We start from the raw sequence: 144,179 nt of genomic DNA on the forward strand, positions 1-144,179 counted from the left end.
AGCGTGATTTGTAGTCATGTGTGCTGCGAGACACTTTAATCTACCGCTTTGGCGCGTGTTTACGTGGACTGTTATCGTTGTCACTCACGCGTACTGGCTCGGCTTTATAGCATCGGCTAGTCTCAGCAGTCCCCTACATGAAATCTCGTTCACAGTTCAGTGTCACTGCTTCCTAAGTATATACATTGTCCAGAACCAAAAACTTATTTGGGGTGGTAAAGATAAATCGGGCACCGTGTACATGAGAGGTGTAACTAATCAACAGCGAAAACTGACACGTGTGAAAATATACGTTCCGATGAATACTGGCTCGCAAACGAAAAAAAATGGTTCAAATGGCTCTGAGCACTATGCGACTTAACTTCTGACCCCACCAGTTGCCTAGAACTTAGAACTAATTAAACCTAACTAACCTAAGGACATCACACATCCATGCCCGAGGCAGGATTCGAACCTGCGACCGTAGCGGTCACTCGGTTCCAGACTGTAGCGCCTAGAACTGCACGGCCACTCCGGCCGGCCTCGCAAACGAGCCGTTCGCGATATATTAGTGAAAGTGGGACTGTGAGCAAAGGCTGACTTCACTATGAAATAGTGTTGTAATTATCAAATGTGAAATGTGAACTTTTAGATTAATTCCCTATCTACACTGCCTGATAAGATACTGAATCACCGAGAAGGGGAAGAGGAAACGAAACGAAACCTCACAAGTTGAGAGTGAATGTGATATTATTTCAATGATTACAGCATCGAGTCAAATTTACATAAAACTTAGCAGTATAAACTCACTTATCAGGATGATGTTGCACCCTCTCTGGCCTAGATGCGTGCACTTATTCGGTCGGGAAGCGTGTCATAAAACCGTTGTATCTTCTTCAGAAGCAAACTCTCCCATAAGTGTTGTAAATGTTCCTTGATATCCTGGATAGTGGCGCCGTGACGGAGTTGACATCCAAGATGGTTCCACGCATGTTTTATTGGAGACACATCTGGGGAGTACTTCAACATCACGAAGACAATTCAAACAGACACATGCTATGTGCGCGCAATAATGATCCTACCGAAAAATATCAACACGATACTGTCGCATGAGAGGAAACACATGAGGACTCAGAGTGTTCGTGCATATTATTGTCCCGTCAGAGCTCCCTCAGTCACTACCAGCTGTGACTGAAGGCATACTGATGACTCCCCACACGATGGAAATGGAAAAGCCGTGTGGCTAGGGCCTCCCGTCGGGTAGACCGCTCGCCTGGTGCAAGTTTTTCGAGTTGACGCCACTTCGGAGACTTGCGTGTCGAGGGGGATGAGATGATGATGATAAGGACAACACAACACCCAGTCAAAAATGGTTCAAATGGCTTTGAGCACTATGGGACTTAAACTGCTGTGGTCATCAGTCCCCTAGAACTTAGAACTACTTAATCCTAACTAACCTACGGACAACACACACATCCATGCCCGAGGCAGGATTCGAACCTGCGACAACAGCCAGTCCCTGAGTGGAGAAAACCTCCGACCCAGCCGGGAATCGAACCCGGGCCGTTAGGTATGACATTCCGTCGCGCTGACCACTCAGCTACCATCCCCACACGATGACACCGGAGTATCACCGCTGTACCTCTCTAAAGAATTGAAAGAATGGGTCCTCTCCCCAGGTCGCTGCCATACGTGCCGACGATGGTCATCCGGGGTAGTGTTCAAGCCGCGACCTATTGTTGAACACACTGCGACGCCATTAATCAGTGGTCCATTCTTCACGGTCGAGGCACAATTTCACACATATCCGTCTGTGTTGTGGTGCAAACGGCAGCCTATGACGGAATGGTAATATCCTAGTCCGTCTGTTGCTAGTCTCCGACCAATGATGCGAAGTGACACAGTGTCATTTCTTGTTTCCGGATGGCGGTTGCAAATGTGAAGGGGTTTTTATGTGCTTGATGCACAATACGGCGACCGTTCCTCCTGGCGATCAAATGTGGTCGACGAGCGCGATGTCTGCCTCCATGTTCCCATACGGTCCTATTTCGAGCCACTGTCACGTTCGAATGCCCCACAAATCCGGACGTATTACGATTCGACAAATGGAGTTACACAATGAGACTCCTTTCTAACTCTTTCGGCTGCTGATAACGCTGAATCACACGTGTACGCGGCATCTTCGTGTCCTTCAGAGTGTTCACTCAACATCTGACGCTGTTCACTCCCCATATACATCTTACCAGACCTGGTAACCATACTAAATACGAAGAACACTAATGTATTGTTATGGCGGTTATACTTGTCGCAGAAATCATCCGACCTCAATATTCCCGCTTTTTTTATTAGTGGCCATCTCAAAAGTGAAGCGTTCAGTTCAAAAATGGTTCAAATGGCTCTGAGCACTATGGGACTTAACATCTGAGGTCATCAGTCCCCTAGAACTTAGAACTACTTAACCTAACTAACCTAAGGACATCACACACATCCATGCCCGAGGCAGGATTCGAACCTGCGACCGTAGCGGTCGCGCGGTTCCAGACTGTAGCGCCTAGAACCGCTCGGCCACCAAGGCCGGCGAAGCGTTCAGTAATCCCAATCATACTGTTGAAGAACTCGAGCAGCAACTTTTACAGTCTTGTTAAGCTTTATGAGATGATTCAGAGGTGTTTGAAAGAACTGGCAATTCACCTTAGAGACGGGTGCAATATTACATCCAAATGCTACCTTGACCACCTAGATCATCCGACCTTGCGCCTCTGAATTTTTCTGTCTGAGGCCATCTCAAAAGTGAAGGGCTCAGTAATCCTGATGGTACAGTTGTAGAACTCGAGCAGTAATTTGTACAGTCATATTAAACTTTACGACATGGTCCAGGAGTGTTTGAAAGAACTGGTAATTCACTGTAGACACAGGTGCAATTTTGCATCGAAATGCTACGACGACGTGTGGAACATCTCCTTTTACATGTACGAGCTACAGTTAATTGCAACATGTAACGTGCTGAAGCAGTATTATATTCATTGTTGGTATAGAGCGTGTGTGAAATTTGAACCCAGTTAGATGGGAAGTTAACCTTTGTTCTAACTGGGACAATATTTCATGCTGCAGTCAATGGCGGCTCGTACCCGCACACACGCAATTATCTCTCCAACGCTCATTTGTGGACCTATGTTTTCTGGAAAGTTTTTGCATTTAGTAACATATTCTTTCACCCGTGTCGGTTTCCGCTATTAAGTGTGATGCACCCTCTACGTAAAATGTGAACTGAACTCCACTGACAAAATTTCGTAAGTTGTTCTGGAATATTTTCAGAGTATTTTCATACAAGTGACTTGGGGTCTCCATTGATTCTTTAAAGACTAATTGCGATTCCTTTGGATTTTAACGCAACTCTCATTCGAAATCTGGCAGAAAACTCAAAGAGATTCTGGTCGTACGGAAGAAAGCACCAGTGGCAAGACACAGTCAATACCTTCAGTGCGTGATACCAGTGGTAATATTATTGATGATAGTGCCATTAAAGCTGAGTAACTAAACACGGTTACCCGAAATTCCTTCACCAAAGAAGACGAAATAAATATTCCAGAATTAGAATCAAGAACAGCTGCCAACATAAGTAGCTTAGACATCTTCGGTGTAGCGAAGCAGCTTAGATCACTTAATAAAGGCAAAGCCTCCGGACCAGATTGTATACTAGTAGGATTCATTTCAGAGTATGCTAATACAGTAGCTCCACATTTAGCAATTATATACAACCGCGCGCTCATCGAAAGACCCGTACGTGAAGACTCAAAAGTTGCGATGGTCACGCCAATATTCTAGAAAGGAGACAGGAGTAAACCGCTGAATTACAGACCAGTATCACTAACGACGATTTTTTGAATCTGGTATATGGACTGTATTCGATAATTATGAATTATCTCAAAGAAAAGATTTATTGGCAAATAGCCAACATGGATTCAAAAAATATCGTCCTTGTGAAACACAGCTAGCTCTTTATTCTCGCTAAGTGCTATCGACAGCGTATGTCAAATTGATTCCATATTCTTAGGTTTCCAGAAGGCTTTTGACACTGTTTCTCATACGGGACTTCTACTTAAATTGCATGCTTACAAAGTGTCGCCTCAGTTGTGAGACTACGAGGTGCATTCAAGTTCTAAGGCCTCCGATTTTTTTCCTAATTAACTACTCACCCGAAATCGATGAAACTGGCGTTACTTCTCGACGTAATCGCCCTGAAGACGTACACATTTTTCACAACGCTGACGCCATGATTCCTTGGCAGCGGCGAAGGCTTCTTTAGGAGTCTGTTTTGACCACTGGAAAATCGCTGAGGCAATAGCAGCACGGCTGGTGAATGTGCGGCCACGGAGAGTGTCTTTCATTGTTGGAAAAAGCCAAAAGTCACTAGGAGCCAGGTCAGGTGAGTAGGGAGCATGAGGAATCACTTCAAAGTTGTTATCACGAAGAAACTGTTGCGCAACGTTAGCTCGATGTGCGGGTGCGTGGTCTTGGTGAAACAGCACATGCGTAGCCCTTCCTGGACGTTTTTGTTGCAGTGCAGGAAGGAATTTGTTCTTCAAAACATTTTCGTAGGATGCACCCGTTACCGTAGTGCCCTTTGGAACGCAATGGGTAAGGATTACGCCCTCGCTGTCCCAGAACATGGACACCATCATTTTTTCAGCACTGGCGGTTACCCGAAATATTTTTGGTGGCGGCGAATCTGTGTGCTTCCATTGAGCTGACTAGCGCTTTGTTTCTGGATTGAAAAATGGCATCCACGTCTCATCCATTCTCACAACCGACGGAAAGAAAGTCCCATTCATGCTGTCGTTGTGAGTCAAACATTGCTTGGCAACATGGCACACGGGCAGCCATGTGGTCGTCCGTCAGCATTCGTGGCACCCACCTGGATGACACTTTTCTCATTTTCAGGTCGTCATGCAGGATTGTGTGTACAGAACCCACAGAAATGCCAACTCTGGAGGCGATCTGTTCAACAGTCATTCGGCGATCCCCCAAAACAATTCTCTCCACTTTCTCGATCATGTCGTCAGACCGTCTTGTGCGAGCCCGAGGTTGTTTCGGTTTGTTGTCACACAATGTTCCACCTTCATTAAACTGTCGCACCCACGAATGCACTTTTGACACATCCATAACTCCATCACCACATGTCTCCTTCAACTGTCGATGAATTTCAGTTGGTTTCACACCACGCAAATTCAGAAAACGAATGATTGCACGCTGTTCAAGTAAGGAAAACGTCGCCATTTTAAGTATTTAAAACAGTTCTCATTCTCGCCGCTGGCTGTAAAATTTCATCTGCCGTACGGTGCTGCCATCTCTGGGACGTATTGACAATAAACGCGGCCTCATTTTAAAACAATGCGCATGTTTCTATCTCTTTCCAGTCCGGAGAAAAAAATCGGAGGCCTTAGAAATTGAATGCACCTCGTATATTCATGATTTCCTGTCAGAATTGTCACAGTTCGTAACAGCTGACAGAAAGTCATTCAGTAAAACAGAAGTAATATCTGGCGCTCCTCAGGGGCGTATTACACGACGTCTGCTGTTCCTAATCTCTACAAGCGATTTAGGAGATAATCTGGGTAGCCTCCTTAGTTTGTTTGCAGATGATGCCGTCATTTCCCGTTGAGTAAAATCATCAGAAGATAAAAAACAATAGCAATATGAGTTAGACAAGATATCTATAAGGCGCAAAAAGAGGCAATTGTCTGTAAATAATGAAAAATGTGGTCTTCCACGAGAGTACTAAAATCAATTCGTTAAATTTCAGTTCTATGATAAATCACAGAAACCTAAAGGTTGTCAATTCAACTAAATACCTCCGGATTGCAACGACAAATAACTTAAATTGGAATGATAACTTCGTTAATGTTATAAGGAAGGGGAACCAAAGATTGCGTTTCATTGGCAGAACACTTATAAGATGCAACAGATCTGCTAAACAGAGTACCTACACTATACTTGTCCGTTCTCTTCTGCAGTACTGCTGCGCTCTGTGGGAACCTTAGCAGGTAGGATTGTCGAACGACATTGAAAAAGTTCAAAGAAGAGCAGCTGGTTTTGCATTATCGCGAAATAGGGGACAGAATGACACGGTTTTGATACGCAAGTTGGGGTGACAATCATTAAATCATTGGTTGCGGCTGGATCTTCTTATGAAATTTCAATCACCAGCTTTCGCCTCCGATCGCGAAAATATTTTGTTGGCGCTCACCTACATCGGAAAAAATGATCGTCATAATAAAATAAGAGAGCTGAGAGCTCGTACAGAAAGATTTAAATGTTCGTTTTTCCCGTGCCCTGTTCTAGAGTGGAACGGTAGAAAAATAGGTTGAAGGTGGCTCGATGAACCCTCTTCCAGGTTGAGTAGCCATGCAGATGTGGATGTAGAGCTCCCTCTGCTGTCGTATCTGTGTTAGACCCAAAACACCTCCAAAATTATGCAAATGTCAGCAAATCAACAGTTTAGGCTGTTTCATCATGACGGATCGTCGGCACACTTTGCACTCGATATTAGGAACCACACTGATGTATAGTTTGGCCAACGATGAACTGGTCGCGGTGGTCCTGTTCAGTGCCCATCTCGGTCCTCAGACATGATACCAACGGAGACCACAATCCTTACCCAGAATAGAAGTCGTCATATGTAATGCACGCTGACAGAATCAGACAGTTTACATATGAGGACGTAGACGTCATGCTTGCCACGTTTTGTTACCGTAAAGTAACGCCAGAAGCAGTTATTCGTGTGGAATCTGTTGAACCAGATGCCAGTTCCATACGAGAAACTACTACTATGTAACTTCCATATGTGAACATAAACATCCTGTGTCGCTCATGACATAAGCCTCGGCAGACAAGGAAATGCATGTGCTGCGACGGGCAGAGCACTGACCGATGCTATGTTTCAAGGCCTATAGGAAGACAAGTTCCAACCTGATGGCGCTAACAACTAATTTTTTTGTTAGTGGAAATGAAGGACAATTAATGTAATGATAACATGAATAATTAATTACACAAAAGGAAAGACAAAATATGTTTGATATTTGATAACTGAGTGCCATTAACAAGGCGGAATGAAAGTGTTGGAAGTACCATGTGTAAGTTCAACGAAGTATAATTACACCAGTTCTTTCAGTATTGATGTCAAAATTACGGCACATTGACGAACGCCTTGCTTTTTAACGGTTACATATTGCATTATCATAAGAGAAAGTACTATGGATTTCTGCCTGTATTCTCCTATGCTTTCTTATTTGTTTATAGTTCAGTTGAAGTGTAATTATACTTTGTTGAACTTACATACATAATACATATCTTTACTGGTACTTCTAACACTTTCATGCCACCTTGTTTATGACACTCAGTTATTTAATATCAGGTATATCTCATTCTTTTGTTCTGCATTATTAATTATTCATGTTACCATTACTGTAATTGTTCTTCAGTTCTGCCAAGTGAAAAATAAGATACTAGCGCTATGTGGCTGAACATGTCTTCCTGTAAGCCTTGAAACACAGCGTCGTTAACTTTTGCCTTCCGCAGCACGTGCATTTCCGTGTCTACCGAGGTCTGTCTCATGAGCGACGCATGGTGTTTATTTTCACTTATGGAGGTTACTTAGTACTAGTTTCCAGGCAATCATGACCTCCTGCTCACGCAAATTATGACGAGATGTCCCACCGTTTGGCAGTTTTACACTAATCAGTGTATTTTGTTATGGTATACATCGTGTGACGCAACTTTTATATTAACGATTTACACTTCCGTACTTCTTAGATTCCATTTTCTATCTTACAGATCTGAAGATGGCCAGTAGTCAAGCCGAAACCAGGAATCAATAAGATTATATTTTCGATCTTGACTGTTAAGGGTTTTTATGAAACCACAGCATCAACTATTCACTATTACCGGAAAAGTAACGTCATATCTGAGAACTTGTTGAAAATAGTTTAAATAATAAATGACAGTAAATGACATGTATTACGGGACGGACGAGTTCACGTAGCATGCATTCTTTGACACATCTGTTTCACTGATCAAGATGTCTGCTGCAGCGTAACAGCTTCACGGGTATTAATTTTTGAAACCAAAATGGAATTTAAAAAACTGGCCTGCCTCGGTGGCCGAGCGGTTCTCGGCGCTTCAGTCCGGAACCACGCGACTGCTACTGTCGCAGGTTCGAATCCTGCCTAGGGCATGGATGTGTTTGATGTCATAGGTTAGTTAGGTTTAAGTAGTTCTAAGTTCTAGGGGACTGAAGACCTTCGATGTTAAGTCCCATAGTGCTCAGAGCCATTTGAACCATTTTTTAAAAAAAACTGTTTCTCTCTTATTTTCTTACCACAATTATTAGCACACGAAGTTTTAAAGAGATACGAAAGCAGATAAAATGACAGGTAAAACGAGAAATTAATAAATTTGCTGAGATGTTGTACAAGAGACGCTATAGGAGAGCAAAAGATGGAATGAATTTCTGCATGGTGTAGAGTGTGGACAAAAAAATACTGCCAGTAGAAGTAAAGAGGTATTGATAAATCAAGTATACGTAGAATATGGACCGTGGAATGTAACGAATAGCCTAATGCGTAAAGTGAAGAAGGCTGTGTTAGGATAGTGAATGATGTAACGTAACTGTCTTTCCGATAAGATTATAATTTTAAAATAACGTTTTACACAGCAGTTGCCACACTTCGGATACCTTTAGATTGTCAAAACGTTTCGCGGCAAATTGAAATATAGTTTCCTAAAAACGAATTACTCAGCAACCAAATTTACTCGTACAGCAACGAAAAGATTTCGACGGTCACATGGAAACTCGATAACCATCTCATTTTAATAATGGATAATTGAAGAGATTTATCCATTAAATAACTGCTTATAGTTTACATTTGTTAAAAGTTGCTATAGAACTCTTGAGTGATTAAAACCTTATTTATGAAGTAGCTGACCTGCTGCACGTTGAATCGGCGATGGGGGGAAGCAGAGTGAATTACTGCGGGTTGTCAAGAGCCGAGGGTGCGAACAAAGCGTTGTGATCGCTGTATGAAAACTAGTCTGCGGTGTTTACGAGGGGAGAAGTCGCCCACCAGCCACGAGCAAGGGGTACACACGCAGACTGAAGCTCGCCCCTTTGCCACCCTAAAGTCGACACCTGTTTCCCTTAAATCTCTCGTCATGCCCTTCCGAGTCCCAGGATTAGCAACAATGTTTGACGCGCCTCTACCTAATACCCTGAAAAGAACATACAAGTGTAGTGTAATTTATGCCCTGTGTTCTCGTCCGCAAGGGTTAATGGTATTTTTGCAGTAGTTTTCCTCGACTAAAGTATATCTCTTTTGTTACTTTATCATTTTACAAATTTACGAATATTTGGCTACAGTTTTCCTGTGCTCTAAACTAATTCGTCTAAAATTACGTACTGCCCTTTTAGTTTTTCAATGTCTTCACTAATGCAAATCGACAGCAATCCATGAAGACTAGAAAAATACAAGGCAAGATACTACTTGAATATTTTGTGAGCGATTAATTTTCCACACACTGCATTTTTGTATCATTATCATAAAAAATTTCGGTTGTCGCTTCATTTCTTTCCTGCGTGATTTGTATAGTTCCTTAATGGCTACTTCGATTAATTTTACTAACGTGAAAGTTTACAATCCTTTCTCACTCATTTTCTAAGCAATCACTTTTGAGACTTGTGTAGTTTTGCTTATTTTGTGTTGCATTTAACCGAAAATTTCGTTGTCATAGCAATTTTTGCATGATAATGTCGCTATCACAAATGTGGTGCCGTTGCCACTCGGATTGAACAGCTTATGCATTGTTTACAAGATCATTTAGCCATAATGTGGAAAGCATAGCTCGTTTCACCCTTCATTCTCTCCGATTTAGCGTATGCCAATGATGAATTGTAATTATATCAATTTAGTGATTTCTAACATTGAGCAAGTGGTCACCCTAATTACAGATATGCATGGAATACTTGATTCTGAAACAACATAGTAGGAACAGCGTATATAACACGTTTGTTAATATGGTATGGTGTTTTTACCACGAATAAAACGTGATTTGTGACAATTCTTAATATTTCAAGAACAAGAGAGCTGTTCCTAATTTCCTGTCCGCAAAAATCTCCAGTTCTTGTACGTTAACTGTTGTTTCCTCGAAACACACATACATTCTTTCAGATTTTTACCAATGGGCAGTTTCATCGTGACAAGTAATCTGACTAGTCACCCGTTCATTCGATTTTGACAGTTTTCACGGGTTGCTTCAAACTCCGATCTTCGCGCATACACGCATGGATTACAAAAATTGCAATGTCTTGTAACCGTGCTATAATATCTATATTTTGTAGCTCAATTTATCTGGCATATTCAGACTTCATTTCTTCGTATCATCTCTCAGTGGCAATTGCGCAAACTGTTAAATGCACACTACGTGCTATATAATAAATATTTTACACCTCTTTGTCAGTCGAACAATCGCTGACTACAAAAAAGGGAAATTGTACACTGGAAGAGAGAATGATTTATGCTGCAGACTATGACTGATCGGAGGTACTCATTCTGTGTTAGCGTTCGTAAAGAAAACAAGCTGAGTTTCGTAGTTTCAGAAAAGCATCTTAATTAGTATTGTGGACTTCAGTTTACTTACGGTTATCGCCATCTTTGAACTCAAAATTATACAGCACTTAAGCATCAATTATATGAACTAGTAATGTTGTGGATGTCTGCTCAAATAAGTGTTACTCTTGCTCGTTCTTTTTCTACAGAACTACTGTAAGTCTACGGTTAAGATGTCTACAATAAATCGTCAAACGTTAGACAAAGTTCCATCGCTGAGTACAAGTTGGCTTTCTTTCATAAAGAAATGGAGTCTTGTTCTGTATTATAGTCTGCTCTGGCATATTCGTAATAAGCAAGTTAGTGAACAGTCTTAATCATCTCCGAAAGAACACTGCAGCATAGACTAACTCTTTTGTTAGTGTGTTTCGGTGACATTTTTGATATACGATAACCCATAAGTATCTACATCAAAATCTACACCATACTTAGCAAGCCACCTAATAGTGTGTGGTGGAGGGTATTTTCGGTACCACTATGTGCTCCCTCAAACCCTGTTCCACTCGCGAATAGTGCGTGGGAAGTATAATTGTCCGTAAGCCTCTGTATTGGCTCTAATTTCTCGATTTTTCTCCTCGTGGTCAATACGCGGGATGTATGTGTGGGGAAATAGTATGTTGTCTGACTCCTCCTGAAAAGTGCTGTCCCGAAATTTCTGTAGTAAATCTCTCCGTGCTGCACCACGCCTCTCTTGTAACGTCTGCCATAGGAGTTTGTTTAGCATCTCCGTAACGCTCTCTAGCCAGCTAAACGATCCCGCAACGAAATGGGCCTCTCTTCGTTGGATCTTCTCTATCTCCTCAATCAGTCCTACTTGATAGAGATCCAAGATAGATGAACAGTACTCAAGAATCGGGCGAACAAGCGCCTTATAAGACACTTCTTTCGTGGATTAGTTACATTTCCTCAAGATTCTTCCGATGAATCTGAGTCTAGTGACTACACTTTCCACTATCTGTTTTATATGGTTATTCACCTTAAGGTCCCTCTGGATAGTTACGCATAAATATTTACGGCAGACGCTGTCTCCAGCTGTATGTCGTCAATAATGTAGCTGCTCAGTGGTGGATTTCTTTTCCTGTGTATGCGTAGTATGTTACATTTATTTACGTTGAGGGTCAACTGTCAGGGTCTGCACCATTCATCAAATCTCTGCAGGTCATTCTGTCTTCTGGCGTTGCTACTTTGGTATAAACAACTACAGCATCTGTGAATAGCCTTAAAAAGCATCCGACGCTTTCTACTAGATCATTTATATGTACTGTAAACAGCAGCAGTCCTATCACACTTCCATGTGGTACTCAGGATATTACCTTTACATCTGTCGATGTAGTTCCGTTAAGAACGACCTGTCGAGTTCTATATGCAAGAAAGTCTTGAATCCAATCGCAGGCCTGCTCCGATACTCCGTAAGCTCGTTTTTTTTTCATCAAACGGCAATGCAGGACGGTGTCAAATGCCTTACTGAAATCAAGGAACACGGCATCAACCTGAGCGCCGTTGTCCACTGCCCTGTGGATCTCATGGAGGAACAGAGCGAGCTGAGTTACGCAGGATCTCTGTTTGCGGAATCCATGTTGATTTTTATACAGGAAATGTTCGTTTTCCAAAAACGTCATAATTCTTGAGCATAAAACATGTTCCATAATTCTACAACATACTGACGTCAACGATATAGGTCTATAATTGTGTGGATCTGTCTTACAGTCTTTCTTATAAACGGAAATGACCTACGCTTTTTCCAGTCGTTAGGTACCTTTCGCTGCTCAAGCGATCTACGATAAATTACTACCAGAACGGAAGCAAGTTCTTGTCAATAATCTTTATAGAATCTTATAGGTATCTCATCTGGTCCTGAGGCGATTCCACTAATAAGCCATTGTAGCTGCTTTTCAATTCATCAAGCATCTGAAGCTCAGTTAGTGGTTAACGAATAACTATGCAGAGGTTATTTTGTAGAACCATTGTGTAATTTGATCTTGTTTATCTCGGTTAAACTATAATTATTGGATCCAATTATGTGTCCTGTAGGAGAGCAAGAATTTATTCATAGTCTCAAACCTTCGCCATAAACACTGGAGTAACTGACCTCGGATTTCCGCAACAGATTTCTTGCTATTCGAAAGCACTTCTACATATGTTACTTGCAAATCTCTGCAAAGAGTGTGACATACCAAAGCTTTGAATTGCATCATATACCAGGTTAGTTTCCGTTTCTTTTACGGATGGACAATGTAGGTGTGGGGGGGGGGGGGGGGGGGGGCAAGGCATAAGAAGTTACGACAATTCTCCCCTAGAAACCGGTAAGGATTTTTTAAAAGTAAGTTTTCATTGGAAATTAGATTTCTGTTTTTGAATGTTTGGAAAATTAGATGTTTCAGCATTTCCGTTATTTTCCCCCCGTGAGGGAAACAAGCCCTTGACTATCACTCTGAACTTCTTTGCATACTGTCGATAGCCGATGTAGCCCACCCTGTTGTTGATCCCACTGACGTGAATAGCACTCCAGTTCAATTGAGCTAGTATTTCTTCAACTATCTGTAATTGGCAAACTGTTTTATGTTTAACAACAAGTACTGTGGCAATGTGAAATAAGTAGTTTTCATTTGAGAGCGATTAAGTAAAGATTCCTCTCTCTCAAAAAAATTAAGAGAGTAAAGTAGTTTAATAACGATTGCTCCCTCTACATATCGGCAGAAAAGGTGCCTCTATCTTTGCGGTCTTTTCGCTTAACCGATATCAGCCCCTGTCAGGGGTTGGAGAGACCAGGTTACTATCGTCTATACTTTATATTTTCAGACTGTTCAGTCTTATGTAGTGTATTTAACTGGTGGAGAAAAGACCGTCAGAAAGAAAGTAGTAACTTCGTTTATACAAGGATAGAGGAAGAAATCGATCGTGTCCTTGTTAAAGAAACTATGAGTAATTTGATTCTACTTTTATTTAAGTCTCAAATCATAAGTCAGTATGGCTAGACAGAATTTTGACTACGTATCATTTTGCTTCCTCGAGGGTTTCAACACTCACGTACTATGAAAAGAGATGGAAAAACCCTGCATGAGAAGTTGATTTCTGCATATAGTTCCCTATATTGCGACTTTGTTGAGTGACATTAACCATGATCTGGTGTTCTGTTTTTGCTTAATGGAATATATTTGTAATCAAACGCATCAGTATTGTGTCATGATAATAGAGTATGAAACTACATAGACTTCTATAATTGTCTATGATTACTATTGCTGAACACTATCAAGCAGACTGCTGCCACATTTCCACTGTTATGACAACGTTCGTGTTCTCTTTCTTCTACCAAAGTATCTGTAGATACTTTTTTGTCAAATTTTCTGTTACAGTGTGGCATACATTGAGTTTATGGATGTATGAAAACCTTTTACGTATCCCTACTCCCGCTAAATGTTAAACGCATTAACTGTATGAACCATATGTAATTTAACAGACATAGAGAATACTGCCACATGTTTATTCTACTATTTTCAATAATTATACCCACACATAACAGGTCCGAGGTCAAGGAATATAATGACCAAATTTGTAGTATTAAAGAGCCATGTTTATTCACTCCCATTCGATTTATGGCTACATCAACTGAACTCAATATTCGATAATTACATTCAAATCCAAACAACAGTTAAACAATACTTATCCCATGACATTCATCATAAATACATTCCCACAATCACATGCTCAAGGAAAATGAATTTTCTTATCAAATTTCAAAGCTTTATGAAACACAGAAATATTAACTTCCAAATTTTTGATAGTTAACAGTTCACTTCTTTTGTGTTTTCCAAATGTGAACAGTTGTCAATTTATTTTACTGTCACTGCCTCAGTTTCCAAGAATCTATTCTAGGACAGGAAAATGCCACCAGAGAAAAGAATAATCTAAATCCATTTAAATGTATTTTGACCTGCAATTATTGCAATTAATATTACAACTACACAGTAACATTATTTACAGTATGTAAATGATATAATTGTAAAATATAGTAACATATATCAGAAGGTTTATTTAATAACAAATACAGTGCAATATATTCTTTAACACACATATCTAATGTCCATTCTCCTCCTCATCACCATTTTCAATAGCATAAATGCAAAATTCAATAATACAATAAAACAGATACAAAAGATTTAATGCTAGAACTTCTTATTGTAAAAGCATCTGTAAGAAAGAACTGTAAAAAAAAAAGAAGACCAGAGGAATCTTAAATCATAATTTAATATCTTTGGCACATTACTGAAATATGACAACGCCATATATTACACAACTTACACGATGATTATCACTATGATGTACATAATATAGAGTCATTTACGTATTATCTTCTTTCTATATACAGCTCAATCGATGAACAGGAAAACTCGAATGACGTACTCTGATAGAGCTCATATGGACAACTCTGTGTGCTTCAGTCATAGTAAGTATTTATAATACTAAAATTAAGCAGAGAAGTAAAAAATACATAGAAGTACTGTCGTTCAGTACAAGTACCATATTGTCACATTTCGGTGGCATTGAAGTTCTACAGGAGAGACTAATTCCTGTGAAGCGAACTTATTCAAACTGGATATATAAAAACAGACAAGCATCCATAAAGAGAACTTGGTGAGACAAAGCAGATAAGGTCCGCTATTTAGTTCTCCTAACGATTTTCCTTACCTTTAGCGACAGAGACGATATTCGCATTCGAGTGTAGATGGGCTGTGGACAAGGTTGGAGAGGCAGTTATACATAGGAAAATGTCGAAATTGCTATTTTTAGCTTGATGTCACTGTAGAAGGTCGTGTTTACAACATTCACACTCTCGCTCTTTTATATGCTTCTGCTTTCGCGAACTGTATTAATTTCCTTTTCTATATAGGCGTGATTGTATCCTCATCACCCCTTGCTGACCATATAAAATATAAGCCTATAAACATATGTTACAAATTCTTACATATATTTCAACGGAACTATTATACGAAGAAGTCCTTTGTAAGGTAAACTTGAACAGAAAGAATCCACATGAAGGTACACAATACTATACCCTGTGAGCCTAGCGAAGCAAAGCTTCCCTAAGAAAGACATTCAGCAGGAGATAAAACACCGCGTATTTTTCTGTGCACGGTTTATGTTTAGACGAGGCGGTTTAACACACAGGATCGTAGCGACAGTAGAGCAACAAGAAACCTGTTTTTCATAGATTTCTTTCCAATAAGCGTCTTTCAGTAGCAGTGTTGTATCATGAACACGCGCACAACTTTCTAACAAACTGGAGCAAAGTGGGACAAACATTTTGCTGTCATAGGAAACCATTTAGTGTTCGTTATTGGCAACTGCTAAGCATCAAAAATGGCCCAAAAAGCACTGTTGAAGAATTAGTCTGCCAACAGTTCATCACGCTTCAGCAGACGTCTACCGCTTCCCGAGCCCACCGAATTGTGGAAGATTTAAATACTTATTATAGTGTGAAGCTGCTGCGCATAGAATACCATCTATTGCCACTCTTATGTTAGATGTTCGAGAAAAACTGAAACGCTGGAATGTATCTAACCGTTGACTGACATCTGTCGTACGAGTTGGACCAGCAGTAGTACTCATTTCAGTGCAAGGGGTCTTCAGAGTAACGCGAAATTCGGTAAGCGGGGCGCTTTTGCTATACTTAACGTACGAGTTCCGTCTTTGACCAGTTGGACCTATGACTCCTACATTGAGAATTTCACAAAAATGGATGCACAACATCTTCAGAGATGTGCTCCTCCAGCTTTCCAGAGGAAAACTTTGTGGTTAGACTGTTGAGCCTTGTTGCAAGCGCACATACTGTAGAAACAAAGGAAATGGGTAAATGACTCACTGGTTCCACGATGGAAATATAATCTTGAAGGAAACCTCGAAAAGCAGATAGAACGTTTTTCCTTTATGGTTGCAACTGAGTTCCGATCAGCTACCACCCTTCTACAGTGACGTCATTCCAACAGATAATTACAGTCCGTTAGGAATCGAATCATTGCTTTGGTAGAATACTCTTCGGTAAAATCTTTGCAGTCCACAACAAATACCATACTCTCAACCAGCCAAGCGGGCAGTATTTTCCAGCAGCAGGTCCGAGCTATGTCTAGGAATTTGCCAGAGAAGCTGCCCTGAGTGTCCTTATCACACACGCGCCGCGAGACGCTGCGCTGGTTCCCGCGCCTTACGTGCGGTCGCGGTCGCGGTCGGCGTGCGGCGTGACGTCACTCTTGTAGGGCTGGAACAGCTTGGGAGGCTGGCGCGCCAGCTGCGTGGAGCCGGCGCCAGCAGCCGCGCCAGCCACAGCCGCGCCAGTCGCGAACAGCGGCGGCGACAGAAGCGGCGAAGGCGACGGCGACGCCGTGGGCAGCGAACTCGCCGCCACGCAGTTCACGATGCCGCATCTGCCACACACGTACAGCCGCGCTCAAAACAAAATCTAACAGGGATCGCTGACAGTCCACGCTCCAGCTTGACAACTTGGCTTATTAAAAGACACACTTCACACAATATAAATAAAGATATAATATCTAATATTAGAAGCAAAGGTCGCTTGATGTGAAGTTGTTAATTTCATGATCAGATTCGACAGTTACTATCTGTCATCTTTGAGATTCTCAGATCTACAGCATACGGTAAAAACAACGTCAGAATAATAACGTGCATGATCGTACAACAATTATACACAAGGAACCATGTTATCTGAGTAATACTAATTACACGCTTCTCAGAAATAAAACTACACTAAGTCTCATCGACATAATGTGAACATGCTCCAAGTACGATAATACATTATCTGAATAATAATAATTACACACTTCTCAGAAATAAAACTACACTAAGTCTCGTCGTCTTAATGTGAACATGCTCCAAGTACGATAATACAGCCCAACACTGGTTTGTTAAACATATAAAACTTGCTAAATAAAAGATCCATGTGACCAATATGGGATACACGAATAAAAACAGGTACATCAGGAAAGATGGTGCGTCGACGATAAATCTGGAGGACTGAGCCGATGCGCTTTAGAGCCCATGTTAAGTAGTTAGAAGCTTGGTCGACAGGCAGCGCCACCGCACTAAGGCGGCGACGTGTACACGATTATTTCGAAAATTGTACGGGCCAACTATGTACATGTAATGCCTGTATATAATAATTATAGACATGTGTATATTCGATTCTATGCCTGGTTATATGCTTGTTCGTGTTGTAAGTCGTGACAGTGTTTATCGTCCAGTTGGAACTACATTCCTCTTTACATGTTTGTATGGTCTTCAAACTAATCGTATACACATCGTCGCCTTAGTGCGGTGGCGTTGCCTGGCGACCAGGCTTGTAACTACTCAACATGGGCTGTTAAGCGCATCAGCTCGGTGTTCCTCAGTTGTCGTCGACATCATCTTTACTAATACACTATCATCTTTACTAATATACCTGTTTCTGCTCCTGTACTCCTTATTGTTGCCATAGATATTTTATTGAGCAATTTTTATAGGTGTGACAAACCAATGTGGATCTGTGTTATTGTAACTGGAGCATATTCTCAGTATGTCGACGAGACTTACGTACAGTTATATTCCTGGGAGATATATACTTTTTATTATTCAGGTAATAGAGTCCCTTTTGTATAATTATTGTAAGAGCATGCAGATTACTACACTAACATTGTTTTATCCGTACATTGCAGAACTGAGAATCTGAAAATGATAACTAGTTACTATCGAAACTGGTCATAAAATAAACAATGTCACATCAAGCGATCTAGGTTTCTCATGTTACAAATTACAATATTGACTGCCCCAACATTATGTGTAAGTTATATGAAAATATAATTAAACGAAAATGGGACTTGCTAATAGAAAACTAAGAAGAAAGAGTGTGATACACCCGAGAGCATAAAACACACAACGAGAAAGTGGATACTTATATTTTATTGCCACTTAAAGAAAATAGGTAACAAGAGGCGGACAAAACATTTACATGAGTAGAGAATAACAAAGACATACAAAAGAGATTAATTCACGGAAAAGATACAAAAATTTCAAGGGTTTTCAGAAGAAAACACAAAAGAAGAGACGAGGGTCATGAAAAAAAGGAAAAAAGAGAACAGCATTGACAAGAATAAAGAAGTATTGGGAAGTCAAGCAAAGGTAAAGAATATGTCGTCATCAAACAGCTGTTTCACGTGGTCCTGAGTTAGCCAAATCCGAATAATAATAATAATAATAATGAAATGAAACAAAAACAGTAAACTGCAACTGTGGAACTATTATTTCCATAAAAATAATTTATCAGCTATGAAACCACAAACAAAATTTCTATTCAAAATTAGCGGAAAGTTCATGAAAAAAAAACCTTCCCTGTGTGGTGTTTGGCATTTAAAACAGCATGAATTCCGTTGGGAATCGGTGAGTGATCTCTGGGGATCGAACCGAAAATTTCGCTAAAATGCATATAACAACTGCGTAGTTTCCGTTTTTCTCTAAAATTTATCGTAATAAATACTTCACTGACTAACCGCTAAAGGGAAGAGAATTACTTTCTGTTGCTAATTTTTCAATTAGCGGGGTCTTTTTATGAAGTACACACAACAATATTTGCTGAAAAAAATGTTGGGAGAATGGAAATTGAGAAGAGTTCTTCTGAACACATTTTTTTGGGCAAAAGACCCATGATACGAGTAGAAGCGATGTCAAAGTAGTAAGAACATTAAAATAATAACGTGTAAGGCCAATATTGGTCTTTAGACACCCTGAATCCTCCTGAAATTCGAATTACACAAATTTTGAATCGTAATCTATGGAATTTCATACAAATTTTGCAGACAAACGTATCCAGTTCAGTTTGCTTAAATATACTGAGGAACGCAGTAGACACTTAACTATTTTTCTAGCACAGATCATAATGGCTCAGCAATATGCAAATCCACTGATTAAGGAATTATGGGACTATGTGTTGTTGCATCAAAGTATTCGCGAAACAGTCACTGAAATTCCCGAGCAAAAAATTTGGGGCATTATCACCCCAGTAAACGTAAGTTCCATAGGGAACAGTATCTGCCCCACGAATTTCACTTAACGTAAGAGTCATCCCTCCTTTCAGTGTGACAGGAGAACCCACTAAAACCAACGTACGACTGCCTAACTATCACAAAACAGTATCTTCCAAAATTTTCCCAAAAATACGCTCTATTTTATGCTGAGAGATAAGAAGACGGTGGAAGTGGTAAAGAGACGGAAAAGTAATAAATACTGGAAGATAGTACAGAGTGACCGTGTTATAGAAATAGTGAAGGAGGCAATGGTGATGCGAGAGAGAGGGACACAATGATGATCGAACGTAGTTGACAGCGACAGAACCGTGCTAAGGAAAGAGTGAAGGAGGCAGTGCCGGGGGGAGGGGGGTGGAATAAAGAGAGAGAGGAAGTAAGTGCACATCGGTGAGAGCCAATGACAATGAGAGACAGAATATATGACAATGACAACGAGGAAGAGAGAGACATTGCAGTGAAATGAGGCAGCAGAAGTAGGAAGGAAGAAATGAGACATTAGCAGTGATAGGGACCAAGAGGGAGAGAGCAACAGTGAGAGGCGACTATAGTAGTGGGACAGAACGAAGGGAACTGTGACTGTGACACAGGAGACAATGGCAGGGAGACACAAAGAAATAATCACAATGAGCTGGGCCGCATTATTGAGTGAAAAAGGCCAACTGGGAGTGACTGGGTGTGAGCGACTTAGACTGATGGACTAGTGGGTGTTTGCGCATTACAGTTGGGCAAGCATGTGGGAGTTTGAGGTGAGTTTCATATTTTAAAAAAAGCACGAATATGTTCGCATGCGGGTGAGTTTCATATTTAAGGGGACGTTTACTATCTTTTGGTTCAAAAAATCGTTTTTTTTAATTGCATTATTGGATCCATAAAAGTGTTTAGAATTCACCCCTGAATACGGAACGGAAATGTTTGTTATTCGCCGGCCGCAGTGGCCGTGCGGTTCTATGCGCTACAGTCTGGAACCGAGCGACCGCTACGGTTGCAGGTTCGAATCCTGCCTCAGGCATGGATGTGTGTGATGTCCTTAGGTTAGTTAGGTTTAATTAGTTCTACGTTCTAGGCGACTGATGACCTCAGAAATTAAGTCGCATAGTGCTCAGAACCATTTGAACCATTTTTTGTTTGTTATTCGCGGTTGAACAAACAAATGCACCTGCTTGAAATCGGCCTTTTTCAAACACCAGTTTTATTTTCTTTCGGACGACGATTTATTGTACCGGTGCTTGGGAGGGAACACACAAAATTCAAATGAAAATTTGAACGCGTGTGTTTGGAAGTGAGCCCCCAACCATTTGCATTCTGGTGCGAAGACTGTGGAGATTGCGACTTTCCTGTCAGAGAGCAGCTTCAACGAAGGGTATTTAGCAATTCTGAAAACCTTGACAACGATGGACGTCAGCCCGGGACTCTATTCGACGCAGTTCGCCAAGCATTCGGGCGACCACCGGATTCAAGCGGCCGAAAACCGCTTGTCACCGGCCGTACGAGCGGCTCTGGAGCAGCGCAGGATGGCCCGGATTGAGCAGAACGCCCTCTATGAGGAAGAGGAAGGACTAGTTTATGGACCCAGAGTAGCAGATTGAACGTAAGTTGCATAATACTGCATTTACATGTAGTCAAAACTTCAGACGCGTTTTTCTCGAAGTGACATTTTTATCGCGCGGTAGGGTAACTTCAAATCTACCGAACCGTTTGGGATGATTCTTTGTTTCCGACGAAGCTAACTAAATTGTCTAGGAGTTGTACCACTTTTATTCCGATCCATCGACTATAAATAGTTTTACTTGGCCGACGAATTCGAAAAAATTGATGAAAAAAACCTATTTTTTCAAATGGCTGCCATTTTGTTTCCTATGGTCCAAATAACTTAAGCGAGGTGCAACTCCTAAAGAATCTTGTATGCTTTGCTAACGTCAACTCAGTTTTGATTTCAGACGAGCCGGCTGACCTGTGACATGCCGCGCGTGGAAGTCTACACCGAAATTTTCTTTCGTTCCGACGGCTCTTCTCCCTTTGCTCTTCGACATTTCCGGTCGAAAAAATTTCAGTGTAGAGAAAATATCAATAAACATATTGACCAAATTTGACATTGATATCTATAACACAGTCGTAGAAATATTGGAATACGTGAGGCAATACTGACTCTACGACTTATCTTAGAAGAAAGATTAAGGAAAGGCAAACCTACGTTTCTAGCATGTGCGGACTTAGAGAAAGGTTTTGACAATGTTGACTGGAATACTCTATTTCAAATTACAAAGGTGGCAGGGGTAAAATACAGGGATCGAAAGGCTATTTGCAATTTGAACAGAAAGCAGATGGCAGTTATAAGAGTCGAGGGACATGAACGGGAAGCAGTGGTTGGGAAGGGAGTGAGACAGGGTTGTAGCCTCTCCCCAATGTTATTCAATCGGTATATTGAGCAAGCAGTAAAGGAAACAAAAGAAAAGTTCGGAGTAGGCATTAAAATCCATGGAGAAGAAATAAAAACTTTGAGGTTCGTCGATGACATTGTAATTCTGTCAGAGACAGCGAAGGACTTGCAAGAGCAGTTGAACAGAATGGACAGTGTCTTGAAAGGAGGGTATAAGATGAACATCAACAAAAGCAAAACGAGGATAATGGAATGTAGTCGAATTAAGTCGGGTGATGCTGAGGGAATTGGATTAGGAAATGAGACACTTAAAGTAGTAAAGAAGTTTTACTATTTGGGGAGCAAAATAACTGGTGATGGTCGAAGTAGAGAGGATATAAAATGTAGACTGGCAATGGCAAGGAAAGCGTTTCTGAATAAGAGAAATTTGTTAACATCGAGTATAGATTTAAGTGTCAGGAAGTCGTTTCTGAAAGTATTTGTATGGAGTGTAGCGATGTATGGAAGTAAAACATGGACGATAAACAGTTTGGACAAGAAGAGAATAGAAGCTTTCGAAATGTGGTGCTACAGAAGAATGCTGAAGATTAGATGGGTAGATCACATAACTAATGAGGAGGTATTGAATAGAATTGGGGAGAAGATGAGTTCGTGGCACAACTTGACAAGAAAAAGGGACCGGTTGGTAGGACATGTTCTGGGGCATCAAGGAATAACCAATTTAGCATTGGTGGACAGCGTGGAGGGAAAAAATCGTAGAGGGAGATCAAGAGTGGCTCTGAGCACTATGGGACTTAACATCTATGGTCATCAGTCCCCTAGAACTTAGAACTACTTAAACCTAACTAACCTAAGGACATCACACAACACCCAGTCATCGGGGAGATCAAGAGATGAATACACTAAGCAGATTCAGGAGGATGTAGGTTGCAGTAGGTACTGGGAGATGAAGAAGCTTGCACAGGATAGAGTAACATGGAGAGCTGCATCAAACCAGTCTCAGGACTGAAGAGCACAACAACAACAACAACAGCACATCGCGAGAAAAAGATTCTCAAACAACATGCTTTTTTTCCGGCCAATGATAGTAAACCTCCCCTTTAAAAAAGCACGAATATGTTCGCATGCGAAAATTTTCGGGAAAATTTTTAAAGGTAGTGAGGAAGGTAGAAAGAGGTAGCTGGTGCCCCACATTTCAGTCACAGTCTTTTAAATAAACAGGAACATATTCACATTTTTATGCTCCTATAGGAGCATTTTTCTGCTGGTTAAGAATTGCCAAATTACTTTAAGGGGGGTAGGACGTCAAACGGGCCGACTTTGAGCAGGAGAGGCATCTCATGACATTTTAATTTCCAGTGTCCATACTTTTACAAATAAATTCAGAAAACTTTGTCAGCATGACCAGGAAGGATTCAGAATTTACACACATAGCAGTGGAAGTTCTAAAACATAACGAAGTAATCCTTTTTTACGTGTGAAATTTCATCCTTTTTTTCACTTACTAATGGCAGCATTTGTTGCTATAGGTACACTTTTCTTCATAAGTTAGAGAGATTCTTCGATGAATTTTGCACAGCATACATACCATACTCACAGGTGTATGAAACTCCAGGATTTATTTAATTTATGAAAAAACGAATGAACTTTTATATTTTAAACTTCATGTTTAGAAAAAAATAGAAATTTTATAGATAATTACCTCAATTTTTACCACAGTTTTTAACATATTTGGAAAATTCTAGAGTTTCATACACCTTTAAGTATGGTTTGTATGCTGTGTAAAATTCATCGAAGAATCTCTCTTACTTATGAAGAAATGTGTTCCTATATCAACAAATGCTGCCATTAGTAAGTGAAAAAAATGATGAAATTTCACACGTAAAAAAAAATTACTTCGTTATGTTTTAGAACTTCCACTGCTATGAGTGTAAATTCTGAATCCCTCCTGGTCGTGCTGACAAAGTTTTATGAATTTATTTGTAAAAGTATAGACAGTGGAAATTGAAATGTCCTGTGGTTCCTCTCCTGCTCCAAGTCGCCCCGTTTGACGTCCTACCCCCCTTAACTTGATGTTGCAAGAGGATATTACTGTTCTTGCCGTTGGATCAGTACATACTGGTGTACGTTTCCTTGAAACAGCTATCGGTTGAAAATTAGGAGCTTTTTTCCACCAATCGTTTCAAATCTGGTTTGGCGAAGCCAAGTGGTCCCCACGGCAGTCTCTTGCAGTGCAGAGTGAAGAAATAACTGAGGGAGTCAGTGGGAATGGAAGCCGGGGCCACCGAGGCAGAAGCCAGGGATACCGTAGGTTAACCACTAGCTGACGCGGCTTACCTGCAGCTGGGCGAGCCGTCGCAGTCGTCCTGGCGCTGCGGCTGCGCGGGGCTGGGGCTGGGGCTCGGGCTGGGATACGGGTAGGCGTAGCGCGGCTGTGGGTAGTACGGCGGGCACGGCACATACATGGCCGCCTGCAGCAGGCTCGCCGCCAGCGTGGGGTCCGTGTACACCGCGTAGGGCCATGCCATCGCCATGCGCTGCCGCTTGTCCTTCATGCGCCGGTTCTGGAACCACACCTGCGCCGACACATCCACTTAGCACTCGCGCCAAAATAAATCACCAAAGTACGAGGTCTTTCGGGAAGATTACTCCCATTTCACAACATTACATCTTCTACAACTACCAGGCGTACCGGTATGAAATGAGCGTTAAGATACAAATGTGTCGATAGGGAACATTTGTTGTGAACGAGCCTTAATTTTTTTTGTTTGGTTGGTATGACATCTGTCAAAGATATTTAGTATACATCAAGTCATGGAACAAACAACATCATATGTTTTCATCGCGTTAACAATGTCGAATTTTGTATGAGAAAGGGATGTTTTGCTGGAAGCATTAATTTTTTGTTTTCATTTGAAAAAAAAAAAGTGCTGCAGAGTCGCATTGAATGCTTGTCGAGGCACATGGTGATCATGCTCTATCAGAAGCAACATGCAAAAGATGGTTGCAACGGTTCAGAAATAATGATTTTGATGTAAGAAATGAAGAACGTGGTAGACCACCAAAAAGGTTCGAAGACGCCGAATTGCAAGCAATATTACGTGAAGATGACACTTTGAGTCAGAAGCAAATGGCAGCAATGCTAAATGTTGCACAACAAACAATTACCAACCGTTTTAAAGCTATGGGAAAGATACAAAAGTGTGGAAAATGGGTGCCACAGGAACTGAATGAAAGACAGATGGAAAACCGAAAAACCTTTTGTCAAATTTTGCTTCAAAGACCTGAAAGAAAACCAATTTTGCATCGAATTGTTACTGGCGATGAAAAATGGATTTATTTTAAGAATCCTATACGGGAAAAATCATGGGTTATTCCGGGACAACCATCAACATCGACTGCAAAACCAGATCGATTCGGCAAGAAGACAATGCTCTGTGTTTGGTGGGATCAGAAACGTGTGGTGTGTCATGAGCTTCTAAAACCCGGTGAAACTGTGAATACTAATCGCTACAGACAACAAATGATCAACTTGAACTATGCATTGATCGAAAAAAGACCAGAATGGGCCAGAAGACATGGCAAAGTAATTTTTTTACACGACAATGCACCTGCACGCAAAGCAAAACTGGTTCAGGATACAATAAAAACACTTGGCTGGGAGCTGCTACCTCACCCGCCGTATTTACCAGACTTAGCCCCTTCCGACTACCATTTGTTTTCATCAATGGGACACGCATTGCCTGAGGAACACTTCGATTCCTACGAAGAAGTCGAAAAGTGGGTGTCTGATTGGTTTGCTTCAACGAACATTTCTATTGGCGTGATGTCCACAAATTGCCAGAAAGGTGGTCAAAATGTGTAGAAAGCAATGGTCAGTACTTTGAATAAAATGATTTTACTTGTCTATTACAAATTAGTGTTTCATTTTCACAAGAAAACGCTCATTTCATACCGGTACACCTGGTACATCTACGTCTAAATCTGTACTCCGCAAGCCACGTGTCGGTGTGAGACGGAGGGTACTTCGGGTATCACTATTTGATTCCCCAGTCCCTGTTCCATTATCGCGTGGGCAGATTGATCGTCGGTAAATTTCCGAACTAGTTATAATTTCTTCAATTTTCTCATGTCGTGAGACGTGTGTGGGAAAAAATAACATATTGTCCGACTCTTCCTGGAACGTACTACCTCGGAATCTGAATAGTAAAGCACTCCACGATGCATAACGCCTCTCTTATAGCGTCTCTCATGAATTTCGTTGAACATATCCGTAAAGAAACTTCCTGGCAGAATTAAAACTGTGTGCCGGACCGAGACTCGAACTCGGGACCTTTGCCTTTCGCGGGCAAGGCTCGCAGGAGAGCTTCTGTAAAGTTTGGAAGGTAGGAGACGAGGTACTGGTAGAAGTACAGCTGTGAGGAGGGCGCGTGAGTCGTGCTTGGGTAGCTCAGTTGGTAGAGCACTTGCCCGCGAAAGGCAAAGGTCCCGAGTTCGAGTCCCAGTCCGGCACACGGTTTTAATCTGCCAGGAAGTTTCATATCAGCACACTCCGCTGCAGAGTGAAAATCTCATTCTGGATATCTGTAAAGATTTCCCGCCAACTGTAAAGAAGCGCACTGCTCTTCATTGCGTCTTGTATATCTTTTCTATTAATCCAACCTTCTTTATTAACCAAGACTGACACACTGGGTATATTTTAACTTGCGTATCGAAACTGGAAGTTCACCTTAGCGCCAGCTGTAGGCTAATAGTACATGTGGTTGAAGTAGAGGGCTCAAAATGCCTCTGAGCACTATCGGACTTAACTTCTGAGGTCATCAGTCCCCTAGAACTTAGAACTACTTAAACCTAAGTAACCTAAGGACATCACACACATCCATGCCCGAGGCAGGATTCGTCGGCGGGAGTGGCCGTGCGGTTCTAGGCGCTACAGTCTGGAACCGAGCGACCGCTACGGTCGCAGGTTCGAATTCTGCCTCGGGCATGGATGTGTGTGATGTACTTAGGTTAGTTAGGTTTAATTAGTTCTACGTTCTAGGCGACTGATGACCTGAGAAGTTAAGTCGCATAGTGCTCAGAGCCATTTTGAACCGAGGCAGGATTCGAACCTGCAACCGTATCGATAGCGCGGTTCCAGACTGTAGCGCCGAGAACCGCTCGGCCACTCCCGCCGGCTGAAGTAGAGGTCTTCCTGCTGCAGCTAGCTCACTCGTTCATTAGCCAAAGTGTATCGAGTCGAGGTGGAGATAACACAACAACAAAAGTCATTTTGCGTTCTCCGTTTCAACAGGTGCAATTCTGTCTCAACCGTGGGGTGTGATTTTCTTGTGAATGAGCTGTCTCCGCACTGGAGCGGCCGTAGATTAAATGTTCCAAATGGCTCTAAGCACTATGGGACTTATCATCTGAAGTCTTCAGTCCCCTAGGCTTAGGACTACTTAAAGCTAACTAACCTAAGGACATCACACACATCCATGCCCGAGGCAGGATTCGAACCTGCGATCGTAGCAGCAGCGCGGTTGCGGACAGAAGCCACCGGCCGTAGAGGTAGTATGGATTTTGCCTAGTACCATTGACTTCCAAGGTCGTATGTTCTGACGGTTTGTTCGACTCTGTCTACGTGCCTTCCCTTGGAACAACTTTGGGTGAAGCGCAACGCCGAATAATGACAGCAGTGAATGCACAACTACAGACACGCTGGGAAACGTATGGGACGTACTTGACTATCAACTGCATGTCTGTCGTGGGCTCAGAGAAGTGCGCTTTGAACTTTTGTGAAAGGTAAATGAAAACGTTGATCCTAAACGTACTTGTAAAAAGTAGGGCCAAAGCTGTATAGCATGAATGTGAAAGGTACGCTTTTATAAAATCAGGTGGATCTTTCGAAAATGCAGATTTGTAGTCCTACGCGTACGATAAAGTTTTCCCCAACTTAATATCTTCTTTCATGTAGAAGATACATTCTTGTGAAATGGAATTAATCATTGTGAAACACCCTACTATATCCATTAAACTCACAACATCCTATCTGTAAACAACACATGCACCACAAAGATACAGTATATATATATATATATATATATTATAAGAAAGAAAATAAAGGAACATTAGGGTGTAACGTACCGTCGACATCGAGGTCATCAGAGAAGGAGCACAAGTCGTGTTAAGGAAGGATGGGGAAAGAAATCAGTCGTACCTTTTCATATGAACCTTCCCTGCATCAGCCTTAAGCGATTTAAGGAAATCATGGAAAACCTAAAGCAGGACAGTCGGGCAGATATTTGAGTCTTCGTCCTCCCAGATGCGAGTCCACTGTGCTACCTCGCTCGAACAAACACTACGAAGAGAGCAGCGACACAGCTAATTTAGTTAGAAATATGACCAGCTGTCCATAGTTCGTACTTTACTAGCAATATTACAAGTTAATCTTATACACAAAATATGCGATAATGATACTGATGACCGAACTCATAAAGCATATGTTATTTTGAAGCCTTACTGAGCTGTGTGCGTCGAACTTCAAACTGTACTAGGCGTGTAACTGCTAGTGACGTGTGTAAGTTTATTTTATTCCCTCAAAAGTCATGCGTGGATCAAATTTCGCGTATATTTATCAGCACCTTATATTATTCGGAAAGCTTTGTTTCAGAGAATACCTAAGGAAGTGAACATTCAGTATTCTTGAGAGATAACTGTTTCCTGCTCAATGAACTCTGGTGACTACACCAATCCACATTGTGGTTCCAAGTAAGATTTAAGTGGAAAAGGTTTCTCATTTAACTTTTCGTTCGTGGGTATGGTGTGTTATTTCTACATAAGAAAAAGTCTTTGGCACATTGAAGCTTGGAGGCGCTGCCAGCGACTATGCACCGTATAACAGAAAATACCTCGTACCAACATTAGCCATTTGTTGTCCTGCTAATTTTATGATATGTATGAGAAATGTATCATATACCTCGAGAACAAGTCCTCTAAATTTATCCACCAAAGTTTCTTGAGAACAAAGATTGCCTTTCTTCGAACTATTACCATTTGTTTTTCTTGAGTACCATAATTACACTTTTGTATGGACTACACCGACTTAGTACCATCCTAGGAGTGCACTTTGGTTGTGAAACTGCATGGAAACGATGTCTGATAAGTATTTACGTATTGCAATGTTTGTTTCGTTTTGAGTAAGTACAAAAAATAGGTGCACATAACTTATTTTTTCTGGAAACATCAAAGGGCTGCTACGCTTAACGTACTCATTGGACATGCAGATCCAAGTTGGAAATGACTACTGTCCCCATTCTGTGAAAATGTTTCGAATTTAGGTTAGAGCATTGGCGCCGTTGTCGACCAAATTCTGAAAATTAAATTTGCTGGCTGAACACCAAGCACAGCCAACTCGGAGGCACTTAGCGACATAACGGCAAAGTGTAGTCTGCTAAAGTAAAGATCCAAGTTCGAATGGCGAGCGGCAAACATTTGATGTGACAGGAACATTCATCAACGCGTACTGCGCTGGAGGATGAACCTTTCATTCGTCGTTATGTACAATCTTTCCATTCATAATCTTGGCTCTGTAAAGATGAGTTCAAAAATAGCCCAAGGCACGTGCTTGTTAATAGTTTCAGCTGTTTACATTATTTAATGGCACTAGAACGTGGAAAATAGAAATAAATCTCAGAACTACAACGAAAACTAGCAGAGAGGAGATGGGAGATGCAGCAACGTCAAGACTCGCTGATCAAATATGAAATTGCCAGGTTTATCAGCAATTGTAGATTACACATTAGAAAGACAACAGCATGACTCAAAAATATAATCTAAATGTTTAGAATTAAAATGTAATATTCAAGAAGCAAATATTCAAGAAGCAAACTACCTCAACTATACTCGAAAGAAGAGTCTGAAAGTAAATTAGGTGTATTGGGAAAATAGAGTAATTATTTAATAATCGAAAATTGTAAGTGTATTAGTAGCAATAGTAGTAGTAGTAGTAGTAGTAATTTTATTCATTTGTATATCAGGTTTACAAGGATATTGGGAATGTCTTGGTATTTCAATTCAAGAACAATAAAAATAACATAATTCTTATATATAGGCATTTATATACATACAGATCTAATTTGACAAGAATGGAATCGGAAGTTTGCCGTAGCCTTATAGTAGGAATCATACCGGTATTTGTGTGATGAAATTTAGTGAAACCACGTAAAACGTAAATCACATTTTCTGGATAAAAGCTAAAGTCCCAAATTTCCCGAACACAGCTCTAGTATATTTCAAACCGTCCTACGTCACTCGGTTTGTCCCTAGTGTACAATACTGTTTTACAAAGAAGTTATTTAATAATGCAAAAGGCTAGTGTAACACTGCATATTCATTTCTGATTCCCTGTCACTGTACACTCTATACACACATTGCTTCATAATGTTAGACTGCAGTATCGGCTGATTTCAGGACTATAGCAACGATCTCTGGTTTCCATTTTGAGTAACGGAACTTCTCATTTGCTAGTCTGAAAAACTGAGTCAGCATCTATCTATAACAACTGAGATATATAGCCCAGAAAGAGGATAAAGTGTTGGTATTACACATTGCATAGCTATGGAAGTACGTTTTTCCATATAAGAAAAATAGGAAGGAATAAACATGCTGTGAAACTGTCATGTGAAATGATAGATGTTTTATTAACGCTGTTACTACTTATATGTCTTAAATTTTTTACCAAGCTCCTACTCTGTGTTGTGTAAGCAATCTTTCAATGTATAGACTGTATTGTTTAACAGGTTCTTTTTAATTGTCGTTTTAAATAAGTTTGTTTTAGTAATGTCTTTAATCTCCTTGGACAATTTATCGTACAGTTTTATTAAAGTTCACTCTAGTTCTTGTCACACGGCCATGGACAGAGCTGTTTTTGCAATAATTATCAATGTTTTTTTTATGTGTGCAAGTGGTTGGTAAATGTACCCGCACAGTGTAGTTAAAATCCCCAGCGTTTTGAACAGATCTTTACAATGGACTCCATTACCGCTTTTTGTTATTATTCTGATCGTCCTGTTCTGTAATTTGAAAATCGTGTTTACATTTTATGCATTTGTTCCCAAAAGGTGTCAAAGTCTGTAAATCGTGTACAGGTTTTGTATGGCATCTTACAACAATATTGATGGTTTGAGTTAGGTTGTTTAGAGGAACTCATGCGATAACAGTACAGACAAACAAGTTTACTGCAAAGGAAGTAGCACATTTACAGACGTGGATTCACAACCGACTGAACTGACCGGTTTCAATGACAATCATATTCTCTTCTCAGTACTTGCTACACAAAACTTATATATAACAAGAAAATTTTAAAAATTAAATCATACAATACTCAAATTAGTTGTTGGTTGCTGAATACATAGGCAACACGTAACGCTGTTTTTTCTGATATCTATTTCGATCAGAATCACTCCTAGATTCGTATGCTCTTTGTAAGGAACACGCCGAATTTTTGATGATATTTCTTACATAACGGAAGTAACTGAGTCATAAATGTCTTACTGAATTAGTGATTAATAAAGCACATGCTAGATATTTTTCCCATAACAAGAACGTATTTAATAGGCTTGCATTCCAATCTACAGACCTGAAGACACATATCTATAATTGTAAAGGATGCAAATGGAAGTCGAATTTATCGTGGAATACACAGATCCTCTTAATGAGGCTATCCGGCAGAACGTTTATTCAAATCCTCATCCAGATGCAGGCTCTCCTCGGTTTTCCTAAATCGCTTAGTCCGAATTCCAGGATCGTTCCTTTAAAACATACGTCTAATTTCCTTCTCCATTCTCCCCCTAATCCGAATCTGCCCTTAGTCTCTAATAACATCTTCCTTGACGGGACGCTACACCCTAGTTTTCTTTCCTTTTCTTAAAGAGATGTTTAAAAGCTTCTGGATTTATGAGTTGAAAGAAACAGACAAGTGTCTGTAATGCAATATAGCTTTCCTTCTAACAACAGAAAACCCGAGCTCGTAATATTTCCGGATGGGCTACAGGAAAGGAACAAACATTAAAATCATTCACTAGCATATACTTGAGAATTAGTTAATAACAGAGATTTACTGATATCTGCTAGTGGCGCAGTTACAAAAACAGAATAACGTTGACTACTTTCATAATGAATTAAAGAGAGTTCGCCTTTTTTCTAGTAATCAATTATGGTTCTGCTTTAATACCCAATTACGTTTCACCACAGTTATGACATCCTCAATGGGTCTTCCCTTTTATTGTTCCTGAAATATATACACAGAGATTTATTCATGTATTTCTGTATACATACATAATTTACGTAGGGTACATACGTATTTCAGGAACAATAAAAGGAGATAAAATCCTCTGAGGATGCCACAGTTGTGGTGAATCATCTTTGGGTATTAAAGCAAAACAATAATTGTGACTGACAAATGGGTGGACCCTCTTCAATTCATTATTATTTTTGTGCAAGCATGGGAACAGGTTAAAATTCCAATATGGTAGTTGACTACTTTAGTTATCCGTCTGCAAGAGTTAACGGAATGGAATGATTTACACAATATCTACGCCATCTATTGGTAATCACGAACCTTGTAAACGCTTTGTAATACAAGCTTCTGCTATTCTGTTCTATTTACCATGAAAATAATTTCCAAGTGTTTGCAGATAATTTTGCTTTTGCGCACTTAATTTTCACAGCAATGAGAACATAAATACTTATACTGGAAAAAGTGTTGGAAATATCTGCTGGAACTGATAGATGACTTAAAGCTAAAATTAGGGCAGATGCTTCGTTGCTGTTGTTAGGAGTGTTATAACGCGAGATACGTAACCTGTCGGAGCTTACGGTGCAAGTTTCGTCACTGAGTCGGGATCGTGAAGTAGCGTTCAATTAATACCCACACTTATCACAGGAGGCTCTGAATGGCTTCTTGCTCAAGCGTTTTACTTCTTGTTGTAACCTGTTACCATAAAACAATTATCACTTTTCTCGGCTGCCGCATACACGGCGTAAAACACCGACAACAGCTGTCTAAAAGGTTGTCTTCTACGGCCAATAAAAGATACTTTTTCGGATAACATTTTATAATATAATGGCAGAGCGGCAATCTCGTGTTTTGTGTATGTGTGTGTGTGTGTGTGTGTGTGTGTGTGTGCGTGGGCGCGTACGTTTGTGTGAGCGATTGTCCAGTTATTGTGTAATGATGGCAGTAGGGGCAGCAGGCACACCGAAACTTTTATCACGGCGATGCTAATTGTGCCAGCTGAGTTCGCGGGTTGTAAAATCCTTTAAGAGCCATCAAACAAAAATAACAACATTAACACACACACACACACACACACACACACACACACACACAGACGGAGAGAGAGGGAGAGAGAGAGAGAGAGAGAGAGAGAGAGAGATACTGGAAGAGAACAGGGCGGCATCCCTTTGAACCTTTCGGAAGCTCGGTCCGTGCGGTTTTATTTCACCTTTCGCCCCCTGCCTTTCTTTTACACACAAGTGGTGCGTCCCAGGCTACCGTTATACACTTCACTTCACTCCACCACCGTGAAAGTTGACTAGTTTAGAAAGAACATTTACCGTCCAAGGGGAGCTTTATTTCGACTCTCCTTCCTCTTACTTTCGTTCCTATCAGAAGTTACCAGCAGTAATTAATTTTGCTTCGATGAAACACCACCCGAACAGGAAATTCATGCAGTTCTCGTTGACAGAACTTCGTGAGTCTTCCGGTTGGAAATCCTTCAAGAGACAACGAAAACTGTTCTTTGTATTGAAAAATGTGAGGTCTATCATGGTAGAGCGCGAATTCAGATGACGTTCACTTTCACAATTTGTATAAAACCTCAAAAATAAATTATTATAATACCTACAACGTATCTCAGAATTCATCTGCGGCAGGAACTCATTGATATCTTCTACCTAAAAGCTTTAGACAACCAGCATCTGTAGAAAAAAATCCAATTTTTGTGTCTGTTGTGTGGTCAAATGGAAACTCTACGAATCACATTCAGTATATTGAACGACAGCTTCATTATTCATTGCGAGAATAGAGGACAAAATAGTTCCCCATCGTTCGGCTAGGCGTTGCTCACTACTTGGTCTCTCACTTGTGACCGTTTCGGCATTGTCCAGCCTAAGCATAAATGTTCTCTATTATTATCAAATAACACTCTAAATAGCATTACTGTACCATTTAGTACACAAAAAGTCTTCATTCTAGAAGTTCTTTTAGCAAAGAAAACATTAGGCCAACGGTTCTAGCGCTGAAGTAAACCACCGGATTGTATAGTAAATACACTGATGAGTGGAGCAAAGACAGATAAATGCAGCAGATTTTATGAAATTACACGATTTCCATGAAATACAAGAATCAGGCTGTGCTGAATTATTAATGTGGCATTTGATCCTAACTAAAAATCGTGTGCGGAATATTCATCACGCGACACAGGTGACTGCAGTTATAGTCTGCTTCAATGGCGTCGAGCTCCATCTTCCATGAACCATATACACTACTGGCCATTAAAATTGCTACACCAAGAAGATATGCAGGTGATAAACGGGTATTCAATGGACAAATATATTATACTAGAACTGACATGTGATTAAATTTTCACGCAATTTGGGTGCACAGACCCTGAGAAATCAGTACCCACAACAACCACCTCTGGCCGTAATAACGGCCTTGATACGCCTGGGCATTGAGTCAAACAGAGTTTGGATGACGTGTTCAGGTACAGTTGCCCATGCAGCTTCAACACGATACCACAGTTCATCAAGAGTAGTGACTGGCGTTTTGTGACGAGCCAGTTGCTCGGCCACCATTGACCAGACGTTTTCAATTGGTGAGAGATCTGGAGAATGTGCTGGCCAGGGCAGCAGTCGAACATTTTCTGTATCCAAAAAAGGCCCGTACAGGACCTGCAACATGCGGTCGTGCTGTTTCGCAGGGATCGAATGAGTGGTAGAGCCACAGGTCGTAACACATCTGAAATGTAACGTCCACTGTTCAAAGCGCCGTCAATGCGAACAAGAGGTGACCGAGACGTGTAACCAATGGCGCCTCATACTGTCACGCCAGGTGATACGCCAGTATGGCGATGACGAATACACGCTTCCAATGTGCGCTCACCGCGATGTCGCCGAACACGAATGCGACCATCATGATGCTGTAAACAGAACCTAGATTCATCCGAAAAAATGACGTTTTGTCATGCTTGCACCCAGGTTCGTCGTTGAGTACACCATCGCGGGCGCCCCTGTCTGAGATGCAGCGTCAAGGGTAACCGCAGCGACGGTCTCCGAGCTGATAGTCCATGCTGCTGCAAATGGCGTCGAACTGTTCGTGCAGATGGTTGTTGTCTTTCGAACGTCCCCATCGGTTGACCCAGGGATCGAGACGTGGCTGTACGACCCGTACAGCCGTGCGGATAAGATGCCTGTTATCTCGACTGCTAGTGATACGAGGCCGTTGGGATCCAGCACGGGGTTCCGTATGACCCTCCTGAACCCACCGATTCCATATTCTGCTAACAGTCATCGGATATCGACCAACGCGAGCAGCAATGTCGCTATTCGATAAATCGCAATCGCCATAGGCTACTATCCGACCTTTATCAAAATCGGAAACGTGGTGGTTCGCATTTCTCCTCTTTACACGAGGCATCACAACAACGTTTCACCAGGCAACGCCGGTCAACTGACGTTTGTGTATGAAAAATCGGTTGGAAACTTTCCTCATGTCAGCACGTTGTAGGTGCCACCACCGGCGCCAACCTTGTGTGAATGCTCTGAAAAGCTAATCATTTGCATATCACAGCATCTTCTTCCTGTCGGTTAAATTTCACGTCTGTAGCACGTCATCTTCGTGTTGTAGCAATTTTAATGACCAGTAGTGTATTGTCGAAATTAGGGTCACTTTGGAAAATGGGGATGAAATCATGTTCCAAAACCTTCACGTACCGTTCGGTAGCCATTAAAGCGTTTAGTAGATCAGAGAAAAATCGAGAAACGTCCAGTGAAATCTTTGATAAAATCAGTACATACTTATTGCTTTCCATATCATCACTGAAAATAAGCAGGACGAGAATTCACCCTGGATTTCCTGATCGGATGTACTCCGTCATGGGAGGTGCTCGAACGAATGTTCCTACTACGTCCTGCCGTTGTTCCTACTATTACACAAAAATTAGTGTCATCAGTGTTCAGGTTTTCGTCGACGGAAAAATCCTTATAAATGGAACAATACATCATGTAGAGGAGATTGGGGGAATGTGATCGGCAGTGTGTCGTTGAAGCAAGCATTCTGGCCATCACGTGATGTAGTAAAATCACGGCAGTGTCATTCCAGGGCGGCCGGATAGCACCTGAACACAGCTCAGAGCATGCGCTTGATAGAAATAAAAGTGCAGGGAAGGTAAATTACCTTGATAGTGGACTCCGGTAAGTTGAGCTGTGAGGCGAGCTCGCAGCGGCGTGGCCTGGACACGTAGTTCTCCTTGTAGAACTCCTTCTCGAGCCGCGCCAGCTGCTCGCGGGTAAAGGCGGTCCGGTAGCGCCGGATGCTCTGGTCGTTCCCGCTGCTCGTCGCCGTGCTGCCCGTCGACATAGCCGGAGTCTCTGCGATCAGAAGACTTGTGTTCGCTGCTGTCCCCACAGCTACTACTTCAAATATCCTATCATAGTGCCACTGAACGCTCATTAATACTTCTTCCAATGAAGCGTAGGAAACATTTGTAGTATACAACCCTCACAGTTCAGTGAGAAAGCCTCTGAAGGGGTCGGAGAAGAGCTAGTGATAAATTGATGTTCTGAACTAGTCCGTGAAGCGTGCGAATGGTGCAGCTGGCAGTGTACCGACAGTGACAGGTGGGGATCTGGGTTTGAATGTAGATCAGCCGCACAATTTTAATTTTACGCTCCCAGTCAACGGAACAAATGCTCAGTTCATTCTGCTCACAGTAAAATAATTGATTGCCAACAAACACACATTAATCAACCTCACCATGTGAGACACTACATTACTGATTGAGATTACTGCATGTGTTGTTTTAACTGAACGGTTCCCGTGAGATCACCGAAGTTGCGCTGTCGGGCGTGGTCGGCACTTGGATGGGTGACTATCCAGGCCGCCATGCGCTGTTGCCATTTTTCGGGGTGCACTCAGCCTCGTGATACTAACTGAGGAGCTACTCGACCGAATAGTAGCGGCTTCGGTCAAGAATACCATCATAACGACCGGGAGAGCGATGTGCTGACCCCATGCCCCTCCTATCCGCATCCTCCTCTGAGGATGACACGGCGGTCGGGTGGTCCCGATGGGCCACTTGTAGCCTTTAGCCGGAGTGAAGTGGTTGTTTTAACTGACTCGACTGAAGCGCACGAAGCTTCTGCAGAAATAGGTTAACCACAGTATGGTTACAGGTCAGCTTCCGTTCTTGGCTGAATCCATGATCTACATTTCTACGAGATTTATATCGCTCTCTAAGACAGTCGCGTGGTTCCAGACTGTAGCGCCTAGAAGCTCATTTAGTGGGACTACTGTCTGGAGATAAGGTTAAGCACGATGTATGAAGGTTTTCTGTGAGTTCCTTAAATTGCTCCAGGCAAATGGGATGGTTCTTTGAAAGGGCACGACTGATATCCTTCCCCATACTTGATGCCACCCGAGTTTGTGCTTCGTCTTTAATGACCTCGATATCAACGGGACGTTAAACCCAATCTGCCTTCTTTTTTTGCTGCTTCGGCTGCGAGGAGAATGGTTGTCTGGATGGCGGTTTCCGTTGTTGAGGAGGGTGACTGGCAGCTCCCTCGGTGACGGAGAGACCTGGGAACGCTAGACACAGAGAATTTGCCCCGTTCTCGAAAATGCTTTCAAGACTCCTTGCGACCCCTGGAGTCGCTGTGGAACCATGTCAGTTCAGGGAACTCCGAGGATGTTTGGCAAACCCCAGAATGGAGGTGTGTCGGTGGCTGCCAAGTATCGCTTTCCCTTGGACACTAACACCTGTGATTGGCCTCCGTTATACCGAAAATTCTTCTGGAAGGAGCATGAGAGGCAGTGGAGTTTCAAAAATGGTTCAAATGACTCTGAGCACTATGGGACTTAACTTCTGAGGTCATCAGTCCCCTAGAACTTAGAACTATTTAAACCTAACTAACCTAAGGACATTACACACGTCCATGCCCGAGGCAATATTCGAACCTGCGACCGTAGCGGTCGCGCGGTTCCACACTGTAGCGCCTAGAACCACTCGCCACCCCGGCCGGCGCAGTGGAGGTAGAAGGGGACAGAGTGACTAATGATAGCTCGTCGCTGAGGTTGTTTATGGGACAGCCTGCCATAAGACGCCAAAGGCCAAAAGTAGCAGAGTACAGAAGCGAAAAGACTAGCTGCGTGAGGGGCTGGATACAGTATGGAGGACGCAAGGGCAGTTCAGTAAGGACCGGCGGAGAACGGAGAGGCGCAGCACTCACTGTGAAATAAATCGCCATAGTAAGCTTTCTGTAGCATCCGCCCCTGTAGCAGCACTGTCAGCGCGGCGGATTGTCAAACAAAGGGGCCCGGGTTCGGTTTCCGTCGGCTAGGAGAGTTTATCCGCTCGGAGACTGGGTGTTGTGTTGTCTTTACATCCGTATCGTCATAACTGACAGCCCACTGTTGACTTCGTCCCTTACGAAATCCCGTAAAAAAACTTTTTGTTGTTTCATGTCAGGGTGGACAGGAAGTGTCTAAAGTTGTAACACAGGCTAGCCTAAACTTTATTTGCCGTAGTGTAAAGAAGGAGCGTTTATTAGACCATATGACTACAGAGACTAGAGGAGACCTTGCTTTCCAATGCGTAAAAGGATGTAAATGAATATTAAAGGATGTGAATAGAAACCTCGTGCAAGTAACAGTTAATCTCTCCACCTGTAAGTGTTAAATGTCCTATGTGCCGTCATTCCTTTTTCGGTGTCCGCAGTAATCTTTGTGTGATTCTAGGCTAGCCTCGTATATAGTGTCTGTATTTCTGGCTTGGTTTACCTACGGTTCGACGACCCTTATAGACGGACGATGGGTCGCGACTGTCAGATGGGTCACTGATTTCTCATTACAGTAATTCCCCGTGTCTCAAGGGGTGCTTCTTTTATAGCGAGGCTGGCGACCCAAAATAATTAGAGTTATCGGTGTTGGGAGAGTTGGTACTAAAAGCTTCGGAGAGCAGCTGACTTGATTAAGTAGTACACCTACGGCAGGGAACATTGTAGTTACAGTCTACTCTTGTTTGCTTCTTGTAAATACACGTCAGCAGGGAAATATAATTACCAGTCCTTAATCACCTTACAAACGTGAAGGATTCCAGGACGATAGACAACTCGCTGTATCCCTCGATCTTATGATAAACAGTGCAGCTCATAATTACAAACGGAAGTGTTTACCGAGTCCTTAAGGAGAAGGACAAAAGTTAAATAATTGGCTTTCCCCGTGAAACAGTCGTTTGTTCGATGACTGTTGAGACTGCAGAAACGCCTTTGACAGCACCTTATTCTGCATGGCAATCTTTTCGAGGCAGCCAGGTTGTACGAATGTAATATATCAATAACTATATGTCTTACTGTTTATAAAATTAGCTAAAATTAGCATTAGCTCTTATAGGTAATAAGGAAGAATGTTTGGCAAAAATGTTTACTTCTATTCGTGTTAACACGAATCAATCCACTACAAACAAAGGAAGTAATAAGAGAAACCCTGGCATGTAAAAATGGAGTTTTGATTTTACCTTTCGCCAACGACGGACATTCCGGCGTTACTATCAGAAATCTTCCAGGATACATTTACCCGTGGAAAAGCCAGATGTCAGCCTAAGAACCATTGCAATAATCCTTCGAAAGTGTAGCTCATCTCGTAAAGCGGTAGTATACAACGCCCTCACTGAACAAATCTTCAGTATTCTTCATCGTTCTGATTGCTTTACTATGTAGGTTTCAGGAAAGAAATGGTAAAGATTTAAGGATTTTTGTAGTTAGCTCGAGAGTATCAGAGAAATGCGTGACAAACTTGTATAGCAGACTTTACAAGAAAGATATTATGCTTCACATATGGGTTCCATCTAAAAATTTAGTTTCAATAAATATCGCGTAATGACCACCAGCGCAAAATTAGAGAAATTCGGGCGTTATGTCACAGCACCGGCCGATAGAGATTGTGCAGTCGTTAGCACAAGTGTCCGACTATCCAGATTTAGTTTTTCCATTATGTCTTTAAATCGCTAGTAGCAAATATCAGGGTAATTTCTGTGGAAAGGCACGGCCAGTTTCCTTCCTCATCCTTCCCATCTTGTGCTCCGTTTCTGTTGACCACGCTGATCACGGGATGTTAAACCCTAATCTTCCTTCCTTCCTCGGTACCGACAATCTTTCCTTCAAGATAGCGAATTCCAGACTGCGAATTCGTACTGGGAATTTAAGGTCTCCGGGCTGCCAGATGATGAACAATATCTCCTGAGAGGCTACACATAAAAAATTATTTTAACCGTATTCTGTTGTATATTCTCCCCTTCTAGAGTGGGCGGCTGAATTTGGCTAGTTTTTGTTTTGTGAGTGGTTTTTGGCAGTGTCTTCTGAAACAGCTTCTTCTTGTGTCTTTGTACCGCATCGGCACAGGGTTTAGCGTAGTTATTGGACGGATATAGTATGGTTAATGTAAGGGGTGGTCTTGATTTCTTTCCCCCCGTAACCCTCTGGGGCCGAATATGCGTACCGGAATTGCCTGTGTCTAGTGTCATTCATGTGAAAGTGAGCGAAAGTTTTCAAAACGTCGAGCCTTAGGTACCAACCCAGTGTTAACTACATGGGATGTGGGAACCCGCCTAAAGACATCATGCAGGCTGGTCGACACACCGTCCCTCGTTGTTAATCCGCCAGGGGGATTCGATGCGGGGCCGGCGCATCACTCCGTCCAGTAAGGGACACTTCAACACGACGGCTATCCGGGCGGGTATTGTCTTCTGAGACTGAATGTCGTACAGTATGTCATTTTGATGTGTGATGGTAGGATAGGAAATCATACGAGGCGTGTTTTTTAAAGAAGTACCGTTTTGAAATTAAAAAAAGACGTGCTAAGATATCTCAATAATTTTATTTTACATGAAAGCCCGTACCTTAATCTACTTTTCCGTCAATATTGAGGTACTTGTCATAACGTTATACCAGTTTTTGAATACCCTCCTCATAGAAGTCTGCCGCCTGACTTGTTAACCACTGCATCACCACTGTTTTGACTTCGTCACCGTCTTGAAGACGCTGACGCCCAGGTGTTTCTCCAAGCGCAGGAAAAGGTGGTAGTCACTGGGCGCAAGTTCGGGGCTGCGCGGAGGATGATCTAGAGTTTCCCATCGAAAAGATGTGATGAGATCTCTGGTCTGATTCGCCACATACGGACGGGCATTGTCTTGCAGCAAAACGATGCCCTTGCTCAACTTGCCACATCTTTTGTTCAGAATTGAATGGCGCAGATTGTGCAATGTCTTACAGAAAGGTGCTGCATTGATTGTCCCATTACGAGGCAGAAATTACAAAAGCAATACTCGTTTTCTGTCCCCAAAACCTATGCACATGATTTTCCGGGCAGAAATTGTTTGCTTAAACTTCACTTTTCTGGGTGAATCTGAATGCCGCCATTCCATGGACTGTTCCTTTGATTCTGGTGTGACGTAGACCACCCATGTTTCATCGCCCGTAGCAATTTGGCTTAAGAAATCATCACCGTCGTTGTAGTACCGCTCAAGGAAAGTCAATGCACTGTCTAAACGTTTGGTTTTGTGCAAATCCGTCAACATTTTTGGTACCCAACGTGAGCACAATTTTCGGTAATTCAAGTGGTCGGTCACAATACCATACAAAACACTACGAGAAACATTCGGAAAGTCATCCCGCAAGGAGGAAATCGTAAAGCATCTGTTTCCTCTCACCTTATTGTCCACTTCCTGCACCAAACATTCATTAACGACCGAAGGACGCCCACTCCGTTGTTCACCATGCACGTTTGTGGGGCCATCTTTAAATGCTCTCACCCACTTTCGTACCATTCCATCACTCATAATGTTTTCTTCGTAAACTGGACAGATCTCACGATGAATATCGATCGCTTTTAGGCCTTTAGCACTAAGAAATCTTATAACAGCCCGTACTTCACAGTCGGCGGGACTCACGATTATCGGAGGCATCTTAAACACTCAGTACACAATGGCATCAATGCGTAGATTAAGGTACAGGCTTTGATGTAAAATTAAAATTATTGAGATATCTTTGCACGTATTTTTTAAATTTCAGAACGGTACTTACTTAAAAAACAAGCCTCGTACGTTTGCGGAACGTGTTAAGAGTGCGCTGTACGAGACGTGATCCAAAATAAATGAGAATTATACGGTTACGCATTTTGTACTTCACAGAACATTTACAAAATTGCAGCACGTTTATAACAGTGTCCAGTGAGCATTTGTTCCAGCGCCTAACCCAGCTGTGTAGTGCCTCCAAGAGATTTTTTTCATCTTTTTATGTTCCGAAAATACTTCTCCTTTAAGATTCTTTTTCTTGATAGGAGACGAGAAATAGTTACGGAATCGATGAGTAGGGGAGGTGCGAAAGTGTTATTTTGTTTTTCGCCAAAAATTACACAACACTGTCGCGTTGAAGGATACAATACCTTACCATCGCAATAAAAGCCATAGTCCCACCAGTGCCTCAGGTAGTCATTATAGTGCCAGAACGTACTGTTCAAAAATGGTTCAAATGGCTCTGAGCACTATGCGACTTAACTTCTGAGGTCATCAGTCGCCTAGAACTTAAAACCAATTAAACCTAACTAACCTAAGGACATTACACACATCCATGCCCGAAGCAGGATTCGAACCTGCGACCGTAGCGGTCACGCGGTTCCAGACTGAAGCGCCTAGAACCGCACGGCCACACCGGCCGGCGAACGTACTATTGCTGGTTCCTTGGGGAACAAATTCATAGGCTACTACCTACTCGCATATCTGAAAATAAAGCAATTTTGCTTTCACGTTTATTCGGCTGCAGTGATGAACAGGTCTTCCACGCTCTCAATTGTTGCTTGGCTTCTAGTAGCATATCCATAACATCAAGACTCGTCGTTTGCAATAATTATTGACGTCCTCTCATGTTTGCAATTTTAAAATCGCCGAACTTGCACAACAGTGTTTAAAAAAATAAGGACTCCAACATAACCGGAGGTTCTGCACCGATAATGGTTGGTCATTTTATAGCAGGGCACCTACCGGGAGAACCAGCCACTACCGCCAGTCCACCTGCAGATAACGAATACTGCCGCTCTTTCCCCTACCAAATATCCATGTTTTCGCATTATAACTTCCATGAAAAACAGGCTTGAAATACTCAGGATCTCACAACAGGTGACCCAATGAGACTGAGTAGATCATGGGGAGTTAACACTATTTTTGTATCCGATATAATGTACTGTGAGAATAGCGTGGTTTTCAGTTTAATAAAAGAATAAATATCGAGTTACCGGCTTCTAGAAGAGTTCAAAATACGCTGTTGACTGTTACTGACTGATCCGTGTCTTCTAAAACCCTTTTTTCAATTAAGACTTCCCTTTTGGTCCATATAATTTTTAAGAAACAAAGTTAACGTTCATCGACAAGTCGATATGGAGGTAATTCTGGACGAAACAGTAACTTGGATGGCTAAGTATAGGGAAGAAACCGTCGATGATAGTAGCAGAGGAACAATTGTGGCATGGGATCGTTGTATTACGGAGCCAGTAGGAAACATAAATAAATATGCTAAGAGAGTACACTGGTGCGCAAAACTTAAGGACGAAAATAACTTTCTCATGTTGTGTCACTGCTAAGTAACATATCTTCATTAAAGTTGCACCATACATAGAAAACTGCTACAGTACAGATCAGAAGGTAACTGGAGGACGTACGAAATGGGACGAACAGAAAAGACACTTTTATTCAAAGACAGTAATTACACTGAAGTCTTCGCGATTTATTATGGTCCCCTGGACATTACAGAAGGTGGATTGTGGTTCTTAATAGTGTGTGTGTGTGACCACGTACGACAATACATGCTCTGCACCTTGCTCCCATTTTGGCCACAAAGTCGGTAAGGAATTCTTGTGGCAGGGCGTTCCACTCCTCTGGACGTAACCTCATATGTCGAGAGGTGGCCAGCACCCAGGAATATTCTCGAACATGACCGTTTATGGTGAGGGAAGGCGTAATGTTGCGTGGGCGTGCTGACCTCCAGATCTCTGGTCACGGTACACTCACGGCTCAACGTTATTGTGACACTGTACTTCTTCCCCATGTGCTTCTTTCCCCGGGAGCATTACACCCTGATTTAATTTTTATGGGTGACAATGCGGACCGCATCGAACTTCGCACGTGGAGGAGCTCTTGCATCGAGAGAATATTCGGCGAACACACTGGCCTGTCCGTTCCCACTACTTAAACTCCAAAGAGCACGTGGTGCGATGCGTTGGGGAGAAGTACGAGGGGCGTTTGAAAAGTCCGTGCAAAGTCCGAGAGATGGCACCACCCGCGCGTATCGAAGTCATATTTAGTTAGTAGCATCTTTGGAAAGAATGCACACCAAGTTTCAGCCATATTGGTCTATTTCTTTGTGTTTGGCATTCGTGTGAATCAAGGAAGTCGAGTAACTGTCAAAAAATGGACGAAAAAGAATTTCGTGTGGTGATTAAGCATTACTTTATGAAGGGCAAAACGCCTTAGGAGACTAAAGATAAGCTTGATAAACATTAGGGTGACTTTGCACCTTCGATTAGCACGGTTTATAAGTGGTTTCAAAATTTTCGGAGTGGCCATATGGGCACAAGTGATGCTGAACGTTCTAGACGCCCTGTGGAGGTTACGACTCCAGAAATTATTGATAAAATCCATGATATGGTGATGGATGACAGAAGAGTTAAGGTGCGTGAGATTGCTAGTGCTGTGGGAATCTCGAATGAACGGATACATAATATTTTGCATAAACATTTGGACATGAGAAAGCTATCCGGAAGATGGGTTCCGAGTTTGCTCACGCTTGACCAAAAACGGAATTGTGTGAAGTGTTGCAAGGATGGTTTGCAGCTGTTCAGGAAGAATCTGCAGGACTTCAAGCGTCGTTTCGTCACTGTGGATGAAATATGGATACATTACTATACTCCTGAGACCAAACAACAATCTAAATAATGGGTTACCAACGGAGAATCTGCACCAAAAAAGGCGAAGACCATTCCTTCGGCCAGAAAGGTTATGGCGAATGTCTCTTGGGATTTGCAAGGGATAATCCTCATCGACTATCTGGAAAAGGGTAAAACTATTTCAGGTAAATAATATTCATTGTTATTGGACCGTTTGAAAACCGAGCTACAAGAAAAATGCCGGCGATTGGACCGCGAAAAAGTCCTTTTCCATCACGACAATGCACCAGCACACACCTCAGCAGTTGTGGTCGCAAAATTAATGGAAATATGATTCCAACTCGTTTCACATCCCCCCTCCCCCCACCCCCCATATTCTCCATTCATGGCTCACTCGTACTACTGTTTGTTCCCCAATTTGAAGAAATGGATGGCGGGACAAAGATTTCATTCAAACGAGGAGGTGATTGCAGCAATTAATAGCTATTTTGCAGACTTGGACAATTCCTATTATTCGGAAGGGATCAACAAATTAGAACAGCGAAGGACGAAGTGATTAAGTCGAAAAGGAAACTATGTCGAAAAGAAAAGGTTTACCCCAAACACGTAAGTAATTTTTGTTTTTGCACGGACTTTTACAAACGCCCCTCGTACTGTGTGGCAGAGAACGCCTTACCAACATTGTGACCAGCAACGGAGCACGTTGCAGAGCTGGCAGTGCCGTCTGTGGCGATCACTGGATCATCATGAATCGCGGTGACTTCAGTGTGATTACTGTCCTTCAATAAAAGTATCATTTCTGGTCGTCTCACTGCGTATTTTTTCAGTTACCTTGTGTACTATAGTGCAGCAATTTTTTCTACACATAGTCTGAGTTTCATCGAGCTATTCTACTTGGTAGTAACATGTCAAGCGGAAGTTACTTTCGTCCTTAGGTTTTGTACACCAGCGTAGTTTCAGCACGGTACCTCCCCAACAGGCAGACTGGAGGAAAAATTAAGAGTTCATTGCCTGGGCATCGTAGAAATTATTACAGACGGAGCATTATTTCAGTTGGAGAATGACAGGGAAAGAAACGACATTTTTCTTCTTAAGGGATTATTTCAGTAATCATCACCGAGCGAGATGGCGCAGCGGTTAGCACACTCGACTCACATTCGGGAGGACGACGGTTCAATCCCGCGTCCGGCCATCCTGATTTAGGATTTCCGTGATTTCCCTAAATCGCTCCAGGCACATGCCGCGATGGTTCCTTTGAAAGGGCACGGCCGACTTACTTCCCTAATCCGATGAGACCGATGACCTCGCTGTCTGGTCTCTTCCCCCACAACAGCCCAGCCAGTCAGTATTCATCCTAAGGTTCAAATGGCTCTGAACACTATGGGACTTAACATCTAAGGTCACCAGTTCCCTAGAACTTAGAACTACTTAAACCTAACGAACCTAAGGACATCACACACATCCATGCCCGAGGCAGGATTCGAACCTGCGACCGTAGCGGACGCGCGGTTCCAGACTGAAGCGCCTAGAACCGCTCGGCCACCCCGGCCGGCTCATCCTAAGGGATACAGGAATACTACAGGCAATCTAAATGAAGGTAAGCTGCTGTTTCATAACGACGTAATCGACTCGTATTCAGGAAACGGTGGTTAAACTGCGTGTCTGCTCATCCAGAATTACTTTTTTCGTGATACACCTAAATGACTAAAGCTAATACTGTGGCACGGTTCCTCTGAGATGTCAGAAGTGATTTCCTTCCCCAGAGAGAGCTTGAACTCCGTTTATAATGCTCGTCGTCAACACGACGTTAAACCCCAAGCTTACAGCCTTTTCCTTTCGAATTCAAGTTACTACTCATTGCTTCAGCACAGTCAGCTTTATACTTATCGATCAGTTTAGCCTCCAAATACATTGTCCAGTCACACTAATGTGACCGCCTGTCAAAAGCCTTAATAATTAAATTTCTGCAGGAAAAGAGTCAATGAGGTTCTGGCAAATGCCGACAGAGGTTTCTCGGTTCAAAATGGTTCAAATGACTCTTAGCACTATGGGGCTTAACATCTGAGATCATCAGGTTTCTCGGCTGAGGATCCAAGGTTCGAACGGCCCGATCGAGATGGTCCCACAGACACTTGATTGGGTTTAAATACGGGGAGTTTGGTAGCCACGGGAGCACAGTAAAGTCATCCTCGCGCTATGCGAAGCACGCACGTACACTGCGTATTGTGTGACACGTTGTACTGTCCTGCTGGTTGATGCCATCGTGCCGATGAGAAACAAACAACACGTAGTGGTGGACACGGTCCCCAAGGATATATGCATATTTGTGTTGATCCACTGCAACTTCCAGAATGACGAGATCACCAAGGGACTGTCATGAAAACATTCCCCAGACAATAATTAACCGTCATTCGCCGTAGACACTGCCTACGATTGTTGAAGGGTGTTTGCTTCCAGACGTTTCACGCTGTACATGCCAACGGCCATCTGTCCCATGGAGCATAAAACGTGATTCATCTGAAAAGGCCGTCTGTCGACACTCAGTGGACGTCCAGCTGCAGTATTGGCGTGCAAATTCCAGCCTTCGTCGGCGATGGACGACAGCGTGAGTGTATGAACCAGGCGACTGCTTCGTAGGCACATACGTAGCAACGTTCGCTGAACGGTCGTTGAGGAAACACTGTTGGCAGCTCCTTGGTTCATCCGGGCAGTCACTTGCTCAGCAGTTGCACAGCTACTCGCCCGTACAAATCCCCACAGCCGTCGTTCACCCCTGTCATCTATGGCCTGTGGTGCACAACAGTTGCCTCGTCGCCAGTTTTGGAAAGCACTATTTTGCCAAGCACAGTGTACTTTAAACACTTCGGCACGCTAACAGTTTACTAACTTAGTCGTTTCGGAAATGTTTCCACCCTGTTCCAAAAGCCAATGGTTATGGCCTTTTGGACGTCAGATAAATTGCTCCGTTTCCACATTACAACAACGACTGCACTCTTTTCCGCATCCCCCCGTCACCCTTTATATGCCCTCCACTGTTAGTGCTGCCACCTGCGTCGGTGAGTGGCTATAGCACGTTGTGGTCGACCATAGGCGGTGGTCATTAATATGATTGTACCGTGTAAATTTGAACAGCGGTAAAGCTGGAAACATGGGCAGTATACAGGGTGATCAAAAAGTCAATATAAATTTGAAAACTTAATAAACCACGGAATAATGTAGCTAGAGAGGTAAAAATAGACACACATGCTTGGAATGACATGGGGTTTTATCAGAACAAAAAAAAAAAAAAACCAAAGTTCACAAAATGTCCGACAGATGGCGCTGGACAGCAAAACGTCAGTGACTGCGCATGACAATCGTGTATAAAAGGAGCTGTGATGAGAGAGAGAATCAGATGCGCCAGCAGCCGCAGCATGATGACGTTACCTGAAAAGGCGCTTTTAGTGAAGCTGTATTATCAGAATGCGGAATGTTCTACTTCAGCGTTACGATCCTATCGCCATAGGAAGGGGATTCGAACGGGTAAAGGTCCGTTGACAAATGCTGCTGTAGCGAGAATGATTTAGAAGTTCGAAGCCACGGGTTGTTTAGACGATAGATCCCGTAGTGGCCGACCGAGCACAAGGCGTAATGCTGCTGAGACAGTTCAGGAAGAAATGGAGACTGTAGCGGGTTCGTCTATGCACGGGGAAGTCAGCGCTCGTGCAGTCGCACGTCGCACTGGCATTCCATACACAACTGTCTGGTTGGCACTGAGGCGTACCCTCCGATGCTATCCGTACAAAATCCATCGGCATCATGAACTGTTACCTGGCTATTTAGTGAAGCGGAGGGCACTTGCGGTGTCGGCGTTTCAAAAGATGGCGGAAGATGACGATTGGTTGAGTAACGTGTTGTGGACCGACGAAGCTCATATCACGCTCCGAGGGTCTGTCAACGCCCACAACTGCAGAATTTGGGCTAACGAAAATCCTAGAACTGTCGTTGAAACTCCATTGAACGACTAGAAACTCACGGTATGGGTTGGATTTCCACATCTACCGTTATTGGGCCTTTTTTCTTCGAGGAAATGCGTGATTCTGGTTTTGTAACTGCTACCGTGACGGGTGAGAGGTACGCCGATATGTTACAGAATCACATCATCCCCAGCCTGGGTGATAAAACACCTGCTGGAACGTACGATGTTTATGCAGGATGGCGCTCCAGCCCACATTGGTAGACGCGTGAAAGATCTCTTGCGCGCGTCGTTTGGTGATGATCGTGTGCTCAGCCGCCACTTTCGTCATGCTTGGCCTCCCAGGTCCCCAGACCTCAGTCCGTGCGATTATTGGCTTTGGGGTTACCTGAAGTCGCAAGTGTATCGTGATCGACCGACATCTCTAGGGGTGCTGAAAGACAACATCCGACGCCAGTGCCTCACCGTAACTCCGGATATGCTTTACAGTGCTGTTCACAACATTATTCCCCGACTACAGCTATTGTTGAGGAATGATGGTGGACATATTGAGCATTTCCTGTAAAGAACATCATTTTTGCTTTGTCTTACTTTGTTATGCTGATTATTGCTATTCTGATCAGATGAAGCGCCATCTGTCGGACATTTTTTAAACTTTTGTATTTTTTTTTTTGTTCTAATAAAACCCCATGTCATTCTAAGCATGTGTGTCAATTTGTACCTCTCTATCTACATTATTCCGTGATTTATTCAATTTTCAAATTTATACTGACTTTTTGATCACCCGGTATTTGAGAGACATGCCGCAGCGAGCATTAGACTAGCAATATTTATTGAACAGTGTGTAGTAATCGTCACTACGAGCACTCGTCTTGCAACAAGACAGGATGAGCGCACGTCGGAGGCAGAGGCCGGGTGCGGCTTGAGATTTCATAAGCGCCGACAGCGTCTGCCGATGTTCAAGTACTGAATGGCCACATGGCGGTGTGATTTAGTGCGGCCGGGATGAAAGCGGCCGCGCGATAAGGCTGAGTGCCCGGCCAGCCGCCGGACAGATACTAGTAGCTAGCCGCCGTCTTTTAGCGGGCATTATACCGCCACCATTCAGCTACCTGCCGTGCCGACGTGTCTTAATGCGCCGCCGGGCCCTTATCGCCCGCTTCTTGTACAGTATATATTCGGGCGGGGCCCGTGCCCGTGCCCGACGCAAGTACCGCTTGTAATGCAGATAAGCCACATGTGTCTCCTTAACTAGGCGGGAGGTGCTACCCGTCTGATAGTTAGCTACCGGAAACACTTATTTACGGCCGCGATTTGGAGGAACATCTGTGCGTTCTCCGGAGCGGCGGCGCCGACCGCAAGCAACAAATGAGAGGTCTGCTAGTTCCCTAGGCGCTTCACATGCCGCTTCCAGTCCTCACGCACATTAGGATCTTTTTTTTTTTGTCTACTGCAGTTCTCGTCCCCACATCTTATTCATTTTCCTGGTCTTTATCCCGCTTCTTCACGGATTCAGCCTGTTAATTTTCGGATTTGGCAATATTCGCGTTAGAGGGAGATCGGATGCCCTTCGAGTCACCACTCCTTTCCCCCGAGACGAAATTTGTGCACCTCAACAGTCTATGTCTGTTGTTATCCCCTGTGAAAGTGAGAAAACTTTTTTCTAGATCTATCGAGTAACTGAGGCAGGACGTGAGTACAACCCCGATATCCACCAAGTCGGATGTGGTAAACCGACTGAAAACCACATCTAGGCTGACCAGCACACCGACGACGTCGTTAATCCCTCGGGTAGATTCGACTCGGGGCCGACACGGCTCCTTCACAGAACTGACGTGCAAACGAGCCTGGCTATCCGGGCGGGATCCCCTATTCCCACATACTATGAATTTTCCGCTTCTTAGGAAGCAGGATTTCCTTCCGTTTTATGCTTCAGCTATCCTAAATCGACACGTACGAGGATGGGTCCCAAAGTAAATATAATTCCTCCCCTGAAGCAGGCTCGCCGGAACAGGGAGATGTCAAGTGGTTGCCTACGTGTAGGCGCTTAGTAATCACGTCACATGTTTTCTCTGTACAATAAATTTTTAAAGTGCTGAACAGACGTGGGTAGATATCACTGAGAGTGTTTTCGAACTGGGGGGGGGGGGGGAGGGGGGGGAAGTCTTAAACGGACGCTTTGCCGTTTCATTCACACATGTGTCAATGTCGCACTCTTCCATGATCACGCCACCGGAGGGTGAAAAATTGGAGAGCTAGGAAAGCATCTGCAGCCTTTGTTGCTTCGGATCGCGCTCAGATTTCTTGGAATGGCTTGTGTTCTACACCGCTAAAAAATAATTTGCTGTCACCCTGCTCTCCAAAGCGATGTGGTCACATTCAGTGGGGTTGCTGGCCCACGATGTCTTTAGAGAAGGATTGAGGAGTCCGTGGGGTGTTACCCATGTCAAAGACTGTCAAGAACGTTGTCCTGTTGTTCACTGCACTGTGAGCTGTGGTTTCGACTGCGCAATGTGTGGGAATCAGTGTCTCAAGAGAAGGGGTGGTTTTATTGATGCCCATTATGTCACCTCCTGAGACCTTTTCGTGTCGATTCCGAGCGACGTTGTGTCTCAAATGTTGTCCTCGGCCAACAAATAAGAAAAGGCGTGATTTTAACGCTAGGCATCGCTGTTATAACCTCATCGCAGGGACATCAAAAGAAGGGGTAAAATGTAAGAGGGCGTGCGATGACCTTCCCACAGTGTGACACGTCCACGGTGGCGTTGGGCTGAATTACCGTGAACTTTGGTGCCAATGTCACATCATTAACACATCTTACACCTCTCAAGAACGTCTGAGCTCTGGATGTATCGCCATCTTGCTGTTTAATGTGTCGCCGAGTCCAATGACGACGTGCCGGGCGCCACGCTTTTGCTTCATTATAGAGAAAGGTAGTAGGCGCCTTTGAGCCAAATTTCTAAGTCGCAATGGGAAATGATTATCGGGTTTCGAAAATGTGATCCTTTAATTCTGTTGCGCTGTGTATTTCGTGGGGCAGGGTGGGACCTTCCAGCACAACGCTCCCAATCACACAGCGCACGAGTGTTAGGTAGAATTTGGCATAAAAAAAGTGAGAATGGCTTAGCACCAATCCTACTCACTGTGTCAGGACCTGTGGAGCTTTTTGCTCCTTCCTAGAACGTAAAGCGACCTAAAAGGGTTTTGTTGTCAATGCATAGAAGCTGAACGAAAACCACCTAACGAGTGAAACATTTTATGTACACTGGAGGTGGAGTGGAGGGGAAGGAAAGGAAAGGGAAGGAACTGATGATGTCAGCTGCATCCGGACTTATGCAGAATCAATGGCGACGAGAAAAAATGTGTGACGGACCGGGATTCGAATCGTGGATTTCCTACTTACTCGGCACTTGCGGAAACCATTGCGCCAATCAAACTCAGTGTTCACCGTCATTGCGCGGACTGTCTCAAATGGTTCAAATGGCTCCAAGCACTATGGGACTTAACATCTGAGGTCATCAGTCCCTTAGACTTAGAACTACTTAAACCTAACTAACCCAAGAACATCACACACATTCATGCCCGAGGCAGGATTCGAACCTGCGACCGTAGCAGCAGCGCGGTTCCGGACTGAAGTGCCTAGAACCGCTCGGCCACAGCGACCGGCTCGGACTGCCTCGGCACTCCTCCTGGCCGACCCAGATTCCCACCTAGTGACACCTGTCCCATGTCCTCCGTGCTCGCTACTTTGAGCTCTGGCATGAGGTCGAACTTAACTGTGCATCCGCACTCATCCACACACTGCTTCCCGAGGAGTGCATCTTTCATTGGGCCAAACAGGTGGAAGTCGGAAGGTGTGAGGTCGGGACTGTAGGGCAGAAAAGGAAGAACAGTTTGTGTGAATTTTCTGCGATGATGACAGACGCCTCGCCCAACGGCACACCATGATTTTGTTCACTGCCATGTCTCCGTAGACATTTTGCAAGCGCCTATGAATATCTGTGATGCTCTGGTTTTCTGCTAAAACAAACTCAGTGACAGTTCTCTGCCTGGAACCCACTTCGTCACAGACGCCATTTTGAAGACTACGCACAGCGCCGCCAACTATCGGAACTTCATAAAGCTATCGGGGCCGAAGAAGGAGCATTCCACGATGTCCCATAACAAATTCCGAAATTTTTAACTAATATTGGCCGAGAAGAAAATGTATTGCATTTTTTATTGAGCGCCCTTCGCAGAACCAAACCGTTTTCGAGAAATCAGCTCTGTTGCTTTTCGTAATGCTGGCTACTATATCTTTTGTGCATCTGTCTTTTTTTTCTATTGAACGTCCGAGATAGCACACATTGTTCCCCTCTTCTAGAGCGTCTTGTCGAAGTTTCACATTTAGTCTACCTCGTGTTACCAGCTGTGTATACCATTACCTTCATTAACTTAGTTTCCTTTTCCTGAATGTGCATATTATACCCATGAGCTAGTACAGTATCACTGCTACGACATCTACATCTGCATCTACGCCATACTCCGCAAGCCACCTATTGTGTGTGGCGTAGGATACTTTTCGTACCACTAAATGAGTCCTCCAATCCTGTTCCATTCGCGAATAGCGCGTAGGAAGAATGTCTGTAAGCCTGTGTTAGCTCTAATTTCTCGAATTTTCTCCTCGTGGTCATTACGCGAGACGTATGTGGGAAGAAGTAATATGTTGTCCAACTCTTCCCGAAAAGTGCTCTCTCGAAACTTCAATAGTAAATCTCTCTGTGGTGCACAACGTCTCTCTTGTAACGTCTACCAATGGAGTTTGTTGCCCATCTCCGTAACGCTCTCGCGCCAGGTAGACGACCCCGTGAAGAAACCGGCCGCTCTTTGTTTGATCTTCTTTATCTATTCTATCAGTCCTACCTGGTAGGGAACCCAGATAGATGAACAGCACTCAAAAATCGGTCGAACAATCGCCTTATAAACCGCAACAGCGAACTGTATCATGCTGATTTTCTATTCGTGAGAAACAACCCCAGTATCAACTCCTGTACATCCCTCGTTGCCTCTTCGATACACATTGATGAGCTGAAACATTATGTGAAAAAGGCTTTCAAATATCGCTACCAGTCACAAAATCTGTTGACAGCTAAATTATTTATTTAACGACACTTTTAGGGATGGTACCTCATATCAGGCTATATTAGCATTACAAAAACATTTAACACGCGTGCATGCAGATATTAAAGTTTCTTGGCATGACCGCTCTGATCATCCTAAGGAGAGAGAGAGAGAGAAGGATAACGTAGTAAATGGTTCAAATGGCTCTGAGCACTATGGGACTTAACATCTGAGGTCATCAGTCCCCTGGAACTTAGAACTACTTAAACCTAACTAACCTAAGGACATCACACACATCCATGCCCGAGGCAGGATTCGATCCTGCGACCGTAGCGGACGCACGGTTCCAGACTGAAGCGCCTAGAACAGCTCGGCCACTAAGGACGGCTAACGTAGTAAGATGCAATGTTAGTTTGTGTATTGGTCTTCCGTTCACAAGAACACTCTTTTTATATATAAAACAATGACTCACTTTATTGTTGTGGCGTGGCAGTTTTCTTGTTATGTACTGAGGCCCCATTAATTCCATGGCTGTTTTGAACTACTTTACCACTGTTCACAAACGTCGCAACAGTGTCTTTAAAGCACGATACACAGGATGATCACAGCAGTCACGAAAGAAACTTTAATATCGGTATACACTTGTGTTAAATGCTTTTTTAATGCCAATATAGCCTGATGACGAGGTAACACCTCGAAACATATCACTAAATAAATAATTTAGTTGTTAACAAATTTTGAGACTCGTCGCGGTATTTGAAAATCTTTTTATGTTTCTGAAATAGTCACGGTCGATTACTTGTCAATGTGGCTTAAAATTATTACATTATGGCCACTACTGGTCGTTAAACTGAATGGAGCCTGGCGGTGTTACAGCCACGTGAGGCGGCAAGGGAAGTACACTCCTGGAAATTGAAATAAGAACACCGTGAATTCATTGTCCCAGGAAGGGGAAACTTTATTGACACATTCCTGGGGTCAGATACATCACATGATCACACTGACAGAACCACAGGCACATAGACACAGGCAACAGAGCATGCACAATGTCGGCACTAGTACAGTGTATATCCACCTTTCGCAGCAATGCAGGCTGCTATTCTCCCATGGAGACGATCGTAGAGATGCTGGATGTAGTCCTGTGGAACGGCTTGCCATGCCATTTCCACCTGGCGCCTCAGTTGGACCAGCGTTCGTGCTGGACGTGCAGACCGCGTGAGACGACGCTTCATCCAGTCCCAAACATGCTCAATGGGGGACAGATCCGGAGATCTTGCTGGCCAGGGTAGTTGGCTTACACCTTCTAGAGCACGTTGGGTGGCACGGGATACATGCGGACGTGCATTGTCCTGTTGGAACAGCAAGTTCCCTTGCCGGTCTAGGAATGGTAGAACGATGGGTTCGATGACGGTTTGGATGTACCGTGCACTATTCAGTGTCCCCTCGACGATCACCAGTGGTGTACGGCCAGTGTAGGAGATCGCTCCCCACACCATGATGCCGGGTGTTGGCCCTGTGTGCCTCGGTCGTATGCAGTCCTGATTGTGGCGCTCACCTGCACGGCGCCAAACACGCATACGACCATCATTGGCACCAAGGCAGAAGCGAATCTCATCACTGAAGACGACACGTCTCCATTCGTCCCTCCATTCACGCCTGTCGCGACACCACTGGAGGCGGACTGCACGATGTTGGGGCGTGAGCGGAAGACGGCCTAACGGTGTGCGGGACCGTAGCCCAGCTTCATGGAGACGGTTGCGAATGGTCCTCGCCGATACCCCAGGAGCAACAGTGTCCCTAATTTGCTGGGAAGTGGCGGTGCGGTCCCCTACGGCACTGCGTAGGATCCTACGGTCTTGGCGTGCATCCGTGCGTCGCTGCGGTCCGGTCCCAGGTCGACGGGCACGTGCACCTTCCGCCGACCACTGGCGACAACATCGATGTACTGTGGAGACCTCACGCCCCACGTGTTGAGCAATTCGGCGGTACGTCCACCCGGCCTCCCGCATGCCCACTATACGCCCTCGCTCAAAGTCCGTCAACTGCACATACGGTTCACATCCACGCTGTCGCGGCATGCTACCAGTGTTAAAGACTGCGATGGAGCTCCGTATGCCACGGCAAACTGGCTGACACTGACGGCGGCGGTGCACAAATGCTGCGCAGCTAGTGCCATTCGACGGCCAACACCGCGGTTCCTGGTGTGTCCGCTGTGCCGTGCGTGTGATCATTGCTTGTACAGCCCTCTCGCAGTGTCCGGAGCAAGTATGGTGGGTCTGACACACCGGTGTCAATGTGTTCTTTTTTCCATTTCCAGGAGTGTATATATGTAGAGGCAAATGGAGAATCACTGTATCGAAGAAACAAATCGCAAATAGGGAAATCGATTCACATAAGCAACTTAGACAAGGGGCAGATTGTTATGACCCGGCGCCAGGGAACGAGTAACTCGGAAATGGAGAAGCTAGTTCGGCTGTTAGCTTGCTGCTGCGGTGAGCATCTATGGAAAGTGGCTGGAGGGCGGTGAAACCATGTGTAGGCGACAAGGTGTTGGACGTCCGCTACTCATCACACCTTGTAGAAGTCGGAGGCTTGCCTGCCCTGTAGAGCAGGATAGGCGACGATCTGTGGAAGATATGAGAACAGAGTACAGTGCTTGACAGCAGACGACCTCTACGTGTTCCCTTGCTGACGCAACAACCTCGTCAACTGTGATTTCTGTGGGAACGGGATCATCAGACTTGGAGCGTGGATCGTGTCGTCTTGTCGGATGAATCCCGTTTCATGTCACTTCAGGTCGATGACCGTAAACGGATACGCTATCAGCCAGGAGAACGGCTGCTCGAAACATGCACATCGCCACCTTCTTAGATGGGGGAAATGTTACATTATGGATCGTATTCACCTGGGCTTCCAAGGGACTTGTGGTCGTAAGCGAAGGCACCATGAAAGCTGTGGACTGCGTGAACATTACTGAGGACCGTCTGCATCCTTTACTGCTTAATGTCTTCGCCGACAGCGATAACATCTTCCAGTAGGATAACTGTCCGCCTACAAGACCATGTTATAGTGGTTGGAGGAGCGTGAGAGTGAACTCACGTTGATGTCTTAGTCACCAAATTCGCCTGATCTGAACCCAATTAACACGTCTAAGACGCTATTGGGCACCAGCTCCCCGCCCGCAAACCACCGGTCCGTAATTTATGGGAATTGCGTGAACTGTGCGTAGATATCTCGTGTCACATAACTCTCGAAACCTACCAAGTATCTGTCGAATCCGTATCACACAGAACTGCTACTGTATTGCGTTCCAGGAGTGGACCAAACGTTGTTAAGCTGGTAATCATAATGTTTTGGCTCATAGGTGTATAAATGAAATATTAGCAGTTGCAATGAGCTTTCCTGATTTTGCCCTCTTGTATGACTCAGTCCTTGCTGGCTATTGTAGCTTGTGTTACATAAATAAAAAGTATTCCTCTTCTATCTCTTTAATTAATACCACATTTTCTGTGAATGAAAAATAACCATTTTATTCGATTCGACAATAGAAAGAGTTTCTCAAATCTGTGGGTGTGAAGTATGTATCCTTTTTTGACTAAATTTGTCCTCTATAAAAACTGCAGTTCTACAATTAACTTCTCGCATTTCAACTGGTGTTTCATTAGTAGATCCTAATAGATTATGGTCACTATCAGTGTAAGTATATGGACAACTTTTACTGTTCTTAAATTGATTTCTTGAATCATTGTTTTACCAAAATACATTAATGTGCTAAGATGTGTACTCAATTTCGCATATTTAGTTAAAGGACATTATTCACAGCCGTCTTAGGATAAGTATAATGATATGTAACTTCCGTTTGCTGATCGACCTCTAACAGCACCCATGAAATGCCACGATTCTTGAGTTTCTGGCATCAAGATGAATTCACTTTAATATTTCAGTCTAGCTTGGTGCCTATAGAGATAAGTGTCCATGTATAGCTCTAGATGTCTTGGCGTGTTTCATACGTTAGTTCTAACAGTTTTCTGGGAATTAACAACTTTCATCCCTAGTCATATGCTGCGAAAAGAAAAAAAAGAAAAGAAAAGAAAGAAATAGCTGTGTTTCAGGTTTCGTTCCCCCGCAAACTCTCCCAACTGGGAGGACGACAAAACTGTACAGGAAATATGACCATGCCTTTGAAAAAGACTATGAACTTCAACCGAAGTGTGTGCTTGCTGATTGCTTTTCAACTCAGTTTGATACAAAACTAGCGCCTATGATGCAGAGCAGCAATAATTAGCTTTTTACACTATTTGTGCAATTTCAGCTCTTACAACACCGTTCTAAATGTTCCGTGACTGTCCACACACATGTATTTTAGGTGTTCAAGAGGGTATTTTTGATCCGTCGTTGCAACTAAAAAAATGCGTGATTTTTTCACCAGACGCGTTTCGCTTTATTGAGGTAAAGCATCATTAGTGGTCTGTAATTAAGTTTAGTTACATTTTGATTTGCTTTTTAGATCGAAAAACAGTTCGTTAAGAATAGGTTGGTTTGTACTTACGGTGATTTTTCGACTGCTTTCTCACTTACGGTAAGCGGAAAATCAGCCGAAAACAGTTCTTTAAGAATATATTGGTTTGTACATACGGTGACTTATCGGCTGATTTTCCGCTTGCAGTTCTTTAAGAATATATTGGTTTGTACATACGGTGACTTATCGGCTGATTTTCCGCTTACATCGGGAAATGCCGTAAGTGAGAAAGCAGTCGAAAAATCACCGTAAGTACAAACCAACCTATTCTTAACGAACTGTTTTTCGATCTAAAAAGCAAATCAAAATGTAACTAAACTTAATTACAGACCACTGAGTTGCTCTACCTCAATAAAGCGAAACGCGTCTGATGAAAAAATCGCCCATTTTTGTAGTTGCAACGACGGATCAAAAATACCCTAATGAATTATAAAGCAACAACGAACTCTACGGCCACACAAATGAAGAATCTTAAGTGTGTTCGAGTGGCGTAGTACGGCCGCATCACCATGTTATATAAGAAGCAGTCAAAGGAAAACGAGACAGATGGGAAAAAGTAAGTAATCTGTTTATTATTTCAAAAGTAATTGCCATATCTGTTAATATATCTATCGCGCCCGAGACGGTCAATGCCTTCACGGAAAAATGTTTGCAGCTGCCTATGGAACCGTGATTATACTCAGGCGTGCACCTCTTCGTACGAAGCAAAACAACGGCCACGAATTTGTTTCGTCGGGGCTCCAAAACTGTAAAAATCGCTCGGGGACTGTGTGGAGGAAGTGCAGTTCTGCAACCTAGACGAAGCAACCTTGGGAACAAGTGAGCCCGGCCACTGTCGATTTTCTTCGGTCGAAGAGGTGTACGTCTGGGTGCAATCATGGTTCCGTAGGCAACCGCAAACATTTTTCATGAAGGCATTGTCACACAGTGGAATAAATGTATTGAGAGTAATGGCGATTACTTTGGAAGTGATAAACAGTTTATTCACTTTTATCCATCTGTCTCGTTTTCATTTTACTGTCCATTTATTTCACATTATATGAAAAAATGTACTTCTCCTTAACAAGCTGAGAGATCCATATAACGAAGAAAAGGCTGAACATTCTCCGTTTCTAACTATATTACAGAAGCACACACAGCCGTAGAAAAGTAGGTTGGAGATGGGGGTAGGGGATATGGTTTGCGTAACGATAGAACTAATAATGGCACCACACTACAGTAAGGAAGGTTAGTCTGACGTTTCGTCGACATCAAACACGCTAGAGGTAGAGAATTAGCTGGGATTGGATAAGAATAGTAAATAAAAATTGGCCTTCACCTTTTTCATGAAATGATCCTGGCATTCTCGTGAAGCGATTAAGGGAAGCACGGAATATCTAAAGGCCGATAGTCAGACGAGTTCCTGATGTTGGCTTCGCACTCTTTTTTTTTTCACTGCATTAGCTCGTTCATTTGTTCCTTTTCGTCATATATTGATGTCATCGGCATCTTAATTTGTGGATTTGGTAACGTTAGTCTAGTGTTATCGTATGTGAAAGCGTGAGAATATTTTTCTCAATGTTCCCATATGGTGTAACTCAGGTGGATCGTGAGTACCACCCCGGTATTCACCAAGTAGGATGTGGGAAACCGCCTAAAAATCACATTCAGGCTAACCAGCACACCGGACCTTGTCGTTAATCCGCCTGGAGTATTCGGTCCGGGACCGGCGAGCTTCGCCGCCTCCAGTAAGCGGAGTGCTAACACGCTCGGCTATCCGGGCGGGGTGTGCAGTTATGGTGCTCTGAGCTAAACTAAGGTATCAGCAATTCTTTACTTCTAACCTGAGATATAAAATAATGCAGATATCAGAGTCCGTGTAGGCCTATAATCGTCAGCTGAGCCAACTTTCAGTCTGGGAACAGAACTCGCCAGACCTATACAGGTTGAAAGAAGATATTTTCTGGAATCTTTACTTGTTACAGACTTAGCTGGAAACAGGAGGCACACTTATTACTTCATTGTTCGTCACCTTTTCTTACACAGGTAATTGTAGGTGTGAAACTTCCTGACAAGTTTAATCTGTAGGACCGGCTGGGGTCTGAACCCTGAGCTTGACTTTCATAGGTAACGACTTTTCACCTGACCCATCCTCACACTTCCCATCCGCCAGTACCGTTCTCCCGTTTTTATCAACTTTACCGGGGATCTCTTGCCTAGCTTACTCGACTAGCACCACTGGGAGGAAGTATGTATCTTTAACTCTGCAATTGTGTGCACTCTGTAGCTACAGAGGAATGCTCAGATCGCTCATCATCACCAGTGAAAGCCACGTTAAGGACTCGAATCTTTGCGGGACACATAGTTTGAATTTGTCAGGAAGTTTCATATCCATTTTCTGTGGGAGAAAAGCTGACGATAAATGAAGTAATAAGCATGTCTCCTGTCTTCAGTTAAATCTGTAACAAGCACTGTATAGCTGGTAGGATACTGCCCGCCAAACGCAAAACATCAGGTTTGGAGTACCAGTCTGTTATTCAATTTCAATATCAGAACATTGTCACTGTGGAGTCATGATATCGTTCGTTTATAAACTTCAGTTATAAGTTGTACGGTAAAAGCAATTAACAGTATAAAATATTCCACTAGTGAATAATAATATACGATTGTGCAGCCTTATACCAGTGGGGACGAGATATCTGCTCAACTTTGAAAGGTGAAATAACGAATCTTCTTTTTCCATACTAAAGAAATCGGAAGTCCCAAATAAAAGAGACCTGACCGCTACTGGCTGCTACGCCTGCCGAATCAGAAGGCAATGTTCCAGCTCTACGTCTGTTTGTGCGGTGTGCTGTAACCGTCCAAGTATTTACACTCCCATCAAAGAGCTGGTGAGAAAGTAAACACGTTTAAGTTAATGACTTTATCTAGCCAGTCATTGTTTGTTGCAGCCGATAAATCACTGTGTCACGTGTGTGTGTGCTAACACTGAGGGTTTCATCAACAAGGTACGTAAGAAGAGTTCTACGAAGAAAAGTAATGTTTGAACAGAATGTTTAACTTCACGATCGTGAATGTTCATATTGCGTTGATATTTCTAGACCTTTTTCGTTAATTCTTGATGAAATCAGAATTGTATGACCACTGAATTTCCTTGCATTTTGATGTATTTATACGTAGTCTGTCACAAACTAACAATTTATTTGGTGAAAACTGTATTAAAGGAGCGCGTACACTCACGCATGCATAGACGTACACAGACACAGACACAGACACACACACACACACACACACACACACACACACACACACACACATGCAGAATTTAATTATATTGCTTTTTGCTCTTCTGCATTTCCTTCGTTCTTTCCGCAGCTGTACTTCCAGTTCATTTCTGCGGACTCCTGACAAAGTGATTGTGCTTGCTTTGCTTTGCCTCTTAATACTCTGTTCGCGGTATGGAACAATTACAACTATTGGTGGGCTTTCATGTGAAGTTTGATGATTATTCTGACGAAATATTATCTTACATGAGAAGTCTACGTTAACGATTGGTAACGAGCTGTGATGCCAAAAACCACTTGTTGCGGAAAATCCATGAAGTCTCTAGTTATTGCCATTCGCATAGAATTACTTTGCAGAGGGGAAAGGAGAAAAATGACTAACTATTAATGTCATTATACCACGGCCTATGTGTCAAAACTACAGATTCTTGTCATCTATAACCTCTGTAACTTAACTGTGCTATGGGATGATAATTATTACGTTTTCCTAGTTACTGTTGAAAAAAGTAGCAGCTTTTACAATTGTTAACTCGATATCTTTCACTTTGACACTGTTTTATTTCATATGTGTGTTTGAAATATGTCTCCCGCCTAACAGGTATACTTCTTTGTTTGTTAATTAAGCCTAGTCATAAAACTGAAGTGTTTTATATATCTGCTTTGAGCTATGAAAAGTTATACTCTATCAGTAGAGAAAGTTCGCTACAATTCTGTTTCTGTATATGTTACCACCGATTTTGATTCAGGAAAATATAACGTCAGGCTTGAAAGGACATGAGTGTAGCGCACTTCTAATAAGCTTTACCTAGCGAAGTGGCTTTCAAGGGGTTCACTTCTATCCGTCATCACCGATTTGGTCCAAATTTTATGGAATATGAGAGGCCTGGTCAGAAATGGAAGTGACAAAAGTGTGAGCTGCAGATGGCTAAGACTCTAGAGAAAATAGCAATTTGGCGCGGGTCGAGCGAGTCATGAGTCATTTACGTTAGCTTAGTTTCCAGGGAGCGGTTAACAAAGCGGAAAGAGTGCCGATCGCTACTCCGGTGATAATGGCGTCAAGTTCCTATGCGGAAACATTTTTTTATTTCCAATTTTTACGTTACTTGCACTACTTAAAAAACCGAATTGTGAACAAATTAGTCCACTCGTATACTGCATAATATGCTATAATCCTTTCCGGAAAATTATTACCAACACTATACGTATGCCTACAAGAAAGTACTGCCTCTTTTGCACAGAGGAGTCAAATCATGGTGGATGAATGTGAGACAAAATACAGGTATATCGTTATTACTTCGTCAAAATCTGGTAACCTAATATGATGAAACACACCACACAGCAAAACAAATTTGTTCTGTTAATTGACTCGTTGGAAAGAGAAACAAATCCACAATTATACGACAAGATTTTTCGAGATGTTCAATAGGAAGAAGGATTGCCATTGTACAGTATTAATGTGATTCTCCTCACACTCCGCTAGTGAAACCCTGCGATGTCTTTTTTTATCGTAAGGTAAAGAATTTGCTCAAAAAGCTCTTACCTTGTCGAGAAAGAAAAGGGAATCACTTTCAGAGAATACAGCACCAGAATGCATTCCGTTGTGCACCCCCAGCTACACTCGTCAATATTTGTCAAAATGATCAGCTACGCGTCGTTTGCTGCCAAGTTGTGCTATGAGGGGAACCTTTTATGAATGTAAACCAAGCTCGTTTTTCTATAGAAACTTTAATACAACTATGCAACTGTAAACATGCGGTGTTTATAACGAGTACAAGCTGCTGAGAAAGTTGCTGCTTCCCCTGTTTTATGATCGTCATCACCCTGGCACGTGTAAATCATCAACTGTAAAATAATCAAAAATGTGTAATTTTATACACGAAGTCCTTGTACATCCCTGGCTGGAAATGTATTTCGAATCCCGAATTTTCCTTTGCCTTTTCTTTTCACACCTCTTATGAATATATTAATACATACAATGTAGTGAATATTATTTCTGTCTATTTATAATGCAAACAATACAAAAACCGAACTTAAAAAAGTTCTTGTAGAGGGACTCTTTCGCACGGCCCTCATATAACGATTCCTTACCCTTTCCGCGGCGCCAACCGCTGGGTGGGAACTATATAGCACAAATGACTCATATCTCGCCCGACATGCTCCAAAAATGGTATTTTTTCTAAACGCTTGGCTTCCGCTTCCATCACCTTAATTTTTGGCCAACCTCTGGATATAGCGCCTACCAAAAATAACTAATTGGCACAGTTCCCTTCTTAGACGGAATCGATCTTGTTGTCGGTGGATCGATTCACCGTAAACCATTTATCAAACTGACATCAAATTTCTGAAACTTAATTACTGTAATCAAAAAGCATTTAGAAAAAATTAAAAAAGCAATATTTGCACATTTTTGGGCTAAAGGATAAATTAATGACCAGTAGAAGTAGTCAGCCCGAGTGTGGGGCAAATATTGTTGCGGAGGAAGCTGCAGAGGTGAACAAACATTTATTAAATACAATTGACTCTTCAGCTGCTTTACACATATATCGATTCAAATACTACTGTCTGTTTTAACAAATTCTTTTTAGTTTATATTTTTCTCCTAACAGAATGTAATTTCATAAAATAAATGAAATGGGCAGCAACCATTTCGACACGCAGTAAACTTCTGTGTGTTAAGCTGATTGCAATTATGACCAGTTCATCAGATACGAGCATCACACTTATGAGAAAAAACAGATATTTATAAACTTGTAGAAGCTAGTGAAGATAACAGAAAGTCTTTCCACAGAAGGAAATTCGAAAACACAAACGAAGAAAAAGGTGTTTTTCAGAAATAGTAGCTCGGAATGGACAGTTTGTTTGCAAGAAACAAGCATATTCACTAGGGACTATTACCAGGTCCGATATCGGAATGTAGAACTGCAAATAACTTGGCTGCGAAAGCACCTGGCGTGTTGCGTATAAACTAGCATTTCAGCGTCGCACAAGTGATGGGGCCGTGCAAATCAGTATCTGTTGCTGTGGCTGTCAACACAAATTTTATCTTAGCACAACGGCGGGACCGAGCGAGGCGGCGCATTGGTTAGCACACTAGGCTCACATTCGGGAAGATGACGGTTCAAACCCACGTCCGACCGTCCTCATTGAGGTTTTCCTTGACTTCCCTAAATCGCTTCAGGCAAATGCCGGAATGGGTCCTCTGAAAGGCCACGGCCGATTTCCTTGCTCTTCCTACCCCAATCCGAGCGTTTGCTCTGTCTCTAATGACCTCGTCGTCGACGGTACGTTAAACATTAATCTCCTCCACACCGACTGGAAAATTTCGGCAAACTCGGGAGTCTACGCATTTAAGTGACAGCTGCGTAATCGTCTCTACTTGGTCGACTTGATTTAGATTCATCATACGACTATGACCCATTAAATTTAATGACTCAGATAAACTGATCCGGCAATAAGCTTGTTGCCTGAACAATGCTTTTCACGGATTGCATAAAATGTCTGCTGCATCTCGTAACTGTACTTCAAGTCCCGTACTCGGTAAAATATATAGTACTGCATTTGAATTTCCTTATCGCCTCCTTTCGACAGTGTTCGATGCACTGTCATATGGCTAGATGTGGGAACAAGTAAGCACCCACGAACATTCTCGAACATGATCGCTTGGGTAGTCCATGTTATATGGTGTGAGGAGGCATAATATTGTATTCACACACTGATCTCCAAATCTTCGAACCCGGAACACTCGTCGGTCAGTGTCATAGTGACACTGTACTCCTTCCCTGTGTGCGTCTTTTAGAGGGTACATTCGGCTCTGACTTCATTTTTATGGACGACACTGCGCGACCGCATCGAAGAGTGCAAGTTGAGAAGCTATTGGAACGGGAGAATATTCGGCGAACGCACTGCCCTGTATGTTCCCCCCACTTAAATCCCATCGAGCACATAGTAGGATGCTTGGGAGAAACGTACGGCAGCACGGTCATACGCAAAAACGTCCATTCAGTATTCCAGCAGTTGTCAACCGGGCAGTTGGCGGAATGGAGCGCCCTACCATAAGAAAGCCTTACCAACCTTGTGGCAATCTAGAGGACACGCCTCAGAGCATGCGGAGCCATCCGTGGTGATCACGCACCGTGCTGAGAACCATGTTCCGCCTTTTATAATGTCCAATGGGCAATCATGAATCGCGGTGGCTTCAGTGTGAGTACTGTCTTTCAACAAAAGTATCATTTCTGTGCCTCTCACTGCGTATTTCTTCCGTTACCTTGTGTACTATAATGTAGCATTTCTTTCTATATACGGTCTAAGTTTCATCGAGCTGTGTTACTTGACAGTGACACATCAAGAGAAAGTTATTTTGCCGGCCGGGTGGCCGAGCGGTTCTAAGCGCTACAGTCTGGATCCGCGCGACCGCTACGGTCGCAGGTTCGAATCCTGCCTCGGCCGTGGATGTGTGTGATGTCCTTAGGTTAGTTAGGTTTAAGTAGTTCTAAGTTCTAGGGGACTGATGACCTCAGAAGTTAAGTCCCATAGAGCTCAGAGCTATTTGAACCATTTTTTTTAAAGTTATTTTCATCCGTAAGTATTACGAAAGATTGAGAATATGGCATTTCATGTGTAGCGCGTGAAACTTGCTCTATACAGAAACGAATGTGTCCAATCCGTCCAACTTATCTAGGACATGGAAGACATGATACGCAGAAATCAATACAATTGTTTTGGGAACAACGAATTTTTGTAAAAGTAAAAGTATACTACAGTTTTGTGGTAATTTTTATAAAGTGAAACTGTCCTCAGTCAGAAGGCTGGTTTGAACACTGTAGTGCTTTACTAGACATGGCCCTATTGCCTACTGACTAAGTTACCTGGTTCCGGAGGGACTTGGGCCGAGAATCACCGCATGTCACTTGGCATTTTCACATTAGCAAATCATTGCCAAATTTGAAAGAAGCGAACGGTGCCTGAAATAAGTCTAAGGCTGATTTTTTAATAAATCTGAAATTCACTGAAATAAGACCATTTTCTTCAGCTTAAAGCTTTCTTATGTTGCTGTATCATCTTGACAGTACCACGTTTCGGCTGTGAAGAATATCTGCAATTGTAACTATTATTTCGCTTGTGCAACAGTATTCGAAACTTCTCTCTGGCAGAAAACTTCGAGTAGGCTTCAACATGGTTTAAGCCATATCGATAACGGATTCACCGACGAAGGTAATTGCTTTTTCATGTGCATCATTCTACATACGTTTCGGCCTCGTACACTCCGACGGAAACCTAGCGCTATCGTAAATTTAAATCTGATTTTGTATAACGTTCCATTAAAGCGATAGTTTTCATACAGTTCAGACGATAGGCGATGTGCATGCACCGAGTTGCAAATAGTGATAAATATAGCGTTCATTTAAAGAAGAAAGGAAAGTTTTGCGGTAATACCGTGTCCTAGACAATGTGGATTCTAGTACGTTCCTCTCTATATGTACGCCAATCAGGAGCAGTACTACAAAAGTGAATGATCCTAGCGAGGCAACTCGGCTTGAATACCAGTAATATCGCGCAATATTGTGTACCAAGAAATTCCTGAAAAATAATCCATGTTTTTACTGCTATAGCACAATTTGCAGAAGTTATGATTATGTCTTAAACGGGTTGTGTCAGATTCAGTATCATCGTCTTGCAATAGTACTCATTTGTTGAATGGATTTGTTTATTCTGCTTGTATACTCATGCACCACTTGAAAATTTTTTAGACCTGTCATCTTCCGAATTACCGGAATACAATGAATCCTTTCGCGTTTTCAAATCAAGAGACGTATTTGACACACAACGAAGCAGCGTCGTAGCCTTCTTTACATAAATTTTACTTATGAGCATCAGAAGAAAGGAGATTAGTTAGCCAAAAAATTTTCAAATTCGAAAATACTGGACAGAGAAATAACTTACCATGGTTCCTTACACTTACGTGTTCATATTCAATCCCACGGCAATGAGACATGTACTTAACTGCGCAAATGATTCAAAAATACGTGGAGGGTTGCTCGGCGCATAACGGAAAGATGTATGTTGTGATTGCAGAGAATGGACGCCAAAAAGGAATAAATGGCTATATGAGAAGACAAAAAATGAGGACGATATAGTGTAAGATTTCACGGTCAGTATTGGCATACAGTTTGATTTTAGTTACAGGGTAGCTGGGGGTAAAGCCCCACGTGGAGTAAAAACCTACATCCAGTTATTGAATTGACTGCCATTGCCTCAGGAGTTGACCACCAGGTCTCAGGTTTGTCTGATTGAAATTTATAGTTCCACGAAAGTTCTTCCCGGCAGGTCGCTCCTGAGGTGAGAAAATGCAGTAGATTTGTTTTTTACTACTTATACATAACTTTCCTGATATTTCACCTGAATATTGAATGATGTAGGATTTGAAAAGAAGAATCAACGAAAAACACGTTGAGCTACTGCATTTAAACTTTACTTTCGCGTGGAAATAGTTGTTCCAGTACCTCCCTAAAGTCAACAACGATGCGTTTGTCAGAAAGTGGCGAAATAGCGCATATCCCCGCAGGTGTTTTGGGTTAAATCCCCACAGCTCCAACTATGTGACGGCAGTTCTTTAATGGTAATCGTGGTGGCCGAGCGGTTCTAGGCGCTACAGTCTGGAACCGCGTGACCGCTACGGTCGCAGGTTCGAATCCTGCCTCGGGCATGGATGTGTGTGATGTCCTTAGGTTAGTTCGGTTTAAGTAGTTCTAAGTTCTATGGGACTGATGACCTCAGAAGTTGAATCCCATAGTGCTCAGAACCATTTGAACCATTTTTTTTTTTTTATGGTAATCCTCGGAAAAGATTACTTTCAGCACTCACTGCGTGAGACTGTGTCACATGAAAATATAATTTTGCTGTCTAAAATAAAGATTGAGGGCAACTTTTTGGAAAAAGCATTGAAATCTATGCTTTTAGCGTCGACACTCGATAAAGAACAAATGGAAGAAGAATTCATGGGAAAAGAAAAATTGCTGCAAAGAAGAGAAGACGTGCCAAAGAAGGAAAAGAACATGCTATAGAAACAAAGAGACGTAAGCTACGTTTCTTTACATCAATGCCAAAAAATGGACGAAAACAGATCAAACAGCCAGTTGATTATTATTCAGAATCAGATTCAGACTTCTCACATCATGACATTTGCTCAGATACAGATATAGAGTTTCTAATTGGCAAAGAAGTATTCGAAGAAGAAGAAATATAAGAGACTGGGACTTCAAGGAAAAGTCAGAGGACCTAACAAAGTACACTATTTACTAGGTACCTAAATAGTTTAGCCTCAGTAATTTAACTCTTTCAGGTTACTCTACTAATCCTCCTGTCGTGGAGGAGAAAGCATTATTTTTGTACAAGTATTTTGAAGTATTATGTTCAAATTTGAGAGACATTTCAGTGCAGTATTTTGTTAGGTTACTTGGCTACAATACAAAAATGTTATAAAGGGTTTTTTCAAGTGTTTTTATTACGCAATTTTCATCCATGTTTATCTCAGAGGGAACAATCTCCCTCCATTTGGCGGAACAAAACCCCGCAAGTTTTATTTTAGCTAAATTGTAAATATCTCTTTCAAAAATGTTCAAATGTGTGTGAAATCTTATGGGACTGAAACTGCTAAGGTCATCAGTCCCTAAGCTTACACACTACTTAACCTAAATTATCCTAAGGACAAACACACACACCCATGCCCGAGGGAGGACTCGAACCTCCGCCGGGACCAGCCGCACAGTCCACGACTGCAGCGCCTTAGAACGCTCCGCCAATCCCGTGCGGCTAAATATCTCTTTAATTAGTAATCAGAGGGAGCTGGAATTTGGATAGCTTATATGTAACAACCTAGTCTATGATTTCAATTTGAAATCACTAGCAAATCTACTCCTCATTGACCACAGTAATAGAAAAACTGAAATTGCTTGGCCTTATCCTCACCTACCCTATGGGCATTAGGCCGTGGTCTTAGATACGTTTCTGTACCTAGCGTTTCACTTCGTAATGCTAGAGCCATCTTCAGTTCTAAAGTAAACTAACACGTCATTAGAGCCTCTGAGGATGTCTAGAGTGCTAGGGGGCGAATTGTTAAGTATATAATTTTGCTTTAGACCAAGGTCTAACGCCTATATAATGAAAATCAACACGTATGTGAGGATCTCATTTAGTACCAATAAATGGAGATGCGCGAGCAGCGTAACCCAACGAGCTGACGGAAAAAGACTGTGGAAATTCTCTGCTGGATCTTGCGAGATAGCCGCGCGGGATTAGCCGAGCGGTCCAGGCGCTGCAGTCAGGGACTGTGCGGCTGGTCCCGGCGGAGGTTCGAGTCCTCCATCGGGCATGGGTGTGTGTGTTTCATCTTAGGATAATTTAGGTTAAGTAGTGTGTAAGCTTAAGGGCTGATGACCTTAGCAGTTAAGTCCCATAATATTTCACACACATAATATTTCACATTCTTGCGAGATAAGTAAGGATCTTAACAACTAATTTATGAATGAGAGTATAATACGTTAGGAAACATGTACGGTATTCATGGAGGGTCTTAATATATGGCAAAGTGTGGAAGAGATTTTTATCAAGCAATGGGTAAGAGATTTATGATAATCACAAGAAAAGGTGTCAGTCTACAGAACTAACAAACGGCGTCATCTTATGTGTACGGTGTAGGGGCTTTGCAGCCGTCATTTACCATTTTATTGAGTTCAATTTACCGTATAGGAGGACAAGGCACAAACTGCGGCTTACCATCTTCCGTCGTCATGGGACAGAAAGTTTTAGATCATGATAAACATCAATCAATTTTTATTTAGTTATAAGAGTGAATCATAAGGGGGTATGCAACAAGTATTTTCTTGAGTACGTCATCTTTATTTGACCTAACACGTCCAAAACCTGCGAGCTCTTGGAACTGTAAGTTCGAGAATCTAGCAACCACAATCATTATTAATGTCATAGAAAACCCTAACGTATTTACTGGAAATTTCATGAATAAAGGAGATGTCAAAAGGTGAAATAACAGTTAAGGGGAAGCGGTAAATGAGTAAACTCTTCTCTGAAATCTTCTGTTAACTATAGGAAATCCATGTCACGAATTAATTACAGAAGAACAGACAAACCGGTAGAAGCCCATGTCGGGAAAGATCAGTTGGGGCTCCACAGAAATGTAGGAACACGCAAGGCAATACTGACCCTACGAGTTAGTTTACACCATAGTGTAAAGAAAGATGTTAACAGCATCTGTAGACTTATGACAGTGTCGACTAGACTACATTCTTTGAAATTATGAAGAAAGCAGGGATAAAATATAGGGGAAAAAGTTATATGCTGGCTGCACAGAAACGAAACTGCAGTTATAGGAGTCGAAAGACGGGAAAGGGGAGCAGTAATCGAGAAAGGAGTGAAACAGATTTGTAACCTATTTCCGATGTTATTCAGTCTGTATATTGAGTAGGCACTAAAGGAACCCAAAGAGAAATTTAAAACAGGAATTTAAGTTTAGGGAGAAGAAATAAAACCTTCGAGGTTTGTCGATGGCACTGCAATTCTGCCAGAGACGGGAAAAGAAGTGGGAGAGCAGTTACAGAATGGGTAGTGTCTTTGAAAGAAGTTATAAGATGAAAATCAGCAAAAGGAAAACAAGGTTAATGGAATGTCGTAGAATTAAATCAGGTGACGCTGAAGGAATTAGATTAGGAAATAAGACTCTAAAAGGAATAGATGTGTTTCGCAATTTGGGCTGCAAAATAACTGATGATAGTTGAAGTAGAGAAGATGCAGAATGGTAGTAGAAAAACAAATCATTTCAGAAAAAGGGCAATTTGTTAACATCGAATATGAATTTAAGTGTTAGTGAGTCTTTTCTGAAAGTAACTTCCTGGAGTCTCGCATTTTATGGGGGTGAAATATGGACGATAAACAGTTCAGACAAGAAGAGAATAGAGGCTTTACAAAAGTTAGGTTGTAAGATGTTTTTTTGACGCCGAACTACATAGGAAGAAACGATCATCATAATACAATAAGGGAAATCAAGAGGCCGCACTGAAAGATATAGGTGTTCTTTTTTTTCGCGCGCTGTTCGCTAATGGAATAATAGAGAATTAATGTGAAGGTGGTTCGATGAACCCCCTACCAGGAACTTAAGTGCGGTTCGCAGAATAGCCATTTAGATGTAGATATAGATGAATGCTGAAGATTAGGTAGGTAGATCGAGTGACTAATGATAAGGCACTGAATCGAGTTGGGGAAGGAATATATTTATGGCGCAAATTGACCAAAAGAATGGATTGGTTGTTAGGACACACCCCGAGGCATCAAGGAATAGTCAGTTTGGTAATGGAGAAAAGTTTGGAGGATAAAACTTGTGGCGAGAGGCCTAGGTATGACAACAGTAAGCAGGTTCAAATGAACATAGCTTGCAGTAGTTATTCAGAGATGAAGAGGCTTACACAGGTTAGATTAACCTGGAGAGCTGCATCAAACCAGTCCTCAGTCTGAAGACCACAACATGTATGACAAATCTGAGGAAGTAGTTGGGAATACACTAAGTGATAAAAAGTATTTGGACACACCCGAAAACATACGTTTTTCATATTAGATGCATTGTGCTGCCACTACTGCCAGGTACTCCATATCAGCGACCTTAGTAGTCACTAGACATCGTGAGAGAGGAGAATGGGGCGCTCTGCGGAACTCACGGACTTCGAACGTGGTCAGGTTCAAAAATGGTTCAAATGGCTCTGAGCACTATGGGACTTAACATCTATGGTCATCAGTCCCCTAGAACTTAGAACTACTTAAACCTAACTAACCTAAGGGCATCACACAACATCCAGTCATCACGAGGCAGAGAAAATCCCTGACCTCGCCGGGAACCGAACCCGGGAACCCGGGCGCGGGAAGCGAGAACGCTACCGCACGACCACGAGCTGCGGACCGTGGTCAGGTAATTGGGTGTCACTTGTGTCAAACGTCTGAGATTTCCACACTCCTAAACATCCCTAGGTCCACTGTCTACTATGTGATAGCACAAAATCGTACAGGCCGACCTCGTCTGTTGACTGACAGAGACCGCCGACTGTTGAAGTGGGTCGTAACGAGTAATAGGCAGACATCTGTCCAGACCATCACACAGGAATTCCAAACTGCATCAGGATCCACTGCAAGTACTATGACAGTTAGTCGGGAGGTGAGGAAACTTGGATTTCATGGTCGAGCGGCAGCTCATAAGCCACACATCACGCCGGTAAATGCCAAACGACGCCTCTCTTGGTGTACGGAGCGTAAACATTGGACGATTGAACAGTGGAAAAACGTTGTGTGGAGTGACGAATCACGGTCTACAAAGTGGCGATGCGATGGCACGGTGTGCATATGGCGGTTGCCCGGTGAACGTCATCTGACAGCGTGCAAAGTGCCAACAGTAAATTCGGAGGCGGTGGTGTAATGGTGTGGTCGTGTTTTTCATGGAGGGGGCTTGCACCCCTTGTTGTTTTGCGTGGCGCTATAACAGCACAGGCCTACATTGATGTTTTAAGCACCTTCTTGCTTCCCACTGTTGAAGAGCAATTCTGGGATGGCGATTGCATCTTCCAATACGATTGAGCACCTATTCATAATGCACTGCCTGTGGCGGAGTGGTTACATGACAGTTACATCCCTGTAATGGACTGGCCTGCACAGAGTCTTGACCTGAATCCTACAGAATACCTTAGGGATGTTTTGGAACACCGACTTCGCGCCAGGCCTCGCTGACCGACATCGATACCTCTCTTCAGCGCAGCGCTCCTTGAAGAATGGGCTGCCATTCCCCACCAAACCTTCCACACCTGATTGAACGTATGCCTGCGAGAGTGGGAGCTGTCATCAAGGCTAAGAGTGGGCCAACACCATATTAAATTAAAGCATTACCGATGGAGGGTGCCATGATCTTGTAAGTCATTTTCAGCCACGTGTCCGGATACTTTTTATCACATAGTGTATGTTGAGAAGCTAGTCTATTGTTTCTGAGTATCCTTAAAGGCAAGGACGGCATGGCGCAGGAGAGCATTGCTCGGCAGCTGGCGGAGTTGCCAGCTCCCTGGAGACGGCCTGGGTGCTCGCTGCACATTGTTCCCACACCGCCTGCTGGGAGGGCTGGCCTCGCGGTCTGACGACATCCTCAACGCTATTTGTTCACACGAAGCGCTTCCTCATCAGAGTGGCCTTCCTCAGAATGGGTTTTCACCATACATGTGATGTGGAGGTGGCCACTGGGCCGTCCCCCAGTGGCAGCGTTCCAGTCATCCATTGACATAACCTGATCAGAATATTCTTAATCTGTATATTTGTTCTGTCGGCCGTTGCTTAGTGACTAAAAGTCATCTGTTTCAAACGATCCTCAAGAGAAATCACGTTCATTAAAAATACCCAATCGAATGTTCTTAATTCACTACAGTTTGGTAGAGATTGCTGTGCGGTGTGGGATCCGCATCAGGTGGGACTGACGGATGACATCAAAAAAGTACAAAGAAGGGCAGCTCGTTTTGTATTATCGCGAAATAGAGGAGATAGTGTCGTAGTGTCACAGACATGATACGTGAATTGGAGTGGCAGTCATCAAAACAAAGGCGTTTTTCGTTGCGACGGGATCATCTCATGAAATTTCAATCACCAGTTTTCTCCTCCGATTGCGAAAACATTCTGTTGGAAACCACCTACGTAGGGAGAAATGATCATCACGATAAAATAAGAGAAATCAAGGCTCGCACAGAAAAATTTAAGTGCTCGTTTTTCCCGCGCGCCGTTCGAGAGTGGAACGGTAGAGAGACAGCATGAAGGTGGTTCATTGAACCCTCTGCCAGGCACTTTATTGTGAATAGCAGAGTAATCGCGTGGATGTAGATAAAAGAACCAGCGGCACGTACGGCTTGTGAGTTGCCGAAGTAAGGTTTTTCTTTCATAAGCGCGATGAGTGATGCAAAACAAATACTTAAAAATATTGTAACATCTCGAGAAATGGTGCTTGAACATAAACGCAGATCCTAGTTAAGACTGCGGGTAGTATTTGGCCTCGAACGGCATCTGTGCGATGTCCTGAATACGTTGCAGTTGTCAGTCGTGGTCAGAAGTGTTCCATGCAGTTATAACTGCATAATGTTTGAGCTCAGTGCATTCGAACGTGGGCAAATTGTTAGTGGTCGTATGGTGGGTGCTTCGATAACGAGGGTAGCCAGAGTTTGCTGTTCAAAGAGCCACCGTATCGATATTTATACCGCACACAGAGAAACTGGAAGAAAATCGTCCGCGAAGTCACAACGCGAACGGTATTGCAGGTTGAGTGATCGTGGCGAACTGTCACTGAAGAGTACTGTGACGAGAAATAAGAGTACGACAGCTGCAGTCACTGCAGAGCTGAATGGCGCACCCGCGAACCCTGTCACCATCAAAACAATAGGAAGCTCCAGGTGCAGAGAATTCCGTTGCGAGCTGGAATCCCAAAACCACTAACCAGTGATTCAAATGCCCATAACAGGAAAATGTGGTGCCGGAGCTACAAAACCTGGAATATGGAGCAATGGAAGAATGTCATTTGCTTGGGTGAGTCGTGCTAATACTGTTTCCAACTTCTGACCGAATTTACGCCCCAAGAGTGAAACAGGGCGGGGGTTCGGTGATGGTTTTCGCAGCCATATCGTGGCATTCCATGGTCCCAATGGGTATTGTGCGAGGTCGCCTCACTGTCAAGGATTACGCGACCATTTCATTTGATCAGGTCCTTCCCATGGTACAATGTGTGTTCCCCTAAGGTGATTCTGTGTTCCAAGAGGACAGGACTGTTCTTCACACACATCACATGGCTTTGAACTGCTTTTGTGGCTACAAGGATAGGTTTTCGTATCTTGTTCAAATAATTTATGGGTTTTCTGCCGGCGGACGTCGTCGACCACCGCCGATATTTCGACAAGAGCACACCCAGCCATTCTCAAGCCAAAACTGCCACATGGTGTGCTCCTGCCGAAATATCGGCGGTGGTCGACGACGGCACCCGGCAGCAAACCTGTAAGTTATCTGAACATTCAATTCGCCGGGAAAAGTTAAGGTCTCACATTTTCGTATCTTTCCTGGCCAGCCGGCCAGGGTGGCCGAGCGGTTCTAGGCGCTGAAGTCTGGAATCGCGCGACCGCTGCGGTCGCAGGTTCGAATCCTGCCTCAGGCATGGATGTGTGTGATGTCCTTAGGTTAGTTAGGTTTAAGTAGTTGTACGTTCTAGGGGACTGATGACCTCAGCAGTTAAGTCCCATAGTGCTCAGAGCCATTTGAACCATTTGCCTGACCATCACAGTCACCAGATCTCAGTATTACTAAGCCTTTGTGGTGTGTTTTGGAGAGAAGAGTGTGTGATCAGCATCCACCTCCATCATCATTACCTGAGCTTGTCAATATTTTTCTCCAAGGACGGTATAAGATACCCGTGAGGACTATAAAGGACGTGTATTTATTTACTCCGATACGATTCGAAGCCGTTTTGAAAGCTAATGGTTTTCCTAGCTGTATTGGGCTTGGTAATGCGTTATGTTTTTCGTGTTTCCATATTTTTGTCCACCCCCTGAACTTCTTGATAATTATACGTTGTTACTTGAGTCGTCAGCAACAGTCTTCTAATTCGTAAACAAGAATATGTGCAAGTTGTTAATCAGTAAAGTTAATTACGTTTTGCACCACTATGTTATCCTATGATGGCCTGTGTCACACGTTACCTCTCATCAACTTCTCCGATCTACGCTATTTTCTAGATTTATATTCAGCAAATTTGAGGAACAGTGCATTTTAAAATTTCTGCAGTTAATTAAATTTAGAGATATGGTATATTGTTTAAAACACCTCGTTGTTGTTTCGAATTTACCTAATAGAGCAAATTGAACACGAGATCTGTATCATGCAGCAAGCGCAATAATCCAGCCGTACAATAACACGTGCGTACTATAACAGAATTGTTGGCCAGTTAAAATTTGCATTAGTACTACCAATATTTTGTCGAGATGATATAGCGACGTTCTAGATCCCAAGCCTAGATACACCGCCGAAATATTTTATACACACATGAAAGAAACATCATATATAACTGACAGCACTTCATGTTACTGTTCATTATCTATTGTCATTTCTAAACAAGCATTCGTATTTCTTATGGGGCTATTTAATTTTCGTTTTGCTTATTGGCTGTTTCTTTGTATTTTTAAAATAGGAGGTACATTTTAAAAATGTAATCCTTTTTTTAGGATTAATTGTTACATACTACAAAAATATATTGCCTTAGCAAAGATATTAATACAAATTACACAACTAGGGTGAGCTGAAAAGTAATGACACCACATGTTTTGTGTGAAATCACGCCGGTGACGAATAAATTTTTCGCAACGTGAGATCAGTTTGTTGATATCGTCATTGTACAAGGTTTGACTTTGCTAACGGAGCCATAACCTCGCCATCAAAATGAAGTCCTCGAAGGAGTTCTTTGAGTTCTGTAAAAATATGAAAATCGATTTGGGCCAAATCGGGACTGTATGGAGGATGATCCGATGACAGTGAACACAGGCGTCGGATTGTTGCGGGTGTCGCAGCGCTAGAGTGTGATGTGGCAGTGCCATGCTGGAGAGGCTGCTCCATGTGTGGTCGAACTCTTCCAAGTCGTGTTTTCAGTTTTCTGAGGGTCTTGCAATACCTTGCAGAGTTAATGGTGGTGCGTTTGGGCATGAATTCCAAATCCACCACACCTTGAACACCCCAGGACATTCTGAGCATGACTTTGCCTGCTGATGGCATGGTTTTGAACATTTTTGGCGTCAGTGATCCTTTGTGGTTGAACGCCATTGATGGTATCTAGTTTTGGGGGGTCAAAATGGTGAACCCAGCTTACTTCACCTGTCACAATGTTTTTAAGCAACCCATCACCCTGAAGCTCGAAACGCAAAAGAAACTGTTGACAGATATACGGTCTCCTTTTTTTCAATAGGAGGCACGTTTTCTGTAGTTAGAAAATAGTAAGCAGATTCTCACGCACCCACATAGTTACGTTATAAACCATCACGCTACAGTTCGGAGCCTTCTAATAGCAGAGGGTTGAATCTTGCGTCAGGGAAGGGGGAAAAATCTACCGAGTAATATGGCTGACATGTAACACTTCAGCCGATATTGAGAACAGAAAAAAATTAGGAGCATTACTTTTCACTGTACCATTGTAATAACAATGATTTTTTTAAAAAAATTTAAATTAGTTAAAAGAGTAGAAGTGTTTTGAGGGAAGGAAGGGGATAGAATAGTCTCGCTATGAACGCCAACCGCAGTTGGAGGCCTTGGAATGGATTATCGAACTCTAGTATGTTCGGTTGGTCGCATCATATTCTAACCGTATAGTCTTCTACAGTGATGGCGATTTACCAGATGCCTGAGATTCTTATTCATGCCGCAAAGGCCGTGCAGAGCTTATAGTTTATGTGCTATTTCCATGATTCAATTAATTGCTGCTAGCCAGTTAGTTGTGTAATTCTGCTTGTGCTTGTACTATGTTAGTAATAGTCTATAGCATTTAAAATTTTTACTTGAATATGAAGCTACACTAACTTGTCGCTGTCCGGAAAAATGTATATATTTCATACGGTCAAAGTGACGTGGATGCAAGAGTAGCCGGTCATAGTATGTATGGTGAATAAGTGTGTTTGAGTGTTTGTACTCTCTTTTTTCTTTTTTTCTGAACTAGCCAAATAATTGTCATTTAAAAAGTCTTTTGGACATTCACGGTCATAAACCACAGCTGCATTACATTAAGTAAATATCCCTTCCGTCAGAGGCTGCACTCCTCGAAGTGGAAAGATTAAACTGAAGACGTTTAAAGCAATTATAATAAAACTAGTTGTAGTGTATTTTTTGGCGATGTGAAAACTACTTGGGTCACCTAGAGTCGCTTGAAGTTGCGATTCATGTTTTTACAGGCATATAGTTGTGTTATAGTCTACAGTAGGGATATTGCATTCCTTAAGATATCGTACACTCGTCGTGTAAATGCAACATATACATCTCAGTTCGTAGAAGAACTGTCCAGGGTTTGTGGCACTTAGCATTCTACGAGGAGATCTTAGTGCACGGTGAATGAAACGATATATTTAGCTGTATGACAAATTTACTTGTGAGCTCCAATTATAATTATTTGCTGCGATTGTCCTAAGTTACGAAATAACTAAAAACGGAATAAATAAATGATATCTCAAGGTTCTATAAAGTCGTAGATAAAGTGCACACAATGTTATCAGACCTATAAACAAGAAAAAAATTTTGAACTTTGTTTCTGGCAGACGGTAAAAAGAAAAGTGTTCAAAGATACGAAGTATATGATTAAATGATTTGAAGAAATAAGTAGATGTCGAATGAGAGACGCAAAATTAGTAACCCTCTTTGAAATTTTAAGAATGAAACGTTGATGTCATTAGCAGAGTATTTGCTTAATGTTAAGATTTATACATTTTATATTATTTTTCCATTGCAAGTTTCACGAGCTATCATCAGAAAAAAGTCCAGTTACTTTTTTCATGCGCAGACTACATTCTAAATTACATTGATCTCCTTGGAGGTTTTTAATGGTACGTAATTGCAGCTATAATTCTGACGTCTGTATTGCACTCGTTTCCTGTTGTGTGAAAATATTTCGTCTTATTAATTTCAAATTCGTTCTTCTGGTATTCGTACATCACTTGGATCGTTAAAATGTCGTTGTGTTCGAATGGCGACCCTTGAAATCCAGTTTTTTTTCTTTCTTTTATTAAGTTTCATTAGCAGAATATAAAAACTACTAGGCAACAAGTTTATCATGTGTAGATGTACGTATGAAGCATAATGCTCTAAAATGACAGTATAAAATAATCGTTGCATAAAGAACGGAAGTTTTTTCTGTATTAGTTAAGCTGTATCTAAATTTACGTTATTTATGTAGTACGCTACAGACAACAAAGTAAACATAACATTAAATTTTCTGGAAATAATTCTGTTGGCGGAAACTAAAAAACACTTCATAAAATCCTGCTTTTTCTTCTTTTGAAGACGTCCGATCGCCGGCATTGTCTTATGAACGAGTGACACTACAGTAACAACACATCGGTTCTCTCGAAGCACCAGGCTCATTGGAAATGAACAGGGCATCAACTCACAAACCTGTGAAGGAAGAAACAGATCTATTCGGCATAATAATTCCCTTCCCGCAGTGCATACACTATGAAATGACATATAATTAACGCATCTGAAAAAAAAAGTTCCGTCAACCTGGAATGAAAATATACTAATAACACCGCCAGTGAGCTAGCTTGTAAAACATAAAAACTTTCGTTTGTGGTCTATGTAGTTTCCTAGTACTCCATACCTATTAACAGACACTATGGCAAATCAAAAAAGTCTCAACTTGTCTGGATGTATTTTTGTTCCGCACAGTATTAATCACGCATGTTGCAGGATTCTTTTTTGGAATTGTAAATAAATTTTAAATAGTTATTCTGAAGCAGCGGGACATTATTTCCTGGTCAGTAGCAGTTTTCAAGTAAAAAAAATTTCTATTGCTTTCCTATTCGGCCAAAGTGCTTAAAGACAACTCAACTTCTAGGGTACTACATGGACTGGGCCTTTCATATACCCTATTTTACATCACCCTAAAGCTAGAAATACTCCAGAGAAATCTGTAATCCATAGTTCTAAATTTATGGAGCAAGAAATTATTTGGTCTCTGCATTAAAAAATAAATTTTCGACTATTCTGTCATAACGTTTCAGACCTGGTAGCTCTCTGCCAATGTCAGCAGGACAGTCGAAAATCCCACCGATTAATTAATATATCTTCGTAATGGATTTTACCCCTGTAAAGAACGACATCAAGGCAGAAAAATCAGTGGCGTACATTATTAATCTCATTCAGTACTTATCATTCTAATTACTGTGGTACTGTCCTTACTGAGCATTTAAATTTCCACAGAACTTCATATTAACTCACTAGAGACTAAATTGAATTGAGTCCCGACTGCTAGTTCCGTTCTACGTGGTTCCTGTTTTCATCACTTGAAGTTACAATTTGTTTTGCCAAACACAGTTTTCCACAGTTATATTGACTTCGATGCTGACGTTAAACATCTATAATATTTTATTTTATTTGGTTAATTGCTTGTTTTGTATTATCTGTTCGGTAGAACTGGAACTGAAATGTCAGTACTGATATTGGCCTCCTTTAGTTTCCCTAAATTAATTGAGGGGAATGGTCGGGTGGCTCCTTCGAGATGCCGAGACGGGTTCCCAGCCTCACCCTTTTTCAGCTTATCTAGAGTTTCGTCTCTGGTCTCAGTGTCGACGGAACGTTACACGCAAATCGTTGTCTGATAGTACATTAAGTTCCTTTAGTTATTATAGAAATTACCATTTCTCTATTAGGTATAAACCGAATACTGACCGAGACATGATATTGGCTTAAAGGGACTAGTTCGTGAATACAAATGAAATATTGAAAAAAATTGTCAGCTTCACAAATAGTGTAACTCAAAGATTGGAGATGTAAGCCCGTGTAATGATTACCATTTTTAACAGATCTTTTGGGAAGAATTTAATGTACAACCCACAGCTTTTGGCCTCTTTTTTAAATTGTGTTTTGTGTTTCAAGTGAAATAAAGCATGTTAATTATTTATGTACAGCATAGGTACGCGAATCTCTAAATAAAAAGAAAGCAGAAGCCAGATTTTTTTCTGGAAGTTCCTTACACTATCATGTTTAAAGTAAACTCTTAAAAAGATGTTGCTTTCATAAATTATTGTTTAAAATTTTTTAATAATGATTACTAATAGTTTCAGTAATTATCTCATAGTTTTTCTTTAAAAAGGTCTTTAATTTTCAAATTTAAGTCATACGAAAAGTCTACTTCTCGTTATGTGTGTTTTAAGACAATATACAAAGTTTCAGCGCACTGTATTTAACAGCTTTTAACCAGTGTGTATTAGAACATCAGAAAACTAAATTTCCAGGAAATTCAAGATGAAGTTGTATCTCTAACTACCCTGCATAACACTAATGCGTCCCAGGTCCACAGTCATCTTTTTCTGGTATTGTTCTCTCTCCTTTTTCTTTTTGAGACCTCTTATTATTGCTTCTTTGATGGCCTACCCAGTGATTTCTTTGTTTCCAAAAGTCTCCTGCGGTCTATCAATTAAAACTCTTTGCATATTGAGCCCACCACGCACTTTCATCAATTCCGTAACCTTAAACCCTGGCACTGCACTATCATTGAAACATAGTAGAGCATTCAACACACCTATTTTCAAGGTATTTAGTCCTACCAGAACAGTTTTTGGTAACCATTCCCATATACCGTTGTTAAGCTCTTATTTGACTACTGTGTCCTACCGTGGAATTACTTCTCTAATAATCTTGGGTGACTAAGATATTAAAGACTAAAATTCACAAAAAACAAGCAATAGAGAAAAAAATCTGTTTTAGCAGAGATGTGTGCGTGACATAGAGGCATCGTAATGAGAGCAAACATTTTTAAATTCCTCTAATTTTGAGGCTTCTTTCGCTATAGTTTCGTTGAAGTAAACTTTTTATTGTGCAGAAAACTACAAAGAATTTTTTAAAGACAAAAATTTAAAACATCGTTTTTTGATACTTATTCAGGTACTAGTCCCCTCAAGTAGCGTAATTGTCTGTCTTAAATTTTTCTGCATTTTTTTCAAATTTGATTTATTTTTAACTATTTCTCTTAAGATAAGCACTTTTTTCCTTTGATTAAATATTCAGCTTACTGTATATCTCATAGCAATCCAGCCACTGGTGTCTTGGAAGGCAATTAAATCACAACCGGTGTTCAAACATCATGTGCTTTCGTATTAGAAGTTTATTTTTCCCATCACTTTATGACGGCAGAAGACGAGCAGTATTTGAGTGCTTTCATAAGACTGTTTTACTTAATTTCCTACCTTGATTCATGGCCTCAGCTTTGCAGCAGGAAGCACAGTCATGCTGCACCAGTACAGTCCGCACATGAGCGACGTTTTCGCTCCTAGTTGTGGCTGGTGCGATCATTCAGCAATTCTATACCAGACTCTCGTGTAATAAGCATCAGCTAATAACGAACCTCGCCACCCTCTCAATTATTCGCTAACCATATTTCGTCAGATGAAGTTGGCACAATCCCCACACTCGCCAGTATTACTGCAAAGCGGTCGGAGCCGCTTCTTCTTTGGCAGCATGCAGCTATGAAAGATTTCTCTGTGACTCATTTTTCAGCCAGCTATATTCTTCGCAGGGCTATTACAGAGATAATTGGAGGCAATGATAATTCAGAACTGGCAAATTATGAATGGGTTGGATTTTTATTCGGGTTGACATCGAAGAAATCCAAAATCCGTCAGATATAATAAAGTCTAATTCTCTGAATGATTCGCGCGTCACCACCCAACTGGAAATAAGAAATCTAAAGACTTCCAGTTGAGAAAGGAACCAAGAGCATTTTGTTACGAAACAAAAAATGGGATATGGCTCATTGATGAGCCATTTTGTCATTTTACATCCGTGTAATACTGCTACTGCAGAATTATGCACCTGTATTCTGAATTCAGACTGATTAAATGCATACATCCTTCTGACTGGCTAAAAGTTAACTACGCATTTTAGAGCGAATCAGCACTTGTTTATAGTTCAGCATAAGAGTCACCGCGAGAGCGATGACGGAAGAGCACAAAAATATGTAGTGTTTGCATCAAGACGAACATACTAGGCGGATGGTACATTTGTCTGCTGGCCTTTCAGCCAAATTTGAAAGGAGTTTAAATCTCAGAAAATTTTCAGCAAAATAAAATGCGAGAAACTGGGAACCCATGATTTTTCTTAACAATTAAACGAATATCTTAGCTCTGAGAGGAGGTCAGGTGGTCTCATATAACAAGAACACACAAGATCCCACCGTGTTTACTTTACATTTGTCCAATCTAGACTACAGCAACAACTAACAAGAAAACATACTGTTTCCGTCATTTAAACGACGAGCGCGATAGCAGTCGAGTCATGGCCGTTCAGAAAAAATTTGAGCACATTCTGGACACAGAATACAATCGGAATATTTATGAAGAGCAATGTCTAATATTTTTGGTGACAAATGGTGTAATGCATCAGATATTGGTGATCAGGAGAGAAAATGCCCACGAAATCGTATATAGTCGAACCAATTGCTTTATAAAAAGTGGATCTCCATATGAAGCACGCATGTTTACAGCAGTGTTGAGGAGCTTTGGGGCCGTGTAAAACAGTTTTGGAGGAAATACTTTTTTTCTGGGAAAGAGTATCATCTCATTAAAAGAAAAAGTTGCGCGGACAACAGGGTATTACAAAGAAGAAAAGTATCCGCCAGTAACGATTCAGAAAGCGCAACGCAATATTTGAAGCAATGAATAAAGTGTTTTTTAACCATTCTCTGGTACCTTGAATGTCATTATCTTCTCGGCTTTACCTTAGAATATTCGTATATCATATTCTGAATTCAGCGATGCAGCAGCATCTGTCTAATGGAAAACAGTTGTCAACGAAAAGGTGAGAGAGTGTGGTTTCTTTAAAGTGACAGAAGGTTTCTCCTAGGATTACAATGAGAGACATGCCAGTATGTACTCTTTGTGAATAACAGTGAATAAACATGTTTATTTATTATGTATTTTTAAGTCTCTCATAAGGTTACAAGTGTAACTCAAATGTCTAATGTCGGGGACAATGTGGTTAGCGCTGGAATCCAAGCTCGGATTGAGAAAGGCTCGACAAGAAAACGGGCCATGTTCCTGTCAGAGGAATTATCCCAGATTTTCCCTTAAGCGATTTATGGAACTCACAGAAAAGGTAAATCTGGATGGTTGAACGGGTTCCTGAAACCCGTAGTCCCGAATAGGGATGGGAGAGACCGACCGGTTAAAATTTATCTCGGTATTTTATTTCTGAATATCCGATATTTTTCAGTATTTGTTCGGTATAGATTATAACAGGTGTTTTTATTTTTTACTAATAATCAGGTAAAAAACTGAAGTATCAATTAGCATAGTAACAGAGGTAATTTTTTTCGTTTTTAAATAAACCTTTTTTAAAGAACGAATAATTTCTATTCCTAAACCTTGCATTCCTTTGAAGTATTGAAATATTATAAAAAATGGTAAATGCAATCAGTGCTATTTTAATAACAATGCCGACAGAAATTAGAAACAAACAAATGGCATGAGAATTGGTACAACACTGCTGTGACAGTAATGTACCTGTTATCATGTGGCGTCCAATAGATGGTACGCGTGTACATGCAGTGTGAAAGACTTCCTCTATGTGGTCTGTATGATAGTTTCTCACTGTCGTTGTCGGAGATTAGTTGTATTGCACAATGTCACCACCCCTAGACTGGAAGTATTTTACAAAGCAAGGTATCAATGAAGTACAATGCTCCATTTGCTGTAAAAGATTAAAAATGGAAGGAGCCACAACAAAGTTCCGACATAATTTAAGGAGAAAACTTAACAGCTCGTTCACAGTTTACAAATAAAATAGAAAGTTGCTGATCTGCTGCCTGTGTCCACACAGCAGGCTTTTAACTGCTTTTAGCCCTTGGAAACAGACAAATTAACACGAAAAACAGAGTTTTTCGACACCAGTTTTCGCCCTTTACCACTGAGTACTCGCAATATCCAAATAGTGGTATGATCTCCGATTAAAACATGATTTTAGAGCAGTGTCAAAATATGAGAATCAGTAGAATAATATTTGTGATTTCTCGTGGTAGTCAACAACTAATCACTTTTCGAGAAAACGAACGATGGACGGACTACGTTTTTCTATTTGATTATTTCATTTAATATTTTGATTCTGTGAGTCCTTAAACGGAGGGAGTCAAAAATTTTCTATCTTTGTTCGATTACAGGAACTAATAGGATAAAAAAAACGAAAATCGTTTATTTCAGAAACAGGTTATTTTGGGTGGCTTTACCAATCCGGTTAGACTGGCGTTGAAAAAAACGTTATAACTGAAAACCGGTTGTTTCAGCGATAGCCGCCATCGCTAGTCTCGAATGCGAGTCCAGTGTCTTCTCACTCGCTTAATGGTTGTCATATTCTTGATACTGTAAAATTCACTCCTTCAATATTATCGGAGCAACAGATGCATTTAAATTTTTAGACAGCATACACGCTGATGTCGAGTGTATATAACACTTCGGTTACAACGTAACATAGCTGAACAAGAATTCGAGAAGAAAGTGTTACTTAAAATCCGTCTTGATTGCAATTTTTTTTATTATTCATATGACCGGTTTCGGTTCATTCAGAACCATCTTCAGATCTGTAACATATGAATAATAAAAAAATTTGCAATCAAGACGGATTTTAAGTAACATTATAAAATTACTGATTGCTGTTATCCCGTAAGACATTATGTCTGTTTTTGCAAAATCGAGAAGAAAGTAACTAAAATACTAAGTGACAGTATTTAGTGACACGAGCAGACTCAAAAGGGACGAGAGAGGTTCGCCGGTGTTTTTAGACGATTATAAGTAATTATTGACGGGCAGTAAAAGCGTTTTAGGTGTTTCTGGGAAGTTTTAAACTGTCAGCGCAGGTAGGAGCGGAACAGCGGGGCGTCCGTCATTTGTCGGGGAGATATATGGGCCGCAGGCAACATTTGGAGCTGTTGACGCGGGGGACGGAGTGGCGAGGCGTGTTCCGTTGTAAGACAGGAATTCCGACGCTTGATTTATTGGCTCGCCGGAGGTAGTCAGCCACCTACAACGTGCCGCGCCGACGCTCTTTACTTCACTCTGCTCTTCCTTTTCTATAAATGATCATTTGCTGTTGGAACAGAACCGAAATATACTGCTGCGTACTGCTGTGCTCGAGTTTACTCCAGCTGCTCTACTAAACGCCATAAAAAACAAACGCTTTCGATAAAAAGTGTCAGCTTACACCGTATAATCACTCATATAACTGCAGTAACTGCTTTAGCAGTTATTTTGAAAAGAAAAATGCTTGTCTGAAGCACGACAGTAGCTACTTCACTCACAGGAACATCATATTTCGTACAGTAGTGCACTTTAGCAACCGAAAACATCACTCTACATGTTTCTAATTATGGAAATGCGTTTCTGCTTTGAGCAAACAGTAATTCTTGTTCTTTAACACACATCGTCAGTGGGTTTATTTATTTTCTTACAAGGGAACCTCCCCATCGCATCCCCCTCAGATTTAGTTATAAGTTGGCACAGTGGATAGGCCTTGAAAAACTGAACACAGATCAATTGAGAAAACAGGAAGAAGTTGTGTGGAACTATGAAAAAATAAGCAAAATATACATACTGAGTAGTCCATGCGCAAGATAAGCAATATCAATGACAGTGTGAGCCCAGGAGCCCCGTGGTGCCGTGGTTAGTGTGAGCAGCTGCGGAACGAGAGGTCCATGGTTCAAGTCTTGCCTCGAGTGAAAAGTTTACTTTCTTTATTTTTGCAAAGTTATGATCTGCCCGTTCGTTCATAGACGTCTCTGCTCACTGTAATAAGTTTAGTGTCTGTGTTTTACGACCGCACCGCAAAACCGTGCGATTAGTAGACGAAAGGACGTGCCTGTCCAATGGGAGCCGAAAACATTTGATCGCAGGGTCCTAGGTCAACCGATTCCTCCATAGGAAAACACATCTGATACATTCTATACGACACTGGTGGCGGTATGTGCGTCACATGATAGGAATATGTTGTCGACCCACCTAACTTGTACACTTGGCGAACGGGTAAAAAGATTCTTTCCTTCCTTGCGCGATTTAGTTTTTCTTGTGGATGTGATAATCACTCCCAAAAAAGTGTTGAAAACATAAGAGTTTGTCACATAAACCGAAAATAAAAAATGAAACTTTTCCCTCGAGGGAAGTCTTGAACCGATGACTTCTCGTTCCGCAGCTGCTCACGCTAACCACGGGACCACGGCGCTCCTTACGTAACACTATCCTTGATATTGCCTATCTTGCTCATGGACTACTCAGTTTGTGTATTTTGCTTATTTTTTCATAGTTCCACACAACTTCTTCCTGTTTTCTCGATTGATCTGTGTTCAGTTTTTCAAGGCCTATCCACTGTGCCAACTTATAACTAAATCTGAGGGGGGTGCGATAGGATGGTTCCCTTCTTAGCATCATATCGCACCTCTGCAAGAAAAGTGACACAAGTCGAAAAAGAGCATCTTTATTTTATGTCACTGAAAAATGCATGCAAAGTGCCGCAACGTCCACAAAAAAATGTGATAGAATTTGCGACCAACAGTACTTACTTGAAATGTAAAGGAAACTTACACTGTTTCAACAGAAGTTTTATAGAATTAATTCTTTAAATCGAGTTTCAACAAGTACTGCATTTTTGAGTTGTGTTCTTGCCGCGGTGCGATACTGAGGATCACGTAGCTGTCTGTCATTTGCAGAACCGCTGATGTTTTGCTCCATTTCGTCTTTCGGAAATGCTTGGCATGACTAAGATTTGCATGTAACATCAATATGTGATATTGAGAAAATAAACCTACCCACTGGCGTTGGTGAAATATCACATCAACATGTTTGGGTGTAAAAGAAGAAGAGCTTGTACTAACGCAAGGTAGATAACTGCCCATTTGAAAGCAAACAAGGACAAAATGTGATCCAATGACAAGACGAGTAACTGAACGTATTGGTTTAAAGGTAAAGCAGTCATCAACCTGAAGTTTGATTTGTAACACCACAGAGCATTATAAGGGATGGTCTTATTGCACGTGGTTTGCCCTTGCCTTCCTCCAGTCTGAAAATCGTCTCATGCATCCAGTTATTGCAGGGGTCTGCAGTAGAAAATGGAATAAAAAAAACAATTTCATTGTTTTACATCTCCAAGTCATTTCTGTTTCTGAAAGTCACAGTAAGTGTCAGAAACAATTCAAAGAATAACCAAGGATTAAACTATAGTCTATTAGATTTGTAGTGCGTGTTTTATCCGCGCAGCCACTCATTACGCGAAGTTAGGTTGGTTAACGCCAGGCAAGTCACGTGACTACCACACGCTCTGTTTACTTCATCGGCTCTTCAGCGCGCATGAACCCCAGTTTGCTCTATCAGAGATTAAATTACCGTCATCTCGTCAGAACGAATCAAAAAATTCACCCACTCCTTCTGCGTTGCTGGCATCTGGCTCTGGAACAAGCTACACTGCACTCTGCACACAATGCCCTGTTGCTTTTAAGACCAATATGAAACTCTTCCTACTACGAACTTCGTAATGTTTCCCAAGAAATTAACGTATACGGCCAGTGTCCCCTTGTCAAAGAGTAAAACAAATACTCCCATTTTCTGCCCTCTACGCTTCATGCCCTTTGCATTTCTAAATCAGTCACGTCACTTTCTTTTCCCCTGGATTCATTAACTTTGTTTTACCACGTTTCTCTGCCTCCCCTCTTGCACCTCTCATACTACGCCCATTGCTGCTAACCCTCATAATTTAAAACTACCTTCCAGTAACTTTTCTCTATTGTTTTACTCATGAACTGTTGTAAAATCTGTTTATTTTTTCTATTTCTGTACGATATTAATTATCAAATGGTTTATAACGTTGTATTCAGCACTAGATGGTCTGTAACTTATAACATGCTTATTGTAATAAATGTAAGGTAACATATTGAGAATTTCTGGTTACATGTAAGACAGGAACTGATGGTCCTATTCTTGCAGAGTCAAATAAATTACAAGCCTTAGACGTGCAATCTGTCAACACAGTCATGTGGCCACTTCGATATTAGTGAACAATAACTATCTCCTTTCCCCTGATGTCTTCTTAATCCAAGTGTACAAGGCAGGCATTGTTTTTATGACATTAGGAACTATGTAACCGAAGTACAATTAAGCGAAGTAGAAAACGTCGGAATCTCCGCGACGCTTTCCGTGGATGATTATGTTGTATACAGTGAAATCACAACGCTAGAAAATTGTTGCGAAATGCAGGAAGACCTGCAGAAAATCGACGCTTGGTACAGGGAGTGGCAATTGACCTACAACATAAGCAAATGTAACATATTACGAATACATAGACAGAAAAATCTTTTATTGTATGATTATACAATCGCAGAACAATCATTGGAAGCAGTTACTTACATAAAATATCTAGGAGTATGCGTACGGGGCGATCTGAAATCGAATGACCACATAAAATTAATCGCGAGTTAGACAGATGTCAGACTGAGATTCATCAGAACAACCCTCAGGAAACGTGGTCCATCAACAAAGGAAGTATCTTACAAAGCACTCGTTCTACCAATACTTGAATGTTGCTCGTCAGTATGGAATCTGTACCAGATAGAGGAAATAGAGAAGATCCAAAGAAGAGCAGCGTGTTTCGTTACAGGTTCATTGATTAAGAACGAAAGCGGTACAGAGATGATCAACCAACTGCAATTGGAGACGTTGCAAGAGACGTATTCTGCATCGTGGTGTGGATTATTTTTAAATTACCGAGAGCGTACTTTCGTTCCGCCTACGCATATCTCACCAAAAGACCACGGAGACAAAATTAGAGGGATTCAATCACACACGGAGGCAATTGTACTTCCGTCGAACTATTTGCAACTGGGACAGGGACAGGAGGAGGAGTGAGAGTGGCACATAAAATATCCTCCGCCACACACCACAAGGTGGTTTGAAGAGTATAGATACAGTAGATGTAGGCATACGTTTGCCAAGTTTCATTAATTCACAAGAAACTTGCAAACGATGATAGCCATGACGAACTAAAAAGCTTTCGAATTGTGTTCTCGGTATCAAATATGTAAGGACAGATTATTAAGAAGTAACGCTCTGTCGACGATTATGTCATCATAGACTAAGCATAAGCTCGTATAAGACAAGGACTGAGAGAGAAATTACACAGGTCCCTTTCCAAGAAACTATTCCGACATTATTGTAATCTATTTACCGATTTCTGTAACCAAAACAGTCTTTAATCGCAAATTTTTTCTTTATTCAGTGACCGCTTTAGAAAAGTTAGGTCATCATTAGATTAGCTCTTTCAGGAGACGTAGTCGAATGATGATCTATCTGATTGAAACCGGTCACTAAACAAGGAAAAAATTACGATCAAAGACTGTTTTAGGTTCCAAAAGTTTTTAAACATTGGATCGCTCTGTTCTTCAATGGGATCATTCACTATTTATGGACGCCATACCTGACCTACATCACTATAGCCGGACTTGTATTTGATCTCCAGTCCTCCAGTGTGTGTATAGAGCACGCTAACCAGTGCGCCACCCCACTCGGAACGACGATAAACGCCAACAAAGGAAAGTTAACGATCGCTACATGTTTTTGCGCTGTAAATAAACACCTCACGTAAATGTGGTTCCTGGAAGACAGTAAAAAGGGAGCACTGGAAAATGGTAAAGAAACAATAACCAATGTTGGACTACTGCGTAAATTACATAAATTCGGGGAGTTCTCATCAAAGTAAAAGAAAAGAATATAAAGAGTATAGCTACGCTGACAACTCACAGGCATACCGATTGAGAGTAGCGTAAATGAAAGCACTAGCAGGTGTCCGCAAAAGTTGGTTTATGAACGATTCGAAGCTCCGGAGTTGTGCATTCCAACAATGTATTAGCACCGTGTCATTAAACAAAGTTTCTATGTTTATGGTTATTCCGTCCAAATCATAGCTCCACTGTCAATAATTTAATAACAATCATATAATCATAGCGTATGGTTCTATGACCTCGTGTGCGATTATAAATTCAGCGGTTGCGTATTTACCAAAATTTTTGTTTTGTTCTTGCATAATCTTCCACGCACTAAATGGATAGTCTCCGACCATGCAGCGGACAACGACTTCGTCGTTTCAGAACATAAGTTCTGGCGATGAAAAGTACACAGTTGTTAAATTTCCTGCATAATAATGCATACCATAAATATCTGTTTAGATTATCGGCATAAATTTTAAGAATACTGAGAATGTGATAAATTAAAAGTCTCTGTATTGTATATAACGAATACCATACCTGTTAACAAATAGTAAATGATCCTTTCCCCGCAGTGTCAATAAGATCTGATAATTTCTAATTAAAATAATATTGAAAGATTTGGGGATAGTCTTTACAGCACAGTTCATTTGAAGAAAGAGTGTATTACTCGCAACTGATTCAATAACAATCTCACGAAGGAGATTACCTCCCACTCTTGCCCTGTTTTAGTTAAATTATTTTGAGGTGAAGGGCGAATGTAAATTTAAAATTATTAAGTTGCCGTCAGTAGTTTCACTTACATTTTCGGAAGTTTTACCTAGACATAGAACATTACTAAATTATCTCATACAAGCAAGCGGTAGTCATACCGTAAAATGTGAACAGTTAAGTTCGCAAGCAGATGATGGCAAGTATCGGAACGTCGGGACCATTTTCAGAGATTCCCGATTTCTGATATTAATTAACACTATAGATTTCGGGGCTTAATATCAACTTCCCGAAATTTTGAAACAATCTAATCAATACAAGAAATTCTAAACTGCTAAATACACAGTCGTGCTGAAACGGAGTGATGATTTTAGGTCGAAATTCAGATTAAATCAGTGACTTCCACTTCTTTGCCTATTTATAAAAACAATGGTTATGCACATGGAATATTATCTGCTATACATCTTTATATTTAGTGCTACTTTGCTCATGTTTCGACAGCGCATGTATATTTATTTACGATATTAAAATGAAGCAATAAAAAAAGCTTCTCTTGTTAAACCTATGAAAGTTATAACCTAATTAATAACATTTTAAGATATTTATTGCGTTTTTGCAAAGTTGAAACGTTTTTATTAACGCAGAGAGGCTAAGAAATGTGCAAAATAAAGTGGCAAATAAGGTAGTATGTTTGTATGACGTAATCGGTTGTTATGGACGTTCTCGTATCCAGAGAGACAATAACTTGGACATAATTTACTCAGGTAATCTTTTGTCTTTTTTTACGTATAGGTAATCCAAGCAGTAGCTAGCGGTTACTAAGATTATTTTAATTTTTTCTTCTTTCTGCAAATTTCGGAAAACTGGTAAATCGAAATGTTTGTAAATTTGTGCAACATTTCAATCTGCACTTAGTCGGAGGAAGGTAAAAATTTCTAGATGTGATGACACTAGGTAAGCCGTCACCGAATTCGCTGCAACTCAGAAATCGGAGTGCAGCTTTTGTGGTTCGACCACTGCCTGGTAACTTCGTAAAACGGGCGTTTTCAATAGAAAATAATATAGAGGTAAAAAGACTAAAAGCTGAATCAACACCACTGAGCACTGAGTAATCAATGTTTTAGTTTTATGCATAGAAAAAGGAAGTGCATTCCGAAACCTAGCCAAGCTCCGTACCTTTTGTTTGTGTGCCTACCGACTACACAGCGCTGCTACGTTCCGGAGAGTCGCCTCTTTTGTTAATAAATAATTCGTAATTTTCCACCAGAACTTTCCCCACATTACTAATGTGAATGGAGTAGTAGACTAGAGCACTAGTTCAGCTCAACCGATATTTTTTTTGTTTTACGCAGAAATTAGAAATGAAAAGATTACAACAAAAGACGGAGATCACGTACAAATAAAATTTACTTGGTCTTTTACTGATATGGTGCTGTGGTCTCATTTAACGAACGACGCAATCGTTTATTACAAAAGCTGCTTTTCAGGGTGTATCGAACTACAGATGCAATATCGTGCGATTCATGTTGTCACAAACAGCAGACTCTCTTAGCTATACAATATTTTCCCCCAAATTTAGATGTGACCCGAAAACTAGTGTCAGGAAGAAGGTTAAGTAAAAGCTTTAAGTATAAGAGCCATTTTTGTCTGATTCCTAATCCTGTGCTATAATCGTTGTACGTCTACTGTAATCATGAAAAGATGACATAGAAATAAAACAGTTTAGAGTGAATAAAAATTGCGATAAGAGTCACAATATACCTTCTACGGATTTCGCTTTGGAGCTCCGTAAAGCAAAGAAGATAGTTGCCCATTGTTGCGGTTGATACTTCATGTTTAAAAAAATCTTTCCCTGGTCATGATTTATGTCGCGCAGTAAATAACTAACAACATGCAAATTATACAGGCACCAGTGAGAATCATTTTGAATATGCAGACACTCGACGGTTAACATTTTCCCCTCGGAGCGACAGTGCATGCACAGACGAAAGAGACGAAGCCAATATTAAAATGTGGCACCACGCTCGGGAATAACACCCAACTAGACGCAAATATGTAAAGCACGTGAAAACGAGAATAAATTCTTTGAACGCTTCGTGAAAATGCAAGTACAACGTCATTTATCAAGTGAATCACAACAAAAATTATTTTTTTGCGATAAATACCTTTATACATAAGAATGATTTCACTGTGAAAGGCTTGTAAAGACTCGGGAAATGCCCACCTCCCTAATAATCTGAAGCTGTGGGCTGGACGACAAACCGTAGCCAGATGTGAACGCACCTCGCTCCGCGGTCCGACTATTGACAGCTAACAACAACCCACTAATTCTCCGCAAATTCGTTAATCTCATTTTCTCATTCCCATTCTTTGAGGGATGCGCACAATACCGAAAGCAGATTCAGAAACGGATATAGACCACACAAGTGTCATCACAGAGACGATTCAACAGACGCAAAAATGGCCATAAGAATGCAGCACCCGGCAAAAATGATATTAAAAGACTACACCTACGGTAAGCCCCACTGACATAATAATACTGACACTAGTAAATATATTTGAATTCTATATAACACAGGAAACAAACCAGCGTCATGGAAAAGCTGTAGAATCATAATGATAACAAAACCGAATAAACCTACAATCAATGCAAAATCATACCGACTAATATCATTGTTAAATACCATAGCCAAAACATATGAATGATCGTAACAGAGCGCCTCAGAAGATATGTCGGCTCCGGAAAACATCTATTCGGCTCACTACGCTATCTCGGGAGCAGTTAACGGAGGCCGCTGGAGCCTAGTAATTTTCGTGAACATACAGCGAGCCTTTGACAAGACGCGGCATAAAGGGCTACTTCACAAACTGGTACACCTCAAAAACACCTATTAGAAAATTCGTCACTCTGTCTCGCCTAATACGTGTGTGATGCATTGAACGCACAACCTGCATGTGCGGTGTGTTGCCTATAAACGCGGCACAAGGAGGAACCGACTGGAGTTTTACTCGTACAGAGCTCTGCGTGATTTCTATGGTCCGCGCCACTGCAAATTTGCCGACCATCCGGAGAGAACCAATATTTGGTACAGACGTTTCTCCCAAGTTATGAGTAATTTATCTCATTGGTCACAGCTCGAAGAAAGCAGACGAGCAACATAGCGACATAGATGCCCCAGAATTATGCTGTGTTTCCTTCGGCATCCTGAAATGACAATACGATGAACTTTATTACACAGCTGTGAGAGAATATGTGAATTAAACAGTGACATTCACAGTAGAAACGTAACTTCACGCGTTTACTGCACGCTGAAGCAGAATTCCCACAAGCAAATATTTTCCCTTTATCATGATATTATATTTTTTCAGCAACATTATTTCAGTACATAGCAAAAAGGACTAAGCGAATGCGAAATATTGCGAAGTTGCGTAAGCTGGGCATACCCTTGCAATCACAGGCTCTCGACTGTAGAAACATCGCACTACCTACCGAAAACGAGAATAATAACTCAAAAATTTGTTCATTATATTATTTACAGAACTATCTTAAAATATATGTAGTAGGCGAAAGAAATGAAAGAAGGCTATGGGAATGGGTGACAATAAATAAAAAACAGCCGAGTTTCATAAGAAATGTCATTAGAGTGTACCACGAACAACCGACTGTGAAAGATTTCTCGATTGTTCATGTCATTACATGCTAGAATTTTTGTATAAATTTTGGAAAGCTAAATACAACGTTTTTGAAAAGACTACTACTGAATTATGACTCCGTAATACAGGATAACCTAACAAGCTGTGCTATGTGTAAAATACGTTGCTAATTAGCTTGGTGGAAAAATAATGTTTATGTAAGACAACATAAAAATAAAAATAATAATGATAACAAAAAAATAAAAAGCTACCAGCTGAGTTGAAGGACGAAAATTTTCAGGTAAAATGTCTCTGTTGACTACTTAACTACGAGCAATTTGAAGAGTATCTTAAGGTGGAAAGAATATAAATTTCGACCAGCTTCTGACAAAACATAAAATATTGAATATTTTCATTGTAGCCTGAAGTCAGTTTCAGTGATACTTGTTGACTTGGGAAGCAGTGTGCCACGCCCCTGCTGTAAGAAGCTAGCAGAACGAGGCACGTTAAGACTGAAACCTGAACGTACCTTTGATAGATTCGGTTTTGGCGACTGGCGGGCTGGTGTACGTGGGCGGTATGACGTCTACGACGACGGTAGGCTTTCCTAGATGTGCAGCCGGCGGAGGCTTGATGTCTTCCGAGGAAGACACGACCAGCTGGTGTTCCATCACGCGGAACGACTGCTGCATGCTGCGACGAGCTGGTGGCAACGGCTGGGCGCAGGACACTAACTACGTGCTCAGCACCGCTGGGGGAGCCGTATTAGCGACCCGTAAAGAGACGCCTTCCCAATTGGTTGGGACGGACGCGCTTCGCCATTGGTCGGCGGCCGGCAGGGGCGGAGCCAGCGGCCACGCCCCGTACTCTCCCCTCGCACCCCAAAAACTACAGCTGATGCCGAGCCATCAAGGAAAATGATGACCAGGAAATCGCCGAGATTGATGCGGGCGAGGCAATTCCTATTACTTTCTCCCTCTTCATTCCCGACCCCCCCCCCCTCTCGCTCACTTCCTCTCATCCTATAATCTACTGCAGTGCTATGTTATTGGTTGTACATTCCCTCCGCATTCGGTTAATAAAGATGGTTGCTCGAATTGAGCGTGAAGATCATTCCTTGCGACCAATAGACGTGCCTGTCCCATACCAAACCCTGATTTAAACACCCAGTTATCGATGTTTTCCGATCTATTGCTTCACGAAGGATTTTCCGAACAAGCTATTTTCACGTCCGCACATTCATCGATTTTTTGTGACTCTGCGAATGATCTATATCCCGGTCAGTTCTTAAGGATTATTAGCGGGCTCGCGAGTCGCTACTTACTGTGACGATCACTGGCCCCGCAAATGAATCGTTTCCGGAAACCAAACATATCTGCGCTTGCATGCGGCAGCAGAGTAACGTTAAAACAAACCTATTTTTTCAGTTTTCAAGTTCTGTACAAGGTGTTCTGACACAATCTTATGCATCGTGAAAATTTTTCCGTGCAAACTCATATAATCGCATTTTTCTTGATCAAATACTGTCTCGAAATAAATCTTATTTGGCCAAGATTTTTAGCAACATTATGTTGCTAAAACGTCTTTCCTATGCTCAAACTCTCACCACACTCGATAGTGTCTATTTATACGATTACTGCATTGCAGTTGCTAATCGTATATAGTGAAATGCTGTTATTTGCCACATTTTCCGTTTTCACTCCCTTTATGTGAAAGCGTTACTTTATCCAGAATTTTTCCTTTTTGTTTTTCAGACAGAGAATAATATGCCTTTAATGATCCAGACATAAGTAATGATGCTGAAACATCTCGGATGTTTATGGATTCAAAAATTTTCCCTCTTATCGCGTGTATGCATTGACTGGTAGGAGAGATCTAAATGGAAATATATATAAAAACAGACAGTGAATAATTCCGACCTGATTATATATATATATATATATATATATATATATATATATATATATATATATATATATAGTACAACAGAAAGTACAAAATGAAGCAAAGGCAGAAGAAAATTACAGACTTGGTAATCGCAGTCACGTACGGTGCAAATGTCGGTGTACGCATAAGATCGCGAACCGTACATGCCTTATGTCTTTCAGGACAGATTTTAACGTACTGTACTATTTGTTTGGATTGTGTCTACCTTAAAAAAACAATAAAGAAACCTTCCATTTCTGATCACATCGGTGCACAGGCAGTTCAAAGCTTTGGACGTAGTCAATCTTTGATCCAATACAGCAGCTGGTTTCTCGCTGGACTTAATCGTTTCCGCTTCTTAGGTAAGCCACGCTCATAAAATTTACCGTATGCGTGCAATCGTTTCTAACAATGTAATATATGAATTACGAAGTAAATGGTTGGAATCTGATGTAGTGGAATCACGTATCATACTAACCGACAACACCATTTTTCCAAGCATATTTTCTGATGAAGTCTTACGCACGGAAAGTACAGAAAATAGCTGTAAATTCTTTAAACTGACTGTGTAATGTATCACGTTGCCATTTTTCTCTCAGCTAACGTGCAGTTGCACTGAAGAATTTAAGAAATCAAGTTTCATTGTAGTTCGAATATCACGTTTAACTGTAAATCCACATAGAATTGGCGAGGAGACCCGGTTCTCAGGCCAGACCAAATAAAGGGCTAACAATAATCCATCTACTAAGGCATTGTTATGTTGAAAATAACATTTTGTGATAGTGACAGCTTTTGTTTTACAGTTCAACCAACAAAGTCACCAGGTAACCAGTCACTAAACGCTGTGTTTGACAGTATCGACGTATTTCCGTGGATCAATTTCAACTTGGATTTTAGGTTATCAGTAAAGATCTCAGGAACGCAGCTACATTAGATGTAGAATAATTAAATAAGCTAATTTCTTTTCACGTAACATGGGATGGATAATTCGCTCTTAGGTCGTCTGAAGTTAAGGTTAAGCGTCCGAATCATCGAGTGACTAACTTTTAAAAGAATAGTATGTTGTTGTGGAATGTTTTTTTGTTACTTTAATATTTTAAATTATAGCCACTAACACAACTATTGTGCATATAACAGTGCACTTTAATGCGTTTATTAGAACGGTATTTTAGTTGAATATGGAAGTAACGTAATAACAACTTTACTGACACTACAGCGCGATGTCAGTGCCTTGATTTGAAACAGCATGGACCCCATTTGTGATACAACAGATCAATCACAATTAACTGTTAATACAGTGTAGAGAATAAGCATCGCAGAGTCTCTTTTCTTTCTTGATGCATCCCTGAATTTGTGTCTTTTCTTCATTCAAAGAGTACGGCGCATGAATGAATGCATAAATAAACGGACCCATGTTTCTAACACAGACTTTTACAACTGCACAAACGTTATACAAGCCATATTGCGTATCAGAAAATACTTAATATCAGTGTTATTTACATCGTATCTTCTCTGTAAACTGAGTTAAAATATTTTAGTTGTGTGGTGCTTTGCACTTGTCTGCCTTCGTCTGGTGTCGTTACACTGCTTAGACACAGCTGGATAAGAAATGCAACGCCATGAAGGAGTCGTTAGAAAAAACGTGAGGTATGAATAATGGAGCCAAATACACGGCTGGAGACCCAGAGTAATACATGTAGGCCTATATTACTGTGAAATAACGGATATTTTGAGGGTCCAACCCAAATTACAACAAGGAAATTTTTTATGCCAATCCAGTAAGTCAGGAGAGCACTATTTAAGCCTGGATAAGTGCCAGTTTTTGACATTATGACATATAGTCGATACGAAGAATGGGAGGCTGGTGAGAGTTTAGCGCCCCGTCGACGATCAAATCATTAGAGACAGTGAATGTTGTCGAATTGGGGAAGGATTGGGAAGGAAATAGGCCGTGCTCGTTCAAAGGAAAATCACGGAAAAATGAGATCAGGATTTTAACCTCCGTACACGTGAATGAGACCATGGGCTTCCACTGCCGCAGCCCGCTCATTAGGTCGCTTCGAAAGCCACGCTACAGCTACATACGAGGGCGTGCTGCAAAGTAATGCCTCCGAATCATTTATTCTGTGTTCAGTATCGGTTGAGGTACTGCATGTAATGCATATTACTCCGTCGACCTTCCTGCTTCGCGGAAGAAAACTGGTACCCATTGCCACTAGAGGGCCCCGAATTGTAGCGTGTAACAAGGCGGTGTTCAACCTAACTGTGTCGGTTCGTGAGAAACAGCGTGCTGTAATAGAGTTTCTAACCACAAAAAATATGCCTCCAATTGAAATCCGTAGAAGAATGGAAGCTGTGTGGGTGATGACATCAATAGGGCGTTTGGCTTTTCGTGCTGAGGACACCTTTTTGACCCCGAAAACAAGAAAGTATCGCCGGCCAGAGTGGCCGCGCGGTTCTAGACACTACAGTCTGGAACCGCGAGACCACTACGGTCGCAGGTTCGAATCCTGCCTCGGGGATGGCTGTGTGTGATGTCCTTAGATTAGTTAGGTTTAAGTAGTTCTAAGTTCTAGGGGACTAATGACCTCAGAAGTTAAGTCCCTTAGTGTTCAGAGCCATTTGAACCATTTTTGAAGAAAGCATCAATGGAGTTCCGCCACAACGGATCGTTTGACGCCAAAAATTTCAAGACCATCTCATCAGCAGGCAAAGCCATGCCATCAGTGTTCTGAGATGTGCAGGCACCACCATAAGCTCTGCATGGTACTGCAAGGCCCTCAGAAAACTGAAAGCACGACTTCGAAGAGTTCGTCCACACATGGAGCACCCTCTCCTTCAGTGTGACACTGTCAATAAAGGAATGAGACTGATTTCCTTTGCAAGATGTGGCAACCCTGCAGATTTGCGTAGGCACAATACCTTTGACTTTGGTCTATAAGCTGCCTCTAGTCAAAGTGGCACATGGATGCAACTGCTCAGTCGTGAGTTGTGCTGTAATAAGTTAACATGTGTTTGTGTCTCTCGTCACGGAAATGGGGCCGCATAATATTGCGCAACGGTATGCCATTTCTTTTTGCGTTAAATCGGGTGAAAACGCGACAACTTACGGTAAGCTTCAGAAGGCTTTTGGAGAGGAGGTTATGTCAAGAGCTTACGTTTTTCGTTCGCATAAAATGTTTAGTAAAGTCAGAACGAATGTTGAAGTCAGAAGTGTGTGCTTCTTTGATTCCAAGGGAATTCCGAATGAATTGTTTATAAAGAGTGGGTGCATCCTGGACAAACAGTTAACCAATATTACTACAAAGAAATTTTAGAAAGACTTCGTAAAAAAGTTCTTCGTGTCCGTGCCAACATTGCTGATAATTGGATTCTGCAATACGATAATGCGCCATCCCATACTGATCTGTCAGTACAGCAATTTTTAACCTCAAAACAAATTTCAGTACTACCACAGCCACCTTATTCACCAGATATCGCTCCGTGCGACTATTTTCTATCTCCAAGAGTCAAAACGGCGGTCAAGGGACACCATTTTCAAGGCGCTCAGTCCGGAGCCGCGCGACTGCTACGGTCGCAGGTTCGAATCCTGCCTCGGGCATGGATGTGTGTGATGTCCTTAGGTTAGTTAGGTTTAAGTAGTTCTAAGTTCTAGGGGACTGATGACCGCAGAAGTTAAGTCCCATAGTGCTCAGAGCCATTTGAACCATTTGGACACCATTTTCAAACAACAGAAGATGTCCAAAAAGCTGTGACGAGGGTCTTGGAGGATATTACAGAAGACGAGTTCCAGAAATGTTACTATCAATGGCAGAGGCAGTGGAAAAAGTGTGTGCAATCAGAAGGGAACTACTTTGAAGGAGACAACACTAAACTTGACTAAAACGGCAAGCAACATTTATCCGCCGAACGGTCCGGACACTCGAATGATGTCGTCCAGAATACCGAGCAGCATACATAGCACACGCCCGTCGGGCATTTTGATCACAATAGCCATACGTCAACACGATATCGATCTTTTCCGCAATTGGTAAACGGTCCATTTTAACACGGATAATGTATCACGAAGCAAATACCGTCCGCACTGGCGGAATGTTACGTGGTGCCACGTACTTATACGTTTGTGACTGTTATAGCGCCATCTATCATAAACCGAAAAAAGTGGTCCAACTATAACATTAATATTTCTTTGCGTATTGCACGAATATGTAATAAAATGGGGGTTTCTATTTTAAAAAACGCAGTTGATATCCGTTAGACCTATGACAGCGCCATCTAGTGGGCCAACCATAGCGCCATCTGGTTTCCCCCTTCAAGCTAGACAAGTTTCGGCTTTGTAGTTTTTTCGTTTGACGCTTATTTCGTGAGATATTTGGCCCGGTCACCAAGGAGGTATATAAGCTACATAGAGTGGCTATCTGTGAGGTAACAGCGCTCCCAGCGGCAGCAAAAAGCAACACCGGCCGCCATTTTTTGAAACGTCTACATGTAAGTATATTTACATTTGGTGTATAGTACTGGCGTTAGAAAATCACTGTTTTCCGGTTATAATTTGTTTTAAAAGTCTTATTGACCGATCGCGAACCTTGCCCAGTGTATGTGCAGCGTACAATTGCGCTAATAGAAGTTATAAAACAACTGGAATGTCATATTTCAGGTGAGTATCTAAATGCGTGTTGTATTTAGCGTCTTGTGCATCATTTTCGTGTTTAAGCTGTATACAAAATGTAAATAAACTACTGTATACACGTCTCTTTATTTTTAGATTTCCTCTGAAAAAGAAAGAGCTGTTAAGTCGGTGGGTAGCCAATATGAGGCGAGAAAAGTTGGAGCCAACTCAATATAGCTACATATGCTCGTTTCACTTTGAAGATAGATAAATGTATAGTACAAACGAGAAAAGGCGACTTCTGCCAAACGCAGTACCGACAATATTTACGTTTCCTGATCATCTGCAGAAAACAACTATAGTATAGAGACAACCAAGGAAACGGCCTGTCACTGAACAATCAGCTTCCTTATCAAATGAACCAGGTAAGATAGTTTTCCTGTTATTTATTTGCTATATGGGTTATGTGTGAATTTTACTATTAATCAATGTATGTTTAAAGAAAATTAAAGCTTAATGATAATACTTCATTTTTGTAGGTGAAAGAGTGAATCAGAATGATCATACAGATCGTTCTTATTGTTTGCCTAGCCCCAAAAAATTGAAACAGAATTATGAGGCACTATAGAAAAGGACCGAGAAGCTGAGGAAGCAAGCGAAACATGCAAGGCAAAGTGTTTCAAGAAAGAAGAAACAAATTGTGACATATAAAACAGTGGTTGTAGGCCTAAATAAGAGACTTCAGGACTGTGCTTCTGAAGTGATAGGATGTGACAAAAATAGTGATATTGTCAAGCACTTTTTGCAATGCAAAACAAATGTTCAGTTCCTGAATACCCGGAAAAAAAGACAGTTTGCCCTTACACTCAGTTTTTACTCCTTCAAAGCTTATAATCATTTGAGGAAGTCTGTTAAATTACCCCATCCTCGAACACTCCGCAGGTGGGCAACTACAGTAAATGGCAGTCCTGGATTTACAGAAGAAAGCTTAAAAAAGTATCAGATGAGGTTCATCGTACTTCAGGACCTATTTTAGCTGCACTTAGGTGCGATGAGGTGGCTCTAGATTTAATATGGGTTGGTAATAAGGTCTGGGGTTATGTTGACTTAGGGCAAGGATGTGAGGAAAGTGATGATAGCCAAATAGCAAAAGAGGCACTAGTGTTTATGGTCACTGAAATTAATAAGAGTTGGAAAATTCCTGTTGGCTATTGTTTTCTTAATGGTTTAACAGCAAGTGTGAAACTTAATTTACTGCAGCAGTACCTCCGTAAATTGGACGAAACTGATGGAAAACAGTTTTAATTGCAATAAAATGCATCAAAAATAGTTTTTATACTGCTCCAAAGGGTGTATTCAAATTGTTAACAGTGGCAGAAAGGGTTTTCAGGGACTGTCAAACCTTCTGTAGTTGTGTGTGGAATTGTTCAGAATGTTGGGTGACAGGCCGAATTTATTTACTCCATTTTGACCATCTAATGGTGCCAGCTGAATTTGGAGAAGAGTCACATTACTCTTTTCTAGTCAGGATGCTGTTAAGATAGTATTTTAATTGTAGATTACACCATTTGTGCAAAAACTAGGCCAATGGAAGAAAGAGGGAAACATATTCGGCAAATATATACAAACTTAAATTGTTTAAGGGACAATGAAAGGTCCTGCGCTGTCAATTGATCGTTTTTGGACCTACTAAACTATTTAAAATGGTTTTTGACATAATCTATATGTCACTGCAGCGAAATGAACAGCAACATTTCGTAATAAACTTTTCAATTAATCGATGTCAGAAGTGCGTTTCATTTCATTTAGCCTTCATCACTACATGTTTTACAGTAGAGAAATCAGATCATCAGTGGAGATTGGCCTTTTTTTTACGCCATGCGTAGTAAACAATAACAACATTCAGTATTAGCAGACGACGTGTAGGCTGCACCTTGACGTTACAAGTCATGGCGGCTCAGTTTTCATGTTGCTTCAAAGATGGCGGTGCCATAGCCAGTCTATGTTGTTTATATAGGTCGTTGCTATTCAAAATGCTTTAAGTGTATTCACATAAAAATTTGGAGGCATTACTTTTCAGCACTCCCTCATATTTACCGCGTAAGAAACCATCCAGCGCATGGCGAGAAATACTTTGTACCAATATTATTTACTCCGTATTCTGTTTCCATACGCGTTTGAACGGAGGTGGAATGGTGGTGGATCGCCGGCCGGTGTGGCCGTGCGGTTAAAGGCGCTTCAGTCTGGAACCGCGTGACCGCTACGGTCGCAGGTTCGAATCCTGCCTCGGGCATGGATGTGTGTGATGTCCTTAGGTTAGTTAGGTTTAATTAGTTCTAAGTTCTAGGCGACTGATGACCTCAGAAGTTAAGTCGCATAGTGCTCAGAGCCATTTTTGGAATGGTGGTGCTAATACACCATGTAACCTCTATTATCTTTTTTTCGCAGTCAGTGTATGGAATACACTTTACATTTGAGAAAGTAAAATATTTGCACGAGTATCTCAAGTAATGACTCTCTCGATTTGCCTGGACTATGTTTAAAGAGAGTCCGCCTTTCTGCCAATGCCGAACTGTAATAACGACCTTTTATTGCTCCAGTGGCGCGTCACTGAATTCCTTCGACGGCTTTTGCCAGGCTGACATGATAAGGTTTCAGTACACTATAGTAGTATTGTGGGATAGGTCGTAACAGCGTCTTGTATGTGGTTTCCTTAGCAGAATCGCTGCTCCTTTCCAGAAGTATCTATTTATACTAGCGTCAACCTTAAATTAACTTTCAATTTTTTAAGTAAACATATTCAGCGGAAAATGAAGCGCATACGCGACAGAGCTACGAGGTAATAATTATATAACGGCCAGCGAAGTCTCGATTGCTGTCAGTAGCACTCCATTAGTGGCTGAAAGTTGTGGTGGCTCTTATTCTTTTATCTGTCGACCGTGATTTCTGGTCAGTGATAAAACTTCTTAATGCTCAAATCGTAGTGCGCATTGTAATATTCATTTTCAATGCAGTCAATGACTTGTTCCGGACGTTGGTTATTATTCTGAAGTGAAATGCGTTAAATGGCATATTCACTTACTAAGACATAAAGTTTTGCCTAGCTGATTGTCTTGATATTGACTTCTTTGTCTTCTTTAGAGGCACCATAAAGTCCGCAGCCTGGACTAGTACGTAGAAAATTAACTGACGTAAGCATTGCGAATGGCTGGTAAATATCAAGTTACGAAATGAATAAAGCTTCTGAACTTTTAAATGTTTATATTCTGAAACTCTTCACTCATTATAACAGTACAATTTAAATTAATAATTTGAACAGTAAGTCTGGTTTCTGCATCCTCTCAAAATGACGTGACCACCATTCACCACAACTTGCCGCAAAGTCTGTTCACGATGAAGAAATACAAAGATATTATAAAAATCAAAGAGCTTACACCTTTGTCAGAGATAATAGCTTGTACATATTTAGCAAAACTTAATAGAACTGAATTTACAGCATTTTAAGTTAAATTTTCAACATTGTTCTAAAGACGCAGAATATAAATATTTAAGTACGAAATAATTAATTTTAGCTGACATAATATTTGTATGAACTTTTGTAGACGAAGAGATTGATACCCGCTGGTACTGTAGGATTCACAATGTGTGTTCGGCTTGATTACATTACACGATGGAAAGTCATCGTCATCGGCGTCAGGTGCACGGGTCGAAGGTCATGAGCAATCAGAGTCTGGCTAGTGTTGGCCATTTTGAGGAGGATCATGGGCCTGTTACGGAGAACCGGGGCTCCATGATTATGAATCTAAGCAGATACTGCGATCCTTGTTGCAAGACACTGTCACTAACCACCAGCTGTTCAAGAAAGTGTGTGTCAGGTGGATGCTATACACAAAATGAATCGCTTAGGAGCAGGTCTGACATTTCTGCAGCGGTGCCATGTTGACAGGATCGTCATGGTCGATGGGACATGGGCTACTCACTTCACCCCGAACTACAAGCACCATTGGCGTCACAGTGGATCTCAGGTCAAGACGAAGTTTTTGTTGGTACTGAAAGTGATGTGCATGGTTTTCTGCTCATTGACTTCCTTTCCAAAGAAAGAGTAAAGGCTGACCGTTACTACGAAAGAGTGCGAAAAGTGCCACGGGCCACTCAAAACAATAGCTGTGGAAAACTCAGTGGAGGTGTTGTGCTGTTCCATGATAAGCTCGCCCACGTACGGTGCACCACACAACAACTGTTCTGAAAGAGTTCGGTTGGTGGCTGTTTGATCAACCACTGTACAGTCATGATCTTTCTGCGTTGATGAACTTGCCATTGAGCGCCCCTAATGCACACAAATACAATATTTTCTTGCACCTGAAGTCTGGTTAGCATTTTCACAATGACGAAGAGTTGAAGATGACTGTCGTATGCCGATTCCATTCACGGGCGTCAAACTTCTATGGCACAGGAATATAAAAGCTGATCCTACGAAATGAAGGCGTATCAATTCTAGTGGCGATTATATCGAAATAAATATCTGAAACATTTCTGTAGGCATATCTGTTGCCAATAAAGTTTTTAATATTGAGGCACCTATTAGTACCAGTGGACGTTAATATGGGGTGTGTCCACCATTAGTCCTTATGACGACTTGAGCTCTGCTGGGGACACTTTCAATGAGGTGCGTGAATGTCTGTGGTGGAATGACAGATCATTCTTTCTCAAGAGCCGAAATCGGAGAAGACAGTGACGTAGGACGCTGCTGTCTGGAGCGAAGCCGATGTTCTGAATCATCATAAATGTGTTCCATTGGGTTCAGGCCGAGACTCTGAGAAGGTCAGTCCTTTCAGGAATATTATTCTCCACAAACCATTTTCTCACAGATGCTGCTTTATGACAGGTTTCATTGTCATACAAATACAACCAATCATCATCTCCGAACTGTTCCTCTACTGTGCACCGTACATAATGCTGCAAAAGTGTTCATTTACGTAGGCATTCAACATTTTCTTAAGCGCAGTAGGGGAACGACACCCTAACCATGAAAAACATCCCCATACCGCAACACCATCTCCTCCGTGCTTCTGTTACTGGTCCTGCACACGATGGTAGGTTAAGTTCTCCAGGCATCCACCAAATCCAGAGCGTTCCATCAAACTGCCAAATGGCAGAGTGTGATTTATCACTCCAAATCACTCGCTTCCAGTGGCGGTGCTCTTCACATCACCTCAAGCGTCGCTTAGCTTTGCCTACAGAAATGAGTGGATTATAAGGAGCTGCTCGACCTTCGTACCCCATTATTTTTAACTCCGTACGGGCAGTCATCGTTCTAGCCAGACTGCTGACAGCACTTTGGAACTCACGAGTGTTTCCTTCCGCTGATTGCATGCTAGTATTTTCAACCAGCCTCCGGAATACTCAATGGTCGCTGTACGTGAGTACATGTGGTCAGCCTGGTCTTGATTTAGCTGTGACTGTTCCTTCGCGTTTTCACTTCACAGTCACATAATCAAGAACTGATTTGGAGAGCTTTAGCAGGGTTGAAATGGTGACATCCAGCGACTAGTCCACGTTAGAAGTGGCTGAGCTCTCCAGACCGACCCATGCTTCTGTACTGGCAACGCAATACTTCCCGCCTCCTTTTATACTGGCTGATTCAGCTCTCCTGACATCTAATGGTCAATTCCGCATTACGCGGGGGTGTCCCATACTTCCATACTTTTCATCGTATGTTATTTTTTTTCTTTTTCTTTCCTTTCCTCCTCTCTTTTTTTTAAATGACGTAACTTAATCTCTAGATGACCGTCGTATAGTATTCCACACTAATGATTCGTGTCTAACATACTGAATTGTACCAACTTTTCGAACAAATGACACATCTGAAAAGGTAATCCGTGATGGTATTTTCATCATTAATTGTTAATGTGGTTCAGTGTGCAACGCCCTTTGCAAGACATTAACTATATCCGCGCGTACTCTTCGTCCCGAAGCCTTCATAGTTCGTAGTAATTGAAGAAAAGTCATCGAGTAAAACAGAAGTGATTTCTGGCGTTTCCCAAGGTAGTGTTATAGGCCTTTTGCTGTTCCTTATCTATATAAACGATTTGGGAGACAATCTGAGCAGCTGTCTTCGGTTGTATGCAGATGACGCTGTCGTTTAACGACTAATAAAGTCATCAGAAGATCAAAACTAATTGCAAAATGATTTAGAAGAAATATCTGAATGGTGCGAAAATTCGCAGTTGACCCTAAATAACGAAAAGTTTGAGGTCATCCACATGAGTGCTAAAAGGAACTGGTTAAACTTCGGTTACACGATAAATCAGTCTAATCTAAAATCCGTAAATTCAACTAAATACTTAGGTATTACAATTACGAACATCTTAAATTGGAAAGAGCACATAGAAAATGTTGTGGGGGAGGCTAACCAAAGGCTGCGTTTTATTGGCAGGACACTTAGAAAATGTATCAGACCTACTAAGGAGACTGCCTACACTACGCTTGTCCGTCCTCTTTTAGAATACTGGTGCGCGGTGTGGGATCCTTACCAGAAAGGACTGACTGAGTACATCGAAAAAGTTCAAAGAAAGGCAGCATGTTTTGTATTATCGCGAAATATGAGAGCAAGTGTCACAGAAATGATACAGGATTTGGGCTGGAAATGATTAAAAGTAAGGCGTTTTTCGTTGCTACGGAATCTTCTTCCGAAATTCCTATCGCCAACTTTCTCCTCCGAATGCGAAAATATTTTGTTGACACCGACCTACATAGGGAGCAACGATCACCACGATAAAATAAGGGAAATCAGACCTCGTACGGAAAGATATAGGTGTCCATTGTTTCCGCGCGCTATACGACATTGGAATAATAAAGGATTTTGAAGGTGGTTCGATGAACCCTCTGCCAGGCACTTAAATGTGATTTGCAGAGTATCCATGTAGGTGTATATGTAGATGTATAATTATGTGCGTGTCTGTCGTATGGACTTCGGGTATCATAGACGACCATAACTGTTACAGTCTGGGATTGGGCGTACCCCGAACAGCAGCCATCCCTTCAGAGGAGTTGTACATGAGAAAGGCGCTGGCTTCGTTTAGTATTCTGCTGGCTACATTCTAAGGAGATGATAGCGTAACCACATAGCACGTAGAATGTCCATTGCTCTTTCAAACATAACTGAAAAACTTTTCTTCCTCAGCTTTTCCATATACAGCACTTTTCACCGTCCAGGCATTCCAGTTTTCATTTACTGATTTATTTGATTTATTTTGGACCTACAGCCTAAAAACTAGCGCAGGCTTTGTTCAATAATTAATTCTCTCAACTTAGAAAGAAGAGATTCCACTGTTCACGAACGGGAGACGTTCAAGAAATCCCCCTCTTCACCTACGTCCTAAATCCATCTTTGTTTCAAGTTAGGCTGGCAGATGACAGGCGGGATATCCTGAGCACAGAAGTAAGTGTCAAACCGATGCTGAAGGCACATAGAAACGATTACAACTCCACGAAAATACAGAAGCAGAAAGTAAGTTTCCTTGAAACGATTACAACTCCAGGAAAATACAGGAGCAGAAAGGAAGTTTCCTTTGTGAACATTCCGTCACTTTTTCCGGCTCATACGATCGTAACTCTGTTCGCAGAAAATTCGAAGAACTGGTGGTAGCGGCGACGAGTCTAATGTTGTTATCGACCGGAATGCAGGAGCGCACAGCAATGGCGCCTGGGTCGTCTCAAATGATGGTCGCTGTCATGTCTCACTACTGCTAGCCCGTGAGCTGCGGTCCGTTCCTAGAATGCCATTCTGGTTACTAATGCACTCGAAAGGTCCTGTGTGCGTGATTTTATCCCTGGCGTCTTGTTCCTAGAATGGCGCGCGTCTTACTAACGCCTTTCAGTTGTCGTACACGTGAACTTTTCCATTTTCAAAGATTATAAATGCGTCCTGTTCTTCGGAGTTAATGCTGTCTGATGTGAACGCAGCGAATACTGAGTTGACTCCAGTTCTGTTTGACTGGTTCAGATAAAAAATGAATAACTTTTTCGTTGCTGTTCGCTTGGTGTGAGGTAACATGTGTTTAACTGATGTATACATCAGCCTTTTCATAAGCGCTGTTACAGAAAACTCAGCAGTGAGATTTCTCGTGTGGGAACGCTATGTGTAAAATTCAAAGCCTGTTAGACGGTTATTCAGATAAACTGACAGTGTCAAATAAGACAAAGCAGAATACTCTATACAGCAGAGTGAATAATTCATTTTGCAAACAACCCTTATGATGTAACAAAGCCATTTCGAAACCATACCGCTTCTCCCACGACTGCTAACCCAGCAAGGTCTTCATAAGAGCTTCGAAGGAATTTGAAAACTAGTGGACTAAAATTGATAAGACGCCACGTAGAACAAGTCAGAATGGCTTAGTCGGTAAGACTATTGCACGTGAACATCAATAATTCTGGTTTTAATTCCTGTCGGGAATAAACTAATCTCAAAGAGCGTAAAACACTTTAAGAAATAGTCGTTCGTTAAATTTTTTGAATTTCGGTCACTCCTCCCTAATTTTACCTGCTAGTCTCTCTGAATTTGGAAACAGAACTGATATCGTCTCTGTACTGATGCCTCATCTCCAGTGAGAAGATATTAGCTTCTACATGAGCATCTAGACGTATACTCGGTATATCACCGTTACGCGTATGGCAGAAGGTTCCTTTGATCCTACCATGCATTGAGGTTTCTTCTAGTCCCACAAAAAAGTGATTAAGAAAGAAGTAAATTTTTGTACGATCATTCTTCGAGTGTCTTCCACTTCAGATTTTTCAGAATGTCTCTCACACTTCCCCAAATTTCAAAAGCTTCTTTGTCTACTTTTACTTGACTATTAAGTTCAAACCAAGTTCCAACCACAAGTTTCTTTAAATGTGTGAACAGATGAAATAGGCTACTTTCACTGAATGTTATGTTATAAATGTGCTTCGGATTGTTGTTATTTTGTGTGATAATAATATTCAAAAAGCATTTACAGTGACTATTCTCACAAAATCTTTGTTGTTTTTATGTAATTAAAGCATAAAAGTCATTAAATTTCAAGATTTTGTCACGTGGTCGAAAACGCTCTGTTACTGGCTGAAGCTCTGGTGATGTCACAGACTAGAAGCAAGACGAAGCTACGTGTGTGTAATAGGAGTGTTAGCCGAAGTTACTAGGTTTTTACGTACTTTTTTGCCAACAGTTTAGCTGGTTAGTGACGGAAAACGCATTTACAATATTTAAGTAACTCTGGAAAGGAATTTTGTGAAAACATATAGTGAAAACCTTACGAAAGTTGATGCGTTTATGCTCCACCGATTTAGAGCGGTCGTACGTGCAACGACGGACACTCTTTTCCCTGCTCCCTGCAGCATCATCAAACTCGCTCAAAACTAAGAGACTGTAGAACGTTTTGCAAGTAGGTCCGTATCTTATATGTGGTTTGTCGACTAACACTCATGAACTACGACCCTCAGCACAATAGAATTATCCTTGGAAAATCTTAGTGCTCGTTTCCTCGTTTATAACACATTTAGCAGAGAGACCGCAGGTAAAAAGCGCTCTCTGGCGCGACGGATAGCGATTATGACAAAGAATCGGGACTTTTTCAGGTTAGAATCCTGTTACGGTCGTAAAATTTTAAAAGCTTCACACGAAATACGGAAATAGAGCTAGCAGTAATTCATGGTGGCAGTTGTTTCAATGTGGGAAGTATTACATACAGCTTCACTTTAATCGTAGACTGAGCAATGGATAACACAGGATAAATGCGTTTAATATGCGTACAAACAATTCACTTTTTTTGGAAAGCATTGCTAGTGGTGAAAGTTTCACCATACGCCCACAGTACAACGAGATGCAGGACGATGAGGTTTTGTATGTGGAGAGATATAAAGTAATTATAACATGCAGGTAACACAAACGTAAGGGCTGTGATGTTTGTGAGTGGAAACTAACGTCAGTGTCTGAAACAGTCTCATCTCATCTTTATGTAGAATGATGAAACTCGAAAAGCTTAAACAATAAGGATCCTAGGTGGACAGTGCGAAGACAAAAAAAGCATTGTTTCCAAAAAAGTGAAGAGTGTGTGGTCACATTACTTGAACATGACTGGTGTGAACAGCTATTGCAAACGTAAACGCATGTAAACGGCAGGGAAAACACAACACTACTCTGTTTCTGGCCAATGTGGTGAAGTTTTGTAATTTTGATTTAGTTTTCATATGACAGTACTGTTGAGTCGTTTTAAGAATAAGTTAAAATATTTTTTTTGTGTTAGCTTTCTCGGCATTTGGCCTGGACGGACGTCACATGACATCTATTCAAGTTGATAGATGAGTGCTCCACTCAGTACGAAACACGCTTAGTTACCGTCCCGGCACCCAGTTAGCAACCGAAGAGCTTATGTAACATAAGATATAACGAAAATTTTCACTATGAGTTTAATTTCGTTGAATGTCGCTGTCCTTCCTTGCAACAGCGGGAAAGCATATCTCGGAGAAAACTACACGTAAATTTCAGAGTACAAGAGGTTTTTAATTAAGTTAGGGAATCTGATATCGATGTGATGGCATTTTACCGGTACAGTGCAACCAGATTTTACGTATTTCCTTTTCTTTGGAACACTCAGAACAATTTTTTAGAGATGTATTTTTACAGAGTGGGACTACACACCATCTGTAACTCATTTTTCGAAGCGTGAATTTCAAAACAAGATATCACTGTGAATGAGCTTTGCGATATAAGATAAGGAGCAGGGAGCTAGCCAGTGACGTCACAGGCATCATATAACGCAAATGGAGCGTTTTTGTGGGCTTTCAAATTATTTGAATTTCATTTCATTTTTTTTAAATACCGAAATTCAAGAGGAAAAATGGCATGTTATGAGCAAAAAATGACATAATTAAGCATTTAAGACGATTTACAGAAGACAGTCAAATACCACATTCACAGGGTGCAAGTCTGGGCAGTAGGGCGAATGAATTAACAATTCGTATTTCGAAATCCTCCTTTTCCCATTACCAAACGAACTGTATTGTCAGATGCATTGCCGCGATGAAAGATGATTGTTTCCCTCGTACAATCCAGGCTTCGTCTCTTCTACATTTTATTGGTCCAGTAGACTTTCGCACTATTTGTCAGTTACTGTCTCATTCACTTAAAAGCGATGAGTCACTAGAATCCATTTACAGCCTAGAAATCACTAGTCTTTCCAGCAAATGAAAAGAATTTTTGTTTATTTGCGCATGGCCACCGGCTTCCACTCATCTCTTCGGTTTCTGTTTCGTTTTTGGCGTAAAATGATACATCCATGTCTCATACAGTAAGTAAAAACGGTTGGATTATGTTTAAAACAGTCCAAAAGTTGTTGAGAAATTCTTTTCTACATTTTCCTTTGATAAGCGTTCAACAAATGTAGCACCCATCTTACGAAACACCCGCTTATAATTAATTATGCTCTTACAATATGACTACAAAGGCAGCAGTTTCGTCAGTGTTACATCGCAATTCATATAATACCACTTGTGTGCTTTCTGGATGTCTCCATCTATGGTCTTTAGTTTTGATACCTTCTTAAGATCGGCCGCCTTCTGGAGACACACTGTGATGTTTTAGTTTAGCCACATAATTCCTAAGTGTTAAAAGTATAGGAACGTGTTACTTATAATTCTTCACGACACGGTATTCCAGTGATACGAGGCCGTTGGGATCCAGCACGGCGTTCCGTACTACCCTCCTGAACCCACCGATTCCATATTCTGCCAACGGTCATTGGATGTCGACCAACGCGAGCAGCAATGTCGCGATACGATAAACCGCAATCGCGATAGCTACAATCCGACCTATATCAAAGTCGGAAACGTGATGGTACGTTTTTCTCCTCCTTACACGAGGCATCACAACAACATTTCACCAGGCAACGCCGGTCAACTGCTGTTTGTGTATGAGAAATCGGTTGGAAACTTTCCTCTTGTCAGCACGTTGTAGGTGTCGCCACCGGAGCCAACCTTGTGTGAATGCTCTGAAAAGCTAATCATTTGCATATCACATCATCTTCTTCCTGTCGGTTAAATTTCACATCTGTAGCACGTCATCTTCGTGGTGTAGTAATTTTAATGGCCGGTAGTGTAGTTCGGCTCGCGTTGCATTAGAAATTTTGCATCTCTGTCTCAGCCGTCATATTGTAGTAATGATGAAGTAAGCAACCGCTGTAGTGTGACAGAGTGAGCTGCAGCAGCTCGTAATACCAGCAGGCGGACCGCGCCGGCAGCAGACGGCGGCGCGACATCTGGGTGGAGCCGTAGCCGAGCATTTAGTGGTCCCAGGGGGACGGCCCGTCTCCGCCCAAATGAGTCTGCGCTCTGGCTGACGCTCTTATACGACGGCAGCCGCCACCCCTCAGCGTCTTCTTCTGCTTGCAGTGAAGCAATGTAATCGCAGTGGGATTAAGGAATCACAATGTTTTGTTAGCTACAATGAAACTTTCACCAGCTTTCACGTAATGCATGGCCAACATACTTCCAAATCAATACTGTTATACGCAGAAAGGTTGCAACGCTAGAGGACCGTAGCGAAATGCAGGAAGACTTCTAGAGGATCGGCAGTAGGTGCAGAGATTGGCAGTTGATCCTCAAAATAAACAAATGTAGCGTTTTGCGCATAAATAAGTGGATAGATCCATTGTTGTATGATTACACTCTTACACAATAATCACTGGAAGACGTCACATCCATTAAACATTCTGGAGTATATGTAGGGAACCATTCAAAGTGGAGCAACCACGTAAGAGAAATTGCAGGTAATGCAGATGCCAGACTGAGTTTAACAACGTTAGACCGTTACTGGAATATTCATCTACATCTACATCTACATGGATACTCTGCAAATCGCATTTAAGTGCATGACAGAGGGTTCATCGAACCACCTTCACAATATTATTCCAATCTCGTATAGCGCGCGGAACGAACGAACACCTATATTTTTCCGTACGAGCTCTGATTTCCCTTATTTTTTCTTTGTGATCGTTCCTCCCTATGTAAGTCGGTGTCAACAAAATATTTTCGCATTCGGAGGAGAAAGTTGGTGATTGGAATTTCGTGAGAAGATACCGTCGCAACGAAAAACGCCTTTCTTTTAGTGATGTCCATCCCAAATCCTGTATCATTTCTGTGACACTTTCTCCCATATTTCGCGGTAATACGAAACGTGCTGTCTTTCTTTGAACTTTTTCGATGTACTCCGTCAGTCCTATCTGGTAAGTATCCCACACCGCGCAACTGTATTCTAAAAGAGGACGGACAAGCGTAGTGTAGGCAGTCTCCTTAGTAGACCTGTTTCATTTTCTAAGTGTCCTGCCAATGAAACGCTGTCTTTGGTTAGCCTTTCCCACAACATTTTCTATGTGTTCCTTCCAATTTAAATTGTTCGTAATTGTAATACCTAGGTATTTAGTTGAATTTACGGCTTTTAGATTAGACTGATTTATCGTGTAACTGAAGTTTAACGCGTTCCTTTTAGCACACATGTCGATGACCTCACACTTTTCGTTATGTAAGGTCAACTGCCACTTTTCACACCACTCCGATATTTCTTCTAAATCGTTTTGCACTTTGTTTTGATCTTCTGATGACTTTATTGGTCGATAAACGACAGCATCATCTGCAAACAACCGAAGACGGCTGCTCAAATTGTCTCCGAAGTCGTTTATATAGATAAGGAATAGCAAAGGGCCTGTAACACTACCTTGCTCATCACTCTGTGACGCGTACCGGATGGGACCGATAGGTTATAATGAAACTTGAGAGGCCCCCGAGTTATCGTATGACAATAAAACTTTGCGGAAGCATTTGTAAGGACATGCGAGAGAGAAATAACGAATAAATCATTTTTATTTCCACATGAGAGGGTGACATACAGTGTTTATGTTTCAAGTTATAAACGTTGCTAAGTGTGACGACAGTCTCCATCCACGACAGCCTGCAACCGCAGTAGAGATACCAGTTCAGAGTTGTTCGCAGCACTTTTCGAAAGGGGGATCATGGAATGTTCAGCTGTCGTGGCAGAGTTCGTAGACTGCTTGAAGATCGTACTTTGCGTCTAGAATTCTCGGCCATGGCAATCGTAATTTCTTCAATAATTTGTGGTGCAATTGGGCGTCGGCCTCTCCAGTCACCAGTTCCTAAATCTCCAGTTAATTAGAACTTACGAATCGAGTTCTTCAACCCTGGTGCGGAAAGGGGACCTCCCTGTACTCCTTTCATACGTCGCTACTCACGAAGAGCAGCAGCTTTATTGCTTTCGTTTTGATAAAACATATTATTTTGAATTGCGGGCAACCGCAGCCAAATGCCACATTTTTACAAGAAGGCAAAAAATATCGCTCTGGCTGTAGAATTCTTTTTATTAAAACCATGTCATGTAAATTGTGTCTACAACATTATTTTGCGCTATCCTTCATGTCACTGATAAATGAAAACCAGCTAGAATCGCTTGTCAAAAAAGGGAGGGGGTGTCCTATATTATCAGCTGGTGGCAATGTGGTCACGGCCATAAGGAACACTGAAATCAGAATGCGCCTAAATTGGCGTGAAATCGGTCGCGATATTTATAAAAGAAACTTGCTGCAGCCAGAACGGTGTTTTTTGCCTTCTTATAAAAGTTTGACGAAACAATTTTGCTCTTCTTGTCCAGACCCATGCTGACTGTCTGCGACGGTAATGCACACGGATGCTTGCGTTTCAACCCTACGTCGCCGTGTCAGTACCGGTGCCTAACACTACTAACAACGAAAATTCTGCAGCACACAGTCTAAACATCATTCCTATAGAGTTATTTTTTTTATTTAATAAAATTGCAGCCAAATAGCCATATACAGTTACTTTGCTTAACATTTTACATTTACATTTTACATTTTTGCATATTCATTTATCGATTTCACTCTTTCACTGCACATTTCTATGTGATATCGTTCACAGGCTTCGTTACACAGTTCACATACACATGTTGTGGTTGGGTCGTGATAAGTTTTGTTTTTGCAAATTAGATGATGAAAGCCGTGAATAGAAAATCTAGTTACGACATGTCGCAGCTCGAAGTTTGGTGATGTCCATGGGCGGTTCGTCATTGCTTCGGTGCCATAAAACTCCGGACATACTTTTTCTCGTTTGTCCTCCATGATCTTCAGTTGATTTCTGAAAGCCCTGGTGTGTGGCACCATATATCGAAGTCTGATGCCTTCAATTAGGAATGTCTCTCTCGCTAGCAGGCACACTAGTCTAGATCTTGTTGTCTTTGAGAGACCTAGTGCTCTTCTTAGATAAGTCGATTTTGCCTTTTCTAGTGTTTCTAGATTTTTTCTGTGAGGCGGTCCCAAATAAGCTCCATCTCATAGGCCAGGATTGGCAAGATTTTTGCGTTGAATAATTTCATGGCTGTTTCTAGACTGAGTAGGCGGATGTTTTTGATGTGCAGTATTGCTATTATCGCTTGGACTGCAAGTTCTGTTGGAAGGTTTTTGAAGCATTTGGCTGTTGGTTGCAATGTCACCCCTAGGTGTTTAAAGTCTGTCCTTTGATGTTGAGCCGGCCGCGGTGGTCTCGCGGTTCTAGGCGCGCAGTCCGGAACCGCGCGACTGCTACGGTCGCAGGTTCGAATCTTGCCTCGGGCATGGATGTGTGTTCTGTCCTTAGGTTAGTTAGGTTTAAGTAGTTCTAAGTTCTAGGGGACTGATGACCACAGCTGTTAAGTCCCACAGTGCTCAGAGCCATTTTCTGATGTTGATTTCCACATTCTTGGGTGTTTTGTCCCCTTTTCTGAAAAATCACCATTTGTGTCTTTGTTATGTTTATGTGTAGTTTGTGTTCACCGCACCATTTGCCTGTTTTCTCAATGATTTTCTGCAGCTTCCGTATATCTGTTGAACCTACGGCTATGTCGTAAGCGTATGCATATACGTATACATCTTCTTCATTTTCTCCAATTCGGAGTACTGCTTCAGTGGCAAGGATGTACAGCAAAGGGCTCGTTGGGTCACCCTGTAAGACTCTGTTCGATTGCAGAATGAGGTTCGAAAAAGAGAGGTTGTTCCTATTGAGTTGGGTACCCATACGACAAATGGCTTTCCGTCTACATTGGCTTAAGTAACGAAAGAAGTTTAATTATAACCACTCTTTGAATAAGATCCAAAGAAGACCAACGCTATCTGTGACACGTTCCTTTAGTGAGGGCGAAAGCGTTGCGGCGATACTCATCCATTTTCAGTGGCAGTCGCTACTAGAGCGTGTTGTGCATCGCGATGTGGTTTACACTTAAAATTACGAGGAAGTGCTTTCCTAGAAGAGTCAGTCAATAAATTGCCTTCACCTACTTATTTTTTTCTTCCAAAGCTTTTCTACTTTGTGATGCTAATACTGGATCCCCTATTTCTTCCCTATGGACTCTTGTTTCTTCTTCTATCGCGTCAGCAGGCAAGTCCTCCGCCTCATAGAGGCATTCAATGTACTCTTTGAACCTATCACCTCTCTTCTTTGCGTTTAACAGAGGAATTACCATTGCGCTCTTAATGTTACCACCTTTGTTTTTAATTTCACCGAAAGTTGTTTTGACTTTCCTACGTGCTGGGTCTTTCCTTCCAACAATTATTTCTTCTTCGATTAATTCAAATTTTCCATGCAGCAATTGCACCTTAGCTTCTCCTGTTTATCTCATTCCTAAGTGAACTGTATTTCTATATTCCTGAATTTCTCTGAACATTTTTGTACTTCCTTCTTCCATCAATCAACTGAAGTATTTCTTCCGTTACCGATGGTTTCTTTGTAGTTACCTTCTTTCTACCTATGTTATCTTTTAACTTCTGTGATTGCCCTTTTTAGAGACGTCCATTCCCCTTCAACTGAACTGCCTACTGAGCTACTCCTTATCGTAATATGTATATTCTTAGCGAACTTCAATCGTATCTCTTCATTCCTTAATATTCTCGTATCCCAGTTCTTTGCTGATTGATTCTTCCTGACTATTCTCTTGAACTTCAGCCTGCTCTTCATCTTTACTAAATTGTGGTCTGAGTCTGTATCTGCTCCTGGGCACGCCTTACAGTCCAGTATCTGATTTCAGAATCTCCTCTTGGCCGCGATGTAATCTAATTGATATCCCCCCTTATCTCCCGACCTTCTCTGCGTATACCTCCTCTTCTTGTGATTCTTGAACAGAGTATTCGCTATTACTGCCTGAAATTTATTGCAGAACTCTATTAGTCTTTCTGCTGACTCATTACTAGTACCTAGCCCATATTCTTCCGTAACCCATACTTCTACTCCTTCCCCTACAGCCGTATTCCAGTCCCCCATGACTGTTAGATTTTCGTCTCCCTTTATCTACTGAATTAGTCGTTCAATATCCTCATATTCTCTCTCTGTCTTTTCATCTTCAGCTTGCGACGTCGGCATGTATACCTGAAATATCGTTGCCGGTGCCGATTTGCTGTCAATTCTGATGAGGACAAACCTATTACTGAACTGATCACAGTAAAACACACTCTACCCTACCTTCCTGTTCATAACGAATCCTAATCCCGTTATACCATTTTTCTGCTGCTGTTGATATTAACCTATACTCGTCTGGCCAGAAAGCCTTGTCTTCTTTCCATCTCACTTCACTGACCTCCACTATATCTAGATTGAGCCTCTGCATTTCCCTTTTCAGATTTTATACCTTCCCTTCCCCGTTCAAACTTCGTGCATTCCACGACCTGACTCGTAGAACTTTTTGCTGTTTTCCTTTCGTTGGTTATTCAGTCTTTTCCTCATGGTCACCTATTGGCAGTCCCCTCCCGGAGGTCCGAATGGGGGACTATTTATGAATCTTTTACCAGTGGAGAGATCATCATGACACTTTTTGAGTTACAGCCCACGTGTCCTATGGATACATGCTATATGTTTTTAACGCAGTGGTTTCCATTGCCTGCTGCATCCTCATGCCGTTGATCATCACTTCCGCCTGTAGGGGAATTTTCCCACCCCATGGGCAAGAGAGAGCCCTGAACCTCTGTCCACTCCTCCGCCCTCTTTGACAAGATCCTTGGCAGAATGAGGATGACTTCTCGTGCTGGAAGTCTTCGGCCGCCAATGTTGATGATTTTTATTCGAAATTCAGCGGTGGCAGGGTTCGAACCTGGGACCGAGGACGTTCAGATTAACTAATCAAAGACGCTATCACCTTTTTTTATGTTGTTCGCTATTCTTTGTTGCATTTCGTCGTAGCGGGTTTCATATGACACCCGTTGAAGTTCATCGTTGATCCCTTCACTCAGTTTTTTTTATTACAGAGAGCAACTAGCTCTCCGGCCTAACACGCTGAGTTATCGTACCGGCACCCCTAGACCATGGGCCTTACCCTACCTACAACTCGCGAAAAGACCATGAAGATTAAAGAGAGACATTCGTGCTCTTAGAAAGGCTTACCAACAATAGTTCTTCCTGGGCACCATTGATAACTGAAACAGTGAAGGGGGAAAGTGATAGTGGTACACAAAGTACCCTCCGCCAACTATCATCATGCGGCTTGCGTAGTACAGATGCATAGTGTAGATGCAGAATGTGAGAGTACGTCACTGAGACTGGAAGGGTGGTTTCAAGAGGATAAATTCCTACTTGAGATCAAAAGAATCAAGTCTCGAGACGACTAATCTGTTTTCGATTTGATTAGTGACACACATTTGGCAGCCCTAGGAGCGACAACTCTGTCTGACATGCGAAGGACTCCCAGCATGAAACAAGTATTTCTGACAACTCGCAAGTGTCGCATAAAACTAAGAAACGTTTGATAAAGCATGAGATAATGAGTGACGCCATAAAACAGAAAAAAATGAAAGTTCTACGTGGATGAGTTACAGTAGGATCCTGGTCTTCTTCGAGAGAAATTATGAGTCGTAGATTTGTCATGTCATAATACAAAAATTCAGAGTGCTATAAGGTCTTACAGACTGCTTAGTTGCTGCCTGCTAATGAAGAACGGATAAAAAGTGAGCGCTACACGTGCCTACGTCCACATGACTATTCTGAAATTCACAATTAAGTGTGTGGCAGAGGGTTCATCGAACCACCTTCAAGTTATTTCTCTAGCGTTCCATTGACGGAAAAACTGAACACTTAAATCTTTCCGTGCGAGCTCCGATTTCTCTTATTTTATTACAGTGACTACTTCTTCCTATGCAGGAGGGCGCCAACAAAATATTTTCGTATTTGGAGGAGAAAGCTGGTGATTGAAGTTTCGTGAGAAGGCCCTGGCACAACGAAAAACGTCTTTGTTTTAATGATTGCCACTCCAATTCGAGTATCATATCCGTGGATCTCTGTCCCGTATTTCGCGATAATACCAAACGACCTGCCCTTCTTTGAGATTTTCGATACCCTCCGTCAATCTTGTCTGATGCGGATCCCACACCGGCAGCATTACTCCAGAAGAGGACGGACAAGCGTGATTAGGCAGTTTCTTTCATAGACCCGTTACCTTTTTATGTGTTCTGCCAATAAATCAGTCTTTGGTTCGCTTTCCCCGATCTATGTTATTGGGATCTGTGTTATTCGTAACTGTAATCCCTAAGAATTTAATCGAATTTACAGCCTTTAGACCAGTATGATTTTTCCTCTGATGACTTTACAAGACGGTAAATAACAGCATTATCGGCAAACAATCTAAGAGGGCTACTCAGTCTGTCTCATAAATCGTTCATATAGATCAGGAACAGCAGAGGGCCTATAACGCTTCCTTGGGGAACACCAGATATTACTTCTGTTTTACTCGATAATTTTCTGTCAGTTACTACGAACGGTGACCTATCTGAAAGGAAGTCACGAATTCGGTAGCACAGTTTAGACGATACTCCTAGGACACGAAATTTGATCAGAAGTCGCTTTTGAGGAACAGTGTCAAATTCGTAATTTATGAGAACATTTCTCGTGGAGAGCAGCGATTTGGCAAAAAGTACTTTAGAAATGAGCACAGTCTCGACCGCAAAAACATTTATTTTGTGGTATCACTGGACGTTCGTGGAGTTCAAACAGCCGCTACATTCATTGCCACCGCCTACCATCGTGTAATGAGGTCTTAAGATAGTCAAAAACAGACTGAAACCGGTTACTACAAAATAAATGTTTTTTTTTTCATTTTCTTTCTTTTTGTTGCGGCCGAGACTGTGCTCATTTTTAAAGTGGTAAAACGCTTCTAGAGATCTAAAACTGTGGAAACTGTTTGACATCCCCTGTCAATAGCAGTCACCAGTGGGAACTGGGAAAAAAATGGTTCAAATGGCTCTGAGCACTATGGGACTTAACATCTGAGGTCATCAGTCCCATAGAGCTTAGAAGTACTTAAACATAACTAACCTAAGGACATCACACACATCCATGCCCGCGGCAGGATTCGAACCTGCGACCGTAGCGGTCGCGCGGTTCTAGACTGAAGCGCCTAGAACCGCTCAGCCACTCCAGCCGGCTGGGAAGTGGGAAGAACCAGTCGTTCATACTCTATACTTTACCTGAGAGTAACGTTATGATTAAAAAGTAAAACATAATGTGTGCAGCTTAATATGCTAAGTATTCTGATCTGAATTCTATTCAGTAATTGTGGACTATTTCAGAAGGCTGACTTTGTCCTAGACTGCAAAGGAATTCGCCACCGTTTTTCTGTATTACATCAGCACAAATAGAAAGCAACCTTTCTCCTAAAACCTTTTAAAACCTAACCGATTTTTTGTATGCATTCATAAGTGAAGGTTGTAGCAGACACAAGGACCAGCCAGAACGTATGTTACAATCATGACTTCACTTGAAATAGGAACAAGAAAACTTCATTTGGATCATAAACACCCACGGGCTTCATTCATCAAATACTAAAATGTTCATGTTTATCAAATTAAGCCTCTAAGCTATTCAGTAGTCTGTAAACGGACAAATTGCACATGTACAGCCAAACAAATTATGTGTACGTTATCTGTAAATTGTCTCGTTCCATTTCATTTCGAAAGAAATCGTGCAAATGATCCACGGGACATTTTACAATGTGACTATTTTGAAGTACGTATTTGTGTCGCAGTTAGTATGTGCATAGGAAACAGCATGTCTGTTCTTTACCATATACAGCTGACTGTCTGGGAGGTGTTGTAAAGATAACTGACGACAAGAAATCGCTTTTAAAAGAAATAGGGGAGGCCGGGCCACATTGCCCTGAGGGGCTCGATGGGCAAATGGTATTATTTCCTTAAACCACCGTTAGAATACGCCACCAACTAAGGAGATTGCTAGCAACGATACGGTCGTCTTTCCACAAACGCGACAGTGCAGTCAGATTGTCGGACGTGGAAGAGCATGTGTTTTATGATTTGTTATTAAAGAAAGTAAATATTGCTTGTTCAAGATATTTTATTGTATACTCCAAGAAAAATCTGTTACCAAAGAAAATTACAGTGATAAACGTTTAAAACGTTTTCATAAATGAGCTAAAATAATTCCAGTGTGGGTATGGGACGCAATGGTCCACTTAAACAGGGGCACGTCGGCCAGCATGGCCAACCCGCCCCGGTTTCATTTTGTAAGTACTCTTACTCAGTTCAGTATGTCCAACACAGCCGAAGTGTAGATCGTAACCAATGCAACATTTACGTAAGCAAATTCTGTCCTGCACTGGCTTGAAACTGATAACATCTATGCGAAGCTTAATTTTATTTTTTTCGTTTCGAGTTTTTGACTTTTACCTATGCCATCGTACGTAACAGACAAATTCCATCCTAATGCTGTTGCTTGTGGTTTAATTGCTGCAGCTGGCCCTTCAACAGCTCAAGAAAACCACTGTAGCCCTGTGTTGTCAGTAAGAGCACCTGTTAAGTTAAACGTCCCATCATCCAACCCACTGTGCTTCCCAACGCTTGAAGAAGTCACGCCATTTGAGAAATCGCTGCCAAGAAAAAAAAAAAAAGAGAGAGAATAGCTTTAGTAATATTGACAGACACTGCAGTGAAACACGCGCTACAATACGAGCAACGAACCTCCACAGACAGAAAAGAAAACGCTTTAAACAGAAATAAGGATTTTCTACGTAAAAACTATTTTCTAGAAAAAGTGGTCATGATCAAGCTAGATAACACGATAAAGTTCCTCAAATAAAACTATAAAAGAAAACATGTATTTTTTAAGAAGGTTCTTCAAGATAAAGATGCGGATGCTCTGTGTCTTAGGTGTCTTAAAATGGTTCAAATTGTACAAATGGCTCTGAGCACTATGGGACTTAACTACTGTGGTCATCAGTCCCCTAGAACTTAGAACTACTTAAACCTAACTAACCTAGGGACATCACACACATCCATGCCCGAGGCAGGATTCGAACCTGCGACCGTAGCAGTCGCGCGGTTCCGGACTGCGCGCCTAGAACCGCTAGACCACCGCGGCCGGCATTAAAATGGCTTGGTTCAAATGGCTCTGAGCACTATGGGACTTAACATCTGAGGTCATCAGTCCCCTAGAACTTAGAACTAATTAAACACCACACACATCCATGCCCGAGGCAGGATTCGAACCTGCGACCGTAGCGGTCGCGCGGTTCCAGACTGAAGCGCCTAGAACCGCATGGCCACTGCGGCCGGCTGTTAGGTGTCTTAAACCATTTTCTCACAGCAAGCCAGGTGATGAATTGAAACAGTGTACAAGTTGTACGCAGTGGGCACATCTGTCATGTGTTAAAATTGGAATGAAAGTTGAATTTTTTAATTATGTTTCAACTGTGGAGATCCTATCGTGCGCTGAGACGGAGACATAAAAATTCTAGACATCCTTTTCTGTCGCACTTATTACAACCATGATAACACAATTTATGACAATAGTTTTTGTCATAAAACTGTAGGAATTAATATCAAAATGAAGTGTGAGTATTAACGTCGATGTATTTTCATTTAAACAACCAATATCATAACTATATCCTCCCGCCGGGTAGACCGTTCGCCAGGTGCAAGTCTTTCGATTTGACACCGCTTCGGCGACTTGCGCGTCGATGGGGATGAAATGATGATGATTAGGACCACACAACACGCAGTCCCTGAGCGGAGAAAATCTCCGACCCAGCCGGGAATCGAACCCGAGCCCTTAGGATTGACATTCTGTGGCGCTGACCACTCAGCTACCGGGGGCGGACTTAACTAAATTAAATGATACTACGAGGGTAATCCCAAAAGTAAGGTCTCCTATTTTTTTTATAAGTACATAGACCTGTTTATTTCTACACTGATTTATATCAGTTTACAGCTTGAACATTTAGCTATTTTTCGACATAACCACCATTTCTGTCGATGCATTTTTGTAGACGCTGTGGCACTTTTTGATGCCCATGTCATACCAGCTCGCCGCCATGCTGTTCGTCGTGAATTTCACTCCGACCAGATGCAAAAAATGATTGAAATTGCTCTGAGCACTATGGGACTTAATATCTGAGGTCATCAGTCCCCTAGAACTTAGAACTACTTACACCTAACTAACCTAAGGACATCACACACATCCATGCCGGGGGCAGGATTCGAACCTGCGACCGTAGCGGTCGCGCGGTTCCAAAGTGAAGCGCCTAGAACCGCTCGGCCACACGGCCGGCCGACCAGATGCAAACTCTCTGCACCACTTACGAACGTTTTTGACATCCATGCACGATTCACCGTACACTTCCGTCAATTGGCGATGGATTTCAATCGGCGCAGTGCCCTTTGCGTTCAAAAACCGAATAACTGCGCGCAATTCGCACTTGGCGGTAACATCCAACGGGAGCTCCATTCTCAACGGCTGCCAAGCCAAGACTGAGCGCCTCAGCGCGGCGTGCGCGTGTTTACACGAGGCGCGTGAAGCACTTTTCATAACAGTGTGACCCATTGCCACCCAAACAGAGTTCTGTACTTATAAAAAAGATAGGAGACCTTACTTTTGGGATTACCATCGTCTCATATGGGCCAACTTGGCTTAACTGCTGGGCCAACTTGCCCCGTGGGTGGGCTTAGGTTGGCCCAGTTAGTAATACCGCACCAATTTTTTTTGATAAGACAAACAGTCATAAGCCTTAATTATTAAATTAAATCTTCTGAAACAGTACACCAATGTTTACACTCGAAAAGGTTAACGGAAACATATAAAATGCAAACGGGAAAAAATCCAGAAGAAAAAGAGGGCCAACCTGTCCCGGTATCCCCTAAGCTAGGAATAGACAGGAAAGTACAGTATTCCTAGCTAGCTACTCCCAGCGGACATCGAGGTCAGTTAGATCTTGATGTGGCGCCCGAATAGTGGAATTCGAAGGTCAGTGAGCTAAGGAGATTGTACAGAATTCAATTGTGGTTTGTGAGCAATGAGAAATAAGTTGTTATTAGACTGCAACTAACCGAATTGCTGTGGAGGTTGGTGTTGGTGGTGGAGAGGTAAAACGCGTGCGTGGAAACCGAGAGTTCGTGGGATCGAATCCCGGCCGAAATTTTCGGTCTGATTTAATCTAACTTTTACTACCCAGCGATGTGCAGAGTGTTCAGGATTGATAGTTGGCTCGCATTCCACGTTAAACTGTAGGTCCCCTTTCACTTGTAGAATTGCTGGGATTAGTTAGGGACACGCAAGTCACTGATCTGCGGGGTCCTGATCAGCATACGATACGGACTCCAGGTCTGTCATCTCGAGAATGACTCATGAACTTCACGGGCATGAGAAATATGAGACTCGTGGTAAATCTCGGAAAAGAATGTGTAAATTATATAGAACATGAAGGATTGGCTCTGAGCACTATGGGACTTACTGCTGTGGTCATCAGTCCCCTAGAACTTAGAACTACTTAAACCTAACTAACCTAAGGACATCACACACATCCATGCCCGAGGCAGCATTCGAACCTGCGACCGTAGTGGCCGCGCGGTTCCAAACTGTAGCGCCTAGAAGCGCTCGGCCACTCCGGCCGGCGAACATGAAGAATTATTGGAGTTACAGTTAGAGGAGAAAGAGGCTACCTGGACACAAAATTTACACGTTACTGAAGAATAAGACAGCAGCGGAAAAGCTTACAGAGATTACCAGAGTAGATTCCAGGGTAGATAACACCAATAGCACGAAGAAGTGACTGAATCATCCATAAAGTACATGAGACCGACCAATGGCGGCAAAGAGGAAAGGAAGGATGGATACGAACACGAAAACATCGAGCTATGAAGTAGGTCAGAAGATTATGATATGGGACTATCAATCAGACTGAAAGCGGTGTGTCATAAATTTTTCCCGCTATGTTATGGATCACTGAGGATTCTGCGCATTATTCATGCGTATGTAACAGGGGTGGAGACGCTCAAGACATGTAAATATGGGGGAAAGCATCGTATCAGCAATATTAAACATTTGACGGAATAACTTAAAAATGTGAGCAGGGCCTTCGGGGCAGGAATGAGTGATGAAATCGAGTCGGTGCTAAGTGAAATCAGGAGACAGCGAAACACACGATACTTCAAATTACACAAATGTAGGCGGTTGGAAAGAAGAGGTCAACTTGGGATTACAGTGCGCAGCTTCGGATATATGGTAAAGTTGGGAATAGTGTTAATAAGGACGATGAATATTAATCAAGTGCATATGTTTTGCAAGGAGACTTAACAGAAGGGAAGAAAGTGCGTTATAAGAGGGCATGGAGACCACGATGTTTAGGAACGTAAGTGACTTCCGGAAAACTTGTGTTTCGTAATGTGTAAGATTGAATGTGGTGGTCCATGGTCAGAATGTGTGTGGTATTTTTGTGTATATTGTGGAAAGAAGGCGGTGATCTTGTACGAGAGTGGGTTGAAGATTACGGTGCAGATGTTGCCTTAAAAGTAAGTAGTCGATAGAGGTGAAGGGCAAATTTATAAGTGGACTACTATGAAAGTGCGCGAATGAGCGTCTGACCGAGGGAATGCGCTGGAGTAACGACGACAGGAAAGGGACAGTCTCGGGCTTGGTACCCCTCATAGAGTAGAAATTGCGGAATGATGAAAGGAATGAAAAAATATGAAGAAAATATGAACGTACAGGGATAAGAATGCGGAAGAGAAAAGCCAAGCTTGGAAATGCGGGGTAACGCAGGGTGATGGTATCTTCTCTTCGCTCTTTTCTTTTAAACCATAATTAACTAGAAGTAAATGTATAGACGAACTAACAGGAGAAGCACGAAGGAGAGGTTGCATGCATATAAAGGACAGGCGACATGACAGCGTGTTGTTTTGTGGTCGTCAGTCCTGAGACTGGTTTGATGCAGCTCTCCATGCTAACTCTATCCTGTGCAAGCTTCTTCATCTCCCAGTACCTACTGCAACCTACATCCTTCTGAATCTGTTTAGTGTATTCATCTCTTGGTCTCCCTCTACGATTTTTACCCTCCACGCTGCCCTCCAGTACTAAATTGTTGATCCCTTGATGCCTCAGAATATGCCCTACCAACGGATCCCTTCTTCTAGTCAAGTTGTGCCACAAATTTCTCTACTCTCCAATTCTGTTCAATACCTCCTCATTAGTTATGTGATCTACCCATCTAATCTTCAGCATTCTTCTGTAGCACCACATTTCGAAAGCTTCTGTTCTCTTCTTGTCTAAACTATTTATCGTCCACGTTTCACTTCCATACATGGCTACACTCCATACAAATACTTTCAGAAACGACTTCCTGACACTTAAATCTATACTCGATGTTAACAAATTTCTCTTATTCAGAAACGCTTTCCTTGCCATTGCCAGTCTACATTTTATATACACTCTACTTCGACCATCATCAGTTATTTTGCTCCCCGAATAGGAAAACTCCTTTACTACTTTAAGTGTCTCATTTCCTAATCGAATTCCCTCAGCATCAGCCGACTTTATTCAAGTACATTCCATTATCCTCGTTTTGCTTTTGTTGATGTTCATCTTATACCCTCCTTTCAAGTCACTGTCCATTCCGTTCAACTGCTCTTCCAAGTCCTTTGCTGTCTCTGACAGAATTACAATGTCATCGGCGAACCTCAAAGTTTTTATTTCTTCTCCGTGGATTTTAATACCTACTCCAAATTTTTCTTTTGTTTCCTTTACTGCTTGCTCAATATACAGATTGAATAACATCGGGGATAGGCTGCAACCCTGTCTCACTCCCTTCCCAACCACTGCTTCCCTTACATGCCCCTGGACTCTTATAACTGCCACCTGGTTTCTGTACAAATTGTAAATAGCCTTTCGCTCCCTGTATTTTACCCCTGCCATCTTCAGAATTTGAAAGAGAGTACTCCAGTCAACATTGTCAAAAGCTTTCTCTAAGTCTACAAATGCTAGAAACGTAGGTTTGCCTTTCAGTAATCTATTTTCTAAGTTAAGTCGTAGGGTCAGTATTGCCTCACGTGTTCCAACATTTCTGCGGAATCCAAACTGATCTTCCACGAGGTCGGCTTCTACTAGTTTTTCCATTCGTCTGTAAAGAATTTGTGTTAGTATTTTGCAGCCGTGGCTTATTAAACTGATATTTCAATAACTTTCACCTCTCTCAACACCTGATTTCTTTGGGATTGGAATTATTATATTCTTCTTGAAGTCTGAGGGTATTTCACCTGTCTCATACATCTTGCTCGCCAGATGGTAGAGTTTTGTTAGGACTGGCTCTCCCAAGGCTGTCAGTAGTTCTACTGGAATGTTGTCTACTCGCGGGGCCTTGTTTCGACTTAGGTCTTTCTGTGCTCTATCAAACTCTTCAAGCTTTATCATATCTCCCATTTCATCATCATTTACATGCTCGTCCATTTCTATAATATTGTCCTCAAGAACAACGCCCTTGTATAGACCCTCTATATACTCCCTCCACCTTTCTGCTTTCCCTTCTTTGCTTAGAACTGGGTTTCCATCTGAGCTCTTGATATTCATACAAGTGGTTCTCTTTTCTCCAAAGGTCTCTTTAATTTTCCTGTAGGCAGTATCTATCTTACCCCTAGTGAGATAACCCTCTACATCCTTACATTTGTCCTCTAGCCATCCCTGCTTAGCCATTTTGCACTTCCTGTCGATCTCGTTTTTGAGACGTTTGTATTCCTCTTTGCCTGCTTCATTTACTGCATTTTTATATTTTCTCCTTTCATCAATTAAATTCAGTATTTCTTCTGTTACCCAAGGATTTCTACTAGCCCTCGTCTTTTTACTTACTAGGTCCTCTGCTGCCTTCACTACTTCATCTCTCAAAGCTACCCATTTTTCTTCTACTGTATTTCTTTCCCCCATTCCTGTCTATTGTTCCCTTGTGCTCTCCCTGAAACTCTGTACAACCTCTGGTTCTGTCAGTTTATCCAGGTCCCATCTCCTTAAATTCCCACCTTTTTGCCGTTTCTTCAGTTTTAATCTACAGTTCATAACCAATAGAGTGTGATCAGAGTCCACATCTGCCCCTGGAAATGTCTTACATTTTAAAACCTGGTTCCTAAATCTCTGTCTTACCATTATGTAGTCTATCTGAAACCTGTCAGCGTATGCTCCATTATAAGAAGATAGATAAGATATGAATTAATACATTTTGTATAAAGTACTAAGTCATGCTATTGAAACACAAGGTGTTCGGAAACTCCCTTACAAACTTCTAGTACTTGTAGCGGTGAGTGAGTACATAATATTTTGGATGGGAACCCATGTCCGGAAACGTCATCCAACGATCTACAGAGCGTCAAAGTAATAGGCGCTGGCGCCTGTAAATGTTCGTTTATGCAAGGTAATCCCCTGATGATGTCACAGGCTTTCTAAGATGATGCAGAAAGATAAATGTATCAATCTAAGGCATTGGCCCCTGTACCGGAAACGAACGATTCGAAAATTAGAAGCGAAAACACTTCTCATATCTCTGACAGTGGAATACATGGACTTGTACTATTGTTACTAAGATTGTAGGATGGGCAGTTTTTAGAGGTGATGGTGTGGACCAAAACAAGAAAAAGATCTACTACACACGAACTGTAAAGTGCGTAAGTTAAGAGCTATGAGCACTTGTTCAATAGGGGAGATGTGTTTCACAGTAACGATTAAGAACAAATGCTCACAGCTCCTCGGGTACGCGTTTTAGAATCCATATATGTTCTTGTTTTGGTCCATACTACCACCTCTGAAAGTTGTCCACTCTACAATCTTAGCAACAACAATACCACTCCATGTATTCCACTGTAAGAAGTGTCAGAAGCTTCTAATTTTCGACTCGTTCGCTTCCAGTAAAGGGACCGTTACCTCAAATTGATACATTTATCTTTCTCCATAATCCTAGAAAATTTGTAACATGATCACGGAGTCACCCTGTATATACATACATTGACAGGTAACGGCGCCTATAATTTTGACCGTGTTGGATGATGTTTCCAGACATGGATTTCCAGTCAAAATATTATATACTCACTCCTCTCTACGAGCCTAAATCTCTGTAACGGGAATCTCCTAACCCCCTATATACTAAAAAGAATGTAAACCTAACAGAGATAAGTTGCACATTAAAGTGTACCTGAATGAATGTAAAAGAAACTAGTTTTGTAAGGTGGCTATAATCCTGAACCTTACAAGCACTCATCTACATACTTTGCCGTGCTTTACAACCGGAATTAGGTATCATTTGATAGGTTGTACACGATATATATGAATATTTAAAGAAGACTGACATTGTCACGTACACCTTGTAAATACTTGTTAACGCTTTTTGCGTCAAAGGTGACGGAGTGTCTTCATTTTCAAAACGGCGTAATGAATGCTTGCCTATACTAGTAGAGGTTGGAACGCCAATGGAAATGAAACAGCAGACGTAACTTAAGGCCTGGGTGGAAAAGCCCGCACAGGTGTGTTGGTCCTGCTTGAGACAGGTAGTAACTAAGACAGACGGTCGGGGCATCTGAGCGCTGAAGCACAATACAGTGCCGGCCGGCCGGTTTTGTAGCGATGCCGGAAGGATAACCGGATAATAGTTCGGAAACTCTGAAAATCGTGGATGCAGCAGAGAGGAACGAGGAAGCGTTGCCTCGGAAATCATTCAGGCTGGGTTATTTCCGAGGATTTTTACTCTGAGAAGTATACCATTGTATGTATTACTAATTAATGGGGATAGGTATTTCTTCGCAAACTTTCCGCGCTGGACGACAAAAGACTAAAATATGGTTGGTCGGCGTTCGGAAGAATCTGTAGAGCGAGAGAATATTCCGTGGTTTCGAGAATATGATTTGCTTTCTGCAGTTACGAGGGAGGGGAGCCGAGCTTTGCTGGGAAGCCAGCGGTGGAGAGAAAAGTTTTCTGTTTTGAGCGCCCATGTTTGTTGGTCGCTCAGTATCAGCTCTTGTTGGTACAGACGGACTTACTTTCTTTGCTCTTAGGAGATTTTATAGTTAGAACGGTTAGGCACTGTACTGTTGCGAACTTATACGCTTCTGGACTTCGCCTCCGGGTAGGGTGTTGTCGTTGAGTACGCAGTGTTCAATGATTGAGAGCACTTCTTCTGTCTATACTCACGTAGAGACGTTACCTGAATTCCGTCCTTGTGGCTGGGAGTTAACGTTTCTTGTCTGTAAAAGACAGAGAGGAGAAGACAGTATTAGAGTATACTAGTCAGAGGACCGCCTTCTGCCATCCTAGTGTTTGAAAGAGTTTATTTTGTGGCTGGATTTCTTCCATTATCACAGACGTGTACGGGAACCATCACTCCGATGCGCCGGAAGCAGTACATACGGTGATATTGTTAATTGCTTCGGCTTATTAGGATTATAAGACTAAACAGCTGTGATTACGTAAGTTTTATTTCCACTGAGGTTGCACACCACTGTAGATCTTCTTTGAAAGTAGTGTCTCTTAGTGTTTGGTACGTAGATGATGTCAGCCATCTCGCGTTATTTATATTAGATCGCATAACCATAAAAAGGGGCAGATTTGTGCAACTAATCAGTAATATTTGTTAGGAAATACCAACATTTGTAATATAAAGGGGTTTTAATCTACAGTAAATGTATAAGCAGAAACAACATTTATCATTTAGTAGTTGCTATTTCCCTTAATCATTCATTTATGTTGCAATTTATATGTTAAAGAGCAAGAAGGAGGGAGTAATATCACAACTAAGAGATACTAAGATCTGCTTCAGGGGGTAGTCAGACAGGGCTAAATCTTGATTTTCGCGTTCAATATTTCCCGTTGCGCACATTTATTTTACACCCGCCTGGAGTAGCGTCTTGGAGTTTAAAGTAATGGATATTAGAATAAATATGTTGCTGTAAATAAGGAACAGACGTGCTATGAAGATTGCGCAGATATGGGCTGATGAGAATGAGAAAAGCTCTGTACTTGACGATGCTGCTGTGGCACACTCGAGTGAGAGAGCTATGCGCGGGACCAGCTGAGGTGAAACGACGACCAGTTGATGGCCACACAGCAGGGTGCCTGGCTGCTGGTGTGGGCCTTGTGAGGGGTAGAATGTGGGCAGTCAGCCGCCCTATTGTCCGGCACACGCCTCGGGCGGCTCAACGGTGGCCGCGCCACAACACTGCGACTACGACGGAGCTTTGGGAGCAGTGCGGGACATGTTGGCACCGCCAGCTTAACTGGTCAAGCAAGCGGCCACCTGTAACACAACGATGGCCCACGCCGCAAGGTGACGCTACACTCTTGCGACAGGGCGATACAAAGCTAAGGCTCTGCATACATACCTCGAGGAACCCTGCAGGGCAAAGACAGACGATTTCCTTTTTCCTTGGATGTCGAAAGGGCCATACTACAACTCACAGTAGCACTCTGATAAGAAGTAAACATCTATGATACTCCGCTTGCAACCATGCAAGGTAGCTTTGAACAGCAACCCATAGTCTGCCCTACGTAAACACGGATAACTACACTACTGGCCATTAAAATTGCTACACCAAGAAGAAATGCAGATGATCGACGGGTATTCATTGGACAAATATATCATACTGGAACTGACATGTGATTACATTTTCACGCAATTTGGGTGCATGGATCCTGAGAAATCAGTACCCAGAACAACCACCTCTGGCCATAATAACGGCCTTGATACGCCTGGACATTGAGTCAAACAGAGCTTGGATGGCGTGTACAAGTACAGCTGTCCATGCAGCTTCAACACGATACCACACTTCATCAAGAGTAGTGACTGGCGTATTGTGACGAGCCAGTTGCTCGGCCACCATTGGCCAGACGTTTTCAATTGGTGAGAGATCTTGGGAATGTGCTGGCCAGGGCAGCAGTCGAACATTTTCTGAATCCAGAAAGGCCCGTACAGTACCTGCAACAGGCAGTCGTACATTATCCTGCTGAAATGTAGGATTTCGCAGGGATCGAATGAAAGGTAGAGCCATGGGTCGTAACACATCTGAAATGTAACGTCTGCTGTTCAAAGTGCCGTCAATGCGAACAAGAGGTGACCGAGACGTGTAACCAATGGCACCTCATACCATCACGCCGGCTGATACGCCAGTATGGCGATGACGAATACACGCTTCCAATGTGCGTTCACCGCGATGTCGCCAAACACGGATGAGACCATCATGATGCTGTAAACAGAACCTGGATTCATCCAAAAAAATGACGTTTTGCCATTCGTGCACCCAGGATCGTCGTTGAGTACACCATCGCAGGCGCTCCTGTCTGTGATGCAGCGTCAAGGGTAACCGCAGCCATGGTCTCCGAGCTGATAGTCCATGCTGTTGCAAACGTCGTCGAACTGTTCGTGCAGATGGTTGTTGTCTTGCACACGTCCCCATCTGTTGATTCAGGGATCGAGACGTGTCTGCACGATCCGTTACAGCCATGCGGATAAGATTCCTGTCATCTTGACTGCTAGTGAAACAAGGCCGTTGGGATCCAGCACGGCGTTCCGTATTACCCTCCTGAACCCACCGATTCCATATTCTGCTAACAGTCATTGGATCTCGACCAAAGTGAGCAGCAATGTCGCGATACGATAAACCGCAATCGCGATAGCCTACAATCCGACCTTTATCAAAGTCGGAAACGGGATGGTGCGCATTTCTCCTCCTTACACGAGGCATCACAACAACTTTTCACCAGGCAACGCCGGTGAACTGCTGTTTGTGTATGAGAAATCGGTTGGAAACTTTCCTCATGTGAGCACGTTGAAAGTGTCGCCACCGGCGCCAACCTTGTGTGAATGCTCTGAAAAGCTAATCATTTGCATATCACAGTATCTTCTTCCTGTCGGTTAAAGTTCGCGTCTGTAGCACGTCATCTTCGTGGTATAGCAATTTTAATGACCAGTAGTGTATAAAACTCCAGGTAGCACTACTCTGTTATTATCGCATGTTTTTTGCTCTTCTGTGAGCCATTCTGCGTTTACGTAGCGTAGATGTCAACCGTAACAGGCCACAGAGTGTAGATGGACTCCATGTGTAGTCGCATTACACAAGGGAAACCAACCTGGCCGCCGGCCGGAGTGGCCGAGCGGTTAAAGGCGCTACAGTCTGGAACCGCACGACCACTACGGTCGCAGGTTCGAATCCTGCCTCGGGCATGGATGTGTGTGATGTCCTTAGGTTAGTTAGGTTTCAGTAGTTCTAAGTTCTAGGGGACTTATGACCACAGCAGTTGAGTGAGTCCCATAGTGCTCAGAGCCATTTGTACCATTTTGAAACCAACCTGGCCAAAACGCTGCCTTGCCAGAGCCACTCACGCGTCGTAAAGAACCAGAAGGTATATCACCACCCACGAGACACTCACTTCCCCCATTTGTCGCCCTATGAGGTGGAGAAAGCTGACTCCTAGGCAGGCCGCGACGCATCCACATCCATGCTGCCGAGGCGACTAGGTTCGAGGGGCACAGCTGGCGATGAGTGGCGAATCTCTGCTCTCCTCCCAAACTGAACTCTGTGTCTCCACATGAATTCACATGCCATTACCGCATAATAGTGTCGCAAGTGAAAGTGAACACTCCATAAATACAACGTGACAGACACAAATGACAGAGACAAATGTAACTTATTCTACATCAGCACAGAATACTATCATTCATTGTTGTTAGTGTGGCTAGGATTTTCTAGGTAACTTATGACCTGACTCATATTGTATGTATCACGTGTTGTTGTATGATTTGTTGGTACTTCATTACTCCATTCATTTACCACATTTTATCTAAATTATTTATTTTCCGAAGATACACAGACACTCAGATTTAGTGCCAACACCGGCATAATTAGTAACTATAAATGTCATAGATATTTTTACTCAGATTATCATGGCACTTGGATGTCAATACGAAACACTTGGAAAGAGTGATTAAATTTTTACTGCGGAAAAATATAAAACACTGAGTACGATGAGATGTTCTTGCATATGGATTTATGTTTTGTATCTTACCATTTTTGGGCACTATTCTTACTGAAAATAATTACACAGTGCTTGCATATTGTTTTTATTATTGTACTTGTGCACAATATGCAAGATTTAGACTGATGAAATGTTCTTGTGTAGATATGTGTGTGTATATATGGCTATCTCGATTTTGGTCTCTGATATTACCACACTGTCGTAGTGTTGATATAATGTTCTAGTCCATATTCTGCTCGTTGTTTTTAGTTATACATTTGTGTGTTTTGATTAAGTAAGAATAATTATTGTACTGGTCTTAGTTTCTGTATAATACAGTAATAAAGTGTGTATGTTGATTTGTTGATTCTATGAACGTGTAAGATAAACTGAAAGTATGGCTGAACATTACGACACCAACCTTTTTTCTGCTGAAACAGGTAAATGATTCATGACACTGGGGACTATAAATTACGTTGACGAAGATGAGTGCGTAGATATGTTGTGATTGAGATTTTTCCTTCCACTGCAGGGTGAATGTCTTTGTCAAAGAACTGAGCGGCATTTTATTTCTAGTTTTGTTTATTATTTAGATTTTGTGATTGATGTTTACATGAAGGTTGTTGTTGTGTACATAGTTCCGCGTAGTCAGCGCGTACACAACTTTCCCAATAGAACGCGCCCCGCTAAGCACAACAGCGCAGGCGCAGCGCTCGTCCGTCTCCGCTCTACGAGATGGCGCTGCCATAAAGACGGACCAAATTCTGCTTCCGCCGATCCGCGTGTTAATATGTAACGCAGTCAATGAGATTGTTGCTAACGTAGAAACTTTTCTCCTCGCGGATCACACTCGCGCAGTGATTCCTGAACGCTCGAGGTATTACAACGAGTGTACAGACCTCCGGTCAGTCTGCATCAGTCTGCCTTAGTCTGCATCAGTCTGCAGTCCAGTTTCAGTCTCCGCCTAATAAGAGTATCATATTCCTGTACATAGCCATGAAGAGAAATGTGTAGACACTTTGTCAAGTATCCGAGATGTTTTAGAATAAGATTAATGTACCAAGACCAAAGGAACTTCAGATTGTCAATTGTAAATAGCATCCAGAACCAAGTTAAGTTATTTCTATGCTTTTTATTATTTTAATAAATGTGTGTGAAAATTAATCAAGTTCTGTTTAAAGTTGGTCACCGTCAATCTGCTACTCTAAGCTTGCAAGTGGCATTTCTATCGTCTGACCTAACGGCAGAAGATAAACACGCCACGATAAGACCACGAGACATATTGCTGACACTCGCCTACTTCGTTAGAGCGACAAGTCAAATAATCTGATGGTGTGTGTACCGAAGTTCTTACAGTACGCACACCACAGTTGTGAACTCCGCAGCATCAAGGAATTGGCCATCAGCATCATGCCACGTTATAAGTCTGAATTAAAAGGGTGGTTCCCAACAATATGCACATTTTGCGTGCACATTTGTGTTTGTGGGTTGGCGAGGAAATTATTTTGTACCGCTTCTCCTATCCTCCACCATTTCTATATACGAAGGTAGCACCAAAAGATCACGAGGAAGTAAGGAACTGCCAAATTTTGCTTTCAATATGTCACACTAGAAAATTTTGTGTAGACATCTGTGCAAAATTTTATTTGGGAGGAGGGAGTGATGAGGCGTGGCTACTTGTTCCGGCTAGCCACATCTCTTTCATGTATGAAATGATGGGTCGGATGAGCGTGTTAATGACAATTAGACTCGACAACTGGATTTGCCATGCAGAAGATGGATATGCCAGTGATTGCAGTGGTACTGTTAACTCTCTGTACTTTTTACATTCTGATGGGGTTCCCTGCATGCTATTGTAATTGTGGAGTCCAGCAGGGTGAGCGCTTGCTCAGGGAAGGACGCCAACTGCACCACGGGATGGGCCCAAGGGACGCGGGAGGCGGCTTGCTTTCAGACTGGACACTGCATCTGCGGCCAGATAGGGACCACAAGGGCGGCAACGGGGCCTCCAGAGCCACGGGACAATATAGGCCTACTGAGACTCCGTCACTGCATTACAATGCAGCCCCTCCCACCACCCTCACCCCGATGTTCCCCCAAATTTACCTTGCTGGTCGTCTGGTCGTAGCACGTGCACACAGGATGATGTGATAAACTTTTCTAGTGAAGTGAGAGACTTCATACAAACACTGTGCCGGCAGATGTGGCCGAGCGGTTCTAGGCGCTTCAGTCTGGAACCGCGCGACCGCTACGGTCGCAGGTTCGAATCCTGCCTGGGGCATGGAAGTGTGTGATGTCCTTAAGTTAGTTAGGTTTAAGTAGTTCTAAGTTCTAGGCGACTGATGACCTCAGATGTTAAGTCCCATAGTGCTCAGAGCCATTTGATTTGAATTTGAACAAACATTTCAAATGGTTCAAATGGCTCTGAGCACTATGGGACTTAACTTCTGCGGTCATCAGAACTACTTAAACCTAACTAACCTAAGGACATCACACACACCCATGCCCGAGGCAGGATTCGAACCTGCGACCCTAGCGGTCGCGCGGTTCCAGACTGAAGCGCCTAGAACCGCTCAGCCACCCCGGCCGGCTGAACAAATACTGTCGGTATCAGTGAATTTGTGAAAGAAGAGGCTCCTGCCACAGATAATATTAGAAATCGTATGAAAACACCTCCTAGCTGGAATTATTATCGTATTGCCGGTGGCCCACCCCGGCCGGCTGAACAAATACTGTCGGTATCAGTGAATTTGTGAAAGAAGAGGCTCCTGCCACAGATAATATTAGAAATCGTATGATAACACCTCCTAGCTGGAATTATTATCGTATTGCCGGTGGCCCACCAAGCCGACGCCAGGGGAAGTGCGACGAATTATTCATTTTTGTTTTACCACATTGGCGAACACTAGCACTCACTGATGGATGTCCTGTGATGTAGATTCTGTGGCACATATTTTAGACTGATGGGGGCGGGGCGGTAATTCAGTGGATTGGTGGAATAGTGTTATGGAGCCTCTGGAGTGGGGATCGCAATCCTTTCAAAAATATACCGTTGGGCAGTATTGGCGGTAAATTTAGCGATTGCTCGAAAAGCTTTGGACGTGTGGAAAACAGCTGCCAGAACAAGGGAAGCTGTGTGTTTGGGGCACTTCGGTTTAGGCCATTGGAGAGGATAGAGAGCTTTGGCTTGCGACACGGAAGAGAGAGGTGATTACAGTGGCAGACTCGAAAGAGAGAAACACTCTGGTTGCGGCCAGTAGACCTGGGATGTGCACTTTGGAGTGGCCACTACATCTAGGCTCCAGGCTCCGAGGAGGGACGCAGGGTGCTTTCTGACTATGGTAAGAATAGCCTGCCCGGTTGGCCGTGCGGTCTAACGCACGGCTTTCCGGGCGGGAAGGAGCGCCTGGTCCCCGGCACGAATCCGTCCGGCGGATTTGTGTCGAGGTCCGGTGAGCCGCCTAATCTGTGGATGGTTTTTAGGCGGTTTTCCATCTGCCTCGGCAAATGCGGGCTGGTTCCCCTCATTCCGCCTCAGCTACACTGTGTAGGCGATTGCTGCGCAAACAAGTTCTCCACGTACGCGTACACCACCAATGCTCTACCACGCAAACATAGGGGTTACACTCGTCTGGTGTGAGACGTTCCCTGGGGGGGGGGTCCACCGGAGGCCGAACCGCACAATAACCCTGGGTTCGGTGTGGGGCGGCGGAGGGGTGAAGTGGACTGCGGTAGTCGTCGTGGGGTTGTGGATCACTGCGGCTGCGGCGGGGACGTAGCGTCTCCGTCGTTTCTAGGTCCCCGGTTAACATAACATAACATAGTAAGAACACATCGCAGCAGCAGGATTGTAGGGTTTGTTAGGTGCGTTGACTCGGTGAATTTGTGGAATTAGACAATCCTCGACTGGTCGCTTTGCTGTTTGACTTCACTGGCTGTCTACCTTTCGCCTTGCAATCACTGCATACTTGGTGCTAACTTCGTGGTATGATAATGATGATCGAAAACTGCCTTGATCCGTTCACTAACCCCATCCCCCTCAGAACCTTGCCAACAATTAGATACCACAATCAATTTTAATCACATACGTACTACTTGTTTTAAGTGTACTGTTTATAATTAATGCCAGATTGGCTTAATTATTCTATGCAGTTTATAAAATAAATCATCAGTATTTTGTATGCGCTGATTTTTCTTTAATAGATAATGAATTCCTCCCCATCCCTATGCAGAATTAACAGAAAGTTGATTGACACCCACTCGGGATACAGCACTTAGTCCCCGCCTCCCACATAACTTTTGGAGTGTTTTGAAATGCACTGTGCAACATGTATACTCAGCACTGGCTGATGATGAGCGATCTGAAAATGTTCAAATGCGTGTGAAAACGTATGGGACTTAACTGCTGAGGTCATCAGTTCCTAAGCTTACACACTACTTAACCTAAAGTATCCTAAGGACAAACACACACACCCATGTCCGAGGGAGGACTCGAAACTCCGCCGGGACCAGCCGCCCAGTCTATGACTGCAGCGCCTCAGACCGCTCGGCTAATCCCGAGCGGCGAGCAATCTGATACGGTAGCTGCAGAGTACAGATCGTTAATAAAAGGCTGGCTCGCGCGTTCTTACAACCCTAATAATGGCGAGCCTCAAGTGTCCAACTACCCTTCCCTTCATTAAAGCCGACCGGAGTGGCCGAGCGGTTCTAGGCGCTATAGTCTGGAACCGCGCGACCGCTACGGTCGCAGGTTCGAATCCTGCCTTGGGCATGGATGTGTGTGATGTCCTTAGGTTACTTAGGTTTAAGTAGTTCAAAGTTCTAGGCGACTGATGAACTCAGAAGTTAAGTCCCATAGTGCTCAGTGCCATTTTTGAACCTTCATTAAATTTATAGTTCTGCCTATAAGAGATGGCCGACTACAGCCCACATTGGGTATATTACATGATTACAACAAAGAAGAATCTATTCAAAGCATACACACACACACACACACACACACAAATTGGGGGAATTGATTGCCATGTAGCGTAAGTCACAAAAACTGAAAAGAAATGGCTGACACCACTTATCATTACTAGGCAGACAGATGTTTGTGTTCGTCAAGTGCCTATTTCAGTAGCTTGCTTTCACTGAACCAAACTGCTAAGCGCCTTGGCAATCGTGTGGTCTACGTCACGTCACCTACCACTGTCTGAAAAGAAATAAGATGGTGGTTTATGAAATGCGATCAAATTTTTTTGACAAAGACCTTGAAGAGTGTGTCACGAGGAGAAAAAAATGTTTTCTGGAAATGAAAGCAACTGGCTGAAAATGCGTCATATCAAGCACGATAAGCCGCATGGAACATCTGTTTTTTATAAATAAATCTTGAATTTCAAGATTTAATTTCAGGATCTCGAACTGAGAAAAAGGCATGCTGGTGGAAACAGGGTTGAAATACTGTGAATGAACTTTATTCGGAGTCACTTTCAAACAGCTTCCCCTGATGGAAAATTTTTCACAGAAGCAATGAGAAAAAGTGGCTTGCCTATTTAGCTTTATAACACCTAGCCCCTAGCCCGTCTTCTTAGGTTTACAATGTATTCGTGAAACTTTTCTAACAGTGATGAGACTGTCTCAATTTTCATTTTGAATTTTTAAGTTTTTCTTTTCCTTCGTGTCTGTTGACAATAAGTAACAATTCTGTCTTTTAAGTAGGTTGCCAAAATGTATTTAAGGTCATTCCTCTTCCAAAATCATTTTTTAAGATAATAATTTTGAAAGTTTTCATTTTTAGGCATTTAAAACTTCTCAAGAATAGATTTGTACATTGTGATAGAAAGTTTACAACTACAAGGTTTTGCTGTACCATGATTTATTCAAGAAATATATTATTAAAAGCTACAAACTTTAAATTTGCTCTCCTGAGAATGTTAAATTTTGGACATAAACTGCTTGGCAACCCGAGAGAAAAGTGAAGCAGTCAAAGGAGATGGTCGGAAGTCAATCTACACTCCTGGAAATTGAAATAAGAACACCGTGAATTCATTGTCCCAGGAAGGGGAAACTTTATTGACACATTCCTGGGGTCAGATACATCACATGATCACACTGACAGAACCATAGGCACATAGACACAGGCAACAGAGCATGCACAATGTCGGCACTAGTACAGTGTATATCCACCTTTCGCAGCAATGCAGGCTGCTATTCTCCCATGGAGACGATCGTAGAGATGCTGGATGTAGTCCTGTGGAACGGCTTGCCATGCCATTTCCACCTGGCGCCTCAGTTGGACCAGCGTTCGTGCTGGACGTGCAGACCGCGTGAGACGACGCTTCATCCAGTCCCAAACATGCTCAATGGGGGACAGATCCGGAGATCTTGCTGGCCAGGGTAGTTGACTTACACCTTCTAGAGCACGTTGGGTGGCACGGGATACATGCGGACGTGCATTGTCCTGTTGGAACAGCAAGTTCCCTTGCCGGTCTAGGAATGGTAGAACGATGGGTTCGATGACGGTTTGGATGTACCGTGCACTATTCAATGTCCCCTCGACTATCACCAGTGGTGTACAGCCAGTGTAGGAGATCGCTCCCCACACCATGATGCCGGGTGTTGGCCCTGTGTGCCTCGGTCGTATGCAGTCCTGATTGTGGCGCTCACCTGCACGGCGCCAAACACGCATACGACCATCATTGGCACCAAGGCAGAAGCGACTCTCATCGCTGAAGACGACACGTCTCCATTCGTCCCTCCATTCACGCCTGTCGCGACACCACTGGAGGCGGGCTGCACGATGTTGGGGCGTGAGCGGAAGACGGCCTAACGGTGTGCGGGACCGTAGCCCAGCTTCATGGAGACGGTTGCGGATGGTCCTCGCCGATACCCCAGGAGCACCAGTGTCCCTAATTTGCTGGAAAGTGGCGGTGCGGTCCCCTACGGCACTGCGTAGGATCCTACGGTCTTGGCGTGCATCCGTGCGTCGCTGCGGTCCGGTCCCAGGTCGACGGGCACGTGCACCTTCCGCCGACCACTGGCAACATCGATGTACTGTGGAGACCTCACGTCCCACGTGTTGAGCAATTCGGCGGTACGTCCACCCGGCCTCCCGCATGCCCACTATACGCCCTCGCTCAAAGTCCGTCAACTGCACATACGGTTCACGTCCACGCTGTCGCGGCATGCTACCAGTGTTAAAGACTGCGATGGAGCTCCGTATGCCACGGCAAACTGGCTGACACTGACGGCGGCGGTGCACAAATGCTGCGCAGCTAGCGCCATTCGACGGCCAACACCGCGGTTCCTGGTGTGTCCGCTGTGCC

The 144,179-nt window shown here is 42.3% G+C and overlaps 1 protein-coding gene across 1 annotated transcript; it reads right to left on the reverse strand.

Annotated features, from left to right (window-relative positions):
* Positions 1-16,839: 16,839 nt before the first annotated feature.
* LOC124722251 (segmentation protein even-skipped) lies at positions 16,840-96,694 on the reverse strand. Its single transcript, XM_047247440.1, has 4 exons — positions 96,532-96,694; positions 36,526-36,719; positions 24,423-24,661; positions 16,840-17,059 (listed from the first exon to the last, which is right to left on the reverse strand). The coding sequence occupies exons 1-4, from the start codon at positions 96,692-96,694 to the stop codon at positions 16,840-16,842; spliced, it is 816 nt and encodes a 271-aa protein (XP_047103396.1).
* Positions 96,695-144,179: the final 47,485 nt, after the last annotated feature.

The sequence above is a fragment of the Schistocerca piceifrons genome, chromosome X (genome assembly GCF_021461385.2).
Source record: "Schistocerca piceifrons isolate TAMUIC-IGC-003096 chromosome X, iqSchPice1.1, whole genome shotgun sequence".
Lineage (NCBI taxonomy): Eukaryota > Metazoa > Arthropoda > Insecta > Orthoptera > Acrididae > Schistocerca > Schistocerca piceifrons.

Excerpts from the sequence above, each read along its gene's own strand:
- LOC124722251 (XM_047247440.1), bottom strand. The coding sequence starts at position 96,694 with ATGCAGCAGTCGTTCCGCGTGATGGAACACCAGCTGGTCGTGTCTTCC. Across the intron at positions 36,720-96,531 it reads CAAAACCGAATCTATCAAAG|AGACTCCGGCTATGTCGACG; the intron begins GTACGTTCAGGT and ends TTCTGATCGCAG. Across the intron at positions 24,662-36,525 it reads TACCGGAGTCCACTATCAAG|GTGTGGTTCCAGAACCGGCG; the intron begins GTAATTTACCTT and ends GTGTCGGCGCAG.